The sequence below is a fragment of the Coregonus clupeaformis genome, chromosome 16 (assembly GCF_020615455.1).
Source record: "Coregonus clupeaformis isolate EN_2021a chromosome 16, ASM2061545v1, whole genome shotgun sequence".
NCBI lineage: Eukaryota > Metazoa > Chordata > Actinopteri > Salmoniformes > Salmonidae > Coregonus > Coregonus clupeaformis.
The window spans coordinates 47,742,304-47,886,482 of NC_059207.1; the positions used below are offsets into that span (position 1 = coordinate 47,742,304).

The 144,179-nt window shown below is 43.4% G+C and overlaps 6 protein-coding genes across 7 annotated transcripts; 4 read left to right on the forward strand and 2 right to left on the reverse strand.

The window, feature by feature from the left end:
* The first annotated feature begins 11,065 nt into the window (after nt 1-11,065).
* LOC121585026 (low molecular weight neuronal intermediate filament) lies at nt 11,066-16,817 on the forward strand. The gene is made up of 4 exons (XM_041901355.1): nt 11,066-11,928; nt 13,596-13,919; nt 14,267-14,391; nt 14,825-16,817. The coding sequence occupies exons 1-4, from the start codon at nt 11,185-11,187 to the stop codon at nt 15,147-15,149; spliced, it is 1,518 nt and encodes a 505-aa protein (XP_041757289.1). The 5' UTR covers nt 11,066-11,184; the 3' UTR covers nt 15,150-16,817.
* Nucleotides 16,818-31,452: 14,635 nt separating this feature from the next.
* Nucleotides 31,453-46,949, forward strand: LOC121585027 (phosphatidate cytidylyltransferase 2-like). The gene is made up of 13 exons (XM_045225760.1): nt 31,453-31,692; nt 34,089-34,231; nt 34,703-34,799; nt 35,443-35,540; nt 36,083-36,222; nt 37,364-37,422; nt 43,199-43,281; nt 44,015-44,102; nt 44,295-44,363; nt 44,460-44,612; nt 45,195-45,314; nt 45,605-45,708; nt 46,216-46,949. Exons 1-13 carry the CDS (start codon nt 31,627-31,629, stop codon nt 46,337-46,339), a joined length of 1,344 nt encoding a protein of 447 aa, XP_045081695.1. The 5' UTR covers nt 31,453-31,626; the 3' UTR covers nt 46,340-46,949.
* A 10,343-nt stretch (nt 46,950-57,292) lies between these two features.
* On the forward strand, nt 57,293-69,444 carry LOC121585028 (rho GTPase-activating protein 25). Its single transcript, XM_041901357.2, has 11 exons — nt 57,293-57,754; nt 63,389-63,591; nt 63,838-63,925; nt 64,109-64,222; nt 64,564-64,771; nt 65,349-65,481; nt 65,725-65,798; nt 66,087-66,208; nt 66,740-66,897; nt 67,603-68,192; nt 68,389-69,444. Exons 1-11 carry the CDS (start codon nt 57,691-57,693, stop codon nt 68,588-68,590), a joined length of 1,956 nt encoding a protein of 651 aa, XP_041757291.1. The 5' UTR covers nt 57,293-57,690; the 3' UTR covers nt 68,591-69,444.
* Nucleotides 69,445-71,520: 2,076 nt separating this feature from the next.
* Nucleotides 71,521-74,989, forward strand: LOC121584205 (bone morphogenetic protein 10-like). The gene is made up of 2 exons (XM_041900037.1): nt 71,521-72,324; nt 72,894-74,989. The coding sequence occupies exons 1-2, from the start codon at nt 71,934-71,936 to the stop codon at nt 73,985-73,987; spliced, it is 1,485 nt and encodes a 494-aa protein (XP_041755971.1). The 5' UTR covers nt 71,521-71,933; the 3' UTR covers nt 73,988-74,989.
* Nucleotides 74,990-108,845: 33,856 nt separating this feature from the next.
* LOC121585029 (cholesterol 25-hydroxylase-like protein) lies at nt 108,846-113,107 on the reverse strand. Its single transcript, XM_041901358.1, has 2 exons — nt 113,073-113,107; nt 108,846-110,309 (listed from the first exon to the last, which is right to left on the reverse strand). The coding sequence occupies exon 2, from the start codon at nt 110,201-110,203 to the stop codon at nt 109,862-109,864; it is 342 nt and encodes a 113-aa protein (XP_041757292.1). The 5' UTR covers nt 110,204-110,309; nt 113,073-113,107; the 3' UTR covers nt 108,846-109,861.
* Nucleotides 113,108-121,361: 8,254 nt separating this feature from the next.
* LOC121585030 (erlin-2) lies at nt 121,362-136,616 on the reverse strand. 2 transcript variants are annotated; one of them, XM_041901359.1, is made up of 13 exons: nt 136,546-136,616; nt 136,135-136,210; nt 134,654-134,761; nt 134,401-134,482; nt 133,617-133,663; nt 133,429-133,490; nt 129,361-129,486; nt 129,074-129,147; nt 127,839-127,897; nt 127,092-127,183; nt 126,795-126,884; nt 122,087-122,166; nt 121,362-121,719 (listed from the first exon to the last, which is right to left on the reverse strand). In XM_041901359.1, the coding sequence occupies exons 1-13, from the start codon at nt 136,613-136,615 to the stop codon at nt 121,546-121,548; spliced, it is 1,140 nt and encodes a 379-aa protein (XP_041757293.1). In that variant the 5' UTR covers nt 136,616; the 3' UTR covers nt 121,362-121,545. The 2 variants fall into 2 exon arrangements, with proteins under 2 accessions (XP_041757293.1, XP_041757294.1); XM_041901360.1 differs by lacking the exon at nt 136,135-136,210 and having other exon boundaries at nt 136,546-136,615.
* Between the last annotated feature and the right edge of the window lie 7,563 nt (nt 136,617-144,179).

Genomic DNA, 144,179 nt, shown 5'->3' on the forward strand with positions numbered 1-144,179 from the left:
AGAAAAAAAATCTCATTTTGTCTGTCATAGTTGATGTGTACCTATGATGAAAATTACAGGCCTCTCTCATCTTTTTAAGTGGGAGAACTTGCACAATTGGTGGCTGACTAAATACTTTTTTCCCCCACTGTACCTTTTCAATGTGGAATGATGACAGACAGGAAAACAAAGCCATCATCTTGGGAGGTAATCAAAGCTAGCTCTCTGGCAGTCAGAATAACTCTTTTCTGACAGTAATCTCCTGCCAAATCCCTGGTTTGACCAGATAAGTCTGCTGCTGTTTAATAACCAGTGGATGGAGAGAGTGGTAGAACCTTGATGGGCATCCTTCCTCACAACATTCTGTCGTCCTTTGGCTCACTGCGCACACTGGTACGCACACACACTTGCACATAGTCACAAATGACACATTGTAATACAATTACATTATCTTGGCACCTTTGTGACGCAGGCTGTCCTTGTCTGGCTGCCCACTCCGAGGGAGGGAGATGGAGGAGAGTGCAGTGTGGATATTCTACTATGGATTAATGTTCTTACACCCTCTGATATGATTCCAGCAGGCCTCTGACCCTTCTCCCTGGTGACTGAGATTAGTTATTCTTCCAGTATCTAATTCAGACTGGAATAATACTTGTCCAGGTCAGTCTGTATGAGATGCTCACTGCTTATAATAATATAATAATAATATGCCATTTAGCAGACGCTTTTATCCAAAGCGACTTACAGTCATGCGTGCATACATTTTTACGTATGGGTGGTCCCGGGGATCGAACCCACTACCCTGGCGTTACAAGTGCCATGCTCTACCAATTGAGCTACTGGCCAAAGGAAATCTGAAGTGGAGATCCTTTGTAGCTCAGTTGGTAAAGCAAGGTGCTTGTAATGCCAAGGTAGTGGGCTCGATTGCCAGGATCAGCTATACATAAAATGTATGCACGCGTGACTGTAAGTTGCTTGCGTCTGCTAAATGGCATATATTAAATTGTTATATTATTGAATACTTTTTCACTCCAGGTTTATTCTGTTCTGAACTAGTGTTTAGATAGACTCCAGCAGAGCAGATGAAACATTGGTGCTTTACAGTATTTTGACCTGACCTGTTTGACCCCCCCCCCCAGCACTTAAAGGGGAGTGAGAAAACAAAATCCAGAAAAACGCATGTCAAAAATGTTATAAATTGATTTGCATTTTAATGAGGGAAATAAGTATCTGACCCCCTCTCAATCAGAAAGATTTCTGGCTCCCAGGTGTCTTTTATACAGGTAACGAGCTGAGATTAGGAGCACACTCTTAAAGGGAGTGCTCCTAATCTCAGTTTGTTACCTGTATAAAAGACACCTGTCCACAGAAGCAATCAATCAATCAGATTCCAAACTCTCCACCATGGCCAAGACCAAAGAGCTCTCCAAGGATGTTAGGGACAAGATTGTAGACCTACACAAGGCTGGAATGGGCTACAAGACCATCGCCAAGCAGCTTGGTGAGGTGACAACAGTTGGTGCGATTATTCGCAAATGGAAGAAACACAAAATAACTGTCAATCTCCCTCGGCCTGGGGCTCCATGCAAGATCTCACCTCGTGGAGTTGTAATGATCATGAGAACGGTGAGGAATCAGCCCAGAACTACAGGGGAGGATCTTGTCAATGATCTCAAGGCAGCTGGGACCATAGTCAACAAGAAAACAATTGGTAACACAGTACGCCGTGAAGGACTGAAATCCTGCAGCGCCCGCAAGGTCACCCTGCTCAAGAAAGCACATATATACAGGCCCGTCTGAAGAATGCTGCCTATGACCCCAAGAACACCATCCCCACCGTCAAACATGGAGGTGGAAACATGATGCTTTGGGGGTGTTTTTCCGCTAAGGGAACAGGACAACTTCACCGCATCAAAGGGACGATGGACGGGGCCATGTACCGTCAAATCTTGGGTGAGAACCTCCTTCCCTCAGCCAGGGCATTGAAAATGGGTCCTGGATGGGTATTCCAGCATGACAATGACCCAAAACACACGGCCAAGGCAACAAAGGAGTGGCTCAAGAAGAAGCACATTAAGGTCCTGGAGTGGACTAGCCAGTCTCCAGACCTTAATCCCATAGAAAATCTGTGGAGGGAGTTGAAGGTTCGAGTTGCCAAACGTCAGCCTCGAAACCTTAATGACTTGGAGAAGATCTGCAAAGAGGAGTGGGACAAAATCCCTCCTGAGATGTGTGCAAACCTAGTGGCCAACTACAAGAAACGTCTGACCTCTGTGATTGGCAACAAGGGGTTTGCCACAAAGTACTAAGTCTTGTTTTGCAGAGGGGTCAAATACTTATTTCCCTCATTAAAATGCAAATCAATTTATAACATTTTTGACATGCATTTTTCTGGATTTTGTTGTTGTTATTCTGTCTCTCACTGTTCAAATAAACCTACCATTAAAATTATTGACTGATCATGTCTTTGTCAGTGGGCAAACGTACAAAATCAGCAAGGGATCAAATACTTTTTTCCCTCACTGTAGGTGGGGTGGGGGAGCAACAACTGTCAAGGAAACCTTATAATATAATATAGGCTCCAAACAAAAGACATGAATGGACAGTCTCTGAATGCCATCAGTGCCATTGTCTCATGGGGCTTAAATGTTTTTTGTCTTTGTCATTGCTGCAATAGCTGGTATAGCCCACTCTCTACTTGTGTCTATTATTGGGTTGCAGGTCAGTGTATTGATGGCGAGTGTACAAAGATGGCTTTATCATTGACGTGTATTTCTTTTTAGTGTGCATTCTGTCAATGGGGTCAGAGTCCCTGTGACCCCTCTATCCCCCTGGCTGTCAGATTAGGCAAATCCATCAGTTTATCCCAAACCCTGCAGACCCAACAAACCACAACCGTTGCCTCATACCACTACACTGACCACGCAGGCAGCACACACACACACACACACACACACACACACACACACACACACACCTAGGCTCGAATGACACTTTGCAATACAATTACAACATGCCCTTGGGAAATAAACATTGAGTACACGACTCTATCATTTCTGGGCTTTGAATCACCACTGCAGATGCTTGCTATTGGCATTATCCCTAATATGTTTAGAGACTCACACTCACAACAGTCGTGCCAGATCGCACACTCTTAATCAAACGACTGGTCTGCCGACGTATTCGTCTTATGTGGTTTCAACAGGCTTCCCGTTGCGACGACGACCACGAGGATCCATTTGCTAGCCCCGGCCCGCTAGCACACGCAATCAACAGCCGTGCCTCCTGCTCGCCTGTGCCGTAGCAGCCACCGAACTGCTCCCGGACTCACCTATTATGATCACTCAGCTATACAGCTGATGCCTGCTGGACTGTTCCTTTATACGGTACCCCATCCTGTTTATCTGTTTAGCCTCAGCCCAAACTTTCGTCGCCATTACCAGCTGTTGTCTTAGCTCTCTCGAATAACACCTGTGATTGCTTTATGCCTCTCTCCCATGTCAATATGCCTTGCTTATTGCTGTTTCTGTTAGTTCGTATTGTACTATTTCACTGTAGAGCCACGAATTCCGCTCAACCTGCCTCAGATAGCTCCTTTGTCACACCCCCCATACACGCGGAGACCGGCTCAATCGGTGCCTCCAGTGATGCTATCTCTTTCATCGTTACCCAACGCTTAGGTTTACCTCCACTGTACTCATATCCTTCCATATCCTTGTCTGTACATAATGACCTGAATCTATTCTACAACGCCCAGAAATCTGCCCGTTTTATTCTCTGTACCCAACGCACGAGAAGACCAGTTCTTAAAGCCTTTATTCGTATCCTTATTCTATTCCTCCTCTGTTCCTCTGGTGATGTAGAGGTTAACCCAGGCCCTGTAGCCCCCATTATCACTCCTACTCCCCAGGCGCTATCATTTGTTGACTTCTGTAACCGTGAAAGCCTTGGTTCTTGCATGTTAACATCAGAAGCCTCCTCCCTAAGTTAGAGTTATTCACTGTGTTAGCACACTCCACCAACTCTGATGTTCTAGCAGTGTCTGAATCCTGGCTTAGGAAGGCCACCAAAAATTCAGACATTTCCATCCCCAACTACAACATTTTCTGTCTAGATAGAACTGCCAAAGGGGGCGGAGTTGCAATCTACTGTAGAGATAGAGCTCTGCAGGCTATCATACTATCCAGGTCTGTGCCCAAACAGTTTGAGCTCCTACATCTAAAAATCCACCTTTGAGGAAATACGTCTCTCACTGTTGCCACTTGCTACAGACCCCCCTCAGCCCCCAGCTGTGCCCTGGACACCATATGTGAATTGATTGCCCCCCATCTATCCTCAGAGTTCGTACTGCTTGGTGACCTGAACTGGGATATGCTTAACACCCCGGCCGTCCTACAATCTAAACTAGATGCCCTCAATCTCACACAAATGATCAAGGAACCTACCAGGTACAACCCTAAATCCGTAAACATGGGCACCTCATAGATATCATCCTGACTAATTTACCCTCTAAATACACCTCCGCTGTCTTCAACCAGGATCTCAGTGATCACTGCCTCATTGCCTGCGTCTGTAATGGGTCCGCGGTCAAACGTCCACCCCTCATCACTGTCAAACGCTCCCTAAAACACTTTAGCGAGCAGGCCTTTCTAATTGACCTGGCCGGGGTATCCTGGATGTATATTGACCGCATTCGTCAGTAGAGGATGCCTGGTTGTTCTTTAAAAGTGCTTTCCTCTCCATCTTAAATAAGCAATTCAGAACTAAGAACAGATATAGCCCCTGGTTCTCCTCAGACTTGACTGCCCTTGACCAGCACAAAAACATCCTGTGGCGTACTGCATTGGCATCGAACAGCCCCCGCGATATGCAACTTTTCAGGGAAGTCAGGAACCAATATACACAATCAGTTAGGAAAGCAAAGGCTAGCTTTTTCAAACATAAATTTGCATCCTGTAGCACTAACTCCAAAAAGTTTTGGGACACTGTAAAGTCCATGGAGAAAAAGAGCACCTCCTCCCAGCTGCCCACTGCACTGAGGCTAGGAAACACTGTCACCACCGATAAATCTACGATAATTTAGAATTTCAACAAGCATTTTACTACAGCTGGCCATGCTTTCTACCTGGCTACCCCTACCCCGGCCACCAGCTCTGCACCCTCCGCTGCAACTTGCCCTTTCTTTCTAAAATTAGCCACCGAAATTGTCGCAACCCCTATTACTAGCCTAATCAACCTCTCTTTCGTATCATCTGAGATCCCCAGAGATTGGAAAGCTGCTGCGGTCATCCCCCTCTTCAAAGGGGGTGACACTCTAGATCCAAACTGTTACAGACCTATATCCATCCTGCCCTGCCTTTCGAAAGTTTTTGAAAGCCAAGTTAACAAACAGATCACAGACCATTTCGAATCCCACCGTACCTTCTCCGCTATGCAATCTGGTTTCCGAGCTGGTCATGGGTGCACCTCAGCCACGCTCAAGGTCCTAAACGATATTATAACCGCGGTTGATAAAAGACAGTACTGTGCAGCCGTCTTCATCGACCTGGCCAAGGCTTTCGACTCTGTCAATCACCGCATTCTTATTGGCAGACTAAATAGCCTTGGTTTCTCAAATGACTGCCTCGCCTGTTTCACCAACTACTTCTCAGATAGAGTTCACTGTGTCAAATCGGCCACAGGGTTCAATTCTCGGGCCGACTCTATACTCTGTGTATATCAATGATGTCGCTCTTGCTGTTGGTGACTCTCAGATCCACACCATTTTGTATACATCTGGCCCTTCATTGGACACTGTGTTAACAAGCCTCCAAACAAGCTTCAATGCCATACAACACTCCTTCCGTAGCCTCCAACTGCTCTTAAACGCTAGCAAAACTAAATGCATGCTCTTCAATCGAACGCTGCTTGCACCCGCCCACCCGACTAGAATCACTACTCTCGGCGGGTCTGACTTAGAGTATGTGGACAACTACAAATACCTAGGTGTCTGGTTAGACCGTAAACTCTCCTTCCAGACTCACATTAAGCATCTCAAATCCAAAGTTAAATCACAACAAAGCCTCCTTCACTCATGCTGCCAAACATGCCCTCGTAAAACTGACTATCCTACATGACTTTGGCAATGTAATTTACTAAATAGCCTCCAACACTCTACTCAGCAAATTGGATGTAGTCTATCACAGTGCCATCCGTTTTGTCACCAAAGCCCCATATACTACCCACCATTGGCTGGCCCTCACTACATATTCGTCGCCAAACCCACTGGCTCCAGGTCATCTATAAATCACTGCTAGGCAAATCCCTGCCTTATCTTAGCTCATTGGTCACCATAGCAACACTCACCCGTAGTATGCGCTCCAGCAGGTATATCTCACTGGTCATCCCCAAAGCCAACACCTCCTTTGTCCGCCATTCCTTCCAGTTCTCTGCTGCCAATGACTGGAACGAACTGCAAAAATCTCTGAAGCTGGAGACTCTTATCTCCCTCACTAACTTTAAGCATCAGTTGTCAGAGCAGCTTACCGCTCACTGCACCTGTACACAGCCCATCTGTAATTAACCCACCCAACTACCTCATCCCCATATTGTTATTCATTTTGCTCATTTGCACCCCAGTATCTCTATTTGCACATCATCTTTTGCACATCTATCACTCCAGTGTTAATACTAAATTGTAATTATTTTTACACTATGGCCTATTTATTGCCTTACCTCCATAACTTACTACATGTGCACACACTGTATATAGATTTTCTATTGTGTTTTTGACTGTATGTTTTTTTTGTTTATCCCATATGTAACTCTGTGTTGTTGTTGTTTTTATCGCACTGCTTTGCTTTATCTTGGCCAGGTCGCAGTTGTAAATGAGAACTTGTTCTCAACTGGCTTACCTGGTTAAATAAAAGTGAAATAAATAAAAAATACCATACCCCGCTCAAAGGGACTTCAATTTTTTGACTTGCCCATTCACCTCTCAGAATTGCACACATACACGATCCATGTCTCAAGTCTTAAAAATCTCCTCCCCTTCATCTACACTGATTGAAGTAGATTTAACAAGTGACATCAATAAGGAATCATAGCTTTCACCTGGTCAGTCTATGTCATGGAAAGAGCAGGTGTTCTTAATCTTTTGTACACTCAGTGTACGTCTGTCCCTCATTTTAAGGTCAGCCCTGTTACGTGAACTGAACCCTCATTTTAATATGGTGAAACTATTCCTTTTAAAATATTTATTTAAAAAGAAACATTGAACATCTGTTGTACACAACAAGCTTCCATTCCTCCTGTCACAAGGGGATTTATGGCTGACGCACCGGTGCGTCAATCTAGGTAACATATCAAAATCCACTAGAGATATCTGCATGGGCTGTGTCTCAATCCACCACATCCGCCTATGCCTGCCTTCCGCATCTGCAGTGGAAGGTGGCCGAGCTACAGTGGTTTTTGTCAGACCATGAGACATCCCGAAAATCAGTCTTCTCATGAAAACAGGACTCTTCTGAAGTCGTTACCGTTACTGTTACCGTTACTGTTTGTAGCATCCGAACCGTTTGGGCTACAAACTAACTAATGTTCTCACCAACATGATGGTGTTCTGCATTTTGCTCTATGACCACCACAAGTGTCACGGGACTCATCTGAAGGTAACCGATACTAGTGTAAAAATTGAATGGAAGTATGGAGGTAGTTTTGTGCCTACCCCAAAAAAGGGGTTAAATATGTACAAAAAAATATATATATATTTCCTGTGCTTTCTTTTATCTCCTAGATATAGGACAGACACTTCAAAACCTTATTCCTCATCTTTTTATTTAACCTCTTGAGATGGGAAAACTAGTTTTTTATGAAGTTGAACATGTGTTCTTTATGACAGAATGTTAAAATTAGGTGAATATATATATATATATATATATATATATATATATATATATATATATATATATATATATATATATATATATATTAGTAGAAGGACCTTTCTGTCTCATAGTGATTAGGTATCGTAGAATATAAAGGATCTGTTAAGAGAGACAGAGGACGTGACTGACCATCCCATCCCTCCACTGAGAAAAAAATTAGGTAAAGTAGGGACCTTGCTGTGAATGAGTGGGCTTGAGTGGAGTTGATAGTCTGTATGAGGAGGAGGAGGGTCTCATGGGATCAGAGGGACGAGGTAGTGCACATCAGACAGGATCAGTTGTTTTTAAGGAAGAAAGAAAGATAAACAGAATGGCTACTGGCCAGTAACATACAGTTGGTTTTGGTACAGCTACTTCATGAGCACCTGGCAAATCAAAGCAACTGGGATAGGAACATTTCAAAGGAGCCTTTTGAGTGAAAGCATGGAGATACTATAGACATTGTAGGTCAGTAGTGCAGCATTCAAAGGAAATTGCTTTCAAAGTGGTACTGCTTTTCAAAAATAGCATTTATCCCAACAGAAAAGGAACTGCAGACCGCAAAGTGAATGCATGTGAATCACAAATTTCATTTACCAATCTCATAGATTTAAAAAAAGCATCCTCTTTACACATTGACAGCAGTGAGTTGTTTTCAGTTTCTCTCTTTCAGTACAACAAAGTTTCCATTTCGAGGTTCACTAACTTGCTGAACTGGAGCAGGAGAAAGGAAGACACCAGCGTTTGCCCAGAAAGAGGGCCTGTCATTTGCTGCTGAGTCACTCACAGCCGTCTCCTGTCTCTCCTGTCTCAATGGGCCTTTTGTTGCTGCCTGCTGTTGGACCTGATGGAAATGGCTGGCCTGAGCTCGCAGTTGAAGTGCTGCAGGGTGTGTGTAGCACAGGAGGTTGGTGGCACCTTAATTGGGAGGACGGGCTCGTGGTAATGTCTGGAGCAGAATGAGTGGGATGGCATCAAATACATCAAACACATGGTTTCCATGTGTTTGATGCCATTCCATTGACTCCGTTCCAACCATTGTTATGAGCCGTCCTCCCCCCAGCAGTCTCCACTGGTGTAGATAGGGGTGTGGGATGTGTGTATGTCTCACACACTAATTATGAGGTGTTTTTGATAGAGGTGTAGGCTGTGACTATGCGGGAGTGCTGTAGGTGCATGTCTGTACATGTGGGTGAGACTGTGTTCTGGATGTCAAGGTGACTTTGGTTAAAGTCTGGTGATGGTGTCTGGGAGCACATGAGCTGAGAGGGGCCTGCTATAAAACAGAGAGAAGATTAAAATACATGCCATAAGAAAACAAAACAATGTCTATGAGGAGAGAGTTGTGAGATAATGAATGAATGGTATGAATGAAATAAATAACGACAATCATTTTTTCTCATGAAGGAAGATCTCAGGAAAGACAGCCTGTCTAGCTGCTGATGGTGATGGATCATTGTAGAAGTAGAGATGAGGTTATCCCATTGTTTCCTTGGCCTGCATCTCTCAAAGCCAAATGGAGATGTTGGACATTACTGAGAATATCCTGCCCCCTTCTGGTTAAAATGGGAATCTGGGAAATGCATGGTATTGACTTTAACGTTTTATTTTCTGTTCAGATAATAACCACGATTACACCTTGCTGGTGCATTTGTGGTTCCATATGTAAAGCCTCAGTGACTCGGATAAAATTTGATTAGGGAATAATTTGACCATCATGACATGCCCTTGCTTAGACACACCCCAAATTACAATCTGCAGCAATTTTAGAATAGCATATAGTTCAAGAGATCAATATCTCATGAATCTTCAAGCGCAAGGCTGGACCATCAACAGTAAAAGTGTTAGTCACAAAACTACTAGTCACAACTCGTTTAAAATGTGTGAATATCTTCCTGAATACTTTAAAATGCAAAAGTGATTGTAAATGCAAATTCAAAATGTGTTGAATGTTTACTATATGGGATAATATCGCTATTGGGCTATGTATTCTGATTAGGCGAGTTTGTAATGTGCATTAGGCTACCGGCAGCGTGAGTCCAAATGGTCTCAAATCGTGATGAGACTTTTCCGCGGGTGGACAAAAATACGACTGTAAGGCTTGGGACCTGCTAAGATTGCAATTATCGGCTAGATTGCGGCTGTGTACAGAGCATGGAGATGCTTGTTCTGATCTACATCTACTCTGGTGTTTAGAAGTCCTGATCGAACCGTAGAAAAGCTGCAGTCCCCTGACAGCTCTGGGCGCGTGGTTGTTTTACCCTCTAAAGGGGCGTGGTCGGTGTCCTGGATCAGGGCCAAGGCCAGATCCAGCGGCTCGAGGCAATGCGCGAGAGGAAGACAGCGATGCACCACCAATAACCCTCTCTCGTGCTGAATCATCACCCAAAAGTGGTTTGTGATTCTGGAAAATGTCTGCTGGACTGGCCAATTTCACAGGCGTATGTTTTCAATGTAGTATATGCTAAACTTGATAATAGGTGTTAGGCTATTAAGTGACATGCATTGATTTAATTATATGTGTGGGCATGGGGGAGTCATGCAAACAGGCCTTTGTGTCTGTGTCTCATCCTGTATTCAGACACTGCGGTGGTCGGGCACGAAAGGTGCATGGCTGCAGACTGCAATACAGCAGTACGGTTTAGACACACTCACTCCTGGCACACAGTTCACATGCATCGATCCCATGCCTGGACTGCTGGGACAGCACGGCAAAACTGTAATGACAGTGTTTACTGTGATTGGATAACCTGCATGGAAATAGTTTCACAAAACTTCATCAGAAATAGTCTAGGCTATGTCAATTAGGCCTATTATGTCCAATGTTGGCCTCAGTATTAGCATTTAATAGTGAAGTAGTTTTCCACATATTAGTAGGCCTAGCCTATTGGTGTTATTATGATTAACTATTTATATGTCCCCTATAAGTCATCGTTTTATGTTCTCTCATTGACCAAAGGTCTATCTTGTCATGTCTGTACAGCATGGATTAGCCTGAAATACGTACAAGTTGCCTGCCTGAAATACGACAAGGAGCAGCATGAATGAATTCGTGTTCCCCTGATAATAGCTCTTTTTGCAGGAGCTTGCAGGTTTCCCTTACCCTGCTGCCGCCCCTGCGTCAAATGATGCTCGAGTTTCATCACTATAAAAGCACCTGTCTTGGCCAGACCTCACTCGCATCTCACTTTCTCTCTCTTTCTCTCTCCCACACTCCACACACACTCTCACACTGGGCAGTGAGAAAGCACTCCGCAAGCAGCAAAGGTCAGACTAGCATTCCACTTCTCCACCTGCAAACATGAGTTACTCTGGCAACGTCTACTCCAGCAGTTCCTATCGGAAGATCTTCGGGGATACGCCCCAGAGCTCCGGCCGCATGTCGGTGGGCAGCAGCCCCTCTCGCCAGTCCGGCGGATACCGCTCCAGCGGCGCACACCGCAACTATGGCTCCCCATCCATGGTCACATCCTCCGGCTACCGTAAGGTGGGTGCCGGGCGCAACTTCCACTCCTCCATGCCCGACTCCATGGACTTGACCCAGTCCACGGCCGTCACCAACGAGATGAAAATCATCCGCACCAACGAGAAGGAGCAGCTCCAGGGCTTGAACGACCGCTTCGTCTCCTTCATCGAGAAGGTCCACAACCTGGAGCAGCAGAACAAGGTTCTGGATGCCGAGGTGACCCTGCTGCGCCAGCGCCACACAGAGCCCTCCCGCCTGCACAACCTGTACGAGCAGGAGATCCGCGAGCTGAGGGCGCGAGTCGAGGAGCTGGCGCACGAAAAGAGCCAGATGCACCTGGACTGCGTGCAGATGAACGAGACGCTGGACCGCGTGAAGGAGAAGCTGGACGAGGAGACGAGGCTCCGCGAGGAGGCGGAGGGCACCCTGAAGAGCTACCGCAAGGACGTGGATGACGCCACGATGTCCCGGCTCGAGCTGGAGAAGAAAGTCGAGTCACTGGTGGATGAGATCGCCTTCCTCAGGAAAGTGCACGAGGAGGAGCTGCAAGAGCTGCAGGCTTCCCTGCAAGCCACACAGGTGCCGACATCACATCACCCCTCATGACCCCCATCAGTTGTCACTTGTCACCCTCATCTCCCCTTCTCCCCACCTCCGAATATCACACCAAATATACACCATGGGAAAAGTTAGGCAATGTATGTTTTGATGATAACGTTTATGTGCCATGGTGATAACCAGTGCCAAATAACTAACAATGTTCATAGAGTGTTATCATATGGCTATCTTATCATTCACATTTACTGTGGATCCACATTCACTGAGTCAAAGTTAATTCACAGCACATGCGCTGTCCTTGGTGCTGAAGCCAGTGAACACTACGCACTGCGGTTCTGCGTAAAACAGCACCATGCAGTACTCCCTCCCCTCTCTGCCAATTCATCTGCCAATTCAAACCCAGCATTGAGATAGGATACTAACTATATAAACTATGGGGGTAGTTGTATAACTATAAAATAGAATTGAAATGGTTTAAATGATTACTGAAAATCGTGTCTGTGCATAGTCCGAAAGTGTTATACAGTCTAAAGCAAGAGTGTGGTTGCTAAAAAGAGAAGGAACGGGAGGGAGATAGAGAGAGGCAGGGAGAGAGTGAGAGGGAGGAAGAGAGGGGGAGGAAGAGAGGGGGAGGGAGAAAGAGGGGGAGCATTGGGTTGATAGGGGTGTTAGAGCTCCCACTGATGATGCAGAAAAATAGTTGCGCAATATCTAGGTGTGGTCGACCTAGTATGCAGGGGGGATGCGTGATAGGTCAGGGTCAACTCAGAACATTTAAAAAATAAAGATGTTGAATTTAAGTAGTCAATCTCATGATGATCAACTATCACTATCACACTTTGTAAACACATTTTACAGGATGATATCTATAGGTGAATTACTGCTGGCACTAAGTCTAGCTGTTGTTATTTACAAGATTGTCAACATGGTATTGATTCATGTTGTCCCACACAAGGTTAATTGCAATATAATCATTAATCAAGGTAACAATTAAACAACACTATTGTAGCTTACAGTGTTTTAGATGGCAGTGGCATTTTGGCTACATCATTGGATAAGGTGATAGTACTCTTAAATACTTTTCTTTAAATACAAAATAAGTCTGATGAACAATTTAATGTCAATTGATGCAACAGAGAATCTTCATTATCGGAAAGATAATTAATTGTTTGTTTTCTCCAGGGGCTTTTCTTTTGCTGGAGATATAATTGCCATGTAAGCGATTGAAAGCAACACCCACGATGGTGCACAGAGCCCTGACTCAGTGGTTGATACATCAGCCCTCAGCATTTTACCTCACTGGATAGATCACATTAGCCCAAGGCTCATAGCTCCCATGTGTCTACTATAAGCCCATGATGGTCTGTGTGGTTTGTCATAGATTTCAATAGTGATTATCAAACCTTCTACTATATTTGGTTAAAGAACAACAACAAAATTAGTAAAACTGGATGTTGCAACAATTTTGGTTTGGATTTATTATGATAGCCTACTTCACATTTACAGTAAATTAGAATTATTACGAAAATTAAAATAATATAATAACGAATACTAAAGCAAAACATTATCATTTTTGAATCTCCACTACACTACAAAGATGTATCTATTTAGCCAGTGAAGCATTCTCTTCACACCTGGTAATCATACCCAACCCTTTAACTAACCCCTCTGTCCCTACCTGGTCCCAGGTGTCAGTAGAGATGGACATGAGGGATGGTCAACCCGATCTGGCCGTGGCCCTGAAGGACATCCGTGCCCAGTACGAGGTCCTGTCAGCCAAGAACCAGAACCAGGCCGAGGAGTGGTACCGCTCTAAGTTCGCCAGTGTGAACGAGGTGGCCGCCCGCAACCAGGACCAGGTGAAGCATAGCAGGGAGGAGCTAAATGAGTACCGCAGGCAGGTGCAGGCCCGCACCCTGGAGATCGAGGCCCTCAGGGGCCACAATGAGGCCCTGGAGAGGCAGATGGCTGAGATGGAGGACCGGCAAAGCAATGAGATGGGAGAGATGCAGGTACGTGGAGTATGACAGGGTGGCTATTACTGTACACCACTGTAATTGCTACAGTACAGGGTTTACCCTGTGGATTCTATAGAATGATCCCCTCTTAAGTAACAGGTGTATATCAGTATGAAAATGTATGCACTCACTAACTGTAAGTCGCTCTGGATAAGAGCGTCTGCTAAATGACTAAAATGTAAATGTAATATCACAGATGGTATGTGTGATGGCATTGCAATTGCACTGTAGCACAACACATGTAAAAGGGTATTTGGAAATGTACATTGTGAGGTATTAGGAAATTAACATAGTGAGGCCTTTATCATTGGTAACACATCCTGATGTTAATCTGCCTGCAGGAGACCATCCAGCAGCTTGAGTCTGCCCTCCGCAGCACCAAGGGGGAGATGTCCCGTCACTTGCGTGAGTACCAGGACCTGTTGAATGTCAAGATGGCCCTGGACATTGAGATCGCTGCTTACAGGTCAGTCATCACCTGATCTGAGTCTAAGAGTTATGTCTGATAATGTTAAGTCAGCAGTCAGCATATAGTTGATCCAAACCTCAGTGCCTTTCCTGTATTATGAACACTTTTTTCACATTTTAATTCCAAGTCAGCAGAGTGACTGAACACATCCACGACTGCTTTGAAAAGTATGAACGGTCGGAATTTGATACATTTGTAAACTGACTCTCTCTTCCTCTGATTTAGTCAGTATTTTAGTCAGCTCAGCAATCAGCACACTGTTGATGCACCACAGTGTCTCTTTGAAAGATTTATGAGCACCCCCCCCACTTTAAAAAAAAATTTGAATACCTAGTGAGCACAGCAGTAGAATTTGATAAATGTGTGTAAACTGACTCTTTCTTCCTCTACCTCTCTATCCCTATCTCGCCATCTCCATCCCCCTCTTCAGGAAGCTGTTGGAAGGTGAAGAGTGCCGTCTGAGTACAGTGGGCGGAAATATCCTGCAGTCAGGCTACTCTGGCTTCTCCTATTCGTCCGGCCGCTCCTACGCCCTGGGTTCCTACAGGATGAGGGGAGCCAAGCCTGAGGAACCAGAGGAGGAGGAGGATGAGGAAGAGAAGGAGGAAGAGGAGAACAAGGAGGAAGGAGAGGAGGGAGGGGATGGAGAGGAGAATGGAGATGGAGATGAGGAGGAAGATGAGGAAAATGAGGATGAAGTTCAGAAGAAGAAGGAAGAGAAGGAGGGTGCTCCCAGCAAAAGCACCAAAAGCTAAACTGCTTGTGTCATCGATCATCAATGCCTTTCGCCCTACTGCAGTCCACTCATTCACTCAAATGGACCCCTTCCCTGTCACCTCATCTCTGTTTCACAAGGACACACACGCACACACACTTACCGTACTCACGACAAATGCCTCACACAGACATACCTTCTCCTCTCGTTCTCTGGGTATCAATAATCAGCTGTGTGGTGGAAAACAGAAAGACCGACAACGCAGAGAGGTGTATTACCCTACCAGAAGATAGACCTGTAGCTGCATTTCCTTTATACGGGGCTCAGGATCCTATGTCACGGTACTCCATAGATGATGGTTACCACAGGGAGCAGAGAGAAGGTGCTCAACATGACAGTATTAAGCCAGTCAGTCAGTAAGAGAATGCCTTAAAGCAAGTATGATGTCAGATTAAGAGGTCAGGGATGATATCGCCCAGTAAGGTCCCGTCTTTATGTGCTATTAATTATATGAGATATGGTTAAGAGAAATACAATTGTAATCTTGAAGGTAATAATAGGATCCTGGTAGTAGCACACATACTCAGCCTACTATATGCACAGAGGTCTGGAGCATTGAACTTTACCAACTTTTACCAGTCCAACTTTTAAGGTGCATTTAGAATAAATACATAAAAAAAAGTTGGAAACATCTAGGGAATTTCATGCTCTTTAAACCTTTTCATGAATGTTAGCGTATAATATTGGGGACAAAGAAATGCAGATCATTCCCGTGGGTGCAATAACGTATTCTGAGCTGAAGATGCAAACTGGCACACTGAATGCTCCTCACTCCTCTCTTTTTCATTCACAGGAGACAGATATAGAATGTTCTGTCCATTGACCCACTTTCTTTTCCATCACTTTTAATCACCAGAAAAGTAAACATTTCACCACTCACCTTCCCCCCTCTCTCGGTCACTGTGAATGTCATAGCACGGCAAAATGACAACATGGATTCTAGAAAAAAGTACATGAAATCATAGCGTTTATTTGGGATGGTTCTATTTTCAAAGGTAGGGGATAAATGCATTGTGCAGCACCTCTTCTGTGTTCAGAAGGGGACCTTTCAGGAATGAAACATTTAGAGTTTTAAAATGCTGCTATTTATCACACTATACCCTTATATTTGATTTAGAAATACCCCCTCTTGATTGATTCATTTGTCAATGAATGGATATGCCCTCAAAGTAATATAACTCAATCCAAACCTGAGGTAAATGTCTCTCCTAGTCCCTTCCTTTTCCCAGATTAGTCTGTCTTGTTTGTTAACTATCTGCAGTCTTTTAGTGCTCTGTACCCTACGACCTTCTGGCTGGTGGTTTGAGTGGTAGAGTGTGTGTTGTTAAGTCCCAAATGGTACCCTTTCCCTATATTCTGCACTACTTTTGATCAGAGCCCATCGGGCGCTGGTCAAAAGTAGTGTACTATATAGGGAATAGGGTGCCATTTGAGATGCAGCCTGTGTTTGCTTTTTAGCAGTGTGCTCTGCTCCAGACAGTGAAGAGGCATGTGGCTGCTGTGAAGGACAGCTGGCTGTAACAATGAGTGAGAGACAGCCCTCCACTCTGACTGCAGCACAGGCGGCCGGCCGGTGGCACCTTCATTGGGGAGTACGGTCTCATAGTAATGGCTGGAATGGAATAAATGGAATGGTATCAAACACACCAAACACATGGTTTCCATGTGGTTGATACCATTCCATTCACTCCATTCCAGTCATTATGAGCCATCCTCCCCTAAGCAGCCTCCTGTGGACTGCAGGACTAGGTGACAGCCGGTGCAGATGCCACTGGGGTCATGGGTGGTCACATGGTGCTGCGCCACAGATAAGGGCTATTATCACCACTACCACCACCACCACTGCAGTCTGAGATGGACAGCAACAGTATGTACACAGGATACCCTAGGCAGACATATCCTAGCTGCAGGAGAGGGCCCATAATAGCATACTGTAAGTTATATGGCTGGCTACTTTCCATCATGGTGCTAAGCTATCGATATCAGGACTATCTGTGGGTCAGGATACAGTGAGTGACTGCATGGATATGTAAGGCTTAAAGAATGAGTGTAAATGTTAAAGAAGGAGACATTTATGATTTACAGTGATAAAAGGAATAGTGTTGCAGGAAGTGTGTTTAGGGAAAGAATATTACATGGAAAACCCCAAATGGACAAAGAGCACAGGGGATTTTTCCTATTTGGCCAATGTACTCTAGAATCCTATACTGCAGTAAAATGACCTGTCCTCGCCAACATTTTTGTAAACTTACCATGGGCAAATGTCTAGCTTGACAGAATGTTAAATGTTTTTTTTTAGACTGGCACACACTGTGGAAGGCCTTATCCTTAACCGTTGTAGATTTTACTCCTTTTGCCTTTCCTTGAGAAATGAATCAATCGACAAGCATTGACAGCATGGCCTGATTCTTGGGAGCTTGAAAACTGGGGATGGGATAGATTTTGCTTGTTGAGTGTAAAAAAAGATAATTGCCTTAACCATGATCAAAACAATAAAACAACCTTTTCACATGTTTCCGAGGTGGTTCAGGAGCGTTGACACTTTACATACCATTCATTCTGCTATACTACTGTGACTGTATGTGCTGCTATCTCATGCAGTGATATTCCTCCCAAAGCCAAATAAAGCCATTTATTAACCAAACACTCACAACCATCGTCAATGTCTTCAATTATTATGATAACGTCAAAACCATACTACATAAGCTACAGTACCCCTGCACATTGTACATTTGGTACTGGAACTGTATATAGAATGCTTACTTACTTTATCATGTTCTTCTTATTTTTATATTTTGTGTATTTTTGTTCTACCTTGTTATTTTTAGTACTACATTCATATTGATTACTGCATTGTTGGGTTTAGAACTTGCAAGAAAGGCATTTCACTGTACTTGTGTACACTCAGAAAAAAGGGTTCCAAAAAGGTTATTTGGCTGTCCCCATTGGAGAACCCTTTTTGGTTCTAGGTGGAACCCTTTCTGGTTCAAGGTAGAACCGTTTTTGGTTCCAGGTAGAACCCTCTGTAGAAAGGGTTCTACATGGACCCAAAAGGGTTCTACCTGCAACCAAAAAGGGTTCTTCAAAGGATTATCCTATGGGGACAGCCGAAGAACCCTTTAAGGTTCTAGATAGCACCTTTTTTTCTAAGAGTGTATGTGACATTAAAACTTGAAACTTGAAACATTTTCTAACTGGGCACAGCCAGGTTAGAGCAAGAAGGGCAAACCGAAAAACAATGCTATAATATTTGTAGCATTTTGCATTGAAAATGCATACAGTACACAAGACAAATGTTAAAGCTAGAATCCTTAATTGAAACAATAACAAAGCAGGAACCCCACCTCAGTTTTGGTAAAAAGGCTGAGGGATGGACCTGGAGCAAACTTCTCTCAAATTCATAGACAGAGCTATAGATGCAAGGACTGACCATCCATGATATCAGAATTATAGTTTTAGCCATGTTTTGAGGCTATACAGTGTTGGATTACATTTAGATTGTTTTAAAAAACATTGGAGTAAAATATATATATATATTTTGGGTTCTGAACTAAGCTCATGAGGCATTTATAAGTTATATTCTTCAAGAATAGATGGGTATACAGTGGGGAGAACAAGTATTTGATACACTGCAGATTTAGCTGGTTTTCCCACTTACAAAGCATGTAGAGGTCTGTAATTTTTATCATAGGTACACTTCGACTGTGAGAGACGGAATCTAAAACAAAAATCCAGAAAATCACATTGTATGATTTTTAAGTAATTCATTTGCATTTTATTGCATGACATAAGTATTTGATACATCAGAAAAGCAGAACTTAATATTTGGTACAGAAACCTTTGTTTGCAATTACAGAGATCATACGTTTCCTGTAGGTCTTGACCAGGTTTGCACACACTGCAGCAGGGATTTTGGCCCACTCCTCCATACAGACCTTCTCCAGATCCTTCAGGTTTCGGGGCTGTCGCTGGGCAATACGGACTTTCAGCTCCCTCCAAAGATTTTCTATTGGGTTCAGGTCTGGAGACTGGCTAGGCCACTCCAGGACCTTGAGATGCTTCTTACGGAGCCACTCCTTAGTTGCCCTGGCTGTGTGTTTCGGGTCGTTGTCATGCTGGAAGACCCAGCCACGACCCATCTTCAATGCTCTTACTGAGGGAAGGAGGTTGTTGGCCAAGATCTCGCGATATATGACCCCATCCACCCTCCCCTCAATACGGTGCAGTCGTCCTGTCCCCTTTGCAGAAAAGCATCCCCAAAGAATGATGTTTCCACCTCCATGCTTCACGGTTGGGATGGTGTTCTTGGGGTTGTACTCATCCTTCTTCTTCCTCCAAACACGGCGAGTGGAGTTTAGACCAAAAAGCTCTATTTATGTCTCATCAGACCACATGACCTTCTCCCATTCCTCCTCTGGATCATCCAGATGGTCATTGGCAAACTTCAGACGGGCCTGGACATGCGCTGGCATGAGCAGGGGGACCTTGTGTGCGCTGCAGGATTTTAATCCATGACGGCGTAGTGTGTTACTAATGGTTTTCTTTGAGACTGTGGTCCCAGCTCTCTTCAGGTCATTGACCAGGTCCTGCCGTGTAGTTCTGGGCTGATCCCTCACCTTCCTCATGATCATTGATGCCCCACGAGGTGAGATCTTGCATGGAGCCCCAGACCGAGGGTGATTGACCGTCATCTTGAACTTCTTCCATTTTCTAATAATTGCGCCAACAGTTGTTGCCTTCTCACCAAGCTGCTTGCCTATTGTCCTGTAGCCCATCCCAGCCTTGTGCAGGTCTACAATTTTATCCCTGATGTCCTTACACAGCTCTCTGGTCTTGGCCATTGTGGAGAGGTTGGAGTCTGTTTGATTGAGTGTGTGGACAGGTGTCTTTTATACAGGTAACAAGTTCAAACAGGTGCAGTTAATACAGGTAATGAGCGGAGAACAGGAGGGCTTCTTAAAGAAAAACTAACAGGTCTGTGAGAGCCGGAATTCTTACTGGTTGGTAGGTGATCAAATACGTATGTCATGCAATAAAATGCAAATTAATTACTTAAAAATCATACAATGTGATTTTCTGGATTTTTGTTTTAGATTCCGTCTCTCACAGTTGAAGTGTACCTATGATAAAAATTACAGACCTCTACATGCTTTGTAAGTAGGAAAACCTGCAAAATCGGCAGTGTATCAAATACTTGTTCTCCCCACTGTATACTGTATTATTAATTTAAAAGTCGAAAAATGGATGTAGCAACTAAGGATTCTAGTTGTAAAGAGAAACAAACCGTGTTATCAACTCATTACTTCACTAATGGACATGGCAAAATAGATAAATATGAGTCCACAAAGGGAACAAATCAATACATGGACTTTACTTGAACTGCCTGCCCATCCTTCTTTGCTGAACCATTAGCATGACATAGCAAATATTATTGGCAGTCATGCCACTGCCAACTGTGTTAGGCCTACTGCTGCTAGGTAGCTCTCTCTGCTCTCTCCCTCCCCTCTATCTGTCCTTGATTGCAGGAGTGAAGTCTGGTGTGCGGGAGTCAGGGTTCCAGCTGCAGCTCATTCACCATAATCACCTCAGCCTTTAAGACCCGGTCAAACTTACCACTCATCGTCAGATCATAGTCAAGACGACCATGTTAGTCTCGCTGCCGACTCAACCTGGTTATTTTTGCTCTTTGTGTTTTTGGTCTGTTCTATTTACTTTTTCTCCTGTGCCACAGATATTTGGAACCTGACTCCTGCCTCCGCTTCACTCCTGCCACCACCATCCTGCTCTCCAATACCGGACCTCTCTTTTGGACTCATCACGGACACTAGGACATTACGGTACCACACCTGCCCTGATCTGGATCTGTTACCCTCCCTGTAACCTGGACTTGCTCTTCCCATATATTTGGAAACCTGGACTTTGAACATTGTAAATAAACCTGTTAAAACTTCTATGGCTTCGTGTACTTGTCTGCATTTGGGTTCTTATCCAGTTAAATCATAACAGTATGATCTGACCAACATGAACCCAGCAGACAGTAGCTCGGATACCACCCCAGAGTGCACTGAAATTTGGACTGCCATAGCCAATCAGGGCATTTTACTTGGCCAACATGATACCCTGTTTAAGACGATTGCTGAGGACAGTCAGGTGCTGCTTAATCAGGTTCAATTACTCACCAATCAAGTGTCTGCCCTTACTACCCCTTCAGCCCAGATCAGAGAGCCTTTTGTTCCTGCTCCAGAGCGCTATGACGGGAACATGGGAACCTGTGGCGATTTTTTGACTCAATGCTCGTTAGTGTTTGAACAACAGCCCCTCACCTACGCCTCAGAAAGAGCCCGTATTGCCTACCTTATTAACTCTACTAGCGGTTCCGCTCGTGCCTGGGGATCCGCGGTATGGGAGAGTCAGTCGGACATTTGCAACGCTTACGTTGCCTTCACCACGGAGATGAGGAAGGTTTTTGACCACCCCGTACGAGGCAAGGAGGCTGCGAAACGGTTGTTCTCTCTTCGACAGGGGGCTCGTAGTGTGGCGGAGATGGCAGTGGAGTTTCGGACTTTAGCAGCAGTGAGTGGTTGGAATGACGAGGCATTACAAGGAGTGTTCATCAATGCTTTGTCTGAGACTTTAAAAGATGAATTGGTGTCATATGATGAATCGGCTACGCTGGATAATCTTATTTCACTCACTATCAGGTTGGATAATCGGATTCGGGAGCGCCGCCGGAGAGGAGTGTTAGTTCCAAGCAACCTGTCTGTCATCAACAAACTCCTCCCTGCATCTTCCCTACGGAGAAAGCCGTGTCTTCCCGAGTCGATACGAGGAGCACTGAACCCGAAGCCATGGAGGTGGGTCGTGCACGGTTGTCCTCAGAGGAGCGTGCACGTCGTATTCAGGCTCGGGTCTGCCTGTATTGTGGAGAAGCTGGTCATTTCGTTCCTTCCTGCCCAGTTCGTCCGGGGAAAAGGGCCGGCTCATCATTAATGGGAGAAGTTTTGGTGAGCCGAGCAGCGGATTCTTCCTCTTCTCCCCGCATTCTGCTCCAGGCATCCCTCCAGTGGCAGTCCCAGAATTTCTCTGTTAGTGCGCTGATTGACTCTGGTGCCGACGTAAAGCTTTTTGGATAGAGAGTGGGCTCAACAAATGGATTTGGAGACTGTTCCTATGGACTGTCCGCTGCAGGCTAAGGGTCTAAATGGACAATTGTTGACCCGTGTTACCCATCAAACTGTTCCTGTTTGTCTTAGAGTGTCGGGAAATCATCAGGAGAACATTCAATTCCATATTATCGACTGCCCACAGACACCCCTGGTCCTTGGTATCCCCTGGCTCATAAGACACAATCCACACATTGATTGGGTGACAGGTAACATTGTTTCATGGAGCACATTTTGTCATGTGAATTGTTTGTGTTCTGCTCAGACTCCTGCCAGTACTGTGCCTCAACCTCCACTGGAGTCCATGGATCTCTCTGCTGTCCCTGACGCGTATCATGACCTGGCATCCGTTTTCTGCAAACACAGAGCTACTTCTCTTCCTCCTCACCGGCCTTACGACTGCGCCATTGACCTCCAGCCAGGAGCCCCGCTCCCCAGCAGTCGCCTGTACAATCTCTCCCGGCCGGAGACGGAGGCTATGGAGAACTACATTCGGGACTCCTTGGCGGCAGGTATTATGCGTCCTTCCTCGTCACCTGTAGGAGCGGGATTCTTTTTTGTTGCTAAGAAGGATAAGACCCTCAGACCCTGTATTGATTACCGTGGTCTTAACAACATCACCATTAAGAACAAGTATTCTCTGCCTTTGATTAATTCTGCTTTTCCCCTCCTTCATGGTGCTACCATCTTTACGAAACTGGATCTACGAAATGCGTATCACCTGGTGCGCATTCGTAAGGGTGATGAATGGAAGACTGCCTTCAACACACCCTTGGGACATTTTGAGTATCTGGTTATGCCTTTTGGGTTGTCCAATGCCCCTGCTGTTTTTCAGGCACTAGTCAATGATGTCCTTCGGGACATGTTGAATCGGTTTGTTTTTGTCTATCTGGATGATATCTTGATTTTCTCAGAGTCCTCCCAGGAACATGAACTACATGTGCGCCAGGTGTTGCAAAGGTTGTTGGAGAACAAACTGTTTGTGAAGATGGAGAAATGTGAATTTCATGTGTCTGAGACCTCTTTTTGGGTTACATCATAGCTCAGGGGGAGTTGCGGATGGACCCAGCTAAGATCTCTGCTGTCACGGACTGGCCAGCTCCCTCTACCCGCAAACAACTTCAACGATTCCTGGGGTTTGCGAACTTCTATAGGAGGTTCATCAAGGACTACAGCCGCATTGCGGCGCCACTCACCGCTCTCACCTCCATCTCACGACCGTTCGCTTGGAATGAAGGGGCCGAATCAGCGTTCGAAGAACTGAAACATCGCTTCGCCTCGGCTCCCATTCTGATGCAGCCGGACCCCGACCGCCAGTTTGTCGTGGAGGTGGATGCATCCGACACTGGGGTAGGTGCAGTGTTGTCACAACGTTCTCCTGAAGATAACAAACTGCATCCCCTGTGCTTTTCTCTCAAGGAAACATTCTCAGGCAGAGAGGAATTATGATGTTGGCAATCGTGAACTGCTCGCCGTTAAGCTGGCTCTCGAGGAGTGGCGACATTGGTTGGAGGGGGCGGAACAACCCTTCATCGTTTGGACGGATCATAAGAATCTGGCTTACCTCCAGTCAGCGAAGCAGCTCAACCCCCGTCAAGCCAGGTGGGCACTATTTTTTGGGAGATTCAATTTTTCTCTGTCTTACCGTCCTGGGTCACGCAACGTCAAGCCTGACGCCCTGTCTCGTGTTCATTCGGCTGTTGATACTGGTAGTAACCCTGAACCCATTTTGCCTCCTACCTGCAGTATTGCAGTCATCACATGTGACATCGAGGGGATTGTTAGACAGGCTCAACATCATCAAGCTGACCCTGGGAGGGGTCCTCCTAACCGGATGTTTGTCCCTGAGTCTGCTCGCTCCCAGGTACTTCAGTGGGCTCACTCGTCTCCCCTTACCTGTCACCCTGGAGTTTCGCGGACCCTTGACTTTGTGCGACGTAAGTTCTGGTGGGCCACGATGGAGGCGGACATTCGAGCCTTCATTGCTGCTTGTACGGTATGTGCACGAAGTAAGAACTCCACCCAGGCCAGCGCTGGTCATCTACGACCTCTACCTATACCCAGCCGGCCCTGGTCGCATATCGCTATGGATTTTGTCACTGGACTTCCCCCCTCGTCTAGTAAGACTGTCATTCTTACGGTGATTGATCGTTTTTCTAAGTTCGCTCATTTTTTGGCCCTACCTAAACTGCCTACTGCCAGAGAGACGGCTGATATTTTGGTGAACATGTGTTCCGCTCTCATGGTCTACCCACGGATATTGTCTCTGACAGGGGTCCCCAGTTTGTCTCCCCAGGTGTGGAAAGCTTTCTGTAAAGCTTTGGGCATTACATCCAGCCTGTCCTCTGGATATCACCCCCAGACCAACGGGCAAGCCGAGAGAGCGAACCAGGAGATGGAGACCGCTCTTCGCTGTGTCACTGGGTCTAACCCTGGGTCATGGAGCTCCATGCTCCCCTGGGTGGAATATGCTCATAACACCTTGACTAACGCTTCCTCTGGTTTGTCTCCTTTTCTGTGTGCTCTGGGTTATCAACCTCCCCTGTTCCCTTCCCAAGAGAGGGAACTGGCGGTACCCTCGGTGCAGTCCCACATGCGCCGCTGCTTCAAGGTCTGGAGGAAGGCCAGGGTAGCTCTGTCCCGAGCTTCGGCGTACATGCAGAGGCAAGCCAACCGTCACCGGTCCCAGGCTCCCGGTTACTCTCCTGGTCAAGAGGTATGGCTGAAGTCACGGGACCTTCCATTGAAGGTGGAGTCTAAGAAGATGGCGCCTCGTTTTATAGGACCGTTCAAGATACTGTCTATTGTTAACCCCTGCGCGGTTAAGCTACAGCTTCCTGCCTCCCTACGGGTTCATTCCACCTTTCATGTTTCCCAGATTAAGCCTGTGTCGGTTAGCCCTCTGTGCCCGCCCTCTCGTCCCCCTCCTCCGCCCAGGATCGTGGGTGGGGGTCCGGGTCTACACTGTCCGGCGACTTCTGGATGTTCGCCGCCGAGGTCGTGGTTTCCAGTACCTGGTGGATTGGGAGGGTTATGGTCCCGAGGAACGTTCCTGGGTGCCCAGGAGCTTCATTGTGGATCCTGCTCTGGTCCGAGAGTTTCATAGGTTACATCCCGATGAAACCCCGGTCGGCCGCCAGGTGGCGTCCGTAGAGGGGGGTACTGTTAGGCCTACTGCTGCTAGGGTAGCTCTCTCTGCTCTCTCCCTCCCCTCTATCTGTCCTTGATTGCAGGAGTGAAGTCTGGTGTGCGGGAGTCAGGGTTCCAGCTGCAGCTCATTCACCATAATCACCTCAGCCTTTAAGACCCGGTCAAACTTACCACTCATCGTCAGATCATAGTCAAGACGACCATGTTAGTCTCGCTGCCGACTCAACCTGGTTATTTTTGCTCTTTGTGTTTTTGGTCTGTTCTATTTACTTTTTCTCCTGTGCCACAGATATTTGGAACCTGACTCCTGCCTCCGCTTCACTCCTGCCACCACCATCCTGCTCTCCAATACCGGACCTCTCTTTTGGACTCATCACGGACACTAGGACATTACGGTACCACACCTGCCCTGATCTGGATCTGTTACCCTCCCTGTAACCTGGACTTGCTCTTCCCATATATTTGGAAACCTGGACTTTGAACATTGTAAATAAACCTGTTAAAACTTCTATGGCTTCGTGTACTTGTCTGCATTTGGGTTCTTATCCAGTTAAATCATAACAAACTGTTTTCACCAACTCACTGATCTGAGAGGAATAGGAAAACCTATAATAAACTATAATAGCTGATATGATATAGCAATTTGGGTTTTCTAACCGGTAATGACTATACCATATAATAACACATCACAGTTACATTCTATCACTCACTGACAGGCTGTTATGATAATTTGAAGTAGACAGGATGTATTACTGTAGTGTAGTTAGTTGGGGGAAAGTTCTGCAAACTGCCCCACCAGACTTAAAGTGATGTACTGTATGAAGTCAGTTAGGCCTCTAGATGAGTTGGATGCCTGTGTCCCAAACGTCACCCTATTCCCTATTTAGTGCACTATTGACCAGGGCCCATAGGGAATAGCGACATTTGGGACGCAAACGATATCTCCCCATCTCAGCACTCTCTCTCTCTGCTGCCTGTTTGACTCAAATGTATAGGATGAGAGGAGAATGTAAGATGAATGACAGTAGCAGTGTCCACCAGCGCTGCTGTCAGAAGCAAATACTTTATCTCAGAACGGAAATCTTTACTCTTTGCACAGCCACTCAGTAATACTGTGTGGGCAAAAAGGCATCAGTGCATTGACAAAGGGCTATCGGCAAAAAGGACAAGTCAATGAAACAGAAATCAATACTTTTTTTAATGATTTCTGCACAAGTTCTCTGTTGTCATAATAATCTATAACGAGCATTTGGCTAATCAGTGTGCAAAGGACGGTCCCCAATTTTCTGATTGGATGAGCTGAGGTTGCACAAATTCACATTCAGTCAAACGCGCATCAGCAAAGAGACCCACTCTGACTCTCTGTCATCAGTTAGTCAGCCAAGATCATGGATTGTAAAAAAAAAAAATGTAAAGGTGGTGACGAAAAAGGTTTGAGAGACCAAAAAAAGGCTATTGAGGCCAACGCTGCTGAATGTGTAAAATTAACCAACTTATTTTCTGAAAGTTCTGGTTCTTCTGCTGGTCTGAGTGCTGTGACTGTGTCTGTGAGAAATTATGCTAGGCTTTAGCACAGACAGATCATCAGCTGCTGCTGCAGCAGAGGACAGTGCAGTCGCTGTAGGAAGAAAACAGAGGGAGACACTGTTACACAGACTGACACAGATGTAGCCTACTGCTGCCAGTTCATATTTTGGCTGTATATCGTATGAAATAGGAGGCTAATTAACACTTAATTACGGAAGGGGGGATTCAGGGGAACACATATGACAGGCACTAACTTGCAATATAGCCTAAAAAGTAGTTTGATTGGCTTTTATAGCACAGAAGCCAATAGACATCTACTAGACATTAATACAGTGCTTTTATTAAACACAGGTCATCATGTATTACAATAAAACATATATATGTGTTTATTCATTCACAACGAGGATGTTGCTGGGCTCAGCACAGACAGACAAGAGTGAAAGCAGAGAACAAGAAGAAGTGCAGACACACTGAGTGACAGACAGACAGACAGACAGACAGACAGACAGACAGGAGAGGAGAGGAGAGGAGAGGAGAACAAGGAGAAGCACAGACAGAGTGGACCCTCATTTGATACTTTTGCATGATTTTCTATGGTTTGCTGTGAAGAATCTGAGATGAAGAACACATTTAAACCATTAAAGCCTTGTCTGTATGGTGGCCTGGGATATAATAACCTATTTTGACACACACACACACACACACAGACACACACACACACACCCTTAACCTAACCCTAACCCTAACCCTAGACATTACCCTAGCCCTAAACTTAACCCCTAACCCCTAACCCCTAACCTTAACCCCAACCCTAACTCCTAACCCTAACCCTAACCCCTAATCCCTAACCCTAACCCATAAACTTAAGAAAGCCTTTTTCCTTGTGGGGACTGGCGAAATGTCCCCACTTGTCAGAATGTTCCTTGTTTTACTATCCTGGTGAGGACTTCTGGTCCCCACAAGGATGGAAAAAAAGAACACACATACACACAGCAAAATATAGCACAGTAACCAGACAGATTGATAAAAAAAATAGAGCAATGTGATCAGTCCCTTTCTGTGGTCTATGGCTGGGCCGTGGTGGAGCTGTCGTTGATTTGTCTGGCGGCCGCGCAGCTCGGCATGACGTGGGGAGATATGCTGTTAGCAAATTTGTTGTTCTTGAAATGCATACATCATTTAATTGCATCTTCTTCTTACTGCACTCCTGAGACCTGCTGCGTTAAAGTCGTAAAGCTTGGCTTCAGTAATCTCTAACCATGTTACATTTCCACTAGAAACTGAATTAAAAGATGGTTACTGGCAGGCAGACAGTTCTCTGACCTTGCCACTGCTTATAACCCTTTCTCACCAGTACGGTTCACTGAGACATTGGGAAAGGGTCAGTAGCCTAATTATATGACATACTATTCCTATTATATATGTCTACATTACAATAAGGTAATGCGCTTACCAAGACATCCTGCTAATCAGAGAAAAGATTCCTCTGTGTCCAGGATAAGTATTACATCAGGGGCTGGCAACAGGCGGCCCTGCGGGTGATTTTTTATGGCCCCCTCAAAGTAAGAAAGACCGTAAAATCAGCAGAAATTCAGCTAAAATAATTAGTAAAATTTAGGAAATCTGTTCCCAAGTATTCCCATAAATAAATAAATAGACATATGTGATTATGTCTCAATGTAATCAAGGTATGAAATTATTGTTATTTTCAAATACAATCTGTTATTGGGCTTTGTTGTGGTTTTTTCATACTCCTGTACTACAGAATTCATTAGCAGATGTGGCAGAGGAAACTGATTATATCTAGCCGAAGTTACCAACTTAACAATCTTTCGGTCTGTGCCTCAGGGCAGTTTTATCCACTGATGAGTCCTGTTTTTTGGCTTCTCAAAGGGTCCAAGGGATTTCTTAACTTTTCTTTAGCAACATATTGCTGATGGAGAGAACAGCAGGTCAAAACAGGAAATTGGCAAATTGAGGGTCAAATTAATGCAAATATGTATTCTCTCTCTCTCTCCCCCCCCTCTTTTTCAGTTTTTCTGGCACCCTTTCTCCACCGCTATATATAGACTTCTGCATTGCAGATGTCCCAGAGCCCTGCAGTCGTGTTGGAGCTCCTGAGGATCCCCAGCCAAATTCTGCCACTGACATACAGTACAGCAAGACATCACACCACCGTGGGGGGGTCACCCAATACGCAATACGCAATATAACATGACTGGGCAAAGTCGGGTGGCACATATTGCAGCAACCTGGGGAAGTAACGCCACATACCACAGATCACAGATCACAAACACAACACTGCAGTCATAATCCAAGCATGAAATGTAACAATGTGAAATTGGTTACAAAATTGCTTTCTGTGTTACTTTAACAAATGTAATAAACAGTTACCATTTTAGGAGAAAAAAAATATTTTACCAGTTATGAACCGAGAAATATATGGATCTTTACAACTCTCTATAATTCTAATATATTCTTCTTCTAATTCTTCTTTAGATACATTAACCTCTTAAGGATCGGACACTTTTTTTCAATTTTCGCCTAAAATGACATACCCAAATCTACCTGCCTGTAGCTCAGGACCTGAAGCAAGGATATGCATATTCTTGTTACCATTTGAAAGGAAACACTTTGAAGTTTGTGTAAATGTGAAATTAATGTAGGAGAATATAACACATTCGATCTGGTAATTGATAATACAAACAAAAAAACTTGTTTTCTTTTTCTTTGAAATGCAAGAGAAATGCCACAATATAATATTGCAGTTTAGGCACAATTTAGATTATGGCCAATAGATGGCAGCAGTGTGTGTGCAAAGTTTCAGATTGATCCAGTGAGGAGTTGCAATACTGGACTATATTGTATTAAGTCTGCCCAAATGTGCCGAATTGATCCATTGATACATTTTCAAGTACATAACTAACTAAATTTATGCAAGAATCAAATAAAGTAACAAAAAAACATGACTTCACAGTAGGCCTATTTCACATGAGCACTGATGTTTTTGTAGAAATTGTAGTTAATTCTTAGCCTACTTTTCAGACTTTGAAGCTCCATGTATGACGCTTTACTCTCTAATGAACATTGAATATTAAGAGGAGAAAAGAGGGGAAACACCCTGAGAAGCTTAAAAACGTAGCTCTTGTGTTTAGTCTACAATGCTGCTCTCCATTTACTCTGACTCTGCAGGAGGCCATTAAGTATTTATACAGCTCTGTGCCCCTGTCACGCCACAGGGCTGAACAAATCTCTGTGCTGCTGGGGAGGGAGAGGCACACATGCACACGTGCACACAAACAAGCACGCATGCACACACACACACGCACTCACACATGCACGCTCACACTCACACACAGCATCTCAAACAGTCCTCATTCAATACATTTGTGGGCCTTTGCTGCCACTTAGTGTGAAAAATTCCAATTGCAAAACAAAAACATTTAATTTTCAAAATGCCCCCGTTGTCAGCCGGGATAGATTAGATATACATTAATTTTAACCCACTACCAACAGAGTGATATATAAATGAATGTATATGAAAACCGCAACCCAAAAACCACAACCAGCAGACCAATTCTGGAACTCATTCAAGTCTAGACTAGACAAGACTAGAGAACTAAAACAGGAAGCACCAGTGACTCGGTCAATAAAGAAGTGGTCAGATGATGCAGATGTTAAGCTACAGGACTGTTTTGCTAGCACTGACTGGAATATGTTCCGGGATTCTTCCGATGGCATTGAGGAGTACACCACATCAGTCACTGGCTTCATCAATAAGTGCAACGATGACGTCGTCCCCACAGTGACCGTACGTACATACCCCAACCAGAAGCCATAGATTACAGGCAACATCCGCACTGAGCTAAAGGGTAGAGCTGCCGCTTTCAATAACCCGGACACTTACAAGAAAGCTCTCTATGCCCTCCGACGAACCATCAAACAGGCAAAGCGTCAATACAGGACTAAGATTGAATCGTACTACACCGGCTTTGAAAGGCTGGTCATGGCTCACATCAACACCATTATCCCAGAAACCCTAGACCCACTCCAATTTGCATACCGCCCCAACAGATCCACAGATTATGCAATCTCTATTGCACTAGTGCGTACGGCCCAGTACATCACTGGGGCCAAGCTTCCTGCCATCCAGGACCTCTATACCAGGCGGTGTCAGAGGAAGGCCCTAAAAATTGTCAAAGACTCCAGCCACCCTAGTCATAGACTGTTCTCTCTGGTACCGGAGCGCCAAGTCTAGGTCCAAAAGGCTTCTTAACAGCTTCTACCCCCAAGCCATAAGACTCCTGAACAGCTAATCAAATGGCTACCCGGACTATTTGCATTGCATTTGAAAGGGATGTTCACGAGTGTTTCGCACCCATTGCGAAGCAACGTTGCGATACAGAATGCAACTCAGACCATTTAGCAACGTCGGGAGACGACTCTGTGGGAGGGGCACGCAAGCAGTGAGAGAAAAGTGCATCATCCGTGGCAAAGGATAATTTCTGTCGAACGAAACGGTCATATTTATTCTTTAGCAAGCTAGCAAAGGTTGTAAGATAGCTGGCAAGCTGTAACAGACACTCCTCTGTAGTAGCTGGGACAAGAGTTGCACAAATGACAGAGCTACGGCACCGCGGAACGACGGAAAACGACCTACAACATCAACAATCCGAAGACAAGGTACGGAGTGTTAATGGACTGCCGTTTAGCTAGCCAAGGCAAGATAAACATCCGCTACATGCATATGATGCAGGGAGACCTTGCCACAAATTATGATAGTGGCTAGAAATAATTATAGTAAATGTTTTAACTGGTTAGTTAACTATATCTAGTGTCAAAGGCAAGCTAGCTAGTTGGCCAGCCACATCTACAATTTAATTTGCGCTAGCTAACGTTAGCTTGCTATCGAAACATAGCTAACATGCTAACTACATGATATGGATGCTGATTTGCTGCCAACATTATTTCTGGCGTGAAAGGCACTCCTTTACTACAGTGGTTAGCTATCTTATCTAACGTTTGCGTTTGATGCCAGGTCAAAGAGGGCAGCTAAAGTTAGGTAGCTAGATGTAGCTAGTTAACTACGTATTCAATTGACTAAATCGAGGGTCGTTCCATGTCTTTTCAGCAAGCCATAACACCCACCATCTCAGATTGTTCTGAAATCATTTCTGTAGTTAGAAACAGGTACGATTAGCATTCCAGCAACATTGTATTTTAAATATAATTTGATCTTTGAGAAATCAATTAACTCGATAAAATTATATTTCAAGAAAATAATGTTGCAGGAATGCTAATCTTATCTGTTTCTATCAACAGAAACGATTTCAGAACAATCTGAGAGGGTGGGTGTCAATTCTCTTTCTTGTGCTATTTGAGGTGGAACGACCTTCAATTTAGTCATAAGCTCTGCCTAGTTTTTCCAATGTATGGGTTGGATTTCAACTCAAGGTAACTAGGCTGAAATGAAATGGCCAATCAACTCTGCAGGAAAGACAACCCACATACACATTTGTAGCCACATACAAATATACTTCCATGAAGGCCTCATCTTAGCTAGTGTGTATGATGCCAGTTGTGGGCTCTTTTGAAGAAAGAAACATAGGTATACATTAAAGTCAAGGGTGTTCATACGTTCTAATAAAAATAGACAGTGTCCAGCTGCTTTGGTGTCTTGCCTGTTCTCTCATATGACACACAGGCTCCACTGTGGGGCTTTATTCAATTTTCTGTGTCCTTACAAGACATGCTGTGTTACCCCCTTCACTTCGCCTTGCATTCCTGGCTAGGCATAGGGCCTTGCATTGTGGTTTTTGATCAGTAATTGACATTACCCCCAATCTGTGTTTGACTGCTGAATAGAAGGATAGTGTTAACAACTGCCAGACAGGCCCCATGCAGCTGTGTTGTGCTAGTGGTATAGGCCTGTGGCGCTGTCTGTGGTTTGGTTTAGTTTAGAGTCAGACATCAATGTAGGAGTTCCCTGACTGTAGATGCAACTTTCCATGGAGAACATGGTGTCTCTGTCATGTGCACGCTCACTTTATTTTAGTTGAAATTGTATGAGCCATGTTGAGCCAAAGTTAGAAGAATAGGCCATGATTGGCGGGGGGTTTGTATATGAGTCAAATGATGTAACTGTGACATAGTTTAAGGACACTGGAAAATAGATCTAACCTATTTATACCCAGAGGAAACGTGACTATTTCTGGCTTGTTTGTGTGTACGGTATGTATGGGTGAGTGGGTAGCCTAGGTCAAAAGACTATTAATGTGGTAGCCTAGGTGAAAAGACAAGGTAGAAATGGCATAGGCCTCCATTACTTAACATGGTTGAATGAATCTTTTGCTTCTGATGATGTGAAACGGGAAAGAGTGTAGTGCTACTCTTTCCCTCACAGGAAACTGTGAGGGGAAAATGGTCTCTTCAGTAGCAGGAGTGTTGAAAGGAGGGGCTATTTTTAACCAGGGCATCCTGACTGACGTGATATGGTCACCATGGAAACCAGCGAGCCTGGAGGATCCATCAGCTTGATAGCTACTGCTGTGTGTGTGTGTGTACTGTGTGTGTGTTTGCAACCAAGACAGGAAGAGTGTAGGCTAAAAGCCATCTGTTGTGTTATTAGGAGGTTAGACGACAGTGTAACTTTGGTAGTGCTCGGGGGGAGAGGGCAGAGGGGAGCGACAACGATGACTTCATCACAGCAGTCTAGTGTCTGCTGTCTCCTGATTACACATTTTGGTGGCTGTTGCCATGGAAAAGCAGAGGGTCATCCGGATTAATGCAGTTTCACAGCATCAAGCTCTCGGAGCATCAAGGGGGCAGACAGACACTGAAATATATTGATTACTTTGTCACCATCAGACCTACATTTATCACGCAGAATATCCTAACACCAAAGCAGAAAAGCTCTACAAGCTTGCTTGCAATGTTTTTGTTCACTGACATAAAAAATTGACCTAGAAAGGAAGTGGGAGAACATTCCTCATAGGTAGCTAGCTGTGTTTGTTTACATTGTATGACTCACTTTCTCCCCATCTCTCTCTCTCTCTCTCTCTCTCTCTCTCTCTCTGTAGGGATCTGAGAATGAAGGGAAAGCAGAGAAGGATGGGGCGTCTGACAGTGAGACCAAGCCTGATACAGGGCTCCCTGAGGTGCCTGTCCCTGCTGATGACACCCCCGAGGTCCTCAACAAAGCCCTGTCTGGACTGTCCTCACGGTAAACACTACCAAAATAACATAGATTTTCTTCACATGGTAATCACAACATCCGATTTGGCAATTGTTTGGAACAAGGGAAAGATGACCATTTCACAAAACATAATGTCTGCGTCCCATAGGGCTCTTGTTAAAAGTAGTGTGCTATATAGGGAATAGGGTGCCATTTGGGACAGAACAAACGGATTGCATTTTTTATTTACCATCTTCTGTTTGCTCCTCCATCCTAACAACATCCTGCTGTTCAGTCATGGATAATTGAATGCTTATGAAACACCACCTGCTATACTCACTAGAACTCATATTGATCTGTGTAGGCCTATATTGACATTCTTTAGGAATGTCTTGACCAGCAATTATTTTGTGCACACAAACAACTGATATGGATGCTTATTGTTCACCTCTTCATTTCACTGTGTTCATTTCACAATCGATTACACTGTATATGGGTATTAACTGTGTGTGTTGTCAGATGGAAGAACTGGTGGGTGCGAGGGATCCTGACTCTGGCCATGATCTCCTTCTTCTTCATCATCATCTACCTGGGCCCCATGGTGCTAATGCTGATTGTGAGTGCTTCTCCTCCCTTCCCTCAGCCTCCTGTCAGTCAGTTTATTAGCCAATCCCAAATCGCTCCCTCTCCCTTGACCCTAACCCCTCGCTGTTTCCAGATCTGTAGGTTCAGGATAGGAATAAGCAGTGCAGTGGTGGAGCTTCTACCATATTGCTTACACACCTTACAGATCTGCAGAAACAAAGGGTTAGGAATACTAAGGAGAGGGTAAGGGATTCAATTGGGTCTGTCTGTTTCTGTCTGTCCTTAATAGTTTCAGGTTCAGAGTGTAGCTCAGTGGAAATAACAGGCTCTTCTCTGCTCTGCTTTAATGCTCTGCTGGACTTGCTGGGAGGGAGATAGCATGCTGCCACATCCAGACACTGCAGGAACTAAATTGAGAACACAAAAACTAAATAGTCGCAGCACAAGACGTCCAAATGTGTATGATTAAATTAGATGGGTTTTGAGCAACGAGGAATCATACACAGACCAGATGCTGTTGTCAGAGCGATATCAAAATGTGTGGTAGGGGAATACCATGTAGTTGATACCAAAGGGATGATACTAAAACTCAGACAGTCATCGGCACACCTCAGTAATTTATTACAGATCTGTTGTATATTTGCAGTAATATTGGATTATCTGTCTCTGTCCAGGTGCTGTGTGTGCAGATCAAATGCTTCCAAGAGATCATCCACATCGGTTACAGTGTATATCACTCCTACCACCTTCCCTGGTTCAGAACGTTGAGCTGGTGAGACACACACACAGTTTTATGTCTGTGTTTAAGGTTACACTGCAACTAACCATTTGTTGACCTGAAATAATGAATTGCATGTTTTATTTCATTGCAGACTTCCTGAGGTTTGTTGGTCTTGGTAATGTTTACCCAGTTTATAGTGTTTATCTAGGTTATTAAACCAATCAGCAGATAGACTCTATCATGTTAGTTAGCTGATCAAATTATCAGTGTATATAGAGGTATAGGATTTTAGCCAATGTAGTGGTGATGGTATTTGTAGTATGATCGCTCAGTGGTCTCTTGCCATTCACATTGCACTATGTTGGAAAAACCTGGTGAAAAGCTCTTAACATTATTGATGTAATTATTGAACCCATGATGTCCCTTACTGGCTTCAGACACATGCAACCCCAAAGTTCACCATGACACCAGACTTTTCTAGACTAGAGTGCATAGTGCATGTTCAATCTGACTCTGCAGCTACTTAGTGCAGTTGATCTGTGTTCTGTTTCAACAGTTCTGACCTCACCTTCCCTTCCTCATCCTCCCCCCAGGTACTTCCTACTGTGTGTGAACTATTTCTTCTACGGAGAGACGGTGACGGACTACTTCTCTAATCTGGTGCAGAGGGAGGAGCCGTTGCGCATCCTCAGCAAATACCACCGCCTCATCTCCTTCGCCCTGTACCTCACTGGTGAGGCTGTGGCTCAAGTTCTAACTAGCTTCCTTTCCTTGTGTTTTCCTTCATCATCACTGATCTGGCCAGACAGGAAATCGATCTAGTGCTTTCAGGGAGTATTGAGAGTGAGAGGGAGGGAGAAGGGGAGTCCTTTAGCGTTGCTTTAGTCACTGTTGGAGCTTCTGCATTTTTTATCAGTTTTTACCTGACCAAGGGTTTGGTACAACTTTTTAAAATGATAAAAGTTTCAGAGGGAAGCTTTACTTGCTCCACCCTCTGTCTTTCAGTCAGCCAGTGCAGCAGGATGTGGTAAAGGCAGACAGCACTTGACTCGCTAACGTCTGTTTCTGACTGCATGATCACACCTTGACTCCGTGCCTCAAGCTGAAAGGAGAGGAAAGTAAATACCCATCCCTCCTTCGTTCACTCCTCCCTTTGGGTACATTTCAAAACCAGGCCAGGTCGTTTACTGTAGAAGTGCTGGCAGGGAAAGGCTTTTAAGGTAATCGGGCTATCTCCCCAGTGCCAGATAATATAGGAGGTCACAGAGTCAAGTAGTTCTATACAGACAAACTCTCAGAACCCTGTGTGCTTTGTTCTAGCCTGGTCCCAGATCTGTTTGTCATGTGGCCACCACAATGACCATAGTTGGCAAGACAGCACAAATAGATCTGGGACCAGGCTAGCTTTGTTCTGCTCTGATGAAGCCTATGTAACAAAAGGATGTGAATTGGATGGATGTAGAAATATTCACGTATCCAAGTTGTCCTAACTGGATTATGGTCACATTGGCTTGATCTAATTTGTTTGATTCAATAAAAGCATCTTACTCAGAAGGGTGTCTTCTTACTCTGCTTTGGGAATGAATAGAATTCTTGGAACTGTAAGAAATGAAGAGTTCAATGCTGCACATTCATGTGATTATCTTTTTATCTGTTACTGACTTTGGCAGGCTTTTAACCTCGGAACCCAGAACCAAATTGGCATTTACGCGTCACTAAAGATTGAGTTTGTGATGTAAACATGGCTAGGATGATTACAAGGGTGCAGTTGCTGGTCCTCAGTTTGAAAGCAAAGAATGACAATAATAACTACTAAAAACAGGCTGATCCAAAATGCTTCGTTGACTTGTTACTCTCTTCTTGGTGTTGTGCAGGTTTCTGCATGTTTGTGCTGAGCCTGGTGAAGAAACACTATCGCCTGCAGTTCTACATGGTGAGTGTTTGTGTTGCGTAGTGTATTGGGCATAGTGTAGTGTATTGGGCATAGTGTTTGTGTGTTCTATATTATATGAGCCCTCTTCCTCTTGGCTGCTACTACATTATTGATGTGGCCCGGCCTAAAAACATGGAAGCCCTCCAGCAGTGTTCTGGGTCCGTTCCAGGACATAAGGCCAGGGCCTCATCTACAGCAGTGGTTATTCTCCCCCCATTCCTGCTTTCAACTTACTCTTGAAAGGTGCAATTTCGAAATTGGGTTGTGCATCAGTTTTCCTCTTATGTCAGTCATTGCATACCTTAGAGAGCTATTTATAACTTGTCAGAAATGTCCAGATCAACTCAACTTGCCCATGTCAGCTAACGTTTTTACCTCAATGTTTTTTAGCCCATAGATTTTGTTGTGATGTTTGAGTCACTCAAGTATCACATGAAATGAACATTAGACATGGAAAGATGTATAGAATTGCAAGAAAATGTAGCTTTAAACCTGCAAAATCTTCTCTCCACCAACAAGAGGGGCGTGAACAGTTTGTCATGAACAGCTCTTGTGCCTATTGAAATAGACGTTGCATGCGCGCTGGGGGGCGTTCCCCAATGCTGTAATGGGGGTCTGAGGGAACGAATGTGGGAACCCCTGCTCTACAGTACCTTCAGAAAGTATTCACACCCCTCGACTTCCTCCACATTTTGTTGTTACTGCCTGAAGTAAAAAATTATTACATTTAGATAATGTCAAAGTGGAATTTTTTCAACATTTTTACAATTTAATAAAAAATGAGTAAGCGTTCAACCCCTTTGTTATGGCAGGCCTAAAAGTTCAGGAGTAAAAATTTGCTTAACAAGTCACGTAATATGTTGCATGGACTCACTATGTGTGCAATAATAGTGTTTAACGTGATTTTTGAATGACTACCTCATCTCTGTACCCCACACATACAATTATATGTAAGGTCCCTCAGTCGAGCAGTGAATTTCAAACACGGAGTACGGTTACATGCACACAATGCGATTACAGTGAGGGGAAAAAAGTATTTGATCCCCTGCTGATTTTGTACGTTTGCCCACTGACACAGACATGATCAGTCTATAATTTTAATGGTAGGTTTATTTGAACAGTGAGAGACAGAATAACAACAAAAAAATCCAGAAAAACGCATGTCAAAAATGTTATAAATTGATTAGCATTTTAATGAGGGAAATAAGTATTTGACAACTCTGCAAAACATGACTTAGTACTTGGTGGCAAAACCCTTGTTGGCAATCACAGAGGCCAGACGTTTCTTGTAGTTGGCCACCAGGTTTGCACACATCTCAGGAGGGATTTTGTCCCACTCCTCTTTGCATATATTTTCCAAGTCATTAAGGTTTCAAGGCTGACGTTTGGCAACTCGAACCTTCAGCTCCCTCCACAGATTTTCTATGGGATTAAGGTCTGGAGACTGGCTAGGCCACTCCAGGACCTTAATGTGCTTCTTCTTGAGACACTCCTTTGTTGCTTTGGCCATGTGTTTTGGGTCATTGAAATGCTGGAATACCGATTCACGACCCATTTTCAATGCCCTGGCTGAGGGAAGGAGGTTCTCACCCAAGATTTGACGGTACATGGCCCCGTCCATCGTCCCTTTTGATGCGGTGAAGTTTTCCTGTCCCCTTAGCAGAAAAACACCCCCAAAGCATAATGTTTCCACGTCCATGTTTGACGGTGGGGATGGTGTTATTGGGGTCATAGGCAGCATTCCTCCTCCTCCAAACACGGCGAGTTGAGTTGATGCCAAAGAGCTCGATTTTGGTCTCATCTGACCACAACACTTTGACCCAGTTCTCCTCTGAATCATTCAGATGTTCATTGGCAAACTTCAGATGGGCCTGTATATGTGCTTTCTTGAGCAGGGGGACCTTGCGGGCGCTGCAGGATTTCAGTCCTTCACGGCGTAGTGTGTTACCAATTATTTTCTTGGTGACTATGGTCCCAGCTGCCTTGAGATCATTGACAAGATCCTCCCGTGTAGTTCTGGGCTGATTCCTCACCGTTCTCATGATCATTGCAACTCCACGAGGTGAGATCTTGCATGGAGCCCCAGGCCGAGGGAGATTGACAGTTCTTTTGTGTTTCTTCCATTTGCGAATAATCACACCAACTGTTGTCACCTTCTCACCAAACTGCTTGGCGATGGTCTTGTAGCCCATTCCAGCCTTGTGAAGGTCTACAATCTTGTCCCTGACATCCTTGGAGAGCTCTTTGTTCTTGGCCATGGTGGAGAGTTTGGAATCTGATTGATTGATTGATTGATTGCTTCTGTGGACAGGTGTCTTTTTATACAGGTAACAAACTGAGATTAGGAGCACTCCCTTTAAGAGTGTGCTCCTAATCTCAGCTCATTACCTGTATAAAAGACACCTGGGAGCCATACATCTTCCTGATTGAGAGGGGGTCAAATACTTATTTCCCTCATTAAAATGCAAATCAATTTATAAAATTTTTGACATGTGTTATTCTGGATTTTTTTGTTGTTATTCTGTCTCTCACTGTTCAAATAAACCTACCATTAAAATTATAGACTGATCATTTCTTTGTCAGTGGGCAAACATACAAAATCAGCAGGGGATTAAATACTTTTTTCCCTCACTGTATTGTGGATAGTCAGATTAATATAATAGTTTGATTAAAACATTTGCATACTTGGGGGGGGTCACATAAAAAGCAGACATTGAATATCCATTTGAGCATGGTGAAGTTATTATTACACCCAGTCACTACAAAGATACAGGCGTCCTTCCTAACTCAGTTGCCGGAGAGGAAGGAGACCGCTCAGGAATTTCACCATGAGGCCAATGGTGACTTTAAAACAGTGTAGTTTAATGGCTGTGATAGGAGAAAACTGAGGATGGATCAACAACTGTGTAGTTTCTCCACAATACTAACGTAATTGACAGAATGAAAAGAAGGAAGCCTGTACAGAAAACAAATATTCCAAAACATGCATCCTGTTTGCAACAAGGCATTAAAGTAATACTGCAAAAAATGTGGCAAAGCAATTCACTTTTTGTCCTGAATACAAAGTGTTATGTTTGGGGCAAATCCAATACAACACATTACTGAGTGTCACTCTCCATATTTTCAAGCATAGTGGTGGCTGCATCATGTTATGGGTATGCTTGTAATCGTTAAGGACTGGGGAGTAAAAAAAAAAAAGAAAAAGAAAAAAAGAAACTGAATGGAGATAAGCACAGGCCGAGTTACATTTTTGACCTACATCTGCTTGAAAATCTATGGCAAGACCTGAAAAATGGTTGTCTAGCAATGATCAACAACCAATTTGACAGAGCTTGAAGAATTTTGATTGGAAAATGGCACAATCCATGTGTGGAAAGCTCTTAGAGACTTACCCAGAAAGACTCCCAGCTGTAATTGCTGCCAATGCTGATTCTAACATGTATTGACTCGGGGTTCAATGCTTATCTAGTCAAGATATATTAGTGTTTATTTTTTTTACAAATGTTAGTATTTTTCTTCCACTCGGACATTGGTTTTTTGTGATGACAATTAAATCAATTTTTATCCCACTTTGTAACACAACAAAATGTGGAAAAAGGGTTTGAATACTTTCTGAAGGCACTTTATCTGCTGCTGCTGCCTTTCTCTCTCTCACACACACACACACACACACAGCTAGAGGCTCTGTGTTCTGGGCTCTGGCTTGACCATGTAAGGCAGTGACAGAGCTGAGCGCTGCAAGGAAACATACAGTGCCTTCGGAAAGTATTCAGACCCCTTGACTTGTTCCATATTTTGTTACGTTACAGCCTTATTCTAAAATGGATTAAAAATATATATATATCCTTTGCAATCTACAAACAATACCCCATAATGACAAAGCAAAAACAGGTTTTTAGAAATTTTTGAAAATGTATTAAAAATAAAAAACCTTATTTACATAAGTATTCAGCCTCTTTATGAGACTCAAAATTGAGCTCAGGTGCATCCTGTTTCCATTGATCATCCTTGAGGTGTTTCTACAACTTCATTGGAGTCTGCCTGTGGTAAATTTAATTGATTGGACATGATTTGGAAAGGCACACACCTGTCTATATAAGGTCCCACAGTTGACAGTGCATGTCAGAGCAAAAACCAAGCCATGAGATCGAAGGAATTGTCTGTAGAGCTCCGAGACAGGATTGTGTCGAGGCACAGATCTGGGGAAGGGTACCAAAAAATGTCTGCAGCATTGAAGGTCCCCAAGAACACATTAGCCGCCATCATTCTTAAATGGAAGATATTTGGAACCACCAAGACTGTTCCTAGAGCTGGCCGCCCGGTCAAACTTAGCAATCGGGGGAGAAGGGCCTTGGTCAGGGAGGTGACCAAGAACCTGATGGTCACTCTGACAGAGCTCTAGAGTTCATGGGAGAACCTTTCAGAAGGACAACCATCTCTACAACACTTCAACAATCAGGCCTTTATGGTAGTGGCACATGTAAAAGGCACATGACAGCCCGCTTGGAATTTGCCAAAAGGCCCCTAAAGACTCTCAGACCATGAGAAACAAGATTCTCTGGTCTGATGAAACCAAGATTTAACTCTTTGGCCTCGATGCCTAGCGTCACGGCTGGAGGAAACCTGGCACCACCCCTACGGTGAAGCATGGTGGTGGCAGCATCATGCTGTGGGGATGTTTTTCAGCGGCAGGGACTGGGAGACTAGTCAGGATCGAGGAAAATATTAATGGAGCAAAGTACAGAGAGATCTTTGATGAAAACCTGCTCCAGAGCGCTCAAGACCTGTCCTTGAGTGGCCCAGCCGGAGCCTGAACCTGAACCCGATCGAACATGTCTGAAGAGACCTGAAAATAGCTGTGCAGCAACGCTCCCCATCCAACCTGACAGAGCCTGAGAGGATCTTTTTTTATTTTTTTGTAAGAATGGGTGGAACTCGACAAATACAGGTGTGCCACGCTTGTAGCGTCACACCCAAGAAGACTTGAGGCTGTAATCGCTGCCAAAGGTGCTTCAACAAAGTACTGAGTAAAGGGTCTGAATACTTATGTAAATGTGATATTTCCGTTTTTATTTTTTATTAATTAGCAAAAATTTATAGATCCTGTTTTTGCTTTGTCATTATGGGGTATTGTGTGTAGATTGATGAGGAAAACAATTTATTTAATCAATTTTCGAATAAGACTAATGTAACAAAATGTGGAAAAAGACCAGGGGTCTGAATACTGCAGTAACACATCAATCAGTGAGAGGGACTGCGTGCTAAAAACTGCATACTGCATTAAAGCTGATCTGCAAAATGGCACACACTGACTGGGCTGAGGGCTTTGTCTACAGCGCTATTCAAATCTTACCCTATGAGGTCCGGAGTACTGCTGGTTTTCTGTTCTACCTGATAATTAATTGCACCCATCTGGTGTCTCAGGTCTAAATCAGTGCCTCATTAGAGGGGAAGAATGGAAAGAAAGCAGTGGGAACTGGCTTCGAGGTCCAGATTTTAATTTGAGGGGTTCTAGGATATGTTTGTGTTGTTGCAAAGACCACAGACCAATGATGACACATCTATCAGTAAGGATTGCTCTGCCAAATGGCATTCATGTCATTAACACTTAGATATAAGCAAAGATGGGGTGTATGTGTAAATACCACGGTAATTGAATCATATTTTCTATCAACTTTTGGGTTCCTTGATCTCAATTTTCTCCATAGAGATCCTATAATACACAATATAAGACAGTGTATATTATGTTTCTCTCCCTGCCTGTTCTCCATGTCAGTTTGGCTGGACTCATGTAACTCTGCTGATCGTTGTGACCCAGTCCCACCTCATCATCCACAACCTGTTTGAGGGAATGATCTGGTAAGGAATGTCCCTGTCTGTCTCCGTCATCCAACCGGGAGAAGTTAGTGAAGCTATTTGAGGCTGCAGTTCATGCGCTTTCTCATCCTACAGTTACAAATAACGACAACTTCATTTAGAATATTAAGTAGCAGCCTACCTGTTGGCTCTTGGTCGTTGTAACCTATCCTGCTCCTTTAACTTTTAATTCTGTTTTTTAAATTCCATGTTCCATTGATTAGATATCTCCTAACTTTTGCCACACATGAAGGCTCTGACTGTAGCCTATTGCCGCTTTGATGACTTGTGAGTGGCGAGCAACACGCTCCACTCTCATGAAAAGCAATAGCAGCAGCATAAATGATACAATTTCTCTCTATATCTCTGTCTTGCAGCAGTCACGTTCAGATCTGTACGGTCAGTTCAAATTACACATACCCGAGACCAGTGACAATCATATCAGATCCGAACCAATCCGTTCAGATCCCGAATCGGTTCTCGGGTACAGGTGGCTCCGTGAAGACCTCTAGTGGGAGAACTGACTTCAGAGTGAAAATGCTATTAGCTGATGTAATTGTGACTTGCACTACAACCATGTGATGGAAATTATAAGTGCATTAGGGTGTTAGGTTGGTCCACATCATGGGCTTGTACTGTGTAGAAGAGACATGCTCTGTGCACAACATATTTATGTAACACCCCATTGAATATGCCCCAGTTGTTTATACCAGTTCCTCTCTCCTTCTCTGTCTAGGTTCATCGTGCCCATCTCCTGTGTGATCTGCAATGACATCATGGCCTACATGTTTGGCTTCTTCTTTGGACGTACTCCACTCATTAAGGTTAGCAAGACTGGCACTGTCAGTCACACAACTATGGTCAACATCAACAGGCAACATGGCGAGCCTATCTAATATTATTGTCATTGAATATGAGTGAATATGTAATAGGTATGTTGCATCTTCCAAGGCTTGTGGCATTTTGCAAAAGGGATACCATTTGAACACTCTTTAATGTGACTGTGTTCCATTCAGCTGTCTCCTAAGAAGACCTGGGAAGGCTTCATTGGTGGATTCTTTTCTACTGTTATATTTGGGATCCTGGTAAGAAATGACCATTGCCATAACTAAGTGCTAAAGCTTTCCTTTAAATTCCCCACAAGTCCAATTATCTTACTCCCTTTGTCCTCCTCTCTCCAGTTGTCCTATGTGATGGCGGGCTACAGCTTCTTTGTGTGTCCGGTGGCGTTCAACAGCGACCATAACAGTTTTGAGGTGGACTGTGAGCCCTCTGACCTGTTCCAGCTGCAGGACTATGCCCTGCCTGCTGCCCTTGAGTCCCTCACTGGATGGGTGAGCATGATCTGTCCTCTGTCTGGCTGGTCTCTGTTTCTGATCTGTCTGGTCTAACTTGCCCCAGAGAGAACATTTTTTTGTTCCATTTTACACATTTTGGCTATGGTGTGTAGAGAAAATGTTGCTGTTATAAAGCTAGTTTGCTGCAATTCTACACATTTTGCCATGGGGTGGAGAGAAATGTTTGCAGTTTTTAATATGATATCTGAGTGAGAGTGACTAACAAAAGCAATGGGGGCCCCCTGGTTGGTAATTCGACCATGATTACTACAAGTTTAGATAGCTGGCCACTAGACTAATTTACCAATCTAAAAAAATGTTAGCTGACAGAGAAACATTTTTGAAATTGCACATGTATTCTACTACTCTACCTCGTTTGTAAGTTGAGACCCCGTCTGAGTTCCCCCCCAAAAAACAACATTGATCCGAGGGCCTTCAAAACAGTCCTAAATCCTGTCTCCTTATTTCTCCTCTTTTTGCATAAACTGTTTGACCATATGTGAGACTGTAGTTTAACACCTCTCTCTCTCTCGCTCTCCCCCCCCTTCTCTCTCTTTCCCTTTCTCCCTCTCTCTCCAGCCCACACTGCGCCTCTACCCATTCCAGATTCACAGCATCTCCCTGTCTGCCTTTGCCTCCCTCATGGGACCTTTCGGAGGCTTCTTTGCCAGCGGCTTTAAGAGGGCCTTCAAGATCAAGGTGACTGTCAGATCACCTCACCACTGTTATTACAGGGCCCGGTGGACTCACTAGAATTGAGTAGCCTCTCAATTGGCAGTGCTCATGATCTATGCTTCTGGAATCACTTGGTTGTTCAACTTAGTTTGTGATCCTCTGCAGTTTCATGCAAGCTGTGCATTGACTTATTTGGACTTTGCTTGAGCAAAGGGCCTCCACAGTGCACAAGCTGTGTGTTATGTTGTCCTCTGCTCTGATGCCCTATTGCTCTGATGTCATCATGTCCCTCTGGCCTGTTATTGTCATTCCAGGACTTTGCCAACACCATCCCCGGTCACGGTGGCATCATGGACCGCTTCGACTGCCAGTACCTCATGGCCACGTTCGTCAACGTGTACATCGCCAGCTTCATCAGGTAACTAGCTAGAACACCACAGGCGTATTAACTGCTTTGGCTGACAATCCTGATGTGTTGGTAGATTATTGTTATTTTTAAGCAATAAGGCCCGAGTGGGTGTGGTATATGGCCAATATACCATGGCTAAGGGCTGTTGTAGGCACGAAGCAACACCGAGTGCCTGGATACAGCCCTTAGCCGTGGTATATTGGCCATATACCACAAACCCTGAGGTGCCTTATTGCTATTATAAACTGGTTACCAATGTAATTAGAACAGTAAAAATACATTTTGTCATACCCGTGGTAGATGGTCTGAAATACCACGGCTCTCAGCCAATCAGCATTCTGGGCTCCAACCACCCAGTTTATAATTTGTAATTCTCTCCCAGGGGGGTCCTCTGTTGTATAGAGACATGAGCTGCAGCCTCAACCAGTTTGACTAACCAGGCCTTTTTTGGAGGCATCTTTGTGCTGTCAAAAGGTCACCCTGTATGTGATCCATTGTGTAATCTTCTGTCTCCAGGGGCCCTAACCCTGCCAAGGTGGTCCAACAACTCCTAGCCCTGCGCCTGGACCAGCAGCTCCACATCTTCAACTCCCTGAAGACCCACCTGACAGAGAGGGGTCTGCTGGAAGAGGCAGCCTAGGGCCCCCATGGCCAGGCCCAGGGTCGGGTCACCCTACTGGGTACAGGAGGGCAGCCCCTTGGCACCAGGAAGCCCTAGAGGTGTGGGAGAAGAAGTGTGGTGCTTGTGTGAGAAAGAACACAAGCCTTTGGGTCATTCCATTGTGTGTGTGTGTGACTTTGAGAGAGTGTGTACATTATGACAGTGTGTCCTAAACTGTTTTCCTTTGTCAGTGTTTCAGGTTGCGTCTGTGAGTTACTGTACCTGTTTATGTAGTCATGTCAGCCATAGTATCTACAACAGAGTGATGCCACTTTATCTGTGTACCACGATGAGGTCAGGTGGACATTTCCACATGTATACAGGATGTTCTATACCTATAATGTGTGTGAATATTTGATGATACATACATTTTTTTATTAGTGTTTTAATGCACTGGTCAACATACTCCCACTGTATCGTCCTCACCCTGCCACCCTGCCTGTCTTATGCTTCATTCGTTGTAATAATTGTTTGTATTAATGTTGATGGTTGAGTTTTTACATTGTCATCTTCCATTATATCCCTGTGGTTTGTCTATGTGCATTTTACTCTGTAGAGATTCATTCTGCAATTGGCATATGTCATGCTACATGTGTTTCTTGCTGTTTTTGTTACCATCTTTGCATCACAAATGGCATGCTATTCCCTATACAGTGCACTACTTTTGATCAGAGCCCTATTGGCCCCCTGGTCAAAAGTAGTGCACTATAGGGTGTCATTGTAGCCACTCATTCTTCGCCTACAGCTTCATTCACACCCAGCCAAATGGTGTACGTGACATCATGTGGGGGTAGAACCATTAGAGGAATTGGACTGTCTAAATTAGGAGCAAAACACCACTAGGGATTTGACCGGATTATTGAATATGTCATAAGTGTTACAGAAAGGAGGTCAAGGGTAAAGCTGTTTCCTGCACAGCAATGGATGGACTACACGTTGTAAGATGACAAAAAAGGAATAGTATAGAAGACTAATCTGTTTTCACAATGTATTTGATTGCCATTTCTGATAGTTTACTACACAATTGTCTGCCTGAATGTAAGAACTTTGTGTAAAACTATTCTCCTTTTGGTGTGGGAGTGATAAGTTAGGGTTTTAGCAATGGTTATTTGGGTTATTTATTTGCCGATCAAGTTTCATTATCAGAGATCAGTTCATGGTGGTTGACTGTCACCAGAGGTGTGTGTTGAACAAAAATATAAAGGCAACAGTTTCAAAGATTTTACTGAGTTACACTACATAGAAGGAAATCAATCAATTTAAATAAATTCATTAGGCCTAAATCTATGGATTTCACATCACTGGGCAGGGGCGCAGCCATGGGTGGACCTGGGAGGGCATAGGCCCGGCCCAGCCAATCAGAATGAGTTTTTCAACACAAATGGGCTTTATTACAGACAGAAATACCCCCTCCCCCCTCAAGACGATCCCGCAGGTGGAGGTCCTGGGCTGGCGTGGTTACACGTGGTCTGTTGTGAGGCCGGTTGGATGTACTGCCAAATTCTCTAAAATGATGTTGGAGGCGGCTTATGGTACAGAAATGAACATTAAATTCTCTGGCAACAGCTCTGTTGGACATTCCTGCAGTCAGCATACCAATTGCACATTCCTTCAAAACTTGAGACACATTTTAGAATGGCCTTTTATTGTCCCCAGCACAAGGTGCACCTGTGTAATGATCATGCTGTTTAATCGGCTTCTTGATATGCCACACCTGTCAGGTGAATAAATTATCTTGGCAAAGGAGAAATGCTCACTAACAGGGATGTAAACAAATTTGTGCACAACGTTTGAGAGAAATATGCTTTATGTGCGTATGAAAAACTTCTGGGATCTTTTATTTCAGCTCATGAAAAATGGGACCAACACTTTACATGTTGCATTTATATTTTTGTTCAGTATATATACTGTATATCTCGCTCAATATGCACCATCTATTTCTGGCTCCGACTGCCACTGTTGAGGTTCTCATAGGAATGAGTGAGATGGAACACCGTCCATGTTTACATCAGCTATTGTAATGGATGAATAGATGGATAGTTACAAATGGCCACCAGGTGCTACCTATTTTGTTACCTGCCCTGCTGGTGTTTGTTTGTTTGTTTGTGTATATATATATATATATATATATATACACAGTGGGGAGAAGAAGTATTTGATACACTGCCGATTTTGCAGGTTTTCCTACTTACAAAGCATGTAGAGGTCTGTAATTTTTATCATAGGTACACTTCAACTGTGAGAGACGGAGTGTAAAAATCCAGAAAATCACATTGTATGATTTTTAAGTAATTAATTTGCACTTTATTGCATGACATAAGTATTTGATTACCTACCAACCAGTAAGAATTCCAGCTCTCACAGACCTGTTAGTTTTTCTTTAAGAAGCCCTCCTGTTCTCCACTCATTACCTGTATTAACTGCACCTGTTTGAACTCGTTACCTGTATAAAAGACACCTGTCCACACACTCAATCAAACAGACTCCAACCTCTCCACAATGGCCAAGACCAGAGAGCTGTGTAAGGACATCAGGGATAAAATTGTAGACCTGCACATTCTGGGATGGGCTACAGGACAATAGGCAAGCAGCTTGGTGAGAAGGCAATTATTAGAAAATGGAAGAAGTTCAAGATGACGGTCAATCACCCTCGGTCTGGGGCTCCATGCAAGATCTCACCTCGTGGGGCATCAATGATCATGAGGAAGGTGAGGGATCAGCCCAGAACTACACGGCAGGACCTGGTCAATGACCTGAAGAGAGCTGGGACCACAGTCTCAAAGAAAACCATTAGTAACACACTATGCCGTCATGGATTCAAATCCTGCAGCGCACGCAAGGTCCCCCTGCTCAAGCCAGCGCATGTCCAGGCCCGTCTGAAGTTTGCCAATGAACATCTGGATGATCCAGAGGAGGAATGGGAGAAGGTAAGACAAAAATATAGCTTTTTGGTCTAAACTCCACTCGCCGTGTTTGGAGGAAGAAGGATGAGTACAACTCCAAGAACACCATCCCAACCGTGAAGCATGGAGGTGGAAACATCATTCTTTGGGGATGCTTTTCTGCAAAGGGGACAGGACGACTGCACCGTATTGAGGGGAGGATGGATGGGGCCATGTATCGCGAGATCTTGGCCAACAACCTCCTTCCCTCACTAAGAGCATTGAAGATGGGTCGTGGCTGGGTCTTCCAGCATGACAACGACACAAAACACACAGCCAGGGCAACTAAGGAGTGGCTCCGTAAGAAGCATCTCAAGGTCCTGGAGTGGCCTAGCCAGTCTCCAGACCTGAACCCAATAGAACATCTTTGGAGGGAGCTGAAAGTCCGTATTGCCCAGCGACAGCCCCGAAACCTGAAGGATCTGGAGAAGGTCTGTATGGAGGAGTGGGCCAAAATCCCTGCTGCAGTGTGTGCAAACCTGGTCAAGACCTACAGGAAACGTATGATCTCTGTAATAGCAAACAAAGGTTTCTGTACCAAATATTAAGTTATGCTTTTCTGATGTATCAAATACTTATGTCATGCAATAAAATGCAAATTAATTACTTAAAAATCATACAATGTGATCTTCTGGATTTTTGTTTTAGATTCTGTCTCTCACAGTTGAAGTGTACCTTTGATAAAAATTACAGACCTCTACATGCTTTGTAAGAAGGAAACACTGCCGATTTTGCAGGTTATCAAATACTTGTTCTCCCCACTGTACATATATATACTTAACAAAAAAATGTTTTAAGCTTCTTCCAAGAGGCAGACACACTTGTTTTCAACTGTTATAGAGTGTTGTATAGGAAGTGCCAGGATGGTGGAGTGAATGGATCATGCTGTGTACAGTGTCCAAAGCTATGGAACAGTAATGGAGTAGAGTTATCACTCTGTAAGCATTTCACGCTAACGGTTTTTGCACGGCCAAGTCTGCTCCCTCCCAAACCACACTACCACAGCCTGATAGTACAAACACTGGGGGCTGTGTCCCAAATGGCCGCCTATTCCCTATATGGGCCCTGGTCAAAAGTAGTGCACTATAAAGGGAATAGGGTGCCATTTGGGGTGCATCCGCAGGCTCACAGATAGTGCTCATGGTTACACACGCCTCCTGTGGGTCGAGAACAATCAGTAGTAATACACCTATTCCATAATCAATCTCACCAGGTAAACTAAGAATAGATTTTGTAAAGCTACATTTTGATGCTTTGATGTATTTTCTCCTTGTTGCCATTGTGAGATCACCACCAAGGGACTTTTGTGGTCACATCAACATAAATGTTTAAATTCTTCTCCTTGGTTGTACCCAGTGTCAATTGTTCATTTACAAGGACAAGTCTATAGACCAATCTGAGTGTGAAATGACATTAAGGGTGTTAGTGGGGAAACTAGGGCCCGTATTCTTTAAAGCTACAATATGTACTTTTTTGGGTGACCCAACCAAATTCACATAGGAATGTGAGTTATAGATCTGTCATTCTCATTGAAAGCAAGTCTAAAAAGCGGTAGATATGTTCTATGTAAGCTATTTCTATGCTTCCTGTTCTTAAGTTTTGTTTTTGTTTACTTTCAGTTTTGGACACCAGCTTCAAACAGCTGGAAATACAATGTGGTTGGTTATGGAAAATATATTTTACAGCGGTTTAGATGGTACAATGATTTTCTACTGACATTTTAGCAACCAGGAAATGGTGGAGCGATATCTGCATAGTGTGTCTTTAAGTGTCTCAGAGTAGTAGTGCTGTCTGATCTAGGATAAGATAAGCCTTTAAGATCATAGTGGATAACATTATATGGACAGGGAGGACATGATCCTAGAACAGTACTCAGACTCAGAGATGCTTTATGAGTACGGCCCCAGAGGCTCATCTATGAATATTAGGGATTGATGTGTTTAATTAAAGAGATGGGCCTGTGCAGGCTGTGACTGACCCACATACAGATTATCTTTCACTCTGCCTAATCACATACGTCCCAACACTGACAATAATATTTATTAATAATATTTATTATTATTAACACTGACTTGCTGTATAATCGGTCAATCATCCACTGATGCCATATGTGTACAGTAACCCAGGATTGGGCTCATGTTGTAGACTGATAAATTATTTTTATTAAGCCAAGCCTCGTGCATCTGGAACTTGAACAATCACTAGCTACAAAGATATTGAAAAGGTACCTCAGTTTCTGTCAGTAACATTTTTAATGTAGGTTTTAGTATCATAAGTAACACATTTATTCCGTGAATGTAACTGGAAAAGAAACAAAGCAATATACAGTGGTGTGAAAAAGTGTTTGCCCCCTTCCTGATTTCTTATTTGTTTGCATGTCACACTTAAATGTTTCAGATCAAACAAATTTAAAATATTAGTCAAAGATAACACAAGTAAACACAAAATGCAATTTTGAAATGAAGGTTGTTATTATTAAGGGAAAACAAAATCCAAACCCACATGTCCCTGTGTGAAAAAGTGATTGCCCCCTACAACCTAATAACTGTTTGGGCCACCCTTAGCAGCAACAACTGCAATCAAGCGTTTGCGATAACTTGCAATGAGTCTTTTACAGCGCTGTGGAGGAATTTTGGCCCACTCATCTTTGCAGAATTGTTGTAATTCAGCCACATTGGAAGGTTTTCAAGCATGAACTGCCTTTTTAAGGTCATGCCACAGCATCTCAATAGGATTCAGGTCAGGACTTTGACTAGGCCACTCCAAAGTCTTCATTTTGTTTTTCTTCAGCCATTCAGAGGTGGACTTGCTGGTGTGTTTTGGATCATTGTCCTGCTGCAGAACCCAAGTTCGCTTCAGCTTGAGGTCACGAACGGATGGCCGGACATTCTCCTTCAGGATTTTTTGGTAGATAGCAGAATTCATGGTTCCATTTATCACAGCAAGTCTTCCAGGTCCTGAAGCAGCAAAACAGGCCCAGACCATCACACTACCACCACCATATTTTACTGTTGGTATGATGTTCTTTTTCTGAAATGCGGTGTTACTTTTACGCCAGATGTAATGGGACACACACCTTCCAAAAAGTTCCAACTTTTGTCTCGTCAGTCCACAGAGTATTTTCCCAAAGGTCTTGGGGATCATCAAGATGTTTTCTGCCTTAATGTTATTTTTGCTCAGCAGTGGTTTTCGTCTTGGAACTCTGCCATGCAGGCCATTTTTGCCCAGTCTCTTTCTTATGGTGGAGTCATGAACACTGACCTGAACTGGGCAAAATGAGGCCTGCAGCTCTTTGGATGTTGTTGTTGGGTCTTTTGTGACCTCTTGGATGAGTCGTCGCTGCGCTCTTGGGGTAATTTTGGTCGGCCGGCCACTCCTGGGAAGGTTCACCACTGTTCCATGTTTTCGCCATTTATGGATAATGGCTCTCACTGTATGAAAAATGTATGCACTCACTAATTGTAAGTCGCTCTGGAAAAGAGTGTCTGCTAAATGTCAATTGGATTGGATCACTGTGGTTCGCTGGAGTCCCAAAGCTTTAGAAATGGCTCTATAACCTTTTCCAGACTGATGGATCTCAATTATTTTCTTTCTCATTTGTTCCTGAATTTCTTTGGATCTCGGCATGATGTCTTTTGAGGATATTTTGGTTTACTTCACTTTGTCAGGCAGGTCCTATTTAAGTGATTCCTTGATTGAGAACAGGTGTGGCAGTAATCAGGCCTGGGTGTGGCTAGAGGAATTGAACTCAGGTGTGATAAACCACAGTTGAGTTGTTATAACAGGGGGGGCAAACACTTTTTCACACAGGGCCATGTAGGTTTGAATTTAGTTTTCCCTTAATAATAACAACCTTCATTTCAAAACTGCATTTTGTGTTTACTTGTGTTATCTTTGACTAATATTTAAATTTGTTTGATGATCTGAAACATTTAAGTGTGACAAACATGCAAACAAATAAGAAATCAGGAAGGGGGCAAACACTTTTTCACACCACTGTACAGTATAAATGTAGGCTGTGAAATGTCTATGTAGGATCCTATACTTACAGGAAGGAGAGTTAATAGGGAATCCGTTCACTAAATAGCCATAGAGGTATGTTTGGGATTGGGCAATCATCTGCGCTACTCTACAGCTCCACTGCCATTATGTCTCTGTCCTTCACATCCTCACCTTCTATCCCAACTATCTCCACTGATATGGAAGGACACATGACAGAGGGAGACCTCTATACAGTCCAAAAACCATGCAGCTCTACTCCTTGAAATGCCTACTTCTTTAAACGCACAGTACCCAAATGTTACATGATTTTTTCCAATACATTTTTGTGTGAAAATGATTTGATGTTCTGTCAGTCTTCTCTACCTTGCTTGTTGTTGTTACTCTGGTGAATTGTGTACTGTAGTGTACTGGTATTAAACTTAGCTTTGTTTTTCTATATTATTATTATATCATCCAAATCCAGCTGTTTAGAAATTATATTATTATATATTCTTCTGTTTTGTAAATGTACATAACTCACAGATTTACTTAGCTAATGTTCAGAGAAATATTCAGGTAATATAGGACTAGAGGAGAGACTTTGTTCAAATATGTGTGTGTCACTATTTTCTCTCTTATTGCTGTGGTTTCTGGTGCATTAGCTAGTCTTGTATTTCCTGATATTGGCTGTTATTGTCTGTCTATAGAAGCTCTTACTGAGTATGTGCTATCTGTGTGCTGTGTTCAAGAGAGGGAACCTATTGCGATGTCTCATGATGAGTAGATAAGAGACGTATTAATAGAAGGAAAGTCGGAAGCCAACAAGGGGAATAATGGAATCCAACCAATGAGAAGGGGGTACATTTTCCTTGGACTTCATTGGTGGTACAAACAGTATTGTGCCAGTTCCATGTCCGTATTATGGATAGCTGCCACTAGAGTGAGCTAAAGGCTAAAATAGCTTTTTCTTAATTGAGAGTCATCCTCCTTGGTCTATTGTATTGAGCCTAGGGATCATTATTCCTCCTTAGCAACTCGCTTTTACATAAATGAGAATTTCCCTCAGCAATAGGTTAATCATAATATTGAGAATAGCTATTTTCTGTAGCTCACGTAATAGGCTATCACTGTGCAATTTCCTATTACACAGTTCTATTTTAGTATAGTATGAATCTTATCAAGCTAGCCAGGACATAATGGAATGTATGGATACCTGCTATGTTTGGCTGTTCACACGTCGCATATACTCCTCCTGTGGGTATTGTTTAGCATTTGCTATGATAGATATAGATATTTTATGATTTATATGTTTTGTTATTATTATTGTATATTGTGCAATGATTTGTGTTAAATTGTATTTGATTTAGGAAACCATTTGAAGTTGTACATTTTTGATAATGCCAGAAAATGTGCTTTGCCTTTCAGTAAATACCCTGTTGATATGTTAGATGACATGATCTGTGTGTGTATGTGTGTTCTTCCCTGTATCTCTGAACTTCCCTGTTTTGTTAAGTGCTAATAGTTCCCCTAGAGTCGATTGACGCACCGGTGCATCAATCTAAGTAACATAATAAAATAATCCCCATCAAAATCCGTCAGTTTAAGGTAGAGATATCTATTTTTTTCCACTGCATCCACCGATGTCACACTTCCACATCTGCGGTGAAAGGTGGCAGAACTAGAGTAGTGTTTGTCAGACCATGAGACATCCCGAAAATCTATTATTATCTACTACTATTATGATCACTCTATGTAAAGGGGAGACTCTCATGAACACGATGGTGGTTTCCATTTTGCTCTACGACCCCCACAAGTGTCACGGGACTTGTCTGAAGGTAACCGGTAAAGTTTTTTTATTTTTTATGAGTGGAAGTATGAAGGTAGTTTTGTGCCTACCCCAAAAAGGGGTTGAATATGTGTCAAAAAAATGTTTTATATATATATTCCCTGAGCTTTCTTATATCTCCTAGATATTTGACAAACACTTCAAAACTGTGTTTCTTATTATTTATTTTTTGACTGTATTTTTTGCCATTTATGAATGTGTTATTCAATGTGTTTCTCTGGGCTACAGTATTAAAGGCCAAATTCAATGTTTTATCAAATCCTTTTTATATACACTACCAAAGTATGGACACACCTACTCAATCAAGGGTTTTTCTTTATTTGTAAACAAAATTACATTGTAGAATAATAGTGATGACATCAAAACTATGAAATAGCACATATGGAATCATGTAGTAACCAAAAAAGTGTTAAACAAATCAAAATATATTTTATATTTGAGATTCTTCAAATAGCCACCCTTTGCCTTGATGACAGCTTTGCACACTCTTGGCATTCTCTCAACCAGCTTCATGAGGTAGTCTCCTGGAATGCATTTCAATTAACAGGTGTGCCTTCTTCAAAGTTAATTTGTGGAATTTATTTCCTTCTTAATGTGTTTGAGCCAATCAGTTGTGTTGTGACAAGTTAGGGGGGTATACAGAAGATAGCCCTATTTGGTAAAATACCAAATCCATATTAGGGCAAGAACAGCTCAAATAAGCAAAGAGAAACGACAGTCCATCATTACCTTAAGACATGAAGGTCAGTCAATCCTGAAAATGTCAAGAACTTTGAAAGTTTCTTCAAGTGCAGTCGTAAAAACCATCAAGCGTTATGATGAAACTGGCTCTCATGAGGACCGCCACAGGAATGCTGCAGAGGATAAGTTCATTAGAGTTACCAGCCTCTGAAATTGCAGCCCAAATAAATGCTTCACAGATTTCAAGTAACAGACACTTCTCAACATCAACTGTTCAGAGGGGACTGTGTGAATCAGGCCTTCATGGTCAAATTGCTGCAAAGAAACCACTACTAAAGGACACCATTAAGAAGAAGAGACCTGCTTGGGCCAAGAAACATGAGCAATGGACATTAGACCGGTGGAAATGTGTCCTTTGGTCTGGAGTCCAAATTGGAGTGGGGGTGCTTTGCTGGTGACACTGTCTGTGATTTATTTAGAATTCAAGGCACACTTAACCAGCATGGCTACCACAGCATTCTGCAGCGATACACCATCCCATCTGTTTTGGGCTTCGTGGGACTATCATTTGTTTTTCAACAGGACAATGACCCAACACACCTCCAGGCTGTGTAAGGGCCATTTGACCAAAAAGGAGAGTGATGGAGTGCTGCATCAGATGACCTGGCCTCCACAATCCCCTGACCTCAACCCAATTGAGATGGTTTGGGATGAGTCGGACGGCAGAGTGAAGGAAAATCAGCCAAGAAGTGCTCAGCATATGTGGAAACTCCTTCAAGACTGTTTGAAAAGCATTCCAGGTGAAGCTGGTTGAGAGAATGCCAAGAGTGTGCAAAGCTGTCATCAAGGCAAAGGGTGGCTATTTGAAGAATCTCAAATATAAAATATGTTTAGATTTGTTTAACACTTGGTTACTACATGATTCCATATGTGTTATTTCATAGTTTTGATGTCTTCACTATTATTGTACAATGTAGAAAATAGTTTAAAAAAAAAGAAAAACCCTTGAAAGAGTAGGTGTGTCCAAACCTTTGACTGGTACTGTATATTTATTTATACATAAAGGGGTCCTAAAATGTAAAATCAAACAGCTAAATGAGTGATAGTATGACCATCTTAAAACAATTATATATGTCAGCTTAGAACCCCCCGCAATAGCTTTTAAGAATTAATACTGAATCTTTGAATGAGGTAGGAACACTATAGCCTACTTTCACCCCTGACTATAACTGACTATAACAGAGAGTGTGTTGGGCTGTGGTTGTCATTAGGGCATTTTTGTAACATATTAATCAGTGCACAAATTCTAAAATAATTGACCGATGCTGTAACATCAAGCCACAATGTTACAATTTTAGATGTAAAAAATCAAGTTGAACTGTATGGCTGTGAACACACTGTAAGCTGCATGTTGCCGGTGAGCGGCATTGCCACAGCTTGAAGAGACTGCAACCCAGAAACAAAACCCACTTCCTCCTGAGAGAGAATACAGGGAGACCAGTGGTTTATTGACACTGGTGAATGGTTTGTCATTTGAAACCTTCCATCATAGAGCACTTGCTATGATATACCTACATGGAGAGGGGGTATTTACAGTGCAGTGAAGAATTAGAATAGCAGAACATGTATCTAGAGGGAAGTAGAGGGAACAAGAAAGAACGTGTTTTGACATGTTGAAAAAAGAAAAAGAAAGATTAGTAGCTATACAGGAAGTAGGAAGTCAGATAGAGAAAGGTTTTAGTGTGACAGACAGACTGGAAATCTACAGCAAAACCCTTCATGGATGTGTGTGTGCTGTGTATATATGTGAGTGTGTGTGTGTGTGTATGTGTGTGTGTGTTGTGAAGTGAGATACTGACCTTTTCTATGAAGGAGGAATAATGTCTCTCAAGCTACCTCGGAACTGGGACTTCAGCGCCCTCAAAGCTGACACAGCTAGAATAGGTAAGTTACATTAAGCTATTCTTGGGAGTCATTGCGTTTGTGTAAATAGGTACATTTGTTGTTGTATCATTAGTTGCATTGTACACTAGTGCATGTGTGTGTAACAGGCGTCTATGTAGAGGTATAGAGGCTGGACCTGTAGGTGTGACATGAGCGGAGTTGGGGAGTAACTAAAACAATGCAAGTTTAAAGGCCCAGTGCAGTCAAAAACAGGATATTCCTATGTTTTATATATATATATATATATATATATATATATATATATATATATATATATATATATATATATATATATATTTTTCCACACTATGAGGTTAGAATAATACTATGAAATTGTGAAAAACTTAGAAAAGACCGCTTAAAATTTTAGCCTGTTTTGGTGGGATGGAGTTTTGGCTTGCCTGACCAGCAAATTAGCTACTAGACCAATTAGAGGGTTCCAAACCTCTCTGCCAATAGCAGCACATTTTCAATTTCCCCCTCCCCACTGTTTCTTTTTGACCAGTTTAATTTAAAACAATCACATTAAGGTACTTAATTGTTAACCAGAAATTATTTGATATTGAGATTAAAACGGCTGCATTGGACCTTTAAGTTTGTTCCATCTGAGCGAGTCTGACCACAAGTCAGAGACCACTATGATGACACACCAAATGCATTTGATGAATCCTTTTTGTCTTCTTCTAATGCCTCTTAAGGGGAAAGTAATCCAAAAATAACTGAAAGTAATCAGATTACGTTACTGAGTTTGGGTAATCCAAAAGTTAAGTTACTGATTACAATTTTGGACAGGTAACTAACTAGTAACTATAACGGATTCCATTTACAAGGTAACCTACACATCCCTAGACATGAGGTTGACTGTGGCTCTGTGTGTGTCAGCAACATACTGAGAGTGTTTTATTTAGACTGTAATTCTTATACTTGGTTATATTATTGTGTTTAGCTGTGTTTGTGGTCCAGGGCCTTGGCTTCCAGTAGGATAATGCACCTGATTACAGCAGGGGAGGTGCACCTATAACTTACAAAACAGTGCATGAGTGCATGTAAATACATACAGTGCCTTCGGAAAGTATTCAGACCCCTTGACTTTGTCCACATTATGTTACGTTACAGCCTTATTCTAAAATTGATTAAATAAATAAAACATCTTCAGCAATCTACACACACTACCCCATAATGACAAAGCGAAAACAGGCTTTTAGGATTTTTCGCAAATGTATTACAAATTAAACACAGAAATACCTTCCCCTTTGCTATGAGACTCGAAATTGAGCTCTATTGATCATCCTTGAGATGTTTCTACAACTTGATTGGACATGATTTGGAAAGGCACACACCTGTCTATATAAGGTGCCACAATTGACAGTGCATGTCAGAGCAAAAACCAAGCCATGAGGTCGAAGGAATTGTCTGTAGAGCTCCGATACAGGATTGTGTCGAGGCACAGATCTGGGGAAGGGTACCAAAAAATGTCTGCAACATTGAAGGTCCCCAAGAACACAGCGGCCGCCATCATTCTTAAATGGAAGATGTTTGGAACCACCAAGACTCTTCCTAGACCTGGCCGTCCGGCCAAACTGAGCAATCGGGGGAGAAGGGCCTTGGTCAGGGAGGTAACCAAGAACCCGATGGTCACTCTGACAGAGCTCTAGTGTTCCTCTGTGAGATGGGAGAACCTTCCAGAAGGACAACCATCTCTGTAGCACTCCACCAATCAGGCCTTTATGGTAGAGTTGCAAGAAGGAAGCCACTCCTCAGTAAAAGGCACATGACAGCCCGCTTGGAGTTTGCAAAAAGGCACCTAAAGACTCTCAGACCATGAGAAACAAGATTCTCTGGTCTGATGAAACCAAGATTGAACTATTTGGCCTGAATGCCAAGTGTCACGTCTGGAGGAAACCTGGCACCATCCCTACGGTGAAGCATGGTGGTGGCAGCATCATGCTTTGGGGATGTTTTTCAGCGGCAGGGACTGGGAGACTAGTCAGGATCGAGGCAAAGATAAACAGAGCAGATCCTTGATGAAAACCTGCTCCAGAGTGCTCAGGACCTCAGACTCACCTTTCAACAGGACAACGACCCTAAGCACACAGCCAAGACAACACAGGAGTGACTTCGGGACAAGTCTCTGAATGTCCTTGAGTGGCCCAGCCAGAGCCCGGACTTGAACCCGATCGAACATCCATGAAGAGACCTGAAAATAGCTGTGCAGCAACGCTCCCCATCCAACGTGACTGAGTTTGAGAGGATCTGCAGAGAGGAATGGGAGAAACTCCCCAAATATAGGTGTGCCAAGCTTGTAGCGTCATACATACGCTGCCAAAGGTGCTTCAACAAAGTACTGAGTAAAGTGTCTGAATACTTATGTAAATGTGATATTTCCGTTTTTTATTTTAAATAAATTAGCAAAAATTTCTAAAATCCTGTTTTTGCTTTGTCATTATGGGGTATTGTGTGTAGATTGATGAGGGGGAAACTATTTAATCAATTTTAGAATAAGGCTGTAACATAACAAAATGTGGAAAGAGTCAAGCGGTCTGAATACTTGCCGAATTGCTACATAGCCTTATATGGCATGCAGATTATTTCATACTGAAACAATTTTATTTATATTTTTTTATTTCTATTTATTTATTTGTTGGGTAGATCAGCTTAATATTGCAGATAGATTGTAACTTCCATCAATGTAATTGTCTGCATCACTTCCAATCCCCCATGTTTATATATATATATATATATATATATATATATATATATATATATATATTACATACATATACAGTGGGGAGAACAAGTATTTGAATTACTTAAAAATCATACAATGTGATTTTCTGGATTTTTGTTTTAGATTCCGTCTCTCACAGTTGAAGTGTACTTATGATAAAAATTACAGACCTCTACATGCTTTGTAAGTAGGAAAACCTGCAAAATCGGCAGTGTATCAAATACTTGTTCTCCCCACTGTATTACTTTCCAACCCCGCCACCCTTTCCCTACTTGGAGTAAACTAGTGAACAACAATGCTTAGGCCTCTACTTCCAGCTTATACTTACTATCTACATTTTATGGACACAGTCAATTTTACAATAATTATATTTTGTTTGTTTTTTCTCCTGAACTTCTTCTACTCTCAACCTCTCTGATCATTTTCATGATGTCCATCCGGTTTGCTTCTATATGCCATATCTTTCTAACTGTGCTCTTTCACAAAAACTCCCAACCTACAACCTATATACTTATTATGGACACAGTATGCTTACATTATTAGTTATCTTGTTATTGTTTGTTGTTAGTTGTTATTAGTCCCATCCTTCAATTCCATTCAACACCTCCCATCTATCTCTTAACACCATCCATATAGGATTTCTATTTGCCATATATATTTCAACTGTACTGTGATGTCTTACAAAAGTTCTGAACTTTTCTATTCTCATTGTTTCTACAGATTGTGAATTGAAAATAAACATTTTTGCTAAAAGTATTATTATATTATTGATTGATTGACTATGACTTTTCAGATCACCCAGTAATGCTATCTGCAAGGTTAGCTCCTGGTAAATATTGCAATCCTTTAGCCATTCCTGGACCTGTGTCCAAAAACAAACTACAAATGGACAGTACCAAAACAAATTATCTAATGATTCTGTCTCTTCGCAGCAAAATCTGCAGAGCTGGGAAGATTGTATCCCCCATATAAATAACATTCCATTGGTAGCAAGAATTTTATATAATAATTTAAATTAAAATATTCTAAGTTTTGAATCTATTAGTGGAGTGTTGCAGTTGTCATCAACCTGTCAGTGAAAAAAACAGTGTGGATACTTCTCCTATCTACAATGAACAGGTTTACGTAGTTTACTGGTTACACATCAGCATTGCTGGGAAGCAAGTTACTCATGATTTCTAAGATGTGACTTCTATGATTGCTTAATCTATCACACAGTATACTTTACCAGTCAGTCACTCACAACCCTGAGAATTTAACACCAGTCCTCATCTCAAGCACATGTTCAGCCAGCAAGGCGTTTTTAATTTCCTCTGTACTCTTTGGTGCTTTCAGCAGGAAGTTGATGAAATGGCAGAACAGTAGCTGTGACTCTGTAGACTTGTGTTTGTGTGTGAGAGTGACTGTGTGAGAAGGCCTGATGTACTTTGCTACATGACATCTGTAATTTTCCTTACACCAGTACACTGTACACACATTTTATCTACTGCATGGCTACCCTCAATAGTTCATCAGAGGATCAAAAGCCATAAATGTCAATGGAAATATGTACACAGAATTAATATGTACAATCACACAACTGAATAGGGCCAATGTGTTCTGTCATTTCAACTGCTGAAGTTAGAACCCTATTCCCTATTTAGTGCACTACTTTTGATCAGGGCCTATAGAGCTCTGGTCAAAATTAGTGTACTACTTAGGGAATAGGGTGCCATTTAGGACTCAGACTTGGTCTCTAGGGGTTAAATATTCACGTTTATTCAAAACGTAATTGAGATCATTATTTGGAACTACATCTATTCCTGCTGGCCCTTTATACACTTAATAGCATTGTGCCACAGCCACGCACTTCAACCCCTCCTCATTGATGTAACATTATTCACACTGACGTAAAACAGCTTGTTGCAACAAGCTCCGTTTGAGAAGTTGAAAGTTTATTTACGGTTTCATTGAGACTCCTGGGTCTAGGAGGTCCTCCGTCCAGTTGAAAGGTTCCTCAAAGGTCTGTGTCCGTCTTTCCTTTTTTTGTGGTGTCTCATACTTCACTGTGTGTGGGCCAGAGGTTCATCCAGAGCCCTTTGAAATGGCCCTCTTCAAGGGATGATGCTATTAAAACAGACCAAAGGGTCTGAGTTCTAGGTGGGGGCCTTCAAAGCGTTTGTCCCATCGATGCAGTCACTTCCTGTTTATATAGCCAGGCTCATCTTCTTCTCTTCTTTCATCTGGCCTGGGAGGTCACAGTGATTTACACAACAAGTGAGCGAACGCTCTCAATCACAATCACAGCATCTGTCCGGCAACCTCCATTACCACCCTGCGTGTCACTCCGTCCTCCGTTTTCTCTCTCCATCCTGTGCCACGTAGCCTACTACTCTACCTCCCTCTCCATCCTTTCATCATGCTCTTCCTTTTATCTCTCTCATGCTCTCCTCTGACATCATCCACAGACAACTTAGACAGTAAATCATCATGTTGTTGAGCAATGGCTGGCCTGTTAGTAAAGGAAAATGACTCAACCTTGTCTATATTTAGGTCTAGTTGAGACCATGTACTGTATTATTGTTCCTGTGTTGCCCTTCCCTGTAGTCTAGTGCACCTAATTGTTGAAGGCCCAGTGTATTTGTAGGTCACTATTTTCCTACCATTGAACAATCACAACTAGAATCTAGAAGCATGCACCTTAAACAGGAAGCTTGGCAGGTCAGACATTGGCGGTCTGTTTCCTGCCAGGCCACCACTTCTGTCTACTGCAAGTCAGATTGATGCATGTTCAGATTAATAAAAGAAGAAGACCTGACTTGACGGATGTTGAGAGCCTTGTTGACATCCTGGCTGTGTTTAGTGTAGTGTCTCTTAAGGCTCTATTTAACGATACGGCTGTTCTGTATGTTTCCGCTCTGTGGCAGCACGGTCTAAGAGTGTGATGCCTGGAGAGGGCGGCCCAGGGTTAGGCTCGCCCGGCTCCACCAGGAGGGCCATGGAGAAGCCGCTGAAGGCTGGCTGGCTGAAGAAACAGAGGTCCATCGTAAAGAACTGGCAGCTGCGCTACTTTGTGCTGAGAGGAAGCACACTGACCTACCATAAAGACGAAAAGGAGGGGACTGTCCAGGTGAGATGGGGTAGAGAGGAGGGCAGATAGGTCTGGCCTCTAGTTATAGCCTTTAACTTTTCCTGATCTGGTCATGTGGTTAGGAAAACCTCAGGGCACTTTAAGCATCCAAACAACACTACTGCTGTCAATATTCAGTTAGCATGTTTCCATCTTTATTGAAGTCCTTCCCTGTGTTTCCTGTAGCCTAGACATGTATGTCTTGTTTACTAAGATGTCAGTGACTGTCTGTCCCTCTGTCCCCAGGGAGTGATCCAGCTGAGGTTCAGTAAAGTCAATGAGCTCCCACTGAACCAAGATGACCCTGGGAAATTCTTTTTTGAGATTATACCACGTAAGCAGAAGACTGTATCTGTCTCTGACTCTCTCTCTAGCTCTCTCTTTCCCTTCTCTCGCATTCCATCTCACCATGTCTCTCTCTTGTCTCTCCGCTGAGAGAGGAATTAAAGATCTACCTTCCCATCTATGTATGATGTATCCCAGTATGTTGGAGAGTCATACCCTCTCTGTATTCCAGGCAACAGTGGTGATCGGGAGCGGTACCCGTACGTCCTCATGGCCAACTCCCACATTGAGATGGAGGGGTGGGTCCGCACGCTCCGCAGGGTGGTTGGAGTGCCCTCTAGTGGAGGTACAGATAGTCTGCTGACCTTATTAAGGGACAAGAGTTTTCCCTGACCAAGGGACCTGACCAGGAAAAAAACATATAACTAGGACCCAGAATACGTTTTTCCTGGTCAGGTCACATGGTCAGGAAAAAGCAGGGCTCTAGTATGACATCTGAACTTAATTTCTTGACTTTTGTTCGAGGACTCTTTTTGGAGTTGTCTTCGGGCCCATGACACAAAGCCGCAACCCATGAGGAACTAGCCACAAGTGGCTCTCAAGTCTTGACCCACAACTTGAAAAACCGTGGCTCTGATTCTCCAGTCTGGGCTGTGACTTACTCTAACTGCTCTCTTTCCCTCTCAGCGATATTTGGCAAGAGCCTGTGTGATACGGTGACCTACGAGCAGCGGTTTGGCCCCCACATGGTGCCCATCCTGGTGCAGAAGTGTGCAGAGTTCATCAGAGAACACGGACTAAATGAGGAAGGCATCTTCAGACTACCGGGACAAGACAACATCGTCAAACAGTTTAGGGATGCGTTCAACGCTGGAGAGAGACCTTCCTTCCCAATGTGAGACGCCTCAGAGCTAAATTAAGCTAAGCTAACTTACATAACAGCGTTTGAAGGAACGTTCAAGGGCGCCAACGTACAAACAGACAATTATTACGCCCTTTTTATACAAACTCAAATCCTGTTGGCTTCTTTTCTAAAGGTTGCATAGAAAGATGAGAGAGATGCAGTGAGGATGATAGTACAGAGATGCCTGATACACTTTTCTGCTCTTAGTGCTCTGTGGCTTACACCACATCCTGTCCTAGTAGACAGAGAAGAGCAGCGTTACTGAACAACACAGCAAACAGTCTTATAAGAACCTTCTGCCCACGCTGAACTCTCTATGGTGACAAAATTGTTGAAAGGGAGGACAAACTGATTTGTAGCTGGATTCAACACAGAATAGAAATACACTCAGCAAAACTGTATGTTTGTGTGTGTCTGTGTGTGTGTGTGTGTGTGTATGTGTGCATGTGTGTGTGTGTGTGCATGTGTGTGCGTGTGTGTGGATGCATATGAATGCGCGTGCGACTGTGTGTGGGTGTGCTTGTGTAGCCTATGTATGCACTGTTTATGACTGTTTTGTGCCCTGCAGTGACACAGATGTCCACACAGTGGGGTCGTTGTTCAAGCTGTACCTGCGGGAGCTGCCTGAGCCGGTGGTTCCTTGGACACAGTACCAAGACTTCCTGGACTGCAGCCCCATGCTGGACCCCAACAGTGCTGCAGTAGGAACTCATATTTACTTCAATTAAGACTTTAGCCAAATATTCTTATAAATAAACGTTTTCTCTAGGCTACAATTTGTGATTTAGCTCTATATCTGTCAACTGTGCCAAAATGAGTATGTACTGAATCAGAGTGTTTTGACTTCCTTCAATGATGACCATAGCCAAAATGACTACATGCAGGCCTGCTGAATAGGAGTGCTTTAGTTAAACTATGTATATTCCAACTCACTTTCCATCCAGGGTCGTGAGAGACTGGAGAAGCAGATCAGCCTACTTCCTAGAACCAACTACAACCTCCTCAGCTACATATGCAGGTGAGCTTACACGTAAACAATCACAGATCAGGGTAGTGAATATTCAGTTGAATTACATATCATAGAACCTATTGATGAACGAGCTTCTATTGAAACATTTGAAAAGCAATTTGATTACTACACTGTAATGATTAGTCTATAGCTTGCTCGTACAGCATTTTGCGTTTGATAAAATAAAATAAAAATCTGCATGGTGAGTGATTCTACGTCCTAAATAGGGCACTTTATAAGGTGCCATTTGGGACTCACCCTGTGTGACTTTGCTGTCTAATCTTTCTGTCTGTGAAGGTTCTTATTTGAAGTGCAGCAGAACTCCAAGGTGAACAAGATGAGTGTTGAAAACCTGGCCACGGTCATTGGGATCAACCTGCTCAAGTCCCAGATTGAGGACCCCATCACTATGATGAAGGGTGAGACCAGACCACTGCCTGTCAGGATCATCTTAAGCCATGTTAAGGATAGCCTTGGGCTAAGAAATTGCAATGTGAAACCGGGTTGGAGTTAATTCTATTTCAATTGCAGTCAATTCAGAAAGTAAACCAAATTCCAATTCCAAATGTTCCTAATTGAAAAACATTGGAAAGAATTGGAATTTCAGTGGACTTCCTGAATTGACTGGAATTCAAATGGAATTGACCCCAACCCTGATGTGAAAAGGCCTTTAGTGCATACTGTAACAGGGTGGTATTGTCATTATCAGCAGTAGGCCTATGCTTTTATTTTGAAAGTCATACCTTTATTTTGACATACTGCTGCTGCTTGACGCAATGACAAACTGACCTTACTGTACTGTTTGATTATTTATGAAATTAAGATAGATAAGCAATAGCTCATAGACACAGTATAATTTATATCAACAAATTGTTTCTGTATCCTCATTCCCTTTCCGATCTGTCTTTTGTATAAACAGACTGTGTGCTTGGCTGTGTCTCTCCTCACAGGTACTCCTCAGATCCAGAAGCTGATGACAGTGATGATCAGACAGCATGAGGCTTTGTTTCCTCCGTCTAAAGACGTGGCTCCTTCACCCCCCATCAAGAAGAGTGACAGCAAGAAGAACAGCGCTCCACGCAGCTTTGTGGGCTGGGAGTCTGCTGAGGTAACAACATCACATAATTAATTAAATGCAGCCCATAGGGCACTGGTCAAAAGTAGTGCAAAATTAAAGGAGTAATACACTGAGTGTACAAAACATTAGGAACACCTTCCTGATATTTAGTTGCCCCCCAGGACAGCCTCAATCAATCGGGGTATGGACTCTACAAGGTGTCGAAAGCGTTCCACAGGGATGCTGGCCCATGTTGACTCCAATGCTTCCCACAGTTGTGTCAAGTTGGCTGGATGTCTTTTGGGCGGTGGACCCTTCATACACACAGGAAACTGTTGAGCATGAAAAACCCAGCAGCGTTGCAGTTCTTGACACAAACTGCTGCATCTGGCACCTACTACCATGCCCCGCTCAAATGCATTTAAATCTTGTGTCTTGCCCATTCACCCCCTGAATGGCCGACATACACAATCCATGTCTCAACTGTCTCACGGCTTTAAAAGTCTCCTCCCCTTCATCTACACTGATAGAAGTGGATTTAACATGTGACATCACTAAGGGATCATAGCTTTCACCTGGATTCACCTGGTCAGTCTATGTCATGTTTTGTATACTCAGTGTATATTATGATACATTATTATACCAATAAGCATTGCATAGCTACACTTCTGTAAATGTTCATGTGTGTTGCAGTAAATAAAGCTCATTCTAGTTCTGTGGTCTAAACTACATTCCACATTCTGTCTGTCCCTGCAGTGTGAGGGGTCTCTGTCAGAGTCTCCAGAGGAGGAGGAGGACACAGACAATCTGGGGGCAGAGCCAGTGACCATCTCCATCCCCCAGGCAGGGCCCCAGCAGCCCCACTCACTCTCTTCATCCTCAGCCATAGACCACTGGTCCGGGAGCCCCCGCAAACGCACCCAGACCCTGCCCACCCTGAACTGCCCAGTCCCGGGGATGGCCGGCAAGCTGGAGGCCATGAACTGCTGGAGCCACATCAATGAGTGTAGCGAGGAGAAAGGGGAGAAGGAAGAGAAGACTCTCTCAGAGGACATCTTTAAGATCCTGGACCTACAGAGGACCTCTTTGTTCGGAGAGGCCCAGAAGAAGGACTGGGAGGACAGAGAGACGGCCAGGAGAGGAAGTGACATCACAGTCACCTATGATGACATCACAGCCACCTCTTCCAAACCCAGCAGTGACCCCAAGCAGAAGTCTCAGTCAGCGACCCCTGAGAAGAAGACAGAGGCCGGTATAGCTGTGGTTTCATCTTCAGCCCTTCAACCAGACAGTAAGGTTGAACAGCAGGAGGACAGCCGGGGAGACTCAGAGCACCTCGTTACCAGGTCTGTATTATGGAATACTTCCTGTGTCCCAAATGACACACTTTTCCCTATATAGTGCACTACTTTGACTAGGGCTATATAGGGTGTCATTTAGGATGCAGAATACTATGTTATTGGAAAGGACACAATGTCAAGACTAGTGTACTGTACTCTGCATTCATAAATGATATCTCCCTCCCTCTCCCCTCCCATGCAGCCTTCAGCAGAGGAACAGAGAGCTGAGTGCCACAGTAGCGGAGCTGCAGTCAGCCCTGGATGAAGAGAAGCGCTCTGTGTCTGCTCTGGAGATTCGGCTGAGGAACGCAGAATACAGCCGAGACAAGGCCCAGAGACGCAACCAGGAGCTGGACCAGGAGATACAGCAGTTCCTCACCAGAGAACCACGAAGGCCAACTTAGAACCACGAGGGGGCCAACCTAGATCCAGTAGTTCCTCACCAGAGAACCATGAGGGCCAACCTAGAACCTAGAACTGCCTTAAGTTATCAAAAAGATCCCTCAATACAGTATATGGATATTGAACATAGAGATCTCTGAACAAGGGAACTGTAACATAACGCAGAGATCCCTCAATATAGAGATCTCTAACATAGAGAAAAGATCCCATCACAATGGACATCACAGCCTCATGCAGATATGTGTCTATATGACATCTGTTGTCCTACCAGAGAGGTAGAACAGGAACAGTCAGTGTCTTGGCCAGAGCTGTAACCCTGGCTGGGAGCTGGAACATGTTGCTAGCTTATCAGTTTGTTTGGTGGGAAAACCCATGGGTAAACTCTTTAGCTAAATCAGCTGTTGACTACACGTCACATTCATAGACATAAAATGAGGAATGCTGCAACTGTATGCGAATGGCCTTTGCTTGGTGTAGCTGATTATGGATGTGATGTGTGTATTCTCCTATAAAATGCTGATAGTTGCCGACCATGCAGGGGCCATTACATTTATATTGTTATAGAACTTACAGTATGTAAATGCAATAGCTATTGGTGCATAGTGTCCAGGTTAAGAGAATGTCTAGGACGCTTGGACTATAATGGACTGTATTAGTATTTTGGTGGGGATTCATAGCGCAGCACGCTGGACAGCCAACAATACGGATTTTAAAGGCATTTTCCCGACGTTCGCGGAGATCGCATCCATGGTAAAACGCTGCGCATGTCGGCTCAATTGTTAATGTTCGAATCATGTTATATTTGTTTGATCCAAAAATGAATAAAGAAGAACAGATTAAGTCAACTGACCAACAATCTGCACAGTTTGTCATTATTATGACTCACAACGTTGAACTGCAACCTTTTAAGAGGGATTACATGTGTAATATGCATGTGAGATAGAGTGAGTGCTAGAGTGAGAGAGACAGAAAGAGAGACAGAAAGAATGAATGAGATCAGGGCCAAAGAGAATGTCGTAACACACTGATGGGGTCAGAAGAAAGAGAGTAGGTCAGTGGAGATAACGTGTATGTAAGGCCAGGGGGAAAATGGCTGGAATGTGTGCGTGTGGGCCTACGTGTGTGTACAAGTCTGTTTGTGCATTTGTGTGTGTGTGTGGGCGCACGTTTGTTCGTGCATGTGTGTGTTTGTGAGAAAAACAGGGAGCGAATGAAAGTGGGACAGTGGTGTTATCAAGCATTCTTCATCATTGCAGGAAGATGGAAGAGAGAAGGGACTGGTGGTGCACAAAGGAGGCATTGCGTAAAAGGGACAGCAGGGGAGATAACAGCAAGTCTGTCAACTGTCACCCTGGAGGATGAGTAACAGGGGAGGGGAAGGAAGATCCTGTTCCTTCCCATGTCCTCTCCTCCTCACTATCCAGAATGTACCTTTGCAGGTCACTGTCAGAGGCTCATGAATGAGGACCCCTGAATTGTGGTTGAAACAAACAGTAGCAGCCATACAGATTCGAAAAGTGTAGTTCAATTATACGTCTGAATTAAGAATCTGGAGCTAACGGTAGCATTAATTAATCTTACAGAATCTATCTTTAAAGGCAAATCTGAGATGACCAGGTGTTATGATGAGGTATTGAGGGGATGCACAGGGTTTGGAATCACTCATCATTAAAATACCGTTCATGCATTCAGCAGAAAAATAGAAAAAAATGTGAGACAGTGGGCACGTGACTTTAACGGGGAGGTTAGTGTAGATTACTCCTCTCGTCATTGGTCAGTGGAGATGTGTTCTTGCTTGTGTCATCCAGGTTCTAGTTCCATTGTCACCTTTGACTCCATGCTGTCTCCCTAATCACAGTGGAATGCAAGGAGACTAGTCTGCCCTTGCAAAGCATGGAGTCTGCCCTTCAAAGCCCTCTCTCTCCTGCACTCCATTCTGGGCTGTGGAATCTGGACAAAAGCTGACCTCAGAACCACTGTACTGATGTCTGACGGACATGTGAGGGCACAGCGCAGAGCACACTGGAAACTGTACGTCCTGACTCCTGTGCATTCAATTGGCAGTTGGGCCTCTTAGTCAGACATTCAGACAGAGATAACCCACTTCCAACACTCCTGTGACGTCTGCAACGTGTTTGCCAACTAAAAGAGGAAGTGCACTTAAGTGCTGCAAACTTTGAAACTCAAGTGGGTAATGAGTAGATTATGGGAAAGTTGTGTTGTGTTGTGTAGTCGACTCAGAAACAACTTTTTTTCCCAACTGAAATAAATGCTTTTCAGGGTTTTGGTTGTACATTTTTAAACTAATTAAGGAAATAATACAACTTCTGTCATAGAATGCTAATGAAATGCAAAATGATCTGCTCTGTGCTGTTCTCATCAGCTGATCTTAATCTGTTTGTTGTGTGTTCTACAGACTTGCAGAAGTCCATAATTTCTCATCGCTGCCCATTACATCTCACACCTCATTACATTTCAATTTCATTTGGGAAGGCACTGTCCAACAGACAAATCCTGTCGCATTCAACATCAACTAACCCTTTACGGATTTGTCAAAAATAAATGGTTAATGGAGCAAATTCCTGTTTCTGCAGCTCCACCATTTACCAAACAAATAAACACATGAACAATCTCATCCTTGCCTGGTGCTCCGACACAAAACAAAATATCCCTTTTACAAGGAACAGGCTACAGGACAATGTTTACAAAGTCCTCATTAAGGAAGTGGTGAGATAACACACGCACACACACACACACATACACACACACACACACACACACACAAACACAGGGACACAAACACTGAGAAATGCAGAGCTTACCATATCATAGATAACAGACAGAAAGAAAGAGAGCTAGAGAGAGAGAGAGGAGAGAGAGGAGAGAGAGAGAAGGAGAAACAGAGAGAGAAAAAAACCCCAAGAGATGCCTCCGTTGGACACAGCAAAGCCACCCTCTAGCTGGAACGCCAACTCTTTAGAAAACAACATCAAAAGGTGTGCATTAGGATAAATGGCATACGATCTGGAATGAGAGCAGTCTATCAGAGTTCCAAGCCACACACAGCAAGAGGAACACACAGGGAGAGCCACAGAAAACAAACCTCCTCACTGGTCAACTCCAAGGCTCAACAGAAGTTGAGTTTTGAGTCACCAGAGAACCGACAACCAACCGGATCAGCAAGAGAAGAACACGGTTGTTGTTTCTCACACTTCATCAAGCTGAACCCAACCTCCAGTGGACCGTTGGATTAACACGTTTGATAGATATAATTCTGTTCAATCTCAACATTGGACATTCCCTGTGGATATACCATACAACACAAGAACAGTAGCTCTCCTCTCCATGGCGGACAATGGGCTCTCCAGGTTAGAGGCTACCTCTATCACCAGGACCTTCCCCCTGCTCCCCTTGCTGCTCCTGATGTGGCCCCTTTCTGGGCAGGGCAGCCCCATCTCCCTGGCCCCAGAGAGGCATCGCCCTGCTCCAGGTCTGGGGGACGGCCACGGGGGCGTCATAGACCCATCTCTGTTGGAGCAGGACAGTGATGTGGACATGCAGAGCCTGCTGGAGAGCCTCCGGACCTTCAACCTGTCTGGCCTGGGCCCTCCTGCCCAGGCACCTGGCAGTGTCCGCGTGGAGCCGCCCGAGTACATGATGGAGCTTTACAACCGCTTCGCCAACGACCACACCGCCATGCCAACCGCCAACATCATCCGCAGCTTCAAGAACGAAGGTAGAGAGCCAATATACTGTACTCTGTGTCCTTATGCCATAGTAGCTTCACGTTATGCTATGGTGTTCTTTGCTTTGGAAATGTTTTAATTCATGTACTGTAAACCCGTTATCCCTGTATAATGAGAGTATTAATATCAGAACTGTTCATCAGAAATGTATTACCTATCAAAATGTACCTGTAGAGGGTCAACATGCATAGTGTAAAAACTATTAAGCATAATAGTTGAATTTTCGATGACATTTGTTTTATCTTTTTATCTTACAAATACTGTAGCGCCTTACATTTTTGAGAGTCTGCACTGTGCAAATAAACAAAGTGTTTTTTATTGATTTTAAAGTGAATTTCTCATTATTAATTTAGATTTTTTACAATGGTATATTAATTCAACTTCATCTAGTTTAATGTTTATTAGGATGCTACAATTGTCTCGGAAGTGTGTTGGACAAAATCTTGGCTTTTGCTGTACTATCAATTCTGCAGTGTAGTACACTGGTAATATATTCAAAGCATCAACAAGAAGAAGTACTGATTAACAGCCTTCATCTCTGTGTATTCCTCTCCCCCAGACTCATCTCCCTGCAGTTTGGGTAGTAGAGGGGTGAGACAACACCCTCTGCTCTTCAACGTATCCATACCCCACAATGAGCGTATCACCGCCGCAGAGCTGCGTCTCTATACCTTGGTCCAGACCGACCGCAACCTCTACGCTGGGGTCGACCGCAAGGTGACCATCTATGAGCTGCAGCAGGATGGAACAGGGGAGGACAACAGAACAGCGAAGGACACAGAGAGAGGAGGAGCAGGAGGAGGAGGACGGGAGGAGTTAGTGGAGCTGGCATCACGGCAGGTCTATGGTACTGATAATGGCTGGGAGGCCTTTGACCTAACTGCTGCCGTCCAGCACTGGCGCAAATCAGAGTACAGCACCACCCATAGGCTGGAGGTCCACATAGCAAGCCTGGCCTCTGAGGGGGAAAGGGGGCAGACACTAGCAGAGGGTGAGGGAGAAGGAGAGGGAGAGGGGAGGAGGACATTCAGGGGAGACATGGAGATAGACACCAGCCCAGATGACAAACACAAACCCCTGATGATTATCTTCTCCGACGATCAGAGCGGTGATCACCGCGATGACAAGAGGGAGCTGAACGAGATGATTGGACACGAGACCTCAGAGGCGGTGCTTCAGGGTGACCTGGAGCTGAACAGGCTGTGGGGGGAGCTGGGCCAGGCGGGGGGCAAGGAAGAGGAGGAAGAGGAGGAGCAGGACGAAGAGGCCCTGCTCCAGATGCGCTCCAATCTGATCTATGACACGGCCTCCAGAATCCGCCGCAACGCCAAGGTCAACCAGTGTAAGAAGCAGTCCCTGTACGTGGAGTTTAAAGACATCGGCTGGGACAGCTGGATCCTAGCACCTGCCGGGTACGAGGCCTTTGAGTGCAGCGGCATCTGCACATACCCGCTGACTAAACACGTGACGCCCACCAAGCACGCCATCGTCCAGACATTGGTGAGCATGAAGAGCCCACAGAAAGTGACGCGGGCCTGCTGCGTGCCCACCAAGCTGGATCCCATCTCCCTGCTTTACATGGATGACACTGGAGTAGTCACGTACAAGTATAAGTTTGAGGGCATGGTGGTGGCAGAGTGTGGCTGCAGATAGCTAGTCCACCCTGCTGCTCATATGGACATGGAGAGAGACATTCGTGAAGAGAAATGACAGGGTGTGGATGGACAAAGCAAAGATGACTTTTTTTTTTTTTTTAAGCATGATGGTATTAGAATACATGGACTCTGAATTGAATCTAGAATCACCGCTGAGAACAGTTGAGAAGAAAAACAATAAGGAAGAGAATAGGTATCCCGGACAGGGAAGAACAGTACTTTGTTGTATCTGCAGCTATGACATGTATGTGTATATAAGATGGATCTAAACCAAACCGTTTGTACATTGTGTATGTATATTTTGTATTTCAGGAAAATGTATATTTTATTTTGTACAGTAAAATGTCTATGATACCAATTCATAATTCTGTAATAGAAGCAGTTGGATGCCATTTCAAGCTAAATAACACATTTGGAATTTGTACAAAATTCTGAGGAAAAAAGGATGGACCTTCAAGAATAAACTATCCTCAGGTCACCCAAAGGCTTCCAGCAATACAGTAACCAGCCGTACAGTGATGTCCAGTAGGCCTAGCTGGTGGGACATTACAGGGCTCTCCACAGTTAGCTCTCCACAGTTAGCTCTCCACAGTTAGCTCTCCACTGACATTGATCTCCTGACTTATGTCTTCCTCTCCACTTATCTCTGTTCTCCCCCTCCCTGGATGCTAACACTAATCCACACTTCATTTAGCATGTCTCCCTAACAGCAACAGAAACAGGCCTCCCAAGGGAAACACAAACCTGACTGGACTGGACTTCTGGTAGGGGGCCTACCCTCATCCTCACCACCTCCCCCTAGCATTTAGGGCAGTGGGCTGAGGTCAGTGCAGGGGTTAGGGTGGGCTGGGTTATCTCCCTCGGGCCCTCACCCACCTTCCCACATCGGCCTCAGAGTCAGTCACATGCCGTGCGAGCCGCTCTCTCCCACTCCTCCACACCGTGCCGATAAGGAGGTGTTGGCGGTGAGAAACATGTGCTCCGCCACTCAGGACTGGAGGTGCCGGGGGAGCGGAGGGGGAGGGGGAGGGGGACAGGAGTGGGGGAGAGGGCCTGTCAAGATTCCATGGGTACTAATAGAAACAGATTCTACTAGCTCAACTCACTGACCTACCCCCATCATGTGCCCCATCCAAGCTCCTCTCCCTCCCTTTGCTTCTTTACCTCCCATCCATCCATCCCTCTCCCTCTGGCCCTGCCATCCTTCACATTTAAGGAAAAGATGTCCATGTATTTGGCCTGTTATCATGGACAGGCTGAGAAGATGAGTAAAGAGGATGGCACTTCATGTCTCTCCTCCCCTCCTCTAAGAGTCCTGTGTGGAGTCCTCTCTTGTTCTGTGTTCTTGTAATACAAATGTAATACAGTTCTCTGCTGCTTGGGTAACTTAGAAGCCTAATTATTTATTAATTTATTGATTTTACTATGACAAGTAGGTGATTATGTAAAATTGTATAACATGGATATGCATACAGAGGGTGAACATACAGTACATACCCTGACCATATTGTAGAATGTCTTTAATTTATCAATATTTTATTAATATTATATTTTGTTACCTGTTGTTGTGGTTCCTTTATGAATCCTTTTGTAAAATACTGAAGCAGCGAAACTGTAATCTTAGTGTGCATAAAGGCTTCACAAATCATTATATATTTTCGTACAATGAATACTTTAAAAAAATACTTTTGTACATAGATTATCATAATAACATCTGCATCAGAAATCATAATCCATTGCTCCCCTAGCCCGACAACTATAAACAGACTGCAAAACTGAACTTCCCCTTCTAGGCCTAATTATCTTTAGGAAAGGGCCCAGGTAACACATTTGGTTCCTTGGAAGTTGTGGGAACATATGTTTTTGGTTTCACATTGGTTGTGGGAACAAAAGCATATGTTTCCTGACCAGTAAAACTGAACGCTTTTTAAACGTTCTGAGAACAGAAGTGAAAATGTTGCCTCTTCTGGGAACTTTTATTTTTAGGTTCTGAGAATGTTTTACTCTGGTTCCTTGAAAGTTTTCCTGGGAGGTTTTATTAGCGCTCTGAGAACTGAAATTATAGGTTATTTGGAGGCTTTTGAATAAATTCCTTAAAACTTTCACTGAATGTTTCAATAAGACTTTTAATAACTGCTAGCTTATTTTGGGTTAACATTTTAGAACTCCAAGCACAGATAGGACACACGGAAATTCATTTCCTTAGGTATTAATCATTAATTGTGATTCAAACCTTTAATCTTCTGATCTCTATCCATGGAATGATGTAGTCCACTGTGCCACTAGGCTGGAGCTAACATGCCATGTTTGAACTTTTAGGAAACGTTCTATTGAAATACCAAGAAAATAATGTTTTTTTTTGTCACGTTCGTTAAATGTGCTGAGAATGTTCCAAAGCCAAGCAATTATCCTGCACCATTCTCAGAAAGTTGTGGAAGGTTATATGCTAAATAACAATAGGACAACCACGCTCTCCCCAAGCGTCAAGAAACATATGGTTCTCAGAACGTTATGTGCTAGCTGGGGGGCTTTCAGGACTGGGGGTATGACTAGGATGCATAACTCTGAGGTTGGGACTGTTGTGTACCACAGTATCAGCTCACAGGCCATAGTTTACACATGTCACACAAACACAGTAGGAAACTGACTGGAAGCCCAGCTAATGAACACAATGGATGGTCTGCCTGATGATCTGCCTGCCACTCGCTATAACAAACTGCAGATGCAGACAGCTGCTTCAGATGGAAAACCTGTTCTTTAGCTTTTTTTTTGCGCTAAAAAAAAAAAGAGAGAAAAATGAACTATAAACATGTTTCCTTCGGTTCCAATGCTCTTCCAAAAACATGCCTGATGGACTTATATCAACAACAGCAGCAGTGCCAAGGCATGTTGACACTGCACATAGTGAATGTAAATAAAAAGAATGTGCTCCAAAACGTAGTGTAAAGATGCATGACTTTTGCAGTTATTATATAAGTACTTGGTCTAGAAGTACTGTACTTGTTGTAGAACATTTACCTAAAGTTGTTGTATTCCCTTCCCTGATTTCATAATCACTTTGAAGCCATGATGTAGTAGTAGGATGTAGTAGTAGGATGTAGTAGTATGATGTAGTAGTATGATGTAGCAGTAGGATGTAGCAGTAGGATGTAGCAGTAGGATGTAGCAGTAGGATGTAGCAGTAGGATGTAGCAGTAGGATGTAGTAGTATGATGTAGCAGTAGGATGTAGCAGTAGGATGTAGTAGTATGATGTAGTAGTAGGATGTAGTAGTATGATGTAGTAGTATGATGTAGCAGTAGGATGTAGCAGTAGGATGTAGCAGTAGGATGTAGTAGTAGGATGTAGTAGTAGGATGTAGTAGTAGGATGTAGTAGTATGATGTAGCAGTAGGATGTAGCAGTAGGATGTAGCAGTAGGATGTAGTAGTAGTAGGATGTAGCAGTAGGATGTAGCAGTAGGATGTAGTAGTAGGATGTAGTAGTAGGTTGTAGCAGTAGGATGTAGCAGTAGGATAGAGCAGTAGGTTGTAGCAGTAGGATGTAGTAGTAGGATGTAGTAGTAGGATGTAGAAGTAGGATGTAGTAGTAGGATGTAGCAGTAGGATGTAGTAGTATGATGTAGTAGTAGGATGTAGTAGTATGATGTAGCAGTAGGTTGTAGCAGTAGGATGAAGTAGTATGATGTAGTAGTAGGATGTAGTAGTAGGATGTAGCAGTAGGATGTAGTAGTAGGATGTAGTAGTAGGCCTACTGTACCCAGCTAAAAAGTACCCAGAACACTGACACAGTGCAAGGGCCAGTTGACTGTATGCCAGGCTGTGTTGGCATGGTGTATCCCTCTCTGAGAGGGCTAGTGTCACCCATGTCAACACACTGAGGAGGGGGACACACGGATAAGCAGAAACATGGAGGAGCTATTGGCTTTCCCAAGCAGCATGCCACTTGCCTTAAACTGCCAGGAGACAAGCATACTGCCAGTTTAAACCCTGTGATAAGAGAAATACATAACAGAGTATAAAAGCAGTGGTGGAAAAAGTACCCAAATGTCATACTTGAGTAAAAGTAAAGATACCTTAACAGAAAATGATGCAAGTAAAAGTGAAAGTCACCCAGTAAAATACTACTTGAGTAAAATTCTAATAGTATTTGGTTTTAAATATACTTAAGTATCAAAAGTAAAGGTAATTGCTAAAATATACTTGTATCAAACGTCAAAGTAAAAGTATAAATATTTCACATTACTTATATTAAGCAAACCAGACAGCACAATTTTCTAGTTTTTTTTAAAATTTCCGGATAGCCTGGGGCACACTCCAACACTCATACATAATTTACAAACAAAGCACTTGTGTTTAATGAGTGCGCCAGATCAGAGGCACTAGGGATGACCAGGGATGTTCTCTTGATAAGTGTGTGAATTTTCCTGTCCTGTTAAACATTTAAAATGTAACGAGTACTTTTGGGTATCAGAGAAAATGTATGGAGTAAAAAGTAAAAGTTGTCAAAAATATACAGTAAATAGTAAAGTAAAGTACAGATATCCAAAAAAAGACTTAAGTAGTACTTTAAAGTATTTCTACTTAAATACTTTTAAACAGTGTTTAAAAGGACATGGCCCTACTCTCTCTCTCTTGCTCCTCCTCGCCCTCTCGCTCTCTTTTTTATCTATGCATCTAATATTTATTCTCTCTCCGCTGCTAACTTGTGCTTTTCCTATGAGCATGGATAGATAATTACACAAAATGAAATATTTACGCAAGGATTAGTTCAACAATAAACATAACACTTGGATTTGGATTTATTATGGATCCCCATTAGCTGCTACCAAGGCAGCAGCTACTCATCCTGGGGTCCAGCAAAATTAAGGCAGTTATAAAATTTTAAAAACATTACAATACATTCATTACAGAATTCACAACACAATAAGTGTGTACCCTCAGGCCCATACTCCACTACCACATATCTACAACACAAAATCCATGTGTACGTGTGTGTATAGTGCGTATGTTATCATGTGTGTATGCATGTGTCTGTGCCTATGTTTGTGTCTCTTCATAGTCCCCGCTGTTCCATAAGGGGTATTTTTATCTGTTTTTTAAATATTATTCTACTGCTTGCATCAGTTACCTGATGTGGAATAGAGTTCCATGTAGTCATTGCTCTATGTAGTACTGTGCACCTCCCATAGTCGGTTCTGGACTTGGGGACTGTGAAGAGACCTCCTGTGGCATGTATTGTGGAGTATGCATGGGTGTCTGAGCTGTGTGCTAGTCATTTAAACAGACAGCTTGTTGCTTTCAACATGTCAATACCTCTCAGAAATACAAGTAGTGATGAAGTCAATCTCTCCTCTACTTTGAGCCAGGAGAGATTGACATGCATATTATTAATGTTTGCTCTCTGTGTACATCCAAGGGCCACCCCTGCCCTGTTCTGATCCAATTTTATTTTCCTAAGGCACTCTTTGTGGCACCTGATCACACGACTGAACAGTAGTTCAGGTGCGACAAAACTAGAGCCTGTAGGACCTGCCTTGTTGATAGTGCTGTTAAGAAGATAGAGCAGCGCTTTATTATGGACGGACTTCTCCCCACGTTAGCTACTGTTGTATCAATATGTTTTGAACATGACAGTTTACAATCCAGGTTTACTCCAAGCAGTTTAGTCACCTCAACTGCTCAATTTCCAAATGATGTATTACAAGATTTAGTTGAGGTTTAGGGTTTAGTGAATGATTTGTCCCAAATACAATGCTTTTAGTTTTTGAAATATGTAGGACTAATTTATTCCTTGCCACCTATTCTGAAACTAACTGCAGCTCTTTGTTAAGTGTTGCAGTCATTTCAGTTGCTGTAGTAGCTGACGTGTATAGTGTTGAGTCATCCGCATACATAGACACACTGACTTTACTCAAAGCCAGTGGCATGTTGTTAGTAAAGATTGAAAAAGTAAGGGGCCTAGACAGCTGCCCTGGGGAATTCCTGATTCTACCTGGATTATGTTGGAGAGGTTTCCATTAAAGAACACCCTTTGTGTTCTGTTAGACAGGTAACTGTCAAAAGCCGCACTGAAGTCTAACAAAACAGCTCCCACAATCTTTTCATCATCAATTTCTCTCAGCCAATTATCAGTCATTTGTGTAAGTGCTGTGCTTGTTGAATGTCCTTCCCTATAAGCGTGCTGAAAGTCTGTTGTCAATTTATTTACTGTAAAATAGCATTGTATCTGGTCAAACACAATTTTTTCCAAAACTTTACTAAGGGTTGGTAACAGGCTGATTGGTCGGCTATTTCAGCCAGTAAAGGGGGCTTTACTATTCTTAGGTAGCAGAATTACTTTTGCTTCCCTCCAGGCCTGAGGGCACACACTTTCTAGTAGGCTTAAATTTAAGATATGGCAAATAGGAGTGGCAATATCGTCCGCTATAATCCTCAGTAATTTTCCATTCAAGTTGTCAGACCGCGGTGGCTTGACATTGTTGATAGTCAACAATAATTTTTTCACCTCTTCCACACCCACTTTATGGAATTCAAAATTACAATTCTGGTCTTTCATAATTTGGTCAGATATACTTGGATGTGTAGTGTCAGCGTTTGTTGCTGACATGTCATGCCTAAGCTTGCTAATCTTGCCAATGAAAAAATAATTAAAGTAGTTGGCAATATCAGTCGGTTTTGTAATGAATGAGCCATCTGATTCAATTAATGATGGTGCTGAGTTTGCCTTTTCCCCCAAAATGTAATTGAAGGTGCTCCATAGCTTTTTACTATCATTCTTTATGTAATTTATCTTTGTTTCATAGTGTAGTTTCTTCTTATTTTTATTCAGTTTAGTCACATGATTTCTCAATTTGCAGTATGTTTGCCAATCGGTTGTGTAGCCAGACGTATTTGCCATTCCTTTTGCCTCATCCTTCTCAACCATACCATTTTTCAATTCCTCATCAATCCACGGGGATTTAACCGTTTTTACAGTCATTTTCTTAATGGGTGCATGCTTATTAGTAACTGGGATAAGCAATTTCATAAATGTGTCAAGTGCAACGTCTGTTTGCTCGTCATTACACACCACAGACCAACAAATATTATTTACGTCAACAACATAGGAATCACTACAAAACTTATTGTATGACCTCTTAAACACTATATTAGACCCAGTCTTTGGAACTGTGGTTTTCCTAGATATGGCTACTATATTGTGATCACTACATCCGATGGATCTGGATACTGCTTTCAAGCACATTTCTGCAGCATTAGTAAAGATGTGATCAATACATGTTGATGATTTCATTCCTGTGCTGTTTGCAACTACCCTGGTAGGTTGACTGATAACCTGAACCAGATTGCAGGCACTGGTTACAGTTTGAGTGGGCCGTTTGATGAAAGCCAGTCAATATTTAAAATCACCCAGAAAATATACCTCTCTGTTGATATCACATACATTATCAAGCATTTCACACATGTTATCCAGATACCTACTGTTAGCACTTGGTGGTCTATAGCAGCTTCCCACAAGAATGGGCTTTAGGTGAGGCAGATTAACCTGTGGCCATATTACTTAAACAGTATTTAACATTACATTTTAGTCATTTAGCAGACGCTCTTATCCAGAGCGACTTACAGTTAGTGAATACATATTTTTTTATACTGCCCCCCCGTGGGAATCGAACCCACAGCCCTGGCGTTGTAAACGCCATGCTCTATCAACTGAGCTATATCCCTGCCGGCCATTCCCTCCCCTACCCTGGACGACGCTGGGCCAATTGTGCGCCGCCCATGAGTCTCCCGGTCGCGGCCGGCAGAGCCTGGATTCGAACCAGGATCTCTAGTGGCACAGTTAGCACTGCGATGCAGTGCCTTAGACCACTGCGCCACTCAGGAGTCATGAGAGCCTCTCTAATCTTTACAGGAATGTGTTTCTGAATATAAACAGCAACACCTGTCTCAACACTGGCATTTCTGTATTTTCTGTAAATGTTATAACCTTGTATTGATACCACTGTATCATCAAAGGTATTGCCTAAGTGAGTTTCAGAGATAGCCAGAATATGAATGTCATCTGAAACTATCAAGTTATTAATTTCATGAACCTTAAGCTACATATATTAACGTGGGCTATTTTGAGCACTTTTCTGGGATGCTTGCTTGTTTTCATTGCTTTACTGGGAAGCTTAGCAGAAGTAGATATTCTCATGTTATTTATGTTAGTGCAGGGTGAGCTGCACACAGTGGACTTCCTACTAGGGCACACCGCCTCAGTGCTAACAGCATAAATCTGGTTCATAGACACATGATTGCTGCATACAATAGCTGTACGATCAGCAGAGGCATTCAGGGCAGTTAGAGGGATAAAAAATTAGGTTACTTACATTGTGTCTACCAATACCCTTGGTATAATGTACATTTGCTAAAGCATTATGATGACTCAATGACACAATGGTAGGGATTAACTGAGCTGGGCTTGGGTCATTGATAAGTCATTGTCTCAACGCAGCCTTATAATGGGATTTGGGAGAATCCCATCCTTATCGAAATTGTCAACAAAAGTTACACCCATTGAGCTGCAATAATCACATGGCCAGTTGTGAGAAAGGGTGAAGAGAAAGAATCCTGCTAAAGCGTTCAATGGCACAATTTAGAGAGGGCAAGGGCCAGATATGATGGGTCTAGCAGAGAGTCAATCAGCTCTTTGAAATCCAGTTTCAGCTGTTCAGAGATGCCCTTCATAATGTCATTAAAACCCACATGGACTACGATAGAATCGATGTCCATGTCCTGGCGTAGTACATTTGGGAGAAGCTTAGTAATGTCATTTACTAGAGCTCCGGGATAGGACATTGTTTTTGCACCAGGAACAGTCATATTTCTTACCATGGAGCTGCCCAAAATCACGGCTGGCGAGAAGGACGAGGAAATCAACCCACTCCCACGCTTCACAGGATGGTGCAGGCCTCCGACAGATGGAGAAGCCCCGCTCGATCCAGAGCAGGGACGGAAGGTTGCTGACATCAACTTAGAAATCGTAGGAGGAGTTGACAAAACCAATCAATCAAAGACAGGTAAGCTAGTGGTTAGCGGTTTGGACCAGTACCTGAAAGGTTGCTAGTTCGAATCCCCGAGCTGACTAGGTGAAAAATATGTAGATCTTCTCTTGAGCAAAGCACTTAATACTAATTGCTCCAGGGTTACTGTCAATAATGGCTGATCCCTGGCCATGACCCCACTCTCTGAGGGCAGGGGGAGTGGGATATGCAAAAAACACATTTCCATTTCTCACCACACACTTCTAGATGTGTGAAAGAGGACAAATATAAGCACCACCAATTTGACCTTGACGTCAACTGCAAAATATGAAAAGTTAAGTCACATCAACCCACTTTTCCTGAAGAATCCTATACCATAGAACTAAGTGCACGTGTCTGAGTTATTCACAATCATAGACACAGCTCTTTGGCATTACCAAACTAATGACAAGTGCACTGTAATGTTTTGGGAAGTAAACTATGAGATCAGTGACCTCTGTCATCTCGTTTTAGATGAGAGCAGAGGCCATCTATAAATAGTCGCAGACCAGAAGGCAAGGACCCTAACCAATTACTGGACTACTGGACATCAACAGGCTGGTATGCAAGCCTCAGTGTGGGAGCTCACTAATTGAATATTTACAGAAACCACTGAAAACATGAGTCTGGCCACTGTCAACTAATGCCAAAGTCTAAGAAGCATGTTGAAATAGGAAGTCTTTAGTGTTTGTACTGATGATAGGACATGAATGTGGACAAATCTGTGCTTTCTCTGGCTACTGCTCACGTTAAAGAATGACACGGTTCTCAAAACATGCACCATAATTACGATTTGATTGCCTTGTCAAGACTATTATAAAAATGCGTATTTTACCCATTGTGTATGCTCATGCCAGAGTTTGTGGCAACACTTTTTTTTCTGGATGTGGTACATACTTAGTCATAACTGAGAAATTGCTATACATAGGTTATACATTACAGATGGGTTTGAGATAATGCTGGAAAGAGTGCTTCGATGTGTCATTCTCCAATGCCTTTGCTCTGACGTGGGATAGCTCCCATCATATCCCTCCCTCTGAATCCCTCAGGCCCATATCAGGCCATGTGTGTTTGTGGGTGTTCTTTCCAGCTGTCATTTTCTGTAATTATCTATCCATGTTCATAGGTAAAGCACAAGAGAAGAAATGCTAGATTCACAGATAAAGAAGAACATATAGGTTTCATACGAGAGAGAGAGTGGCAGAATGAAAGAAAGAGAGCAAAATGGAGAGAGATGGAGAGAGAGACCAAGTAAGAGAGAAAGAGGGAGGGACCTGTGAGATGTAAGGAACCATCAAACGTTGGTATTTACATGGGAGGAAACCTCCTAATTGCCTGTAATGGGGACAGGGGGAGGTGTGGCGTAGGGTCAAGGATGCTGTCCTCCATTCAGCCAGATCTCTGCCCCACAGCCTTCGCTGATCATGGAGATGGCTGGCACGCTTGTGGACAGAGCCCCAGAGGCCAATTGTCCTGAGGAAGCTTTGCTGAGGTCACACTGCCATGTGGACTAGCTGTGTGGCAAGGAGCTACGTGTGTGTCTGCATCCCCCAGGGATGGCCCCCGACTTTTTCTTCCCCTTTCTACTCCCACCCGTGTTCATTACAGCTGAGGCGAGCCACACCTCAGCAGGAATAAACACTACTGTTCTGTACTGTACTGCAAGCAGCTGCCGCTCATTCAGGAGCTCTGGTGGATGCGCTTCTGTAGAGTGTAATGACGTCTATGGAAGTCTGGAACTTTCTGCACATTGCCACTCTCTGCACAGAGACTTAGAATTCCAGCTGTGTTCTATGCTGCCCAGGGCTTTGCTATTGGACTATTATTAACTTTTATCGCCTCAATCAGTGTTAAACTGACTATCACTGATATGGGGGAAATGGGGGTGGGCTGTAGGGGGTTGAGGTCCTTTCTTGGGGGGACAATGTACCTCATTTTTGTCATTGGTAGCCTCAACACTCACACACTAGACTATTGTGCTATGAAAATGATGATTCATGGTTTCATTCTCAGTGTTCCATCTGTTTTCCCCAAACACTGAGACTACTGAGTAGCCGACATGTTGCAATTCATTGACTTGAGCCCCTTGCCACAAACAGTCAGTCAAACGTATAATATTGACTCAATGAAGACATCTTGTGGCCTTCCAGGGTATTTATGGACTCATACTGCCTTGCATAAACATGATCTTTCCAGGACCACAATGCATTGTATCCACCAGTGGAGGCGGCTGAGGGGAGCATTGCTCATAATAATGGCTGGAATGGAGCGAATGGAATGACATCAAACACATGGAAACCATGTGTTTGGTGTATTTGATACCATTCCACTGATTCCGGTCCAGCCATTACCATGAGCCTGTCCTCCCCAATGAAGGTGCCACCAACCTCCTGTGGTATCCATTGTCATAGTATTGCATAACTTTCTGTCTTGTTTACTTAGATACTATAGCCTTGCAGTTACAGTAGTTAACTGCAGATCTGTGTGTTTCTACATTGGGGTGGTGTTTGCCTATGACTGACTAAACAAAGTTTCCCCAGTTTGCCTTACCTTTCTTACAACATTATGCACTCAGACATTTTAAGTCTCGCTTCAGTTTGAAAACAGTGACACTTCGATTATGTACTGTAACCCTAATGTACTAGGAAAACATAGGTCTATTTGGTTTAGCTTTGCAAGATAGAGTATATAATAGCAAATGAGGACATACAAGTTAAATAGGTGGTTGTTTAGAACTAGTCATTTTGTAATTATCAGGGAGTCACTTTACAAAGGGAATTGCCATTATGACATTGTTATGAAAGTGCTGAGCCTAATGAAATACAGCTGTTACTACTCAGTAGTGAGTAGTATGCCAGTGAACATTATCTGTGATTGAGTTGGAATAGCATGAAATGTAGTTGCTAAACCACCTCCAATCCCTGAGAGAAAAAAAGAAACATGACCTTGACCTCAACTAAAACCTCTACAATCATTATTTATCAACATTAATATATTGGTGATATTCACCTGGGACCTGCAGAAAACAAAACCCACATTCGTTAAGTTGACAGTTCTTCCTCCTGAGTAATTATTGTTTTAAAAACTGTTGCACTGTTGGAGCTGCACTGTTGGAGCTAGGAACACAAGCATTTCAGTACACCCGCAATAACATCTGCTAAATATGTGTATGTGACCAATACAATTTGATTAGATTAGATTAGATTTAAAAAGTGTTGGTTTCCATTTTTAGGAAATGTAGCTACCACATCTAAAATCTACTGCAAAATACTTTCATAGGGTGTGTTAGTAAATTCACACTGTGTGTTCGTAAATTCAGAACGTTGTCAGATTGTCTGTTCTGGATAACATAAAAACAGCCTAACCACCTCTGCTAGGGCAAGTAAAATGGTCAGAGTGAGGTGTTCTCTCATTTGTGTCTGGATGTAGCTAGCAAGCTAGCCAACGTTATCTTGGGTGCTTGACTGCCGTTGTGGTGTCAAAACGCTCGGATCAACCCTATTCCTTGGCCAGAGCATCCAGTGTGCGCTCTGAGCGCTCCAAGAGCGAAATGCTCAGAATTCACTCTGGCACTCCAGAGTGAATTTACGAACACACCCACAATTATCCCTTGGGGTGTGTTCTTAAATTCAATCTGGAGTGCCAGAGTGCGCTCAGAGGGCGCTCTGGGCGTTTGTAAATTCAGATCTTTGTCAGATTGTCAGATTGTCCATCTGTAAATTCAGAGAGTTTCGCTCTCGGAGCGTTCAGAGCACACACTGGACTGCTTGCTTTTTTGCCGACGTTTACTAACACCGGCCATGTTCAACGGGTGTCGAGCGTTCGTAAATTCATCAGTTATTCTGCGCTCTGGCATACTCAGACAAGAGTGCTCTGAAATTGGAGTAGATAGCCAGTGAATTTACAAACGCACCCCCAAGTCTCATGTCGAGTCCCAGGTAGAAAGGGTCAAGTAAATTATCAATTTCAAACAATTTCAACCAAAAGATCAGTAGGCCTATGCTAGTAATTGATGCTTGATGCCCCATTGCTGGTGAGCTTGCAAAGTAAACGGTTAATATTCTTGATCACCAAACAATTATTTGGAGTTGCATATTCATTTATGGCAATCCTCTCCCCTTACAATATGAAGTTTGCGCTGCACCCCATCCTATAGCTGTACAGCAAATCAACAAGCTGTTCTCTAGCTCAGTGGTTTTCACATTTTGATCCGCGACCCGCAAAAAGGTGTGGTTCAAAGCTTTGCGACCTCCACGCACGCACATGCATGCACACACAGGGCAAACACGCGGGCACAATTGCTGCGCAAATGTAGCCTGTCTTTACAGCCATAAATGGTAATGCATTTCCAAAATGCTTGATACAGAAATAAACTGCGTTTTATACCTGCATTTTGAGCTGAAATTCATTCATGTTAGCAGTCAATATCAACTAGGGATAAGTCACATTGTCACTTCTCTGGAGTACAGAGCAAGCAGGATCATATACGGCCTACCTGTATGCAATAGGAGGTTGCAGGATCAGATGGAAAGCATGATCTGTCTGTAGCCTTTTTCTTACTCACAAATATCATAATTAATTATCCAGAATAGGTTACAACTTCATCCCATAAGTATAGAAGTTAGTGAGATGTCACAGCTATCTATAGACATATAGCCAGTATCACCACTGAGGTATTAATTATAACCCACCCAAACTAGGCCTATCTGAAATATGAAAATGATCAATGAAATCACCAGTTAGGTAGCCTATTGTTGTGGAGTCCATAGCAGATTCCTAAAATGGTAGCCTACTTTATATGGATAATATTAATGTAGCAGTGGAGGCTCCTCAGAGGAGGAAGGGGTGGACCATCCTCCTCTGTGAATTTCATAAAAATAAAAATAGTGAAACATTAAAAAACATATCCTTTTTAGATAAAACTATCCTAAATATATTCATGCCACCAAATAATTGATTAAAACACACTGTTTTGCAATGAAGGTCTACAGTTGCCTCAACAGCGCTCTGTAGGGTAGCACCATGGTGTTGCTGGAGTACAGCTAGTTTCCGTCCTCCTCTGGGCACATTGACTTTAATACAAAACCTAGGAGGCTCATGGTTCTCACCCCCTTCCACAGACTTACATAGTAATTATGACAACTTCCGGAGGACGTCATCCAACCTATCAGAGCTCTTGCAGCACGAACTGACATGTTGTCCACCAAATCAAAGGATGAGAGAATGAATGTAGTACTGAAAGCATAAGCTACAGTTAGCTAGCACTGCAGTGCATAAAATGTGGTGAGTAGTTCAAATCAAATCAAATTGTATTTGTGACATACACGTGTTTAGCAGATGTTATAGCGGGTGTAGCAAAATGCTTGTGCTTCTAGCTCCGACAGTGCAGTAATATCTAACAAGTAATATCTAACAATTTCACAACATATACCCAATACACACAAAACTAGTAAGGAATGGGATTTAAGAATATTTACATATATGGACAAGCAATGACAGAGCGGCATGGACTAAGATACAGTAGAATATTATAGAATAGAATGAAGTATATACATATGAGATGAGTAGTGCAAGATATGTAAACATTATTAAAGTGACTAGTGTTCCATTTCTTAAAGTGGCCAGTGATTTCAATAGGCAGCAGCAGCCTCTAATGTGCTAGTGATGGCTATTTAACAGTCTGATGGCCTTAAGATAGAAGCTGTTTTTCATTCTCTCGGTCCCAGCTTTGATGCACCTGTACTGACCTCGCCTTCTGGATGATAGCGGGGTGAACAGGCAGTGGCTCGGGTGGTTGATGTCCTTGATTATCTTTTTGGCCTTCCTGTGACATCGGGTGCTGTATGTGTCTTGGAGGGCGGGTAGTTTGCCCTCGGTAATGCATTCGGCAGACCGCACCACCCTCTGGAGAGCCCTGCGGTTGTGGGCGGAGCAGTTTCCGTACCAGGCGGTGATACAGCCAGACAGGATACTCTCAATTGTGCATCTGTAAAAGTTTGTGAGGGTTTTAGGTGCTAAGCCTAATTTCTTCAGCCTGCTGAGGTTGAAGAGGCTCTGTTGCGCCTTCTTCACCACACTGTCTTCGTGGGTGGACCATTTCAGTTTGTCGGTGATGTGTACGCCAAGGAACTTGAAGCTTTCCACCTTCTCCACTGCGGCCCCGTCGATGTGGATAGGGGGGTGCACCCACTGCTGTTTCCTGAAGTCCACAATCATCTCCTTTGTTTTGTTGATGTTGAGTGAGAGGTTATTTTCCTGGCACCACACTCCCAGAGCCCTCACCTCCTCCCTGTAGGCGGTCTCGTCATTGTTGGTAATCAAGCCTACTACTGTTGTGTCGTCTGCAAACTTGATGATTGAGTTGGAGGCGTGCTTGGCCACGCAGTCATGGGTGAACATGGAGTACAGGAGGGGGCTGAGCATGCACCCTTGTGGGGCCCCAGTGTTGAGGATTAGCGAAGTGGAGAAGTTGTTTCCTACCTTCACCACCTGGGGGCGGCCCGTCAGAAAGTCCAGGACCCAGTTGCACAGGGCAGGGTTCAGACCCAGGGCCTCGAGCTTAATGATGAGCTTGGAGGGTACTATGGTGTTGAATGCTGAGCTATAGTCAATGAACAGCATTCTTACATAGGTATTCCTCTTGTCCAGATGGGATAGGGCAGTGTGCAGTGTGATGGCGATTGCATCGTCTGTGGATCTATTGAGGCGGTAAGCAAATTGAAGTGGGTCTAGGGTGACAGGTAAGATAGAGGTGATATGATCCTTGACAAGTCTCTCAAAGCACTTCATGATGACAGAGGTGAGTGCTACAGGGCGATAGTCATTTAGTTTAGTTACCTTTGCTTTCTTGGGTACAGGAACAATGGTGGCCATCTTGAAGCATGTGGGAACAGCAGACTGGGAAAGGGAGAGATTGAATATGTCCATAAACACACCAGACAGCTGTTCCCACATGAGGACGCGGCTAGGGATGCCGTCTGGGCCGGCAGCCTTGCGGGGGTTAACATGCTTAAATGTCTTAATCACGTTGGCCATGGAGAAGGCGAGGCCACAGTCCTTGGTAGTGGGCCTCGTCAGTGGCACTGTTATCCTCAAAGCGGGCGAAGAAGGTGTTTAGCTTGTCTGCGAGACGTCGGTGTCGGCGACGTGGCTGGTTTTCTTTTTGTAGTCCGTGATTGTCTGTAGACCCTGCCACATGGGCTCCCGAGTGGCGCAGCGGTCTAAGGCACTGCATCTCAGTGCTTGAGGCGTCGCTACAAACCCCCTGGTTCGATTCCAGGCTGTTTCACAACCGGCCGTGATTGGGAGTCCCATAGGGCGGCGCACAATTGGCCCAGCGCCGTCCGGGTTTGGCCGGTGTAGGCCGTCATTCTAAATAAGAATTTGTTTTTAACTGACTTGCCTAGTTAAATAAAGGTAAAATACATTTTAAAACATACGTCTCGTGTCTGAGCTGTTGAATTGCGACTCCACTTTGCTGCAGTTGACACAAAGCGAGAGAAAGACAATAGTTGAACAGTTTTGAACAAATTAATTTATTCAAAAATGAAGGAGAAGCGAGAGAGAGAGCTAGCTATGTTTCACTGTATTTTTTCCCCCACTCTCACTTACTTCGCTAGCGAATACAGCTAGCTATTTTAGCCTACTCAAACACCCGGCTGAAACAAATCAAATCAAATTTTATTTGTCACATGCGCCGAATACAACAGGTGTAGACCTTACAGTGAAATGCTTACTTACAAGCTCTTAACCAACAACGCAGTTTTAAGAAAGAATACCAAAATAAATCACAAAAAAATGCCAAGGCAGCAGCTACTCTTCCTGGGGTCCTGCAACATTAAGGCAGTTATATACAATTTCAAATATTACATGACATTATATTTCATAACACTTTACCCAATACATTTAGTGTGTTCCCTCAGGCCACTACTCCACTATCACATATTTACAATACAACATCCATGTGTACGTGTGTGTAGAGTGAGTGTCTATATGTATGTGTGTATGTGACTGTGTGTGTGTCTCTTCACAGTCCCCGCTGTTCCACAAGGTGTATTTTTACCTGTTTTTTAAATCTGATTCTACTGCTTACATCAGTTACCTACAGTCCAGTGTAGCTCAGTTGGTAGTTGTGGGTTCGTTCTCCACGGGGGACCAGTATGAAAAAAAATGTATGCACTCACTAACTGTAAGTCGCTCTGGATAAGAGCGTCTGCTAAATGACTAAAATTAAAAAATGTAAATGTGGAATAGAGTTCCATGTAGTCATGGCTCTATGTAGCACTGTGTGCATCCCATAGTCCGTTCTGGACTTGGAGACTGTGAAGAGACCTCTGATGGCATGTCTTGTGGGGTATGCATGGGTGTCCAAGCTGTGTGCCAGTATTCCAAACAGGCAGCTCAGTACATTCAACTCGTTGACACCTCTCACAAAAACAAGAAGTGATGAAGTCAATCTCTCTTCCAGTCTGAGCCAGGAGAGACTGACATGCATGTCATCAATGTTAGTACTCTGTGTACTTTTAAGGGCCAGCCATGCTGCCCTGTTCTGAGCCAACTGCAATTTTCCCAAGTCCCTCTTTGTGGCACCTGACCACACTACTGAACAGTAGTCTAGGTGCGACAAAACTAGAGCCTGTAGGACCTGCCTTGTTGATAGTGTTGTTAAGAAGGCAGAGCAGCGCTTAATTATGGACATACTTCTCCCCATTTTAGCTACTGTTGTATCAATATGCTTTGACCATGACAGTCTACAATCCAGGGTTACTCCAAGCAGTTTAGTCACCTCAACTTGCTCAATTTCCACATTATTCATTACGAGATGTAGTTGAGGTTTAGGGATTAGTGAATGATTTGACCCAAATACAATACTTTTAGTTTTGGAAATATTCAGGACTAACATTCCTTGCCACCAATTCCGAAACTAACTGCAACTCTTTGTTAAGTGTTGCAGTTATTTTAGTTGCTGTAGTAGCTGACGTGTATAGTGTTGAGTCATCTGCATACATAGACACACTGGCTTTACTCAAAGCCAGTGGCATGTCTTTAGTAAAGATGGAAAAAAGCAAGGGGCCTAGACAGCTGCCCTGGGGAATTCCTGATTCTACCTGGATTATGTTTGAGAGGCTTCCATTAAAGAACACCCTCTGTGTTCTGTTAGACAAGTAACTCTTTATCCACATTATATCAGGGGGTGTAAAGTCATAACACATATGTTTTTCCAGCAGCAGACTATGATCGATAATGTCAAAAGCTGCATTAAAGTCTAACAAAACTGCCCCCACAATCTTTTAATCATCAATTTCTCTCAGCCAATCATCAGTCATTTGTGTAAGTGCTGTGCTTGTTGAATGTCCTTCTCTATAAGCATGCTGAAAGTTTGTTGTCAATTTGTTTACAGTAAAATAGCATTGTATCTGGTCAAACAATTTTTTCCTATAGTTTACTAAGGGTTGGTAACAGGCTAATTGGTCGGCTGTTTGAGCAAGTAAAGGGGGCTTTACTATTCTTAGGTAGCGGAATTTTGCTTCCCTCCAAGCCTGGGGGCACACACATTCTAGTAGGCTTAAATTGAAAATATGGCAAATAGGAGTGGCAATATCATCCGCTATTCTCCTCAGCAATTTTCCATCCAAGTTGTCAGACCCTGGTGGCTTGTCATTGTTAATAGACAACAATAATTTGTTCACCTCTTCCACACTCACTTTACGGAATTCAAAATTACAATGCTTGTCTTTCATAATTTGGTCAGATATACTTGGATGTGTAGGTCAGCAATTGTTACTGGCATGTCATGCCTAAGTTTGCTAATCTTGCCAATGAAAAAATTATTAAAGTAGTTGGCAATATCAGTTGGTTTTGTGGTGAATGAGCCATCTGATTCAATGAATGATGGAGCTGAGTTTGTCTTTCTTCCCAAAATTTAATTTAAGGTGCTCCAAAGCTTTTTACTATCATTCTTTATGTCATTTATCCTTGTTTCAGTGTTGTTTCTTCTTCTTTTTATTCAGTTTAGTCACATGATTTCTCAATTTGCACTACGTTTGCCAATCGGTTGTGCAGCCAGACTTATTTGCCATTCCTTTTGCCTCATCCCTCTCATCCCTCTCAACCATACAATTTTTCAATTCCTCATCAATCCACAGGGATTTAACAGTTTTTACAGTCATTTTCATAATGGGTGCATGCTTATTAGTAACTGGAATAAGCAATTTCATAAATGTGTCAAGTGCAGTGTCTGTTTGCTCCTCATTACACACCACAGACCAACATATATTCTTTACATCAACAACATAGGAATCACTACAAAACGTATTGTATGACCTCTTATATACAACTAAAGAGCAGCAGTAAAAATAACAATAGCGAGGCTATATACAGGGGGAACCGGTACCGAGTCAATGTGTGAGGTAATTGAGGTAATGTGTGAAAAATAAAAGGAAAGCCGCACACTCTAGGAGCTCAGATGCAATAATTTAATATCCTAATAACCAACGTTTCGACAGACAAGCTGTCTTCATCAGGGTATAAATGAGGTAATATGTACATGTAGGTAGAGTTATTAAAGTGACTATGCATAGATAATAAACAGAGAGTAGCAGCAGCGTAAAAGGGGGGAGGGGGGGGCAATGCAAATAGTCTGGGTAGCCATTTGATTAGATGTTCAGGAGTCTTATGGCTTGGGGGTAGAAGCTGTTTAGAAGCCTCTTGGACCTAGACTTGGTGCTCCGGTACCGCTTGCCGTGCGGTAGCAGAGAGAACAGTCTATGACTAGGGTGGCTGGAGTCTTTGACCATTTTTAGGGCCTTCCTCTGACACCGCCTGGTATAGAGGTCCTGAATGGCAGGAAGCTTGGCCCCAGTGATGTACTGGGCCGTATGCACTACCCTCTGTAGTGCCTTGCGGTCGGAGGCCGAGCAGTTGCCATACCAGGCGTTGATGCAACCAGTCAGGATGCTCTCGATAGTGCAGCTGTAGAACCTTATGAGGATCTAAGGACCCATGCCAAATCTTTTCAGTCTCTTTAGGGGGAATAGGTTTTGTCATGCCCTCTTCACGACTGTCTTGGTGTGCTTGAGCCATGATAGTTTGTTGGTGATGTGGACACCAAGGAACTTGAAGCTCTCAACCTGCTCCACTACAGCCCTGTCGATGAAAATGGGGGCGTGCTCGGTCCTCTTCTTATTCCTGTAGTCCACAATCATCTCCTTTGTCTTGATCACGTTGAGGGAGAGGTTGTTGTCCTGGCACCACACGGCCAGGTCTCTGACCTCCTCCCTATAGGCTATATTGTCGTTGTTGGTGATGAGGCCTACCACTGTTATGTCATCGGCAAACTTAATGATGGTGTTGGAGTCGTGCCTGGCCATGCAGTCATGAGTGAACAGGGAGTACAGGAGGGGATTGAGCACGCACCCCTGAGTTGCCCCCGTGTTGAGGATCAGCGTGGCGGATGTGTTGTTACTTACATTTACCACCTGGGGGCGGCCTGTCAGGAAGTCCAGGATTCAGTTGCAGAGGGAGGTGTTTAGTCCCATGGTCCTTAGCTTAGTGATGAGCTTTGAGGGCACTATGGTGTTGAACACTGAGCGGTAGTCAATGAATTGCATTCTCACATAGGTGTTCCTTTTGTCCAGGTGTGAAAGGGCAGTGTGGAGCGCAATAGAGATTGCATCATCTGTGGATCTGTTGGGGCGGTATGCAAATTTTGGCAGGTTACCTTAGTGTTCTTGGGCACAGGAACTATGGTGGTCTGCTTGAAACATGTTGGTATTAAAGACTCAGACAGGGAGAGGTTGAAAATGTTAGTGAAGACACTTGCCAGTTGGTTAGCGCATGCTCAGAGTACATGTCCTGGTAATCCGTCTGGCCCTGCGGCCTTGTGAATGTTGACCTGTTTAAAGGTCTTACTCACATCGGCTATGGAGAGCGTGATCACACATTCGTCCAGAACAGCTGATGCTCTCATGCATGTTTCAGTGTTACTTGCCTCGAAGCGAGCATAGATGTCCAAAAGGTCTAGGTCCAAAAGACTTCTCAACAGCTTCTACCCCCAAGCCATAAGACTCCTGAACAGCTAATCATGGCTACCCGGACTATTTGCACTGCCCCCCCACCCCATCCTTTTTACGCTGCTGCTACTCTGTTAATTATTTATGCATAGTCACTTTAACTCTACCCACATGTACATATTACTTCAACTACCTCAACTAGCCGGTGCCCCCGCACATTGACTCTGCACCGGTACCCCCCTGTATATATAGCCTCCCTACTGTTATTTTATTTTACTTCTGCTCTTTTTTTCTCAACACTTTTTTTGTTGTTGTTTTATTTTACTTTTTTTGTTAAAAATAAATGCACTGTTGGTTAAGGGCTGTAAGTAAGCATTTCACTGTAATGTCTGCACCTGTTGTATTCGGCGCATGTGACCAATACAATTTGATTTGATTTGATTTGAGATGTAATTTAGCTCGTCTGGTAGGCTAGTGTCACTGGGCAGCTCGTGGCTGTGCTTCCCTTTGTAGTCTGTAATAGTTTGCAAGCCCTGCCACATCCGATGAGCGTCGTAGCCTGTGTAGTACGATTCGATCTTAGTCCTGTATTGACGCTTTGCCTGTTTGATGGTTCGTCGGAGGGCATTGCGGGATTTCTTATAAGCTTCCGGGTTAGAGTCCCGCTCCTTGAAAGCGGCAGCTCTATCCTTTAACTCAGTGCGGATGTTGCCTGTAATCCATGGCTTCTGGTTGGGGTATGTATGTGCAGTCACTGTGGGGACGACGTCATCGATGCACTTTTTAATGAAGCCAGTGACTGATGTGGTGTACTCCTCAATGCCATCGGAAGAATCCCGGAACATATCCCAGTCTGTGCTAGCAAAACAGTCCTGTAGCTTAGCATTTGCTTCATCTCACCACTTTTTTATTGGCAGAGTCACTGGTACTTCCTGCTTTAGTTTTTGCTTGTAAGCAGGAATCAGGAGGATATAATTATGTTCAGATTTGCCAAATGGAGGGCGAGGGAGAGCTTTGTACGCGTCTCTGTGTGTGAGTAAAGGTGGTCTGGAATTTTTTTTCCTCTGGTTGCACATTTAACATGCTGGTAGAAATGAGGTAAAACGGATTTAAGTTTCCCTGCATTAAAGTCCCCGGCCACTAGGAGCGCCGCTTCTGGATGAGCATTTTCCTTTTTGTTTATGGCCGTATACAGTTCATTGAGTGCGGTCTTAGTGCCAGCATCGGTTTGTGGTGGTAAATAGACAGCTACGAAGAATATAGATGAAAACTCTTTTGGTAGATAGTGTGGTCTACAGCTTATCATGAGATACTCTACCTCAGGAGAGCAAAACCACAAGACTTCCTTAGATAACATGCACCAGCTGTTGTTTACAAATATACATAGACCGCCACCCCTTGTCTTACCAGAGGCTGCTGTTCTATCCTGCCGATACAGTTTATAACCTGCCAGCTGTATGTTATTCATGTCTTCGTTTAGCCACGACTCGGTGAAACATAAGATATTGCAGTTTTAAATGTCCCGTTGGTAGGATATTCGTGCCTGTAGTTTGTCCACTTTACTATCAAGCGATTGTAAGTTGGCCAATAGTATTGATGGCAAAGGCAGATTAGACACTCGTCGCCGGCTCCTTACCAAGCACCCCGATCTCCTTCCGCGATATCTCATTTTCTTTCTACTGCGAATGACGGGGATGAGAGCCCTGTCGGGTGTTTGGAGAAAATCCATCTCGTCTGACTCATTAAAGAAAAAGTATTAGTCCAGTTCAAGGTGAGTAATCGCTGTTCTGATGTCCAGAAGCTCTTTTCGGGCATAAGAGACTGTAGCAGCAACATTATGTACAAAATAAGTTACAAACAATGCGAAAAAAACACACAAAATAGCACGGTTGGTTAAGAGTCCATAAAACGGCAGCCATCCCCTCCGGCGCCATCTTCACAAACAGAGAGGGTTGCGATGGTTGCCAAGTCAAGGTATTGCCACCGGGGCCCGCCGGTGTAACTGCTAAACTGCTTGCTGACTGTACACTGTGCTGCATGATTGTAGAGGGTTTACTAATGCATTTGTTCTATCTAGTAGCTATGTTGACTATGACATTAACTAATATGGTGACAATGATGTAGGCTGTGTGTAGCGGTTAGTGGTGATGATTTGGTTTTCCTTGGAAAGTTTTTTTTTGCCTGGTCACAGACAGCTGATGTGTTATGCACTGAAGTCCACAAGCGAAGGGAAAAGGTGAGAGGAGGAGAGGGTGTAGATGTGAGAAGGAATTAACAAGCAAAGTGATCATGCTGCTATGAAAGTGAACTGTGTTTGCATGTGATCAGGGGTGTATTCATTCTGCCAATTCTGTTGAATATTTTTCTTAAAACGAAAGCAAACGGAACAAAGCGGGGATAAACATACCTGAATTTGTCCAATAGTAACTTGTTTGCAACTCTTGTTTGTTGAACTAATGATTACACACTAGATCAGCTAGATGCAGGCAAGAGTGTGCAAGGCGGTATTGAATGTGTCACTGTCTGTCACCTTGATTTCTCAAATTCTCTCTTGACCTGTGGACCTACGTTGTAACCATTCATTCATTGATTAGGTTGTAGCAACCTCATGATGGGTATAGGGAAAATTTGAGTATCATGTAGTAACCTAAACCTATTGATGTTATATTGTTATGGGTGAATGGAATATGAATGAGTCTTCCAATATGCTGTAATAGAAACAGTAGAGGTGCGTAGTAAAATCACTGAGGAAGCCAAGCCAGTAAAAAAGCCATATTACAACCTATGTTGTGATAATTGCATTGTTTGCTCTATAACTGTCACGACTTCCGCCGAGGCTGTCTCCCCTCCTTGTTTGGACAGGTTTCAGCGTTCGGCGTCACCGGCTTACTAGCTACTGCCGATCCATTTATCATCACTCCATTTGTCTTGTCTTCAATCACACACACCTGGTCCTTATTCCCTCATTAGGCATGGTATGTAGTCCCCTGTAGCTCAGTTGGTAGAGCATGGCGCTTGCAACGCCAAGGTTGTGGGTTCGTTTCCCACGGGGGGCCAGTATGAAAAATGTATGCACTCACTAACTGTAAGTCGCTCTGGATAAGAGTGTCTGCTAAATAATGTAAAATAAGTGTTCGCTCTGCTTCCTTGTCTGTGTGGGTGATTGTTTATTGTGAAGCTCGTGTATTGACGGGAGTATTTTTCCAGTGCTTCTGTTTTGTGCCCTGGGGTGTGTTTGACGCATTTCTGCGTAAACCTTTTATTTTGCGGATTAAAGCCTGTTATTCTGTGATTTACCCTCCTGCGCCTGACTCCTTCATCACCACCTCACCACAATAATCCACTCGTTCATACGCCACCGTGATATACAATAAGACTGTGAAGACGCATGACTGTAAGTCACTTTGGATAAAAGCGTCTGCTAAATGGCATATTAAATTAAATTAAGACGAAAAGACAACAGTCACTCAGTGGCGGAATAAATTAAACTACACATACGTTTGTTTCATCACAAAATCAGAGACCAACATCTGTCCGGGGAAGTCCACAAAGCAAATATTTAATGCAACAAAAAATGATATCACCTGCAGCATGGTCAAGCAAGTTAATGTTTTCGACAGTTTACTAAACAACTACTGATTTAAAACCACAGAGTTACCGCAAGTCAGCACAAACACAACAGGAGCACTGCCTCCGCTATTTCAGCACCATTTTAACTTAAACATTTAAACATGATCAAATCAACAAGGCTATGTATGCTTAGTTTAATACACTGAAAGTCAACTTAAAGATACCAAAAACAATTTAGTCCAATCAATGTCGCTAAATATAATGTGGCTGTCCATGGTACGGACTTCTGTGTGTGTGTGTGCAAACATTTTTGACTCACCCTACTTGTAGACTAGTTGAACGCCAATGCCATCCTCCTCTTTTTCATGTTGGCAAAACGGTCTATGCCTCTGTCATACTGTACATTTTTAGTTTTGTTGTCCTAGGCTACCTAGCTAAAATGCTTGCTACTTGCCTAAGTTCCTCGCATGGGCAACAATGAACCAGCTAAGAAAGCTAGCTAGCTAGTTAACGTTATCTAGGCTACATATTGAACTTCAATTGTCTCAGGCCAGTGGCACAACATGGTTCGATCAGAATAATTGGCCTGTACAGAGAATTAAGTCAAAACCACAAGTCCAAATCCCCATCTTCATCCATGGCTTAGAAAAGAAAATGAAGTTTTGCTTAAGAAGTGATTTGATTGGTCTGAAGCCAAATTCAAACTGGCCAGCTGAACGCTGATTGGCTAATTCTTGTATATTTTATTTAACAAAGGGAGGCCAAATTCTTGCTGGCATCAATCAATCAAATGCTACGGCGGCAACATATATTTTGGTCCAGACAGCATCAGATACATGGGCTACACATACTGAGACAGTGGGGTGCTGTTTCCCTCACTGATTTCTCAGTTGAGATTCAGCCACTTGCGAATTGACGGAAAATTATGAAAATACAGAGGCGAAAGATACATATGGTTTTTTACTTTTTTTTATTGGTTAAATATTTGGGGAAGCCTGGCTTCCCTTGGCATCCATTAATAGAAATAAGGCCATGCTCATAAAAAATATATACACTGCTCAAAGAAATAAAGGGAACACTTAAACAACACAATGTAACTCCAAGTCAATCACACTTCTATGAAATCAAACTGTCCACTTAGGAAGCAACACTGATTGACAATAAATGTCACATGCTGTTGTGCAAATGGAATAGACAACAGGTGGAAATTATAGGCAATTAGCAAGACACCCCCAATAAAGGACTGGTTTTGCAGGTGGTGACCACAGACCACTTCTCAGTTCCTATGCTTCCTGGCTGATGTTTTGGTCACTTTTGAATGCTGGCGGTGCTTTCACTTTAGTGGTAGCATGAGACGGAGTCTACAACCCACACAAGTGGCTCAGGTAGTGCAGCTCATCCAGGATGGCACATCAATGCGAGCTGTGGCAAGAAGGTTTGCTGTGTCTGTCAGCGTAGTGTCCAGAGCATGGAGGCACTACCAGGAGACAGGCCAGTACATCAGGAGACGTGGAGGAGGCCGTAGGAGGGCAACAACCCAGCAGCAGGACTGCTACCTCCGCCTTTGTGCAAGGAGGAGCATTGCCAGAGCCCTGCAAAATGACCTCCAGTAGGCCACAAATGTGCATGTGTCAGCTCAAACGGTCAGAAACAGACTCCATGAGGGTGGTATGAGGGCCCGACGTCCAAAGGTGGGGGTTGTGCTTACAGCCCAACACCGTGCAGGACGTTTGGCATTTGCCAGAGAACACCAAGATTGGCAAATTCGCTACTGGCGCCCTGTGCTCTTCACAGATGAAAGCAGGTTCACACTGAGCACGTGACAGACGTGACAGAGTCTGGAGACGCCGTGGAGAACATTCTGCTGCCTGCAACATCCTCCAGCATGACCGGTTTGGCGGTGGGTCAGTCATGGTGTGGGGAGGCATTTCTTTGGGGGGCCGCACAGCCCTCCATGTGCTCGCCAGAGGTAGCCTGACTGCCATTAGGTACCGAGATGAGATCCTCAGACCCCTTGTGAGACCATATGCTGGTGCGGTTGGCCCTGGGTTCCTCCTAATGCAAGACAATACTAGACCTCATGTGGCTGGAGTGTGTCAGCAGTTCCTGCAAGAGGAAGGCATTGATGCTATGGACTGGCCCGCCCGTTCCCCAGACCTGAATCCAATTGAGCACATCTGGGACATCATGTCTCGCTCCATCCACCAACGCCACGTTGCACCACAGACTGTCCAGGAGTCGGCGGATGCTTTAGTCCAGGTCTGGGAGGAGATCCCTCAGGAGACCATCCGCCACCTCATCAGGAGCATACCCAGGCATGGTAGGGAGGTCATACAGGCACGTGGAGGCCACACACACTACTGAGTCTCATTCTGACTTGTTTTAAGGACATTACATCAAAGTTGGATCAGCCTGTAGTGTGGTTTTCCACTTTAATTTTGAGGGTGACTCCAAATCCAGACCTCCATGGGTTGATAAATTTGATTTCCATTGATAATTTTTGTGTGATTTTGTTGTCAGCACATTCAACTATGTAAAGAAAAAAGTTTTTAATAAGATTATTTCATTCATTCAGATCTAGGATGTGTTATTTTAGTGTTCCCTTTATTTTTTTGAGCAGTGTATAATCCTCCCTCATCTTAAACGGCACCGACCGCCACTGGTAGGTAGGCTACTCTGTTTTTGCCAGGCAAAACTGAAGAAAATTAAACAAGCGCTTTCTGGTCACTAATCTGGATATGTGCACCCGCCTTTGCAATGCTGATGACTGGTCATTGGTTAACAGTCAAGATGCGCAACGTTTTGTTTCTGAAGCACAGATGAGATGTTTTTGAAAAAAGAAATTGTTGCAATGCCGTAGGCCTATGTTTGTTACCAGATCGAATAAGCAAAGGTATAAATATATAATACAAATGGTAGGCTAGCCTACTGATACAGTGGGGATAAAAAGTATTTAGTCAGCCACCAATTGTGCAAGTTCTCCCACTTAAAAAGATGAGAGAGGCCTGTAATTCTCATCATAGGTACACGTCAACTATGACAGACAAAATGAGAAAAAAAAATCCAGAAAATCACATTGTAGGATTTTTAATGAATTTATTTGCAAATTATGGTGGAAAATAAGTATTTGGTCAATAACAAAAGTTTCTCAATACTTTGTTATATACCCTTTGTTGGCAATGACACAGGTCAAACGTTTTCTCTAAGTCTTCACAAGGTTTTCACACACTGTTGCTGGTATTTTGGCCCATTCCTCCATGCAGATCTCCTCTAGAGCAGTGATGTTTTGGGGCTGTCGCTGGGCAACACGGACTTTCAACTCCCTCCAAAGATTTTCTATGGGGTTGAGATCTGGAGACTGACTAGGCCACTCCAGGACCTTGAAATGCTTCTTACGAAGCCACTCCTTCGTTTCCCGGGCGGTGTGTTTGGGATCATTGTCATGCTGAAAGACCCAGCCACGTTTCATCTTCAATGCCCTTGCTGATGGAAGGAGGTTTTCACTCAAAATCTCACGATACATGGCCCCATTCATTCTTTCCTTTACACGGATCAGTCGTCCTGGTCCCTTTGCAGAAAAACAGCCCCAAAGCATGATGTTTCCACCCCCATGCTTCACAGTAGGTATGGTGTTCTTTGGATGCAACTCAGCATTCTTTGTCCTCCAAACACGACGAGTTGAGTTTTTACCAAAAAGTTATATTTTGGTTTCATCTGACCATATGACATTCTCCCAATCCTCTTCTGGATCATTCAAATGCACTCTAGCAAACTTCAGACGGGCCTGGACATGTACTGGCTTAAGCAGGGGGACACATCTGGCACTGCAGGATTTGAGTCCCTGGCGGCATAGTGTGTTATTGATGGTAGGCTTTGTTACTTTGGTCCCAGCTCTCTGCAGGTCATTCACTAGGTCCCCCCGTGTGGTTCTGGGATTTTTGCTCACCGTTCTTGTGATCATTTTGACCCCACGGGGTGAGATCTTGCGTGGAGCCCCAGATCGAGGGAGATTATCAGTGGTCTTGTATGTCTTCCATTTCCTAATAATTGCTCCCACAGTTGATTTCTTCAAACCAAGCTGCTTACCTATTGCAGATTCAGTCTTCCCAGCCTGGTGCAGGTCTACAATTTTGTTTCTGGTGTCCTTTGACAGCTCTTTGGTCTTGGCCATAGTGGAGTTTGGAGTGTGACTGTTTGAGGTTGTGGACAGGTGTCTTTTATACTGATAACAAGTTCAAACAGGTGCCATTAATACAGGTAATGAGTGGAGGACAGAGGAGCCTCTTAAAGAAGAAGTTACAGGTCTGTGAGAGCCAGAAATCTTGCTTGTTTGTAGGTGACCAAATACTTATTTTCCACCATAATTTGCAAATAAATTCATAACAAATCCTACAATGTGATTTTCTGGAAAGAAAATTCTCAATTTGTCTGTCATAGTTGACGTGTACCTTTGATGAAAATTACAGGCCTCTCTCATCTTTTTAAGTGGGAGAACTTGCACAATTGGTGGCTGACTGTAAGTGATCGGGGGTTGGCTGGGTCTAGACAGAGTCTGACACTTCCCCGATCTACAGAGAGGGGGAGTCATCAGACTCGATCTGGTTCACCTGAGTTCTGAGCACACCTGTCCGTAATTAGGGTAGGATATAAGGTGTGCTCAGAAGTTCAGTCGGTGCGAGGTATTGTTCCATTGTGACTTGCTAAGCGTTTTGTTCCGAGAGAGAGAGAGAGAGAGAGAGAGAGAGAGAGAGAGAGAGAGAGAGAGAGAGAGAGAGAGAGAGAGAGAGAGAGAGAGAGAGAGAGAGTTTGTTGTTGTTTTTGATTACCCGTGTATCCGACCTGTGCCTTGTTGTTTTGACTGAATTGCTTAATCCTCTACTTGTCTACCCCAGTGATTACCGTTCTCTGATCCTGTGCCTGTGACCTCGACTACGACTAAGCCCGCTCCCTTGGTACCTCTGCCTGTCTCTGCCTGGCCCGGTTTTGACCACAGCCCGCCCGACCACGATTAAGCTATTCCCTTGTCTGTACTCTAATAAAGCATCGCTATTCTGCGATTGGATCTTACCACTCTGTCCGAGTATTCATTACAGAATACATCGCCCTTACCATGGATCCAGCGGAATTACAGAGGCGATGGGAGAAACGGATGGATGAACTCCTGCAGCTACTCAACGCTGGTGCGGCTGAAGGCACCACTCCGAGCACGGTCAGTCCTCGTCCTACACCTCCGATTTCTCTACCGACTAGGTACGACGGGGAACCTGGCAAATGTCAGGGGTTTCTACTTCAGACGTCCCTGTATATGTCGTATAATCGTACTATGTTTTCCGATGACCGTAGCAGGGTGGATTTCATGATTTCTCTACTAACGGGAAGAGCACTGGATTGGGCTACTGCGCTTTGGGCAGCTGAGGTTCCCGAGTTGAATGCGGAAGTTCAGTTCAAGAGACTGTTCCAGGAGGTGTTAGACCACCCAGTATCTGGCCGTAGTGTGGGAGACCAACTATGCGAACTTCAGCAGGGCCGTCGCACCGTAGCCGACTACGCTTTAGAGTTCCGTACTATAGCAGCCGGTAGCGGATGGAGCGAGACGGCCTTGCTCACCGTTTTCCGAAGAGGGCTGCGCAAAGACGTACAGACTGAGTTGGCTTGTCGAGGAGATATCACTGCGCTACATGAGTTTATCAAAATAGCCATCTCTATTGATAATCTGATAGTGCAACAGAAGGTATCCACAGTCCGGGAGCCCTCGATCACTGGTCCTAAGCAATCGACAGAGCGGAGGAGAGAATCTGAGGAGGAACCTATGCAACTGGGACGGTCACCTCTACAAGGGTCGGTGAGACAACAACGTCGGCAAGACGGACTATGCCTGTATTGTGGTCAGTCGGGTCATTTCGTTCGTCAATGTCCGGTACGACCAAACCGTACCCCAGGATATCGCCTCAGAACTGCCAAACCGGTGAGTGAGACTCCAGTTTTGAACATTACATCTAAACAAATGTATGTGCCAGTCACCTTATCTGTCGGAGAGAAAGTGCGCAGGTTGGAAGGACTTATTGATTCCGGAGCGGCTGCCAGCTTTCTGGATATGGGTCTTGCTGAGGAGTTGGGAGTTCAACTTATCCCAATTCAACCCCCCCTGCGAGTCAATGCGCTAGACGGTGAGCCCATGGGCACTGGGTTCATTACGCACCGTACCGAGGAAATCAAGTTACAAGTGGGCTCCCTGCACCATGAGAACATCATTCTGTTCGTCATCTCCGCTCCACGGGAGCCGCTAGTCCTCGGCCACCCCTGGCTCGTTACCCATGATTCGGTCATCTCCTGGAAATCTGGCGAGATCACGGCTTGGAGTGAGGTATGTAGGGCAGAGTGCCTCATTTTACCTTGCAAAACGTCTACTGTGGAGGATGCGAAGGGTGCGGTGTCTACTGTTGTTCCTACAGAGTACCAGGATTACGCGCAGGTGTTCTCCAAGGAGAGGGCTACCGTGTTACCACCGCATCGGGCCTGGGATTGTGCAATTGATCTGCTATCCGGGGCTACACCTCCTCGCGGACGAATCTACCCTTTGTCACAGCCGGACGAGAATCAATGAGCAAGTATATTGATGAGGCACTACAGCAAGGGGCCATTCGCCCATCTACGTCTCCCGCCGCATCCAGTTTTTTCTTTGTTAAGAAAAAGGATGGCGAACTGCGTCCTTGTATAGACTATTGAGGTTTGAACGATATTACCATTAAAAATCGTTACCCCCTTCCTTTGATTCCAGCAGCCCTCGAGCAGGTGGGGCAGGCCTCCATCTACAGTAAACTGGACCTCAGGAGTGCGTACAATCTGGTGCGCATTAGAGAAGGGGATGAATGGAAGACCGCCTTCATCACCCATCGAGGACATTATGAATATTGTGTCATGGCCTATGGACTTACTAACGCGCCCTCTGTGTTCCAGGCGTTCATGAATGACATTTTCAGGGACTTGATTGATCGCTTTGTCATAGTGTACATTGATGACATCCTAATCTACTCTAACTCTCTGAGTGAACATGTGTCCCATGTACGCCAGGTTCTGGACCGACTCCGACAACACTCTCTGTTCGTGAAGGCCGAAAAGAGTGAATTCCATGTCACGACGATTTCCTTCCTTGGGGCCATACTCACTCCCGACGGGGTAAAACTGGATGAATCCAAGGTGCAAGCTGTACGAGACTGGCCTCAACCCCAGACGGTGAAAGAGCTCCAGAGATTCTTAGGGTTTGCCAATTACTATAGACGGTTCGTGCGTAATTTCAGCACAACCGCAGCTCCCCTGTCGGCGATGACCAGCCACAAGGGTCGTGGTCTGAAATGGACGGAGGGGGCAGTGCGGGCTTTTGAGACATTGAAACAACGATTTACCACCGCTCCCATTTTATGTCAGCCGGATCCTACCTTGCCGTTCATCGTGGAGGTGGACGCCTCGGAGGTTGGAGTTGGAGCCGTGCTATCCCAGCGCCAAGGTGAGCCGCCCAAATCACGACCCTGTGCTTTTTTTTTCTAAGAAGCTGAATCCGGCCGAGCAGAACTACGACGTGGGAAATCGTGAATTACTGGCGGTGAAGTTAGCACTGGAGGAGTGGAGACATTGGCTGGAGGGAGCAGCTCATCCGTTCCAAGTGCTCACGGACCACCGCAATCTGGAGTATCTTCACAGTGCTAAACGACTGAACTCCCGACAGGCAAGGTGGTATTTATTCTTCAACCGTTTCCAATTCACTGTCTCTTATAGTCCCGGGTCCAAGAATTGTAAGGCGGACGTGCTTTCCCGACGGTTCGAGCGCGCTGACAGACCGGTTGAACCAGAACCTATCCTCCCCATTAGTTGCCGTGCTGGGCCTGTGAGGTGGGCTATCGATGACACGATTCAGGAGAGCCTACAAGCGGAACCAGCCCCTCCAGAAACCCCGGTGTCGAAGGTGTTTGTACCAGCTCCGCTTCGACCTCAACTGATGGAATGGTGCCACACGTCGCTAGGATCTGGTCATCCCGGAATCACTCGAACTACACGACTCATCAGTCGAAAATACTGGTGGGATTCCCTCACAGATGACGTCAGAGACTACGTATTATCCTGCCCAGTATGTGCTCAGTCCAAGGCGCCTCGAGCACTACCGGAGGGTAAGCTGATGCCATTGCCAACTCCTCAACGACCCTGGTCGCACATTGCTATGGACTTTGTTACCGACCTACCAGAATCAGAGGGCCATACTGTAATTCTCGTGGTCATCGATCGATTCTCCAAGATGTGTCGGTTAGTACCCATGACCCGTTTACCTAACGCCACTCAGATGGCGGAGACTATGTTTAACCAGGTGTTCCGGCAGTTTGGTGTTCGGAGGATATTGTTTCCGACCGGGGACCCCAGTTCGTATCCCGGGTTTGGAAGGCCTTCTGCGAACGCTTGGGCATCTCGGTGAGCCTCACCTCCGGATATCATCCCCAGGCCAATGGGCAGACAGAACGGCTCAACCAGGAAATTGGGAAGTATCTACGGCAACAATGTTCGCGGCAGCCGCAAGAGTGGAGCCGATTCCTTCCTTGGGTAGAGTATGCTCAGAACTCACTCATTCACACCTCCCTACGTCTAACGCCCTTTCAGTGTGTTCTAGGGTATCAACCACCCCTGTTCCCGTGGGATACCGCACCGGGATGGTACCGGCGGTGGACGAGTGGTTCCGTCGGAGTGCGCAGGTCTGGGAGACGGCCCATCAACATCTCAGTCAAGCCTCACAACAGCAAAAGACCTACGCCGACCGACGCCGGAGACCTACTCCCACTTATCAACCCGGGCAGCGAGTGTGGCTGTCTACCCGAGACCTGCGGTTCCGACGGAGCTGCAAGAAGCTCCAACCCAGGTACATTGGTCCCTTCAAGGTACAGAGACGTATTAACCCTGTCACCTACCGTCTGTTACTCCCTCGACAGTACAGGATAAACCCTACGTTCCACGTCTCCCTGTTGAAACCTGTCCATTATAGCCCGATGTACCCACCAATCGCTCAACAACCTACTACACCACCTTTGGAGGATGAACAGGACACCACCTATACAGTCCACGAGATACTGGAGTCAAGACGGAGACGAGGGGGCATCGAATATCTCGTGGACTGGGAGGGATATGGACCGGAGGAACGGTCCTGGGTCCCTGCTAAGGACATACTAGACCCCGCTCTCAAGGCCACTTTCCACGCTGAACACCCAGATCATCCCGGACCCCGACCCAGAGGAAGACCACCCGGTAGAGGTAGAAGGCCGTCAGGAGCCGGCCCTGGGGGAGGGGGATACTGTAAGGATCGGGGGTTGGCTGGGTCTAGACAGAGTCTGACACTTCCCCGATCTACAGAGAGGGGGAGTCATCAGACTCGATCTGGTTCACCTGAGTTCTGAGCACACCTGTCCGTAATTAGGGTAGGATATAAGGTGTGCTCAGAAGTTCAGTCGGTGCGAGGTATTGTTCCATTGTGACTTGCTAAGCGTTTTTGTTCCGAGAGAGAGAGAGTTTGTTGTTTTGATTACCCGTGTATCCGACCTGTGCCTTGTTGTTTGACTCCCCGAATTGCTTAATCCTCTACTTGTCTACCCCAGTGATTACCGTTCTCTGATCCTGTGCCTGTGACCTCGACTACGACTAAGCCCGCTCCCTTGGTACCTCTGCCTGTCTCTGCCTGGCCCGGTTTTGACCACAGCCCGCCCGACCACGATTAAGCTATTCCCTTGTCTGTACTCTAATAAAGCATCGCTATTCTGCGATTGGATCTTACCATTCTGTCCGAGTATTCATTACATTGACTAAATACTTTTTTTCCCTGTGGTGTCCAAAACAACGTTGCTGATAATGCCGTGATGATAAGAAGTCCGCTGACACTGTACTTTGATTATAAAGGTTTATTATAACAAAGAGTTTCAGCGTCAGATTTACAGATACCTGCAGATATCTGAAGAACAGCCGGACCCAATTCTGTGATTTGCTATTCTTCCCTCCTTTGTTCAAGACATGGTATTTATATCCTATGTGACATAGTATGGCGTGATTTTAATACACCAATCCCTGGCTTTTCACATATCCTCTTTTCCAGGAACTTAGTAATGCTTTCCAGATGTTTCCGAAAGCAGAGCCAAGTTTCCTCTAACACACTTTTGCAAACGTCAGCACAATCATAGACCCTCAGACACTACATCCCCACTGTATATGTAGTCTATAAAAATATATATGAAAAAAAAAAAAATCTGTTTTTTTGCAAGTGCAATATTCTCTCTGGCTGCGTGGAGAGTAATCCACAGAGACTCTGTGCCACAAAATGAATGACAAAACGTTTCTAAAAGTCAAAGTCGAGATCTGAGTCTTGAGGCTTCAAGTCCAAATCAAGTCTCAAGTTATTTTATTTTTTTATCAAGTTGAGTCTCAAGTCAGCAAATTTGTGACAGGAGTCAGACTCGAGTCCAAGTCATGTGACAAGAGTCCACACCTCTGGAAATAGACCATCCTCTTATTTAAATTTGCATTTAGCAGACACTCTTATCCAGAGCGACTGAGGAAGCTTGACTAACTTAAAACCTCAATATCTTTTCCCTGTATGAAGTGTGAGTTGGCAATGGCTGGAATTCAAGCTGCCAAAATGCCAAGTGAAATTGCTGAATGAGAGGCCCTCATGAGCAGGCTGATACTAGTTCTCCAATACCATTTTCATAACTGTTGTTATAGATTACAGACACGAAACAGAGACTAAAAATACATAAAGATGAAATGTCTGGATTCAATTTACAGTTTGTGACTTATAAATGATTCTGAGAGGTTATAGTATACCTCTGCAAGGTACAAACAAAACTTGTTTCTACTCATTTATTCACATTATGGAGCGGAGTATAAACTATATTGATGATTATAAAGTTGATAACCTGGTAGTGACAGTAGAATATATAGCCTGGCTTAAGAGAGTAGAGTGATTATAACAATATATTAACAGTTTATTCCAAACATGCCAATTTAGACAAATTACCAGCATTGTCTCTTTATATCTAATGCTCGTCAAATATTCCATATGAATCAACCTATAACCACCCGTAATTTCCAAACACACGCACGCACACATAGCCCATGTGTTAGCCTGTACTGACTGTACTAATGATGCTACCTGACATGTCAGTTCTTTGTTTGCTTCATAGATGACATCCATTTTAACACATTCACGCCTGTGCACACACACAGTCAGATCCAAGGCTCTTCCTTCTTCTCCTTCTCCTCATTGTCCTCCCTCCATGTTTACTCCCAGCCTCCTCCCTCACCCTCAGGTAGGTCCCACAGAGCCAGTCCCAGTGCCTGAAGTAGGGGGCATAGTTCCCCCTGTAGACATGGTGGTGTGCCTGGTGGAAGGGGGCCCCTCCGAAGCAGGGCAGTAGTCTATGGAGGGCCCAGGGCAGGTCGTAGCCACAGTGGTCCTCTATGGCCAGCCAGGTGTTGAGCAGGTGGAACAGGGCCTCACTCAGAGGGTGGCAGCCTACCACCCAGGCACTGCTCAGGGCCAGCATCTGCAGGGAGAGTAGCTCAGCCGGGCTGGCGTCCTGGGCAGTCAGGGCGAAGGTGATCCGGTTCTGGTGATGAGTCTGGTGGACCCTCCGATACAGCCAGGGAACCCTGGTGACCATACAGACAGACATCATTTTTGTGTTTGGTAGGCAGCCAGGGACCAACCTTATGTGCTCCTTCTAGACTCTCTACATGAGGGTCATCCGAGTTAAAAGAGAATTGCGCTTTATTACAATAAAATCTGTATTTTTCAGGTAAATGGCATGTTATAGAAGGGTCCTGACACTTTTTTGGCGATTTCATTTGTTTTTGCGAAACTTGGTATGTTTCCACCCAAAGGACTTGTTGCAGATAAAAATCAATGTGTGATGATGTAGTGCACACAACATTTGGTCTTGGCACGGGCGCTCTAGCCAAGAGCTCAATGATACAGTGCGGGTAGGTTATGATGGTAGGCTAGTCTACATGACGAGATTATTATGGATAAGATAATATTTTTATTTGTCAAACGGCAGTCAAGCATCGATCATCATGTCAACAGAATAGGACCCTGGATATTTATTGGAAAGGAGCATCAAGACAACTGTGCACTTTCACCACCTTGTGAAGTTCATCATAACTTATTTCATCTGTAGCCTAATAAACTGCATGAAATCCCGAGTCATAGTGGGAGGACCACACACTACAGTTGAAGTCGGAAGTTTACATACACCTTAGCCAAATACATTTAAACTCTGTTTTTCACAATTCCTGACATTTAATCCTAGTAAAAATTCCCTGTCTTAGGTCAGTTAGGATCACCACTTTATTTTAAGAATGTGAAATGTCAGAATAATAGTAGAGAATTATTTATTTAAGCTTTTATTCATTTCATCCACATAATTTTCCTTCCTCATGATGCCATCTATTTTGTGAAGTGCACCAGTCCCCCCTGCAGCAAAGCACCCCCACAGCATGATGCTGCCACCCACGTGCTTCACGGTTGGGATGGTGTTCTTTGACTTGCAAGCACCCCCTTTTTCCTCCAAACATAACAATGGTCATTATGGCCAAACAGTTCTATTTTTGTTTCATCAGACCAGAGGACATTTCTCCAAAAAGTACCATCTTTGTCCCCATGTGCAGTTGCAAACCGTAGTCTGACTTTTTTTATGGCGGTTTTAGAGCAGTAGCTTCTTCCTTGCTGAGCGGCCTTTCAGGTTATGTAGATATAGGACTTGTTTTACTGTGGATATAGAGTTGAAGTCGGAACTTTACATACACTTAGGTTGGAGTCATTAAACTTTGTTTTTCAACCACTCCACAAATTTCTTGTTAACAAACTATAGTTTTGGAAAGTCGGTTAGGACATCTACTTTGTGCATGACACAAGTAATTTTTCCAACAATTGTTTACAGACAGATTATTTCACTTATAATTCACTGTATCACAATTCCAGTGGGTCAGAAGTTTACATACACTAAGTTGACTGTGCCTTTAAACAGCTTGGAAAATTCCAGAAAATTATGTCATGGCTTTAGAAGCTTCTGGTAGGCTAATTGACATCATTTGAGTCAATTGGAGGTGTACCTGTGGATGTATTTCAAGGCCTACTTTCAAACTCAGTGCATCTTTGCTTGACATCATGGGAAAATCAAAAGAAATCAGCCAAGACCTCAGAAAAAATGTTGTAGACCTCCACAAGTCTGGTTCATCCTTGGGAGCAATTTCCAAACGCCTGAAGGCACCACATTCATCTGTACAAACAACACCATGGGACCAAGCAGCCATCATACCGCTCAGGAAGGAGATGTGTTCTGTCTCCTAGAGATGAACGTACTTTGGTGCGAAAAGTGCAAATCAATCCCAGAACAACAGCAAAGGACCTTGTGAAGATGCTGGAGGAAACAGGTACAAAAGTATCTATATCCACAGTTAAATGAGTCCTATATCGACATACCCTGAAAGGCCGCTCAGCAAGGAAGAAGCCACTGCTCCAAAACCGCCATAAAAAAGCCAGACTACGGTTTGAAACTGCACATGGGGACAAAGATCGTACTTTTTGGAGAAATGTCCTCTGGTCTGATGAAACAAAAATAGCACTGTTTGGCCATAATGACCATTGTTATGTTTGGAGGAAAAAGGGGGTTCTTGCAAGCCAAAGAACACCATCCCAACCGTGAAGCACGGGGGTGGCAGCATCATACTGTGGGGGTGCTTTGCTGCAGGAGGGTCTGGTGCACTTCACAAAATAGATGGCATCATGAGGAAGGAAAATTGTGTGGATATATTGAAGCAACAGCTCAAGACATCAGTCAGGAAGTTAAAGCTTGGTCGCAAATGGGTCTTCCAAATGGACAATGACCCCAAGCATACTTCCAAAGTTGTGTCAAAATGGCTTAAGGACAACAAAGTCAAGGTATTGGAGTGGCCATCATAAAGCCCTGACCGCAATCCTATAGAAAATCTGTGGGCAGATCTGAAAAAGCGTGTGTGAGCAAGGAGGCCTACAAACCTGACTCAGTTACACCAGCTCTGTCAGGAGGAAGGGGCCAAAATTCACCCAACTTATTGTGGGAAGCTTGTGGAAGGCTACCCGAAACGTTTGACCCAAGTTAAACAATTTAAAGGCAATGCTACCAAATACTAATTGAGTGTATGTAAACTTCTGAGCCACTGAGAATGTGATGAAAGAAATAAAAGCTGAAAGAAATAATTCTCTCTACTATTATTCTGACATTTCACATTCTTAAAATAAAGTGGTGATCCTAACTGACCTAACAGGGAATTTTTTTCTAGGATTAAATGTCAGGAATTGTGAAAAACTGAGTTTAAATGTATTTGGCTAAGGTGTATGTAAATTTCCGACTTCAACTGTAGATACTTTTGTACCTGTTTCCTCCAGCATCTTCACAAGGTCCTTTGCTGTTGTTCTGGGATTGATTTGCACTTTTCGCACCAAAGTACATTCACCTCGAGGAGACAGAACGCATCTCCTTCCTGAGCGGTATGACGGCTGCGTGGTCCTATGGTGTTTATACTTGCGTACTATTGTTTGTACAGATGAACGTGGTACCTTCAGGCATTTGGAAATTGCTCCCAAGGATGAACCAGACTTGTGGAGGTCTACCATTTTTTTCTAAGGTCTTTCTTTTGATTTTCCCATGATGTCAAGCAAAGAGGCACTGAGTTTGAAGGTAGGCCTTGAAATACATCCACAGGTACACCTCCAATTGACTCAAATGATGTAAATTAGCCTATCAGAAGCTTCTAAAGCCATACCATCATTTTCTGGAATTTTCCAAGCTGTTTAAAGGCACAGTCAACTTAGTGTATGTAAACTTCTGTCCCACTGGAATTGTGATACAGTGAATTATGAGTGAAATAATCTGTCTGTAAACAATTGTTGGAAAAAAATTTGTGTCATGCACAAAGTAGATGTCCTAACCGACTTGCCAAAACTATAGTTTGTTAACAAGAAATTTGTGGAGTGGTTGAAAAAGTGTATGTAAACTTCCGACTTCAACTGTATATAATCACGTGACTCCAAGTTTACTTCGATATGATGGTTATTATATCAATATTTATGCATAAAGGTGTTGCCATCACCATTTCTCTCATTATTAATTGTACCGACACAAAAAGATCCCACTATGTCGAACAAACAAATGATCTGTCGGCATTTATAAAATTGTACCGAAACGACCTGTTTCCATCACAGCTGTCATTATATATTTTTTATACGGTATGACTTTACTTGCATAAAAACTGTGGATCGAAACATGGTTATTAATGCAATTTTAATGTTGTTTGAGTTGCTTTGTGTATTACTAAATGTGCTTGAGATGATTTTAATGTAACACTGCTCACTGCATCCAAATTACTTGACATAGGCGTTTCAAAGAGCTGTCAGCCAAGGCGAGGCCATGAATATAAGCTTCACGACCACTCAGCCTGTCTTTTCAAACTTACTGGTAGTTAGCCATGAGAGAAAAAGCACTTAAAAATTGTTTTTATATATATATATAGCATTTCTATCCAAAACACATATTATGGGTGATGTTTTAGACACTCAAAAGGCTATTTTACATGGGAATCAGAATGACTGTTCAGTACATTTAGTGTATTTTAATTCTATTACTAATATTACAGGTGCAGAAGAGGTTTGGCTCATGCGCACTTGGTCAAAAACAATACTTAGATTATTTCCAGACAAGGCATTTTATTGGTTGCATATGTGACTTTTTATTTAAACCTTTTTTGGAAGTACATAGGCCTACCGGAGGTAACAGCAGTAATGAAGATAGTTGCTCAGTGAAACTCCATTATTTTGTAATTACCTAACGTATTTTGACATTATTCAGCTTGAAAAGCTGTTGAATGGCAAGTTGAATGGATGCTTTCTGGCTTAAAGGATCATCTTTGTATTCAATGTCTCCTGAGCAGTGGAGGCTGCTGAGGGGAGGACGGCTCATAATAATGGCTGGAACCGAGTAAATGAATGGCATCAAACACATGGAAACCATGTGTTTGATATATTTGATACCATTCAATGTATTCCACTCCAGCCATTACCACGAGCCCGTCCTCCCCAATTAATGTGCCACCAACCTCCTGTGATGTAAACCCAGATTCTGGTTCAAGCTTACCTATGCATGGAATAATGCCATATAAAGAACAGCGCATCAAATAAAAGTAGGCACGCGATAACCTCCCCAATGAACAGGCTGCATGATGGCGCGAGTTCGGGAAATATTGGATTCCTAACGCTTTGGTAAAGCGCTGTGGCAGGGAGAACAGTGGTCAGGTATTTCAGAAAAATTCTCCAACAGCAGTCAACCCATCGCTGCAAACACAACAGCAACGGTTCAGCGGTCCTCGAGATCCTGTAGAGATTTATCCGTGGCCAGAAACATCCCAGCGCTTCAATGGCTAGAAAAGGTGCGCAGAGGAGAAGGTGGATGAGGAAAGCGAAGCATGCGGGCAGGTAAGGTGACGTGACGAAATCCCGCTGTGCTCGCAGATCATCCCACAGCACCTGGAGCAGCAGTCCATCTGGGTCCACATGTTTTTGAAAAGTACTAATATTCATAATACCAGCATCCGAAGGGTTCTTTTTTAATCAAACTAAAAATGCCCATCACGAAGTGTTCTCAGCATCTATCCAAGTGTGTTGGCTATTACATTGTAATAACGTAGTCCATTATCTCTTTTCTTCAATTCACTCTCTCCAACTGAAGGTACGCATTTAGTTTATGCTCGAGGACCTGGCTTATCACGCTTAAATACTTATTTTCTCTTTCCACATGGTTAACAGAACACGCTTGTCTGTCGTTTGGTGGGAGGGCGGTAGATCCATGGAAGCAGTAAAAGTTAAATTGGGTCACATTCCAAGTTATGTAAGTCAGCAACACAGCCTGGTCTCATAGACAATACATAACATAGTAAATACTCAGCCTGGTCTCATAGTATAGTTAACATAGTAAATGTAAATCTGTCTCCCTCCATTTAGTATGAAACAGTATATGGTACATTTCGTATGGCATGTATTAATTTGTGGATGTCCATCATCCATTTTGTATGATAGTTAGGGGTAGGTAACATAGTAAAGGTAAATCTGCCTCCCTCCATTTAGTATTTTTTTATTTTTTTTATTTAACCTTTATTTAACCAGGTAAGCCTGTTGAGAACAAGTTCTCATTTACAACTGCGACCTGGCCAAGATAAAGCAAAGCAGTGCGATAAAAACAACAACACAGAGTTACATATGGGGTAAAAAAACATAAAGTCAAAAAATACAGCAGAAAATATATGTACAGTGTGTGCAAATGTAGCAAGTTATGGAGGTAAGGCAATAAATAGGCCATAGTGCAAAATAATTACAATTAGTATTAACACTGGAATGCTAGATGTGCAAGAGATTATGTGCAAATAGAGATACTGGGGTGCAAACGAGCAAAATAAATAACAATATAGGGATGAGGTAGTTGGGTGGGCTAATTTCAGATGGGCTGTGTACAGGTGCAGTGATCGGTAAGGTGCTCTGACAACTGATGCTTAAAGTTATTGAGGGAGATAAGAGTCTCCAGCTTCAGAGATTTTTGCAATTCGTTCCAGTCATTGGCAGCAGAGAACTGGAAGGAATGGCGGCCAAAGGAGGTGTTGGCTTTGGGGATGACCAGTGAGATATACCTGCTGGAGCGCAGACTACGGTTGGGTGCTGCTATGGTGACCAATGAGCTAAGATAAGGCGGGGATTTGCCTAGCAGTGATTTATAGATGGCCTGGAGCCAGTGGGTTTGACGACGAACATGTAGTGAGGACCAGCCAACAAGAGCGTATAGGTCACAGTGGTGGGTAGTGTATGGGGCTTTGGAGACAAAACGGATGGCACTGTGATCCAATTTGCTGAGTAGAGTGTTGGAGGCTATTTTGTAAATGACATCGCCGAAGTCAAGGATCGGTAGGATAGTCAGTTTTACGAGGGCATGTTTGGCAGCATGAGTGAAGGAGGCTTTGTTGCGAAATAGGAAGCTGAATCTAGATTTCACTTTGGATTGGAGATTCTTAATGTGAGTCTGGAAGGAGAGTTTACAGTCTAACCAGACACCTAGGTATTTGTAGTTGTCCACATACTCTAGGTCAGACCCGTCGAGAGTAGTGATTCTAGTCGGGTGGGCGGGTGCCAGCAGTGTTCGATTGAAGAGCATGCATTTAGTTTTACTAGTGTTTAAGAGCAGTTGGAGGCTACTGAAGGAGTGTTCGGCGGCTAGTTTTAGAAAGTATGATTATAGTTACGAATTCCAATTCGTATGATATGTTACGAATTCCAATTTGTCGTGGCTAACATTAGCTAGGCTAGGGGTTAAGGTTAGCTAATATGCTAAGTAGTTGCAAAGTAGCTCAAAATTAGCACATAGTTGCTAATTAGCAAAAATGCTAAAGTTGTCCGTGATGAGATTTGAACACGCAACCGTTGGGTTGCTAGATGTTCACGTTACACTCCCACTCATCCCCCCTGACCAACCACCCTCCTTTAGTTTTTGCCTTAAGTAACCTTCTGTCTTATGTAACCCTACCAAACATAACAAATACTAATTTCAGTGTTGTCCTGTATTTTCATTTATTATGTTACATCTAGTCTATGAGACCATGTTGGAGCCAGATGGTTTCCCATAAACGTCTGGACTGGGGCCCCTTTCTGAAGAATAGGGAGGGTCAGAGTCTAGTCAATGTGTTCCCAATATGTTTCATTCAAACTAATAGCCTGTGAAAATGTTATATGAGTAAAGCAATGCATGTCCTGGACCTGACTTCAGACAAAGATATTAGCTTTGTCATTATATTGTTTATTTTAAAATCATCTTATTTTATGTTTTATTTTTTACATTTTATAAGGCCACACAGAGGGCCAGAGATAAGTTCTGGTAGTTCACTGATAGCTTTGAAAGTTACCAGTAATATACCCCCCATTTGCAATCCTAGATATGACTCATGCTTGAAATTCCCTCTACAAGCCTGTATCTGAAGCAGGGATATTGGCACCTTGGTCCTGCCTACGCAGTCGCAGACTTCTGATTGCACACCAGGAATACCTGATTGGGAATCTAGGGGGGTTCTCACAGGAGATAACAGGTGATTGAACTGTCAGTACTTGAAAGTGTACACCAGGTTATCAAGTCATCTTAGTGCTACATTATGAAATACTATACATCTTAAATGTCACACAACAAAATTAGTCAATAATGTCTCTCATAAGAACTCAACAGTGCATGCCACAAGTGTGAATTGGCTGTGGTATGTAACCGCCTACCCCTACTAAATTGCTAAATCAAGATTCAACACGAGTCTTTCTTCTTTGACAGATGTGAAAGGGCAATATAAGACAAAGGCGATAAAAACACCCACAAACACAGACTACATTTCAAGACAAAAAGTACCTTGTTGTCAAAGAAAAACACCTTTTATTGTGTAAATACAAAATTATGGATTTCTGATTCACAATTTAACATCAGTGAAAGTGCAAAAAAAGTCCCATTCAAGTCATAATCAGTCAAGTCAACCTGAGAGTCTAACATAAACAGTTCATACAGGTAGTCACTCAAATGGCTAACGTAGAGCTAACTCAGCCAGAACAAACCAGTGTTACATTGAGAGAACAGTTTAATGGATACACAACACAAGTGCCTCTCAAAGCATTAACAAGTTTAGTCAAAGCTTGTCACTTGTGAAAAACATTCAAATGGTTAACCCCAAATGAACTCAGTCTCTAACACGACACTGAGGGCACCAGTGAGTGAAATAGTTTAAAAAAAAGCTGCTGCAGTATCTTTCATGAAAACCCCATTACATTTTTATAACATTTAATATTTTATACCATTGACTCATCCTTCCAATAAGAATGACTAACATAAAAGTAATTCGCTTTTGTTTGCTTTTCTGTGAAGAAATCGCTTTGATAACACAAGCAAAAACACACAATTGTTTGTTTTCTTTCCACCATTCCTTTCCATGTAAGATGACAAGGAGAGATTTTCTTTGGAAAATAACCAGAGGTTTGGTCCAATCTTCAATAAACATGCGTCATGATAACAAAATCTGAATATCTATGGACATGATCTGTCATAAAGCGCAGGTGAGAAAGAATGAATCAGAATAGAATATACTGTAAGACCTGTAATGCTCTTAATATCCACTGGCAGAAAACAAACATTTGTTTTAATGTAGAGCTTGTTTGAAATGTGTGGCAGATAACGACAAAAGGTGCTACTTATTTATTTTTTCCTGGAATACTGAACTGGGAGTGGTTGGTTGGCATCACCCCTTCACCAAATCATGGGGATAGGCAATATCAAAGGTTTAAGATGGCTCATCAATGAGTGTGAGGCTTGTATTTTATGTAGAACTTTTTGTTTAATGTACAATTAGATAATGTCACAAATCCAAAATTCCCTAAAGTTTCCAGGACGATTTGATGCGGAAGATAATTTCTACTTTTATAGTGAGTCACAAACCCTTTTCTAATGTATCTGTCTCCCTCACACTCTGACTACTGACAGATATATTGTTCCCACTCAAGGAGAAGCTGGTTTCGCAACATCTCAATTGTCTTTTTTCTTTTCTTTTTTTTGTCATTTAGCAGACGCTCTTATCCAGAGCGACTTACAGTTAGTGAGTGCATACATTTTCATACTGGCCCCCCGTGGGAAACGAACCCACAACCCTGGCGTTGCAAGCGCCATGCTCTACCAACTGAGCTACAGGGGACAATATAATGGCCTTTTGTCCAGCATAATTATAGATTGTTGAGAGAAAAACAGAGCATAGGATCTGGAAAAATCAGCTTCAACCTTGACTTTTCTTGAGTCAAAAAACTATTGAACATCAATGCTCACTCTCTGAAACTGAGGTAAAGTCATGCTCATTCAGTGGGCTAGTCAAGATATGTTACATCTGCTATTGTGATAAAAGACGCTGGTGAGATAAGGTAAGACAGTAAGCCAATTCGTATGGGTAGGGGTTCTACTAAGCTGACTTTTAGAATTTTAGGCCCCTGTAGGTATAAAAAAATATATATATATATTGATTTGTTTAACACTTTTTTTTGGTTACTACATGATTCCATATGTGTTATGTCATAGTTTTGATGCCTTTCTACAATGTAGAAAATAGTAAAAATAAAGAAAAACCCTTGAATGAGCAGGTGTGTCCAAACTTTTAACTGGTACTGTATACAAAAATTATTTAATAAAAAACAAAAATTGGGCTTTAGAAATGCATTGAACAACACATTCATAAATGGAAAAACAGACAGGAAATCATAAGGAATAAGGTTTTGAAGTGTCTGTCCTATATCTAGGAGATATAAGAAAGCTCAGGAAATATTTTGTTTTTTTGGACACATATTTAACCCCTTTTTTGTAGGCACAAAACTACCTCCATACGTCCATTCATTTTTTAAACTGGTACTGGGTTACCTGCTGATGGGCAGGTATGTCTCACTGGCTGTGTGTTCTACGGTAGGATTGGATATAGGCAATCACCGCAGCTGTCTAACCCTGTGTTAGTGGGCAAGTAAGCATTGTCAAAAACAAAACCCAACCCTCAAGTAAGACATGACGAACTAACTTACAAAACTCAGTTTTGGACAAGACTGACTTTATGAACAAAATTATCATATTCACACTTTGTAGTCAATTTTGACACTAGAATAAATGTTTGACTAATATCGATGCCACATATGCCATTTTCTATCAGACAAGTTGTTTGCCTTCAGTTGCGCTTTAAAGCGGCAATCACCAGTAGAAAAAACATAATGTCCTCCCGACCCATTTTGGTAAAAAGCTTAGGGATGGGGCTGGAAGAATGTAACCACCCTAAAATTCATAAATAGAGCTATGGATGCAAGGACTTGCCATCCATGATATCAACATTATAGTTTTAATCATGTTTTGAGGCTATATAGTGTTTGTTTACAAACACTGGAGTAAAACAAACGTATATTTTAGGTTCTGATGGGGTACGACAGCTGAACTAAGCTCATAAGTTATATTCTTCAATCATCCATGGGTACAAATCATTAATGTGTAAGTCCAAAAATGGATGTAGCAACTGCTGATTGCCCCTTTAAAGTATTTGTGTACCAGTGTTTCCAGATTTCTATGAAATATGACCTATAATTAATAACAATATGAGTGAAATTGTTTTCCTTCCAAAAAATGGCAATTAAGTATGTTAAAAAGCAGCTTTCCTGTGTTTGAATGGTGTGGGCGTACCCCAACAACAGAATGGTGTGGCAGTATACCGGTCCTGAAAAATATTCATGCTAGTAGACCGCTCATTGGCCAGCTCAGCCAATGAGCCAACATGACATTATGTTCTATGAGGAAATAGTAAGCATGTTTTTAAATGGACTGTTTGAGGTGGGGTTTTTGAAGTGTTTTTGGCCACAAATACGAATATAAGACAAGTCAAAAACATTATTTGGGTATGCGTTAACAGAATATAAACTTTTTAAAGTGAGATTTTCACTGGTCACTGGGGCAGCAGGTAGCTTAGTGGTTAAGAGCGTTGTGCCAGTAACCGAAAGGTCGCTCGTTCTAATCCCCGAGCCGACTAGGTGAAAGATCTGTCGATGTGCCCTTGAGCAAGGCGCTTAACCCTAATTGCTCCTGTAAGTCGCTCTGGATAAGAGCGTCTGCTAAATGACTAATTATTATTATTAAAAAATAGTAGTGCACTATATGCCATTTAGGACACATAAACCCAAGGCTCCTCTGCCACCCCACCGTGTGGCTGGCATGGGCCCAACTCCACAGCTCCAGCCCTGGGATGGGTCTCTTCTCTCCTCCTTTCCATCCCTCCATCAGTCTAGGTCCAGGATCTGTTCAGTTAGGACATCCATGGCAGCTGAGGCCTTAGTGGAGGAGGGGCCAGAGTCAACAAACATCTGGGGGATCTTACTCCCAAAGTAGATCTTATTGTTAGCTGCTATGGCCTGGAACTTCATAAGCTGCAGGTACTCTGGCGTCAGCTTCAACTGGGAGTGGAGAGAGGGGGGGAGAGAAAGTGAGGAGAGCGAGATAGCGCGAGAGGGGAGGGGAAGAGAGAAGGAGGGAGAGAGAGGGAGAGGAGGAGAGAGAGAGAGGGCAGAAGTCAGTGATGAATGCCTGGCTGTCCTGTGATGCTGTTAGATTGTAGCCTGAGGGGCAGTGTGTTCTCTCTCACTGTTCCAGCCAGTCTGAATCCCTCCCTACCATCTCCCCTTGGCTCTAACCCTTGGACATTTGTAGATCTGCATGGAGGAAGCAACATAGTGGGTTCTGAGAGATCTTTCACTTCCCTGATTATGCAGAACCTTCAGATCTGCAAACTTTGAAGGGTTCCTCGCAGTATGTCCCTCTCACCTTGTTGGCCTCGGCCGCTCTCTGTGCTGTGTAGAACTCTGCATCGGCCCTGCCCTTCATCTTAGCCAGGAACGCTCCATCTGCAACCCAGGGGTTAGTGGTCAGAGGCAGAGAGGAGCAGTGTTTCCTCTGGAAAGGGGATCATTTTTATGAAGCTAAGTTCTGGTGACTTTTTGAAAGCACATTCTACTCCAAAATGAATGAAAATAAAATTGCGTTGACACCAACTAAAATATTATTTCCACCTCCTGGTAAAATATTAACATATTATCAGGTATGCTATTAGCAATAGGGATTATCACCTGTAGCCCAACTGATGCAGCATAGTGGCTATAAATAAATAGGCTGAAGCATGGGGTTTCCCAGCTGCAGTTACCCTATCATTAGTATAGTCCTGCATTGGGTCGGATAACCACGGTTCCCGGCGGTTGAGATGCAAAAAAAAAAAGATCAGCTGGTGGGTGGAATGAAAACATTATTTCAACCCGTGGGTGGGCTTGCGGGTCGGAAACATTTTAAATCAAGATACTTTTAAAAACCCAGGAGTTTTTTGTGTTGCGAATTCCATTCTGTGAGCGGCGAGGCAGACATAAGGCTACCAGCCACGCATTGACAGTGTGTGGAGCCGGGAACTTTCCATTACTTGTGTGGTCTTAAAATGTTCCAATTTGTCCACGCCAGAGCTTATGTTCCCTCTCCCCATGTGAGAATACAACACGTTGCAAAGTTTACTTTACATTGATAGCCAAGCTCACGCGAAAATGGCTAACGTAGGCCTAACCGGAGAAACAAAAAGAAAGGTTATGATAAGGGAATTGGCTACAGTACAACGACATCGTGGCTACAGATGCTGCAGAATGAAGACACGAGGGAGCAGTGACGGGATATGTCTAAATGTATTGCACTTAAGCTTTGACCTCCCATACTCAGTCAGTCCTCAGGAGACTCCTCTTTCTACTATCATGACCCACAAGGAAAAGGACAAACATTTAGAGCATCTTAAAAGCCCCATTATGCAAGCACACCATTTCACTGAGCAGTGGCCTAAGGACAATTAAAAACTGGGTGGTTGGAGCCCTGAATGCTGATTGGCTGAAAGCCGTGGTATATCAGACCGTATACCACAGGTATGACAAAACATTTATTTTAACTGCACTAATTACGTTGGTAACCAGTTTATAATATCAATAAGGCACCTCGGGGGTTTGTGGTATATTGCCAATATACCACGGTTCTGTATCCAGGGACTCTGTGTTTGTGTTTTTTTTTTTTTTTTTTTTTTTTCGGGGGGATGGATCAGCATACAACCTATATACTTATTATGGACACAGTATGCTTACATTATTAGCTATCTTTGTTATTATTTGTTGTTATTTGTTATTAGTCCCATCCTTCAACTCTATTCAATACCTCCCATCTATCTCTTAACACCATCCATATAGGATTTCTATTTGCCATATATATTTCAACCATACTGTGATGTTTTACAAAAAGTTCTGAACCTTTCTATTCTCATTGCTTCTACAGATTGTGAATTAAAAATAAACATTTTTGCTAAAAGTATTATTATATTATTGATTGATTGACTATGACTTTTCAGATCACCCAGTAATGCTATCTGCAAGGTTAGTTCCAGGTAAATATTGCAATCCTTTAGCCATTCCTGGACCTGTGTCCAAAAACAAGCTACAAATGGACAGAACCAAAACAAATGATCTAATGATTCTATCTCTTCACAGCAAAATCTGCAGAGCTGGGAAGATTGTATCCCCCCATATAAATAACATTCTATTGGTAGCAAGAATTTTATATAATAATTTAAATTGAAAGATTCTAATTTTTGAATCCGGTGTCGTTTTTGCGTGTCAGTTCATAAACACTATGCCATGGGATCGGTACGTCAAAGATCTCTTCCCAACTATTTTGCAATCTATATGGGACTGCTGTCAATCCTTTGGTCCTTAAGTGAAACTGATATACTTTTTTATTTATCACAGTTTTCCTTAACCAATTATGTTCTTTAATGCAAGGCCGACAGACAAGTTCCTTACTTTCTCCCCCTTCAACTTTCCTCTTCCACTTTTGCGGTAAGGCTGCAATTATTTGGTTGTAATTTTGGGTAGAGCAGACATTTCCATATGTTTTTGTTAGCTGCATGTGCGACATAACTCCACCAGTCCTACCGATGATATCATTTACGAAGATTATACCTTTTTTAAACATTCTGTCAAAAAATAAAGGTTTTTTGTCAATTAGTATATTTGAATTTAACCACAATATTTGTTGCATTATTTGTTCTGTCGTTTCTGGAGGATTAAATTGAAATTGCAACCAACTTTCTATGGCTTGTTTTAGAAATAGTGACATTTGGGAGATTATTTCCTTTTCAAATAACTGAAAGTGAGAGGTTGTAATCTGAATAAAGGGAAAAGGCCTTTCTTGAACAGTGGGTGAGACAATCTTACTAATTTGCTTGAGAACCAGTTCGGATTTAAGTATAACTTTTGGATGACTGAAGATTTTAGTGATAGGTCTAATGCTTTAATATTTAATAATTTCTGTCCTCCGAATTCATATTCATTATATAAATATGCTCTTTTAATTTTGTCTGGCTTGCCGTTCCAAATAAAATTGAATATTTTTTTCTCATATAATTTAAAAAACTGTTTGCTAGGCGTAGGCAAGACCATAAGCAAATAGGTAAACTGGGATAATACTAAAGAGTTAATCAGGGTGATTTTTCCACAAATTGACAGGTATTTTCCTTTCCATGGTAGTAAGATCTTATCTATTTTTGCTAACTTTCTATTAAAATTTATTGAAGTGAGATCATTTATTTCCTTTGGGATATGTATTCCGAGTATATCCACATCACCATCAGACCATTTTATTGGTAAACTACATGGTAATGTAAAAATTGTATTTTTTAGTGATCCAATACGTAATATAGTACATTTGTCATAATTTGGTTTTAATCCAGAGAGGTTAGAAAATGTATCTAGATCCTCTATGAGGCTGTGGAGGGATTCTAGTTGTGGATCTAAAAGAAAACATGAATCATCTGCGTACAATGACACCTTTGTTTTTAAGCCCTGTATTTCTAATCCTCTGATATTATTATTGGATCTGATTTTAATAGCTAACATCTCGATGGCCACAATAAATAGATATGCCGATAGTGGACAACCTTGTTTCACTCCTCTTGACAGTTTGAAACTTTCTGAGAAATAGCCATTATTTACTATTTTACACCTAGGGTTACTATACATGATTTTGACCCATTTTATAAGAGATTCTCCAAAATTGAAATGCTCCAGGCATTTATATATAAATTCCAGTCGAACTTTATCAAATGCCTTTTCGAAGTCTGCTATGAATAGCAGGCCTGGTTTCCCCATATTTTCCATAGTGTTCTATTGTTTCCAATACTTGCCTTATATTATCTCCAATGTATCTTCCATGTAAAAACCTGTCTGATTAGAATGAATAATATCCGACAATACCTTTTTAATTCTATGCGCTATACATTTTGCTAGGATTTTTGCATCACAACACTGAAGTGTAAGGGGCCTCCAATTTTGTAAATGGACTGGATCTTTATATTTTCCACTTGTATCCTGTTTCAGTAATAATGAGATCAGACCTTCTTCTTGAGTGTCAGATAATCTACCATTTACATAGGAGTGGTTAAAACATGCTAATAACGGTCCTCTTAGTATATCAAAAAAGGTTTGGTATACCTCGATTGGTATGCCATCCAACCCTGGAGTTTTCCCGGACTTAAAGTCTTTAATTGCATCCAGAAGTTCCTCCTCTGTAATTTCACCTTCACATGAGTCTTTCTGTGTGGCTGTTAATTTGACATTATCAATAGGAAAAAAATCTCTACAATTAGCTTCAGTTAGAGGAGATGGAGGCGACTGAAAAGAAAACATATGCTTAAAATACTTTGTTTCTTCCTTCAAAATATCATTAGGTGAATTATGGGTGACTCCGTCAATTGTAACCAGTTTCATTAAGTTCTTTTTGGTAGCATTCCTATGTTGAAGATTAAAAAAGAATTTTGTGCATTTTTCCCCCATATTCCATCCAGTTTGCTTTATTTTTATAATATATTACACTTGATCTTTCTTGAATAAGTTTTTCCATTTCTTTTTGTTTTTCCTCTAATTTATTCTGAGCCTCTATGTTACAGTTTTTATTGCCATCTATCTGTTCTGTTAGACTTTCTATTTCCTTTCTTAGTATAAACTCTTTTGACCTAAATTGCTTTTGTTTTCGAGATGAGTACTGAATTGCATGGCCTCTAAAGGCACATTTAAAGGTGTCCCATACAATGAGGGGATTCGCTGTACCTATGTTATGTTGGAAAAAGTCAGTTATAAATTCCTTTGTTCTAATTATAAATAAATTATCATCTAATAGGCTTTGATAAAATTTCCAATATCCTCGCCCACGTGGAAATTCAGTCAGAGTAATGTATATGCCTATTATATGATGGTCCGACCGCATTCTGTCCCCTATCAACACTTTTTTTACTTTTGGTGCCAACGAGAATGAGATAAGAAAGAAGTCAAGACGTCCAGGGACTCTGTGTTGCATCGTGCTTAAGAACAGCTCTTAGCCGTGGTATATTGGCCATATACCACACCCCCTCTGGCTTTATTGCTTAAATATACAATCTTATTGTTTTGCCAAACATACACACCTTCAATTTCAGAGATCCTTTTCTCTGTTTCTTTCTCCATGACTTTCTGGCTAAACTTGATTTCAGCCACTTGAGCCAGCTTCTCTGCCTCTGTAGAGCAGCACAGGGAGGAGAGGAAATTAGCCTTACATTCTGGGATTTCATGAGAAAACGGCAGAATCCCTCTTAAAAATTAGTACAACAAAACAGACTTACAGTCATTTGTTTATAAATGTCAGTGTATTATTAGAAAATGTCAGTTTAATATTTTTTTCTGTGAAAATGTAAAGGTCATAGTGTTAGTGTCTCATGACTGACCAATCACAGCCCTCTTCCGCTCTGTCTCTGCCTCCTTCTCCACCACCTTCTGAGTCTGAGCAGAAATCAGAAGCTTTGTCTTCTCAGCCTCCCTAAACACACACACACACACACACACACACACACACACACACACACACACACACACACACACACACACAGAGAGATTAAAGGTGCGTGCTAAAAGCTGGTTAATATCTTTCTCCAGTCCCACAGCATGCAGCATGTGTCCCATCACTCACCAGAACATCCTAAAACAACAACAGCCAGGTAATAGCATGTGAACATGAAAATAAATACCATCATCAATCCATTACTAAAGTCTTCCAGATGGAAGTGGAGAGCGGGCTGCATCCCAAATGGCACACTATTCCCTATGTAGTGCACTTGTCAAAGATCATGCACTATAGAGGGAATAGGGTGCCATTCGGGACACAGCCTATGTCTGAGGAGAATATAAATACATGACGGAAGGGGGTTGGGGGTTTGGGGAATATGGAGTGTTGCAGTGTTCTAGAATGTTTAATTGGCCCAGCGTCGTCCAGGGTAGGGGAGGGAATGGCCGGCAGGTAGCTCAGTTGGTAGAGCATGACGTTTGCAACGCCAGGGTTGTGGGTTTGATTCCCACAGGGGGCCAGTATGAAAAATAAAAAAAGAATGTATGCACTCACTAACTGTAAGTCGCTCTGGATAAGAGCGTCTGCTAAATGACTAAAATGTAAAAATACAGCCAACTGTTCTACTCACATCATCTCGTAGTTCCTGCGAATGCTCTCAGGGATGTTGGGCTTCGTGACTCGGACCGCCTGTGGTTAAGATTGCCAAACCACAACCATGAAATAGAGGAAATAGAGGGGCGACGGAGAGATGATTGAGATCATATTGAACATTGGTTTTACTGTGGAACTGCAAGTCATTTCATGGCAATAAGAGGCATTCTCATCACCAGGGAATCATCTAGGCTGAGTGCCCTTTGTAGTGCACTACCTTTGACTGGCCCCATAGGGCTCTGGTCATGGGAATAGGGTGTCTTTTGGGACACATACCTAGTTAAACTTGGGAGCACAAAAGAACAAACGCAATCTTACTCCTCACGAAACTCTGAAGTGAACTGTACTGTAGTATTATTAGTTCCTGGCAGAACCTACAGCTGTTACTGTCATTTCTTCTAGAGGATTTATGGGAAGAAAAAGCTAAGTGTTTAAACCCAGAGGGCCTTAAAACTATAAAGAAATGAGCAGAGGTGGGGTCGAGGAGGAAATGACTATTTCTCTCCTTTGCTCTCTCCTTTTTGAGTCTGCCAGAATCTCTCTCTCCTTTTTGAGTCTGACAATGTTCCCATTGTTTTCCAGTCCAGATATTACAACATGGGATCTGTTCTGTTTATAGTCTTTCATTAAGTTTTAGCTAGTAACTTAAGTCCATCCAGGATCCCTTAGCAGCCCACTCATCACCTGGCATTCATTATCACAATATGGAGCCTCATAAAATTGAAGTACAGTCTTCTACTTTAACCTTAGACAATACTTTAAACTTAACCCGGTTTGCTGTCTGTCATTCAACCCTGTGTGTGTGTGGCTCTACCTGAGTCACACAAGGATAAGTAGAGTATCAACCAAATCAAAAATCAATCCTAGTATATAAAAACAGTTATGGAAGGTGAGTACTCGCATAACATGGGCAGTTTCAATGTTCCAACTGCTCATGATATTGTTAAATGAGTATTCACCATCAATAACATATTTATATGCAAGGATTCTCTACAATTCCATCCTCCCATCGCTCCCTCTCCCAGTAACACAAGGGTAAGTGGAGTATCAAGTAAATAAAATCAATCAAAGGGATTCCTTGCATATAAATACATTTCAATAAACATTGATTTATTCACCTTCAATAAACATATTTATACTGGTATGCAAGGATTCCCTAAGATTGGTTCGTTGTCTCTTCCTCCTTCCATGTCTCCCTCTCAGTCCCTGTACCTGTATGATGAGTCCAGGAGCCATGCAGGTCAGGTCCTCCTGTAGGGTCAGCTTCAGGTTTTCATCTATCTGGTCTGAGGAGGGAAACCAACACACACACACACACACACACACACATCAGGATATACCATGGAGACAGAGGCCGCATCCCACATACCACCCTATTCTCTATACAGTATAGTGCACTACTTTTGTAGTAGTAGTGCACTATGTAGGGAATTGGGTGCCATTTGAGACAACACTAGGCCTTTAAAACCATTTTAATATTCTGTTGATTGATTAGTTACCGAACAAGCCGATGTAGACCTCCTGTAGAGAGTGGACGCTGCAGAACTGGTTGAGCTCATGGTGAACCTTGTTGAATATCAGGGCCTTGTCGTAATCCGCTGTGAAGTTCCTCACTATATCATACACTGCAGAAGAGAGGAGAAAGAGTTGCTGTGAAGTTCCTCACTATATCATACACTGCAGAAGAGAGGAGAAAGAGTTGCTGTGAAGTTCCTCACTATACCATACACTGCAGAAGAGAGGAGAAAGAGTTGCTGTGAAGTTCCTCACTATATCATACACTGCAGAAGAGAGGAGAAAGAGTTGCTGTGAAGTTCCTCACTATACCATACACTGCAGAGAAAAGACAAAGAAGAATGGCTACAGCACAGGAGGTTGGCAGCACCTTAATTGGGGAGAACGGGCTTGTGGTAATGACTGGAGTGGAATTAGTGGAATGGTAGCAAATACATCAAACACATGGTTTCCAGGTGTTTGATGCCATTCCATTTGCTCCGTTCCGGACATTATTATGAGCCGTTCCTCCTGTGGGCTACAGTAATATCCCTTTCATACCTAGACGTTTTTCCGCTTTTTCTTTATATCTGAAAGGTATTCAATAAATGTCTGATTTTTGTTTTCCGTGAATCTCCGTTTGGATATTGGTTAGGCTACAATTAGGCTGGGAAAATGTTAGCTAAGTTGAGGTGAGTGCTGCCCATGATCATGTTGTCTAGTTGGCTCATTTATTAGAACATTATACCATGTTATGTAGTTTAACAAGTGGATTATTTTGCTCTGCAGTCACAGTCGCTTAGTAGCCTAGGCCTACCCCCAACCAAAAGCCTGTGACTTCAATGACTAATAATCAATCAATGTGATTTTGTTTCAATGAATCTCCATCTGTATAGGCTATTTGGTTAATTGGCTTCATCTATCACTGATCAGAAACATTTAGCGTGCAATAATGTAGCCTAAATCAAGTGTAGGCCTATTATTTTGCTCAATCGCGTCTAGGCAACTCCAAATATGAACCTAAGATTGAAATATGATTGAGACTAACATGCTTTTGAAAATAGGATTGCTATTATTTTCTATCGGTATCATGATGAAGGCAAGAGCCTACGCCTGCTCCCTAACAAAACGGAGTGTGGGTAGGAAAGTGATGAAACATGGATAAAAAAAGCATGGGCTTGCGCTCTGTTTCAAAACAGAGCCTCCGGCGCGGCTCACTCCTGGATTGCGTCCTACCTGACCGGTCGCTCCTACCAAGTGGCGTGGCGAGAAGCTGTCTCCGCACCACGTGCTCTCACCACTGGTGTCCCCCAGGGCTCAGTTCTAGGCCCTCTCCTTTTCTCCCTATACACCAAGTCACTTGGCTCTGTCATATCCTCACATGGCCTCTCCTATCATTGCTACGCTGACGATACACAACTAATCTTCTCCTTTCCCCCTTCTGATAACCAGGTGGCGAATCGCATCTCTGCATGTCTGGCAGACATATCAGTATGGATGACGGATCACCACCTCAAGCTGAACCCTGGCAAGACGGAGCTGCTCTTCCTCCCGGGGAAGGACTGCCCGTTCCATGATCTCGCCATCACGGTTGACAACTCCGTTGTGTCCTCCTCCCAGAGTGCGAAGAGCCTTGGCGTGACCCTGGACAACACCCTGTCGTTCTCCGCTAACATCAAGGCGGTGACCCGATCCTGCAGGTTCATGCTCTACAACATTCGGAGAGTACGACCCTGCCTTACACAGGAAGCGGCACAGGTCCTAATCCAGGCACTTGTCATCTCCCGTCTGGATTACTGCAACTCGCTGTTGGCTGGGCTCCCTGCCTGTGCCATTAAACCCCTACAACTCATCCAGAATGCCGCAGCCCGTCTGGTGTTCAACCTTCCCAAGTTCTCTCACGTCCCCCCCTCCTCCGCACACTCCACTGGCTTCCAGTTGAAGCTCGCATCCGTTACAAGACCATGGTGCTTGCCTATGGAGCAGTGAGGGGAACGGCACCTCCGTACCTTCAGGCTCTGATCAGTCCCTACACCCAAACGAGGGCATTGCGTTCATCCACCTCTGGCCTGCTGGCTCCCCTTCCTCTGCGGAAGCATAGTTCCCGCTCAGCCCAGTCAAAACTGTTCGCTGCTCTGGCACCCCAATGGTGGAACAAGCTCCCTCACGACGCCAGGACAGCGGAGTCACTCACCACCTTCCGGAGACATTTGAAACCCCACCTCTTTAAGGAATACCTGGGATAGGATAAAGTAATCCTTCTACCCCCCCCAAAAAAAATAATAAAAAATAATAAAAAAATAAATAATTGTAAAGTGGTTATCCCACTGGCTATAGGGTGAATGCACCAATTTGTAAGTCGGATAAGAGCGTCTGCTAAATGACGTAAATGTAAATATCACTTTTTTTAATATGACAGCGGTTTTACACATTACCGTGACACAAGTTGTGTGTTAGCTCCTGAGTGGCGCAGTGGTCTAACTGTGCTACTAGAGATCCTGGTTCGAATCCAGGCTCTGTCGCAGCCGGCCGCGACCGGGAGACTCATGGGCGGCGCACAATTGGCCCAGGGTAGGGGAGGGAATGGCCGGCAGGGATGTAGCTCAGTTGATAGAGCATGGCGTTTGCAACGCCAGGGTTGTGGGTTCGTTTCCCATGGGGGGCCAGTATAAAAAAATAAAAAATGTATTCACTAACTGTAAGTCGCTCTGGATAAGAGCGTCTGCTAAATGACTAAAATGTAAATGTAATGTAAAATGTGTGGGAAAAATATTTATTGTATTTTATTCTGTTATATTCTTATTATAAAATATATGTGTGTTGACTGTGATCGGGTAGGTGTGTCTTGTCTGTTTGATTAACAAAATAACAAACTATTGATTTCATTTGGATGGCACAGCCATGGCTACACAGACCCGTAACCTAGGCCTAATTCAACTCAAAATATGCTATAGTATTCTTTTGAAAATACATTTTATTATTCTTATGTTTCTTAGGACCTGCCTAAACAAATTAATAATCGATTCCTTTTTGATGGTGTATATTCTCAATGGATTTATTAAAATAGACGCCCACCCATATCTGCACACCACTACTACCACTTGTTTCTGGCATGCGCACAGGAGGTATCAATGGTGTATGCAGGCAAGAATGTGGTCAAAATGGGCCTGTTTATAAGGGGGTCATATAAACATTGCCAAATGTTTTATACAGTACCGTAAATCCTATGTGAAAGCAGTATAAGTTAGTAGTAGTGGCTACAGTAAATACGTAGCTCCATAGCGCAGAAGCCCATCTCCTGTTTTCGTAGCATCAGGCAGATGTACAAGTAACACCCCTTGGACCGGACGCTAGTCTATCGGCGGACTACAGTAAGCTTTGTCGAAAATGGTTGCCAAGTACTAGTGTTGTGGTCCTCTGTAGCTCAATTGGTAGAGCATGGCGCTTGTAACGCCAGGGTAGTGGGTTCGATCCCCGGGACCACCCATACGTAAAAATGTATGCACACATGACTGTAAGTCGCTTTGGATAAAAGCGTCTGCTAAATGGCTTATTATTATTATTATTATTATTATTATTCTTCGAGACCACGTAAAGCGAGACTGATTCAAGACCGGAGCAAATCGAGTCCGAGTCAAGATCAAGACTGGAGGGGGATTGTAATTGTGTCAAATTGCCACCATAACAAGAGCTCAAAATGTCCAGTATTTCTGTGTTCATATTTTAGAAGAACATTCGATTCTTTAGAGATTCAGAATGGTGAAAAAAAGAGACCGGTCTCAATTACAACACTGCTAAGTACACAACCATCCCACGGCTGGCTGCCCCTACCGTTACATCTGTCATAACAAAAGTGACTTGATGGTGCAGCGGACAACACACTCTTACAATACATGGGTTACATTGGTTCTGAAACAATATAGCCTATATACTAAGGAGGGATTTGAACATTAGACATGTTATGTCACAAGTAAGATCAGTTTTTTGTTTTGTGTTGAGAGAGAAAACTTCGAGCACCTTGTCAAAATTGGATTATTTGCTCCAACGTTTGATGCATTGGCTAATGACTTTACCTGCTGTGGGTACGAGGTAGTTCACCACTTCTATCCGGTCAAAGTAAATCATCACTCCCCCACTGAACAAATAAAACAGAATGTAACTAGACATACATGCAATAAATCCACAAGAATGGAGATAAAACTAGCTGGTAATCTTTGCATCCATTAAGTTTATTTCAGGCAGTGATGACAGACAACCCTACCTTGTGCCACATGGTACATTCTTCACTTCATCAGTCTGGAGAGTGGTCTACAAAAACAGAAAGAGAAGGCGTTAAACACTCAACAAATCCATAATTTCTGCAGGGCTCAATTCAATAAAACCTGCATTGTAGTATTTACACAGTAGTTCCTTTTCCCATGGTCAAAAAACTCTTCCAACAGGTCTTTGGGCGGCAGGTAGCCTAGCCATTGGAGTGTTGGGCCAGTAAGCGAAAGGTCACTGGTTCGAATACCCGAGCTGACAAGGTGAAAAATCTGAGCAATGCACTTAACCCTAATCTGCTCCTGACCCTGTAAAACAACACATTTCACTGCACTTATCCGGTATATGTGACAATACAACACCTTTTTTTTGTATGAAAACCTACCAGGGGTGTATTCATTAGTAGCACACTCGTAGCAAACGTTTTTTAATGGAAACCGAAAACTAGAGCTCCTATTGGACAAATATAGGCAGGTCCCTCCCCGCTTCGTTCCATTTGGTTCCTAGTGAATACACCCCTGGTAGACTACCATCATAGGTTTGCTATCACTTTTCCGAATAAGAAGTATGCGGGCACAGGGTGACTTTTGTAAACAAAGAAACTGCCTAAACTTTGCAGTTTAATTGAATTCCAGCCTCAGCCTTTGCCCTACTACATTTCACCTCAAAAACATCTCAGACCAGTCAGGTTTCAGTGCCTCCTCTCTTTGTTCAACTACATTTCATCCTAAACCCCCGTCAGACAAGTCATGCCCAGGGCCTGTTCCTGACACCGGTCTTACCTGCACAGACTTGAAGTTAGTGATGAAAGGCATCATGAGTTGGAAGCCAGGGTTACTGGTGGTGGTCAGGAGAGCTCCTCCCCTGTGGAACACACACGTCAGGGACACGTTTAGGAGGGAGCAACATAACAAATGTTGCAGATAGATATGCCACAAATAGAGATGATACGATTCCTTACTCTGCATGCATGTCGAAGAGACATGTCTGTGTTACATAATAATCGATCAATCTAAATTAAGACATAAATCTGACCTGTAGTAAACTCCAGTGTGTCCCTCTTCAATTTTGTGAACAGAGGCGAAGAGAGCTGCACCTCCGATCGCACAGATTATTGTGGCAATGGCACCCAACTGTGCCATCCTGGGAAGAAGATGAAGAATAAACAATGAGTTTTAAAAGGATTGGCATGCACAATGTTGGACATAGGGGATGGATGAATTAAATAATAGGCTAGTTTACAGTGCATTCAGAAAGTATTCAGACCCCTTGACTTTTTCCACATTTTGTTTTTTACAGCCTTATTCTAAAATGTATTAAATAGCCCCCCCCCATCAACTTACACTCAATACCCCATAATGACAAAGCAAAAACAGGATTTTACAATTTTTGCAAATGTAAAAACTGAAATATCACATTTACATAAGTATTCAGACCCTTTAATCAGTACTTTGTTGAAGCACCTTTGGCAGCAATTACAGCCTTGAGTCTTCTTGGGTATGACGCTATAAGCTTGGCACACCTGTATTTGGGGAGTTTCTCCCATTCTTCTCTGCGGATCCTCTCAAGTTCTGTCAGGTTGGATGGCTTGGTTTTTCGTGGGACCTTATACAGACAGGTGTGTGCCTTTCCAAATCATGTCCAATCAATTGAATTTACCACAGGTGGACTCAAATCAAGTTGTAAAAACATCTCAAGGATGATCAATGGAGACAGGATGCACCTGAGCTCAATTTCGATTATCATAGCAAAGGGACTGAATACTTATGTAAATAAGGTATTTCTGTTTTCGCTTTGTCATTATGTGGTATTGATGAGATATATATATATATATTTTAATACATTTTAGAATAAGGCTGTAATGTAACAAAACGTGGAAAAAGGGAAGGGGTCTGAATACTTTCCGAATGCACTGTAGATGCCTTTCACTGACGAGTTAAAGTCTCATCTAATACATAACCTTACAAATAGCCTACAGCTTTTACAAAAATTGAGTTGTAGTGTAGTAAATAGTTATCTTGCAAGTTCTGGATGTTAGGACAGTTAATTAGAATGGAATCAGCTGCATGTAGCTAAAAACAACATCTGAGCAGAGCCTTCTATTTATAAATAGAAGGCTCTGGATGTGAGATCAATCAGCTGGCAAAAAAAACAAAAACAAAAAACGTTTTTACAATGTTGTAGTAGAACATTACAAAAACGTTCTGTGCCAGCTAGGCATCCACGTGCAGGGCAGGCATGTTGCTGTCAAGGTAAACTCCTATTAGTCAGGAAGAAGAAGCTTAGCTGAGACATCAGCAGGGACTGACCTTGCAACATTATAAGAGGGTTGACCAAGACAGGCAAGGAAACTTCTCGCCTGCCTCACCTCACTCTGAAAACATCATCAACTGAAGCCTACCACAAGATATTAGTCTGTGCACAGCTACAACAAGAACCACATAAAGCTACTATAGTGATCTTGTCTAGATAAGATCAAGTCAGTCAATCAATGATAACAAGTAGGCTTTTCATACCAGGTCGTGAAACTTGAGCTCGCACGTGAAGGTTCAGTCATCTTTGGTTCAGTATCTTTGGTTCCACTTTCTAAGTCTAACATGGAGAAGTTGTTTCACTTTCAGTTGACAGAATGCTGACAGCTAAACATGAATTAGTTATCTAATCGCCCAGTCTTGGACTTACTCATACACCCCTCTCCAGCAAGTCAAGACAAGATAAGCCAACTACGTAACAGGCATTGTGCAACAACAGTTTAGCTTGTTATGCTAACTATGTTAGTTCCTACAGAGGAAGGTATCTAACCTACGCTCGATTTTAAACACGGAGAAAGTCACACCCAATGACTAAATATTTCACATACATTGTTGTCGCTTTTAGATACTTGAAAAGGCCATTGATAAAAGTGTACTAGAAACCCGTACTATTACCTGTATTATTACTCGAGGTGCCTCCTCCTTCTTCTTCTTCTTGAGGTTGGCATCCAACGTTATGGCGCATTACCGCCACCTACCGTAATGGAGTGTGGGCCAGAGACAGGGATCAACTAAATCCTACCTGCCAACCCCGTTTCTCTTAAAAAAGATAACAAAATATTTGTGACGCTCTACTCAATATACTCTTTAAACTAATTTCCTGTATCCCCTTCTCCCTCATACTAAATCTCATCCTCTCTCTTTCCCTCTGATACTGCCCATACTGTAATGCTCCACAGTCTCTGTTTCCTGACAATAATCACACTTTCCTGATGGATGCTTTCCTATCACGTTTAATGTCTTATTCAACTGGCTGTGTCCCACCCTTAATCTTGTAAAAATAGCCTCCTCTCTTCTGTCCCTTCCTGCCGTCCTCCCCTCCCCGACTTTCCTCTGTACCTGAAATAAATGCCTTCCCTTATTATTTATATTCCACTGCTCCTGCCATCTCTGCACCATCACTGTATATATCAGTATTTTTGCCTCTGCCTTGCTCATTGACACTTCAACATCAACATCCCCAATACTAAGTGCTTGTTTAGCCTGTTCATCTACCGCCTCGTTCCCCTCCACCCCCACATAGGCTGGAACCCAAGTAAATCTTATCTGAATACCCATCTGTTTAATCCTGCCATCGGTTTGTAGCACCTCATAAAGCAGGTCTTGTCTGCTACGTGAGCTAAAGGACTGGAGACTCATCAACACTGCACATGAATCAGAGCATAATAACTACTCTGTCTGGTTTAACTTCCTCCACCCACTGCAAGGCCAACAGTATGGCCATCAGCTCTGCCGTATATACAGCCAAATGATCTGTAATACGTTTCCTGACTTCCACCCCACATTCCTGCACTACAAATGCTGACCCAGTACGTCCTGTCCTTGGATCCTTTGAACCATCTGTGTAAATGGCCACAAAATCCTGATACACAGTTTCCAGACGTCTCTTAAAGAAATCAGCTGGATCAACACCCTCCCGATCTTTCTGTAGTCTCTCCAACACTTCTAGATCAACTACTGGAGACGGGAGTAGCCATGGTGGATTTACAGTAATAACTACCGTTGGACTAAACTCCCTTCCATACAGTCCCATCTCCTTCGCATGGTTATTACCCACCCACCCAAAGCTCGTGTTCGGTCTTCGCTCATGTTCCCAGCATGCCTGTAAAATCCCTTTCGCAGGATGAGACACCCCATGTCCTTGTAGGTTGACCCAGTAATTCATTGCTAGCTGCTGTCTCCTAATATGCAACGGCATATCCCCCATCTCCACCTGTAATGCAGCCACTGGGGACGTCCGAAACGCCCCACTACATATTCTGAGTCCTTGCCCCTGCATGACATCTAGCCTTTCCAGTGAGGTCCGGACTGCCGAACCATATGCTATATTTCCATAGTCTATTACAGATCGGATCAATGCAACATACATGGTCTTCAATGAGGAACGCCAAAACATATACGCTAACACCTACTACAAGGTTCACTTCCGAATTTTGCGTCATCAGTTGGGCGTTCTTCAGTGCCTTTAGAGGAAATATCCCACAAAACCGGCAGAGGGCAACAAAGACTATATCAAAGAAAGCTATATATTCTGACTGTTGTGTAGAAGTTGTTTCTGTGAATTTTTGTAATCATATATCTAGGTTTATAATTTTTCTATTAATTGTGGCATTTATATCACGCATTTATACAAGTTTACTGATAGGTAAATTGCTACACTGTTTGCTGTGATACAATAGGGCAGAGTTGCTTTTATATCACTGGAACAAGGTAGGAACCATAGTTTTGGTCAGTGCTTCACAGGGGATCATTATTAGTGGGGAACATGTAATGGTATAAAACCACTCCTAAATCCAGTTTGCAGATGAGAGCGTTGTAACGGAAGGACCTGTGTGATTATATAGACTGTCCAGTGAGGGGATTTGATTAATGTCCCGTGCCAGTGTTGATTGCATTCGTTTTGGAACAGGGCTGCCTCCCTGGCGTGAGCTCGGTGCCCCATTTTGGCAAAGTTGGCTCAAAATAAAAGTAACGTAGGTTAAGCACGTGGAGTAAAGAGTAGGATTCTGTGTTTTCACATGCAAAAGTGATTACTTTTGATTAAAAGGCTTTATCTGCCTTCCCAATAGAACTACTTTGAAAATTCGAACATATATTTTACGGAAAAGAGATGTGTGTTTCTAAACAATGCACCATGCTGCCTTGTTGATAACATAACCAAGCGGCGCAGATTATTGTTCGATTTGAGAAGGGTGATCCTCCCTCTCCACTTTTGCCCATTCACATCATAGGCCATAGCCCGGTTCATTTAATCGAACTCCCTCATTGTCATTTGTTTGAGAGCCATTTCAGGACCAATGTTGTCTTGAATATTTTGGGGATATAGTCGAATGTATGGTTTATCTGTATCAAGTTTGACAATATTCCAAATATTTATAAAAAGTTATGCCACAGTAGCCTAATGTTTTCAGTTAGTTGCAGTTGATTATAAGGAGCTCCAACCCAACTTTGCTTTTGGTGTTTTTCTTTAGGTTGAAAAGTTTTGGCATGGGCCCTGAAATCCTCAAAAAGTTATACAGCTGCACCATTGAGAGCATCCTAACTGGCTTCATCAATGCTTGGTATGGCAACTGCACCACCCTTGATTGGAGAGCGCTACAGAGGGTGGTGCGAATAGCTCAGTACATCACAGGGGCCGAACTCCCTGCCATCCAGGAACTCTATATCAGGCAGTGTGAAAGGAAGGCCCGGAAAATTGTTAAAGACTCCAGCCACCCAAGACTGTTCTCTCTGCTTCCGCACGGCAAGCGGTACCGGAGCGTGAAGTCTGACACCAACAGGCTCCTGAACAGCTTCTATCCCCAAGCCATAAGACTGCTAAATAGCTAACGAAATGGTTACACAGACTATCTGTATTGATCCTTCTATTTTATTTATATTTTTGCACTGTCTCTATGCACACTCCCACAATCACTCTATGCACATTCTACACACTCACTCACACACACTCACTCACACTGACACGCCAACACACACACACACACACTTCATTTGCTCACACACACATAACACACACACACATTCATACTGACTACACACACGCACATAGAATCATCATAAACGCTGCTGCTACTCTGTTTATCATACATCCTGGTGCCTAGTCACCTTACCCCTATACATATCTAACCCTACAACTCCAGTGTCCCTGCACATTGTAAATATGGTATTGGCACTGACCCTGGAACTGACCCTGTATATAGTGTAGATTACTTACTTTATTGTGTTCTTCTTATTGATATTTCTCGTGTTTTTGTTCGACTTAATAAAAAAAAAATATATATATAGTCCTACTGCATTGCTGGGAAAGAGCTAGCAAGAAAGGCATTTCACTGTACAAGTGCACGTGACATAAAAAACTTGAAACTTGAACTTGAAACCTGATTCCATGTGCTGGACTGACTAAATTAGCTGATGATGGTGAGACCAGCGGTGGACTGCAGCACTGGCAGCAAGTACAAAATACTATTTAAGATGATCTAGCTCCATTATAGTTAGGATACATTAGATTATTTATTGTGCAGCTCACAAAGTAGAGTGATAACACCTCATCAAGCTTGAAAAACATCTGATTTATATGTGTTCCTGCTTTCTCACCTCCACAACAAACCTTATTTTAGCCCTCGATCAGTCGCTTCAGACATATGAAACCAGCCAGCCCTAACCTCTAGGTGCAGCAGTGCATGGCAGATCTGTGCTGTGCATTTTAAACGAGGAAAGAAAAAAGGAACAACAGAGCAAGGGAAAATAAGTTTGTCAGAGTTCATTAAGTATCAAGGGAACATCGCTGGAACTGGCAACGTAAGCCGCACCGGGGCCCTACCATTAATCACGACTGACAAGGAACCAGGGGCCAGGGAAGGGGGGGCACGGGTGCTGCTGCCAGAGACTCTGGTAGTGATTATTGCATGGGGTCTACACACAGAGCTGTGTTGAAGGTAGAACAGACAAGACCACTGCCTAAAACTCATAGTCCAGGTATGTTTCCACTGTCTGAACAACAAGGAGCCCACCATTGTGATATCATCACTGTTTCCTTACTGTTACTCTTTTTAGAAGATCATATAAATCACACCATGTCAGTGTAACATTAATAATATCCAGTGTGTAGCAGCAGTAAAGGGTGGCGTGGTGTTAAGAGTTTTGCTTGTACCTGTTTTGTGTGAAGTCTGGCTAAATAGTGTGCATGAGGTAGTGAAGAGTGGAAGTGAAAGAGAGTGTCCTCCACACATCTCTGTCTGCTCTGCTCTGCTCTGTCTTGTTCTCTCAGTACCCCAGCAGGGCTCTCATGGCTGCTAGCCCTCTCCACACTGTCACTCTAGAAGATAAAATAAATGGGAGAGAGAAGGAGGAGGAAAAGGACCCGGTGACTGGTGTAGATGGAGGCCTCTGTTAAGTGCTGTGCTTGAAAGCACGTCTGGCCTCATTAGCTGTCAGTTGTAACAATACTGAACTGGCAGCGAAGACTGCTCCGAGTCTAGCAACCATAAATCACAGCCTGACAGCCCTCTGACAGGCTGGGAACCAGCACACATGCAAGCTTTGCTGCTGCTCTCACACAAACTTACACCGCACAGCAAATCTACAGACAGCCGAACACACACACTCAAACACACACCCTCACTTACACACATGCCCACTGCAGCACTTTCTTCCCTTCTAGAACAGAAGAGGCTGATAAGCGGGGTTTGGACTGGAAATGTCTGAATTATCCCTGGAGCTTTGTATCTTGTTTGTGTGCGTGTGTGTTTCTCTGAGTCTCTGTGTGTGTGTGTGTGTGTGTGTGTTTGTGTGTGTGTGTGTCTGTGTGTGTGTGTGCACCCCCACTAGGCCACAGCAATAGACTGAAGGTTACTAGGTACTGCACATACACGCATGCATGTATGTGTATGTTTAGTACCTAGTAACCTTCAGTCTATTGCTGTGGCCTAGTGGGGGTTGTTCTAGTATAAATCTGCCGGCGTCCATTAGGTTGACGTGTGACGGTGAGTGTGACATGGCTGGAAAGGAAGGAAGCAGGAGAAACAAGGCCTGTGGGTCATTAATCACAGGGCCCTGACACACACATACCAGGAGGCCAGGGGCACTGTCGGTGAGCTCACAGCTGGGACAAACTCAACACACACAGACGCTCACACACACACACACACACACGCACACACACGTGGTGCAGGCACTCAGACACACACACAGGCAGATGGGTGTACATACTGTACATACACACCCTCAGACAGACAAGAAGGCCATGGCACCATGAGTGAGCTTACAGCTGGGCAAGACTCCTCTCAACTCACAAGACATGCTGGCCAACCACTCATAATCATACCCTGCATTCCCCTCCCTCCCTCCCTCCCTGCCTCCCTCCCTCTCTCCCAGCTTCCAAGCGATCTCCATCTGACATCCACCCGCTACCTCCCCCTCCCCCTCTTTTAGGATAAATCACCATAGCCTCACAATGGCTAAGACACCTGACACAAAGTTATGGAGGAAGGAAATAAGTCAAGATATTACTTTCAGCTTTTGGACACTGATGTTCTGCTACCTTTCCCCTCTCCTCCTTTTCAGTGCCATTTATTATCATTACTGTTTGTGTTCCAGGTCTTGGATGTCCTCCTCTCCTCTCTGCTGCCAGAAGTGGTCCCAGTGCAGAGTAACATAAACTTGACCTATCTCTCTCTCTCTCTCTCTCTCTCTCTCTCTCTCTCTCTCTCTCTCTCTCTCTCTCTCTCTCTCTCTCTCTCTCTCTCTCTCTCTCTCTCCCTCTCTCTCTCTTTCTTTCTTTCTTTCCATATCTCTCTCCCTCACCCCTCTCTCACACACTCTCTCTCCCTCTCCCTCTCCCTCTCTCTCTCTCCCCCCCTCTCTCTCTCTCTCTCTCTCTCTCTCTCTCTCTCTCTCTCTCTCTCTCTCTCTCTCTCTCTCTCTCTCTCTCTCTCTCTCTCTCTCTCTCTCTCTCTCTCTCTCTCTCTCTCTCTCTCTCTCTCTCTCTCTCTCTCTCTCTCTCTCTTTCTCTCTCTCTCTTTCTCTCCCTCTCTCTCTTTCTTTCTTTCCATCTTTCTCTCTCCCTCCCTCACCCCTCTCTCTCTCACACATTCTCTCCCCCCTCTCTCTCTCTCTCCAGTACCACATTAATCTTCTCCTCGTTGCTGAGATCTCCATTTAGCGTCTTCCTCTTCATCTGAAGAGTTATGAGAGAGGGCTCAGTGTGTGTGTACAGTGTATGTGTACAGTGTGTGTGCGTGGGCGGGGTAAAATGGTCCTGTGAATGTGCTTGAGTATATTTGTGGTACATTGAGACACAGTGTGTGCGGTGCTGTGGGGGTGTGGGAAAGGCTTTTCGAAGGCTTCAGTGGGGCAGTAGAAGAATGAGAAAATTCCAGATAGACAGCCCCTCATGCATCTGCTGGAGGAACTAGATAGAGGGTGTAAGGCTAACAGCTGCTAGCCATCTATCTGGCCTTGCTGGAAGGAAAAGGGTGGTCTGCAGGGACTCATCAATAGGCGATGTGGAGTTTGTATGGTAATCCTATGGCCCACAGGACTCTGGTAAAAAGTAGAACACTATATAGGGAATAGGGTGCCATTTGGGATTGGGACACGTTCTAGAACTTTTGGGTAAACCAGTTGGGGGTTTTGATGAATGCATTGATGGATTTTTATTATTATCTTAGTCATATCCAAATCAAATCAAATCAAATTTTATTGGCCACATGCGCTGAATACAACAGGTGCAGACATTACAGTGAAATGCTTACTTACAGCCCTTAACCAACAGTGCATTTATTTTTAACAAAAAAGTAAAAATAAAACAACAACAAAAAAAGTGTTGAGAAAAAAAGAGCAGAAGTAAAATAAAATAACAGTAGGGAGGCTATATATACAGGGGGGTACCGGTGCAGAGTCAATGTGCGGGGGCACCGGCTAGTTGAGGTAGTTGAAGTAATATGTACATGTGGGTAGAGTTAAAGTGACTATGCATAAATAATTAACAGAGTAGCAGCAGCGTAAAAGGATGGGGTGGGGGGGCAGTGCAAATAGTCCGGGTAGCCATGATTAGCTGTTCAGGAGTCTTATGGCTTGGGGGTAGAAGCTGTTGAGAAGTCTTTTGGACTTAGACTTGGCACTCCGGTACCGCTTGCCGTGCGGTAGCAGAGAGAACAGTCTATGACTAGGGTGGCTGGAGTCTTTGACAATTTTGAGGGCCTTCCTCTGACACCACCTGGTATAGAGGTCCTGGATGGCAGGAATGTCACGCCCTGGCTCTGGGGACTCTTATATCTTGAGCCAGGGTGTGTAGGGTCTATGTTTTGTGTTCTATGTTCACAATCTAGTTTAAGTGTTTCTATGTTGGCCGGGGTGGTTCTCAATCAGAGGCAACGAGAATCAGCTGTTGCTTGTTGTCTCTGATTGGGAACCATACTTAGGCAGCCTTTTGTGCACTTGTGTTTTGTGGGATCTTGTTCCGTGTAGGTTTGTGTATGTTACCGAGGACTTCACGTTTCGTTTCGTTGTTTTTATTCGTGTGGTGAATT

Excerpts from the sequence above, each read along its gene's own strand:
- LOC121585026 (XM_041901355.1), top strand. The coding sequence starts at position 11,185 with ATGAGTTACTCTGGCAACGTCTACTCCAGCAGTTCCTATCGGAAGATC. Across the intron at positions 11,929-13,595 it reads CTTCCCTGCAAGCCACACAG|GTGTCAGTAGAGATGGACAT; the intron begins GTGCCGACATCA and ends ACCTGGTCCCAG. Across the intron at positions 13,920-14,266 it reads ATGAGATGGGAGAGATGCAG|GAGACCATCCAGCAGCTTGA; the intron begins GTACGTGGAGTA and ends ATCTGCCTGCAG.
- LOC121585030 (XM_041901359.1), bottom strand. The coding sequence starts at position 136,615 with ATGCGCCATAACGTTGGATGCCAACCTCAAGAAGAAGAAGAAGGAGGA. Across the intron at positions 129,487-133,428 it reads CTACCTCGTACCCACAGCAG|TGTATGATATAGTGAGGAAC; the intron begins GTAAAGTCATTA and ends TCTCTTCTGCAG. Across the intron at positions 127,898-129,073 it reads CTCCTGGACTCATCATACAG|GCGGTCCGAGTCACGAAGCC; the intron begins GTACAGGGACTG and ends TCTTAACCACAG.
- LOC121585027 (XM_045225760.1), top strand. The coding sequence starts at position 31,627 with ATGACAGAGCTACGGCACCGCGGAACGACGGAAAACGACCTACAACAT. Across the intron at positions 34,800-35,442 it reads CCATGGTGCTAATGCTGATT|GTGCTGTGTGTGCAGATCAA; the intron begins GTGAGTGCTTCT and ends GTCTCTGTCCAG. Across the intron at positions 37,423-43,198 it reads ATCGCCTGCAGTTCTACATG|TTTGGCTGGACTCATGTAAC; the intron begins GTGAGTGTTTGT and ends TCTCCATGTCAG.
- LOC121585028 (XM_041901357.2), top strand. The coding sequence starts at position 57,691 with ATGTCTCTCAAGCTACCTCGGAACTGGGACTTCAGCGCCCTCAAAGCT. Across the intron at positions 63,926-64,108 it reads CTTTTTTGAGATTATACCAC|GCAACAGTGGTGATCGGGAG; the intron begins GTAAGCAGAAGA and ends TCTGTATTCCAG. Across the intron at positions 64,772-65,348 it reads GAGAGACCTTCCTTCCCAAT|TGACACAGATGTCCACACAG; the intron begins GTGAGACGCCTC and ends TGTGCCCTGCAG.
- LOC121585029 (XM_041901358.1), bottom strand. The coding sequence starts at position 110,203 with ATGCTGGCCCTGAGCAGTGCCTGGGTGGTAGGCTGCCACCCTCTGAGT.
- LOC121584205 (XM_041900037.1), top strand. The coding sequence starts at position 71,934 with ATGGCGGACAATGGGCTCTCCAGGTTAGAGGCTACCTCTATCACCAGG. Across the intron at positions 72,325-72,893 it reads CCGCAGCTTCAAGAACGAAG|ACTCATCTCCCTGCAGTTTG; the intron begins GTAGAGAGCCAA and ends CCTCTCCCCCAG.